Below are 144179 nucleotides of genomic sequence, written 5' to 3' on the forward strand. Positions count from 1 at the left end.
GTCTCGTTTTGATACGGGACGTTGGCAGAATACACCCGCCTGCAAAAGGCCCGGGGAGCAGATAAGTTACTTCTAGAGCCTCGCCTTTCCCAACAGGTTGGTACCTGCGTAGCTTGAGGGGCGGTTTTTGCGCCAAGTGGTTGCATAAGAATTTAAACGGTTATCAGCCAACTCGCTTCCCAAATCCGAGCAGTTGACAGAAAGGAGAAGGAAGCGATTCGCTTCGGGAATTTGCACAATAGGATTTGCTTCGGGTTGGCCGCGCAGGTTAGTCGATTGAGCCGCGGGGATCCGGGTGAGCGGCGGACTGGAACAATAGACATAATCAGATGCACAGAATCGGAAAGAGAGCTTGTAGGTCATCTAGTCCAACCCCCAGCCCAAGCAGGGAGAGCCCCTACACCATTTCTGACAGACGATATCGCTTTCATTTGGAAGTCCTATGACAGGAGATTAAATATGTCGGGCTAAGTAGCTCTGAAATACAGGAGGTAAATTTATCAAATGTTGGGGGCGGGGTGTGTGTGTCAAGTGATGAATAGAAATGCTCTTAAATGTTAAATTTAAAGGTTAAAAGTAGCGTGACTTACTGGTTTAGTAGCTGAGACACTGAGCTTGTCGATCAGAAAGGTCGGTGGTTTGAATCCCTAGGACAGGTTTTCTGCGTGAGCAGGGGGTTAGACTAGTTGACCTCCAAGGTCCCTTCCAACTCTTTTACTGTTTACTGTTTTATGTATGTATTGGAGGAGGGGGGTTGATCTAGAAAACCAAACACTTGCACTATGAAAATAAAATATTGCAGTGGGAAAATCACATGAACTTTTAAATTGGGGAGCAATTTCTAAGTCATTATAATTGGCAATGCCGTTTTTTCTTTATTTCAGTCCCACAAAGAATATGTTTTAAACTTTCAAAATGAATGGCTTTAAAAGATTTCATTACTGGATTCAGAGGGGGCTGATCTTTAGGGGAGTGGGTATAGGATTGCACCCTAAACTGGAGGAAAGCTAAGCAAGTATTAAAGTAACAAATCTAGGAGAAATAACTGTTGAAATTAACGATGAGTTTGCATATCATAGGAAACTGCAGATTAACTTTGATTTTTTTTAAAAAAATATTTTGACTTTTTGAATAAATAAAATAGACTGCAGATTAACCCCTGGTTCATTGAGTATGCCACGATTTGCTGATTCACAAATCGCACTAAGCCATGAGTTCGAAGAAACAGCTGGGGTCACAGAATGCTAATCAATTTTTTTTTAAAAAATTCTATAACATAGTTATGTTCAAATCATGATGTATGTGACTTCTGATCATTTGGACCTTAACACACATGGAGTTACTCATGGAGGAACACCACCGTATTTCTCTCTCATTTATCTTCACCAGTGACTTTTTGTGTGGTGGAAAGTAATGTTGGGGCATGGAGTTGCATGCAGTGGTGGGATTCAATTTTTTTTACTACCAGGTCTGTGGGCGTGGCTTGGTGGGTGTGGCTTGGTGGGCGTGGCAGGGGAAGGTTACTGCAAAATCCCCATTCCCTCCCCACTCCACTAACCTGCTTTCCAGCTCCGTTCTCCTGTTCAGGCAAACAAAAGAAGATCAGCTGGGAGGCAGCGGGGGGGCGGGGGCAGCCTATTTGCCAGTTCTCTGAACTACTCAAAATTTCCGCTACCAGGTCTCCAGAAACCTGTCAGAACTGGCTGAATAACACCTCTGATGCCGTCATATGAATATATTGCCCAGAGATTTTATAGGCTTTGAAGAAAAAGCAGACAACGAACTAATGTTTCTGAGGCTGTTACTATATACATGCAAGCAGGGATTGAATGCACTTGATCTTTTCGTTTTATCAGCTCTAACTGTATACAGTAGTCCTCACACAAGGTGATTGCATGATCCCGGAACACTGCAAACATCATAAATATGAGTCAGTTGTCAAGCATCTGAATGTAAGTCATGTGGCCATGAGGATGCTATAACGGTCATAAGTGTGAAAATGGTCGCAAGTTACTTTTTTCAGTGCTGCTGTAACTTGAACGGTGACTAAGGGAGCTGTTGTAAGTCAAGTATTACCTGTATTTGTAAGGGGCATGTGTTGTGAATTGGATTGTCCTCTGCCTGCACTGAGGCATCTATTGTTCTAGAAATAATAAAACAAATCTGAGACTTTCTGACTGTGAACGGTATTGCCAGCTTTGGCCAGGAGAAAAAAAAATTCTTGGGAATCTAAACTTCAGGAAAATCACTGCACTAAAGGAGGAAACAAGAGCCATGGTGGTGCAGGGTTAGAATGCAGTATTGCAGGCTGACTCTGCCCACTGCCTGCAGTTTGATTCTCTCTGGCTCAAGGTGACTCAGCCTTCTGTCCTTCCGAGGTGGGTAAAATGAGGACCCAGATTATTGGGGACAATATGCTGACCCTGTACACCTTTTTAGAGAAGGCTGCAAAACACTGTGAAGCGGTATATACGTCTTAGTGCTATTGCTATTGCTTTAAAGCGGCCAAATTCTTATTTAATCATTCAGGCTGTGTACAATGGTGAAGGCAAGGATTGGATCCTGAAGAAGCATTTTGAAGGTTTCCTAAGCAGAGTGACTTGAATTAATAGAGATAAACCTACCAGATCTAAAGGATGGAGGTAAGAGGAATCGCTTGATTGTGCATTTGTATTACACGTTCCCCATGTCAACAAACTTTGTCCTAGTGTTTTTTTTAAAGCTGCATATCTTGCAGAAAAACATTAAATATATTACACTAAGAAAAGTGTTTTTGAAAAATTGCATGATGACAAGTGCCTTCAAAGATTTAATTTAGAAGGCATATAAATCCTGAAAATTCATATATGTTGACTTTTTAAAAAAAGTTCACAAATGAATGTGGAAACAGTACAAATGAAGTCAAGATTAGAAAATGAGAAACTATATGGTTAGATCGGGTAATGGAAAGGCACACACAGGCTAACGGTAACAACAGCTCTTATTAACTCAGTAGCAACTATGTATAATCCAGCGAACATTGAGTCTGACAGCAGCCCTTTTATAGAGAGCTGTCAGACCCTTCGACCAATGAGATTAAACCTCTTGTTCCCACCGGAACAGACGACCTTGGTGGAAGCCATTATAGCTGAAGCTAGTATCTAACAATATGATTGACCGCTGATCAATTAAATCCTAGGCCGAGAAATGTTTGGATGTGAATATATAAAACGAGAAGGGTGTTTTCAGTGTTAAGTTGATGAATTTAGAAAATAGGTTTTTGACGTGATCTGCTCTTACATAATTTGGCCAGAAAATTCATTGAGAAAAACATCACACAACTTAGATGAAAAGAATGCTGTCAGACATGCTTAATATTTATTCACCCAACTCCAAAATCTCTAGGTTTTTTTGCTCTCCATCCCAGTCTTCTAACTGAATGAATAAACAAATAACACAAATATTTGAAATGTGTAAAATGTGAAATGTTGCTATTCCCTTTATTGGTATAATGTATTTCCATTTTTTCTTGTTTTTTTCTTAATGCTTGTAACAATAAGAATTTTAACAGAAACATAGTATAAAACTACACATTGTGTATAATTGTAAAATGGCATGGGATAAAGAAACTCTTTTCCCTCGTGCAACATAATGGCAACTCGAAAGCATCCCTGGCCTGCTCTTGAGTTGCCAAAGGCAAGGAGGGATGGGAAACTGACAATGCAGCATGGCAGCCACAAACAGAAGCACGCTCCAGGCATATCTTTTTCAAGGCTATCTCCCAGCTTACCCACAGCAGCCAGAGAGGTGTGATCTCTACAGCCCGGGAAAGTGCTCCAGTTGGAGAATATGATTTATGACACACCCCTAGGGGGAGGGGGGAAACAGGGTCATAATTGGATCATAAATTACGTGGGGTCAGAGTTGGCTTCACTTGGGTATGTGCCGTCATGTTGTTTCTAATAAATAACTGGATTTCTTTTGAAGCTTGGCTAGAGATTCATGGTTTAATTAGGGGATTCATTGGAACACTGACACATAGATTGCATTCCAGATTAGTCGTTCTTCTCCGATATTCTGTCCACTCCTTCCTGGTTTCTTTTAAAAGAAACAGAAGATTATCAAATGATCGTTTTCTCTCCAGTAGTACATCAGCTTGATCTTTCATAATCTTTTCTTCTGTGTTTCAGAGATGCTACTTGAAAGTTTGTATCTCAGTGTTGATCCCTATATGAGGTACTACAGTTTGTTTGACTTTGTGTTTCAATACTAAAACCCCAGTTATTCTGACCAATGATCTTTTCTCCTAATTATGTAATTTAGCCATCTCTCAACTGCCTTTTCTCTAGCAGCGGGCAGTATGAAGGCAAATATACGTGTCCCAAGGATAATACTTCAGAAATGCTATATTAGATATGATGGATGGCTAAGCCTGCTGTTCTAGCCAAAGACATTTAGCCAAAGCAAATTATACTTGCATATTTTTGTGGTTTCTCATGGTCTGCAGAAATAGAAGATTTAGTCATTGTTTGAACACACCAAAGGCTTTTGATGTAGTGCAAACAGGTACCTACATTATATACTGAAAGAATAACTCCCTCTCCAAATTGAATTTGTTGTAATTTGTATTGATGTCTAATTATGTACTTTCATGTGACCTAAATAAGCAGCCTCTGCTGCTGAATAAAAAACATATCATAAAGCCAGGTTCTGCCCTACGTAATTGTGAAATGAGTTTGACATGAGTCCAAGTTAAATCACTTACATTTATGTCCCTCTGCCCTAATGTGAATTAAGCCTGTCAATCATGCCAGTCATTAATTGGTCCCATGTATTTCTTTAAACAAAAAATTCATACATTGACTTTTGCTTCATTTTTGTTTTGCAGAGCATACAGTAAGAGAGGCATGAAGGAAGGGGACACTATGATAGGGTCTCAGGTTGCAAGGTAAAATCTACCGTGATTTATTTCCTGTTCCACCAACTGCTGGTCTTCCTTTCTTCCAGGTGAAGTTATTGGGCATTGGGCAATAAAATGAAGAGTAAAACAACATTCACATTTGTTTCTGTTTTCTGTTGGAAACAAGTGTGAGTTAAATCAAACAAATTGTGAAAGGTCCTCATTAAGGCTTCAATATAAAGAATATATTATATATAATATATATATATATATATATATAGATATGGCTGTGGTGTGTGTGTATGTTCCAGCATACCTCTGGAATGCCTTGAGCTTATAGATGATTATACTCTCTGGAAAAATACTATAGGGGTAAGACACCCCTAACACCATCGGTGTGTGTGTTCTTTAAATGAGAGTTGTGCTTTTAAAATGCTTCTACAGTATGCCGTAAAATGGCTTCTACTATACAGCACAGTGGAGTTGCCATGGTAACGGCTTCACAGTACCCACAAGGGGACTCCCTCTGGTAAGGGGGAAAATCCCACGTTAGAAATTATGTTTGGTCCGGACATTTTCACCCTATAAATAAATACCCAGGCAATTGTGGGTTGTCAACTAATAATAAATAATAAGACCTGTCAATTTGATAGACTTCGGGGCTTTGTCTGAATTGAAGAAAACAACATGCATAATTAAGAATATTCCAATAGAATCTACAGTAAAAGCAAGCTGTGTCGTTGGCGTTGTTCCAAGGATACCTGAAAAAACATTAACAAAGATTCAGTGGGAAAAACTGATAAAAGTAATAACATCAAGCTCTGAATGTATGCAAAGTTCTTCATTGATATTGAAATATTCCAATTCAGGGACGATGACTGGCTTCTCTTCTGGGGCCTCTTCTAAAATATGGAAGGAAATGCTGCTTTAGATATTTCAAATCTATTCAGGGCTTTATAGAATAATAGGAATGCTTTGAAATATGGCCAGAATGTTCTCATGGCACTCTTAACATAAAATTCCCTGCGATGATTTAGTGTCAGATTGTGAGTTACACTGCTCCTTCATAGAGGTTGAGACAAAATTATTAAAAACTGGTTATGTGTTTGCAATTGTTTGCAAGTTTCTTTGTTGACTAGTATAACTAGGTACCTGTGTTCTTTTCAAAGGATTTTGGAAAGCAGAAATCCTTCATTTCCTGTAGGAATTTTTGTTGTGGCAAATGCGGGCTGGACAACACATTTTATTTCCGATGGTAAAAATCTATCACCACTGCCTCCAAATTGGCCAGAAAATCTTCCAAGGTCATTGGCTCTTGGAACAATTGGCATGCCAGGGTAAGTATACCTTAATCATGTACTTGAGGTGAGGTGATGTGATGGATTGTAACCCAGTCTTTGAATTCTGCTACATGGGACTTCTGCTGAACATGGTGCTACATAGCCATAAAAGCTAAGGTTGATGGTTCCACAATTGAAGCCTATGTGAAAAATACCTTTTACCTGGGAAAGGTACTGTATGCCCTTAAGTATTCAGAGGATGTCAGCCTAATTCTTCATTCCCCTGATACCTATGCAGGATCCCTGAACATCAGTATGACCAGAAATGTCTTTTTGAGTCCTAACCAAGTCCCCATGGCCCACCTGAGTGTGTTTATTTTTTATTTTCTTTTTAAAATAATTTAGAGGTTTTTTGCAAAGTAAAAACAATGCAAATTTAAAGAAAAAAAAGGATCTAAAGTAAAAGTGGTAAGTAAACGAAAAAGAAATAAATAACAAAATATATAATAAATAGCTCCAGACTTTTTTACAGTAGTTATAATAAACGTATTTATCTTCAGCCTTCTTAAGATTGAGTAACCAGGTTCCCCTCTTTCCATATTCTATCTTTTCTAATCATCTGACCCATATTTCATAAGTTCATTTTTTCCTCCTTTCAGCAAAAAGTACAAATGGGTGTTTCCGGTCACTAACAGTTGTCAGGCGCAAAGGATCAGGATCGTATGTTAGGTTGCAAACATAGAAGATTTATTCAAGCTACACACCAAGCATCCAGTCAATTAACGGTCAGCACTAAATTGGTGCTAGATAAGGTTCAGGGGAATTCTAAGAGGGCTGGATATGGATCATTTGTGGTAATGTAAGGACTCTAAGCTGATGACCTGTTTAACTCCACCCCACCCTAGCTCTGCCTGCTCTTTTAGACAACATAGTTATTGCCTTTTCCAAGTCAATTTTGCCATCCCTGCACCTTTTGTTGTCTTTACCAACCATTCCTCTTTGTAGGTATTTCAGAGTTTTATGCATACAGTATATAATCTTGCTGCATTTACCATGTATAAAAACAGAGGTCTGTAACTGAAAGGTTCTGGTTCCAACTAAGTCCTAATCTTTACATTTCTTTGTATCGTTGTGTGTATTTGAACCCAAAAATTTCTGGCCTTTTTACAGTTATACCAAGCATGAAAATTTACCTTTCATGGTTTCATATTTCCAACATGTATTTGAAATACCTTTCAAATAGTTTTTCTGGTGTCATATTTCAATGGCATACAATTTTGTAAATATTTTCTTTTACATGATAACATACAGTGAATTTTAGGCCTTTCAGCCACATATTTTCCCATCGATCCATCTTTATCTTATAACTAAATTAAACAAAAAAACTACAGTGTTGAAAAAGAAAATGCAGCCTCAAACATCAGCTTTATTCCCAATTTTCCTGGATTTATTTTTAGGTCCGTTCTGCATGGTTCAGTTAAAATGCTGTCCATTAGGCTAGCAGAAAAGGTTATACAGGTAGTCCCTCGATTTAAGACCATAATTGAGCCCAACATTTCTGTTCCTAAGCAAGACATTTGCTAAGTGAGTGTTTGTCCTGCTTTACGATCATTCTTGCAACAATTGTTAAGTGAATCTGGCTTCCTCATTGACTTGCTTGTCAGAGGGTCACAAAGATGATCACATGACCCCCGGGACCTGTAACCGTCATACATATGAACTTGTTGCCAAGCATCCAGAATTGTGACCCAGGGGATCCTGCAATAGTCATAAGTGTGAAAAAATGGTCATAAGTCACTTTTTTCAGTCCATTGTAACTTTGAATGGTTTGCTAAACAAACTGTTGTAAATTGAGGACTACCTGTGCTGGCAAAAAGCTTGCTTTCCCCACTGCTGATCCCTCCAATGACTCTAATAATCATTCTTCTGTGTTTGTATCACCTGGTGCAGTGATGGCGAACCTTTTTTGGCTCCCGTGCCAAAAGCAGGAGGAGCACAGGGGGGGGGTGCATGGGCATGCCACACCCATAATGCTATGTGCGTGACACCCCCCCTGCATGCATGAATGCACAACCAGCACACACACACACACGCTTTTGGCATATTTTTTTTTGCCCTCCCCAGGTTCCAGAGGCTTTCTAGGGTTAGGGTTAGGGTTAGGGTTGGGGTTAGGAGAGGCCTCAGGAGCTTCCCAGAAGGCTCTGGAGGGCAAAAAACGGACCTATGGGGAACCCGGAAGTTCGGGAATGGTGACTTCCAGTTTGTCTGTAAGGCCGATTTTCGACCTCCGGAGCCTTCAGGAGGCATGCATGCTGGCCAGCTGACAGGGCAATGCCTCGTGTGCCTAACAAATGGCTCTGTGTGCCACCTGCGGCATGCGTGCCATAGGTTCGCCATCACGGACCTGGGGTTATCTTTTCTGGATAAAGTGTGCTAAGCAAAGTCTTGATAAAACCCACTGGTTTTTCACCCTTCCCATTTTCAAAATGTGACCATCTGCCCAACAGCAGCACTGCTTGGATGGGTGAATGGTTTTTACAGATGTCTTGATTGGTCGATTTAGCCTTCTGTTAAAAACAGTCCCTCCCCAGCTTAAGGAACCATTGAGCCTGTCTACTAGACCTTACCAGTAAAGGGGGAGAGAGTCTTTACAGTGCAGGTTCCACAGGTGACTCTCTTAGCTGATTTTCTGAAAAAATATTCAACCTCTGTCAAAGCAAAGTCACCCAGAATCTGATTGCCAACACTCTGAGAAAGGCAGCTCTTCTGCTTTACTGCGCAGCTTTGTCTATACTTTCCCCCAATAGAAAAAAAAAGATGGGTGATAGAAGTTAGTATTTGGGACACAAGGAGGGTGCCACCTCAGCCCCCAATAGACAAGAGATATGAGGTGGACGTCTCATATTTTCCCGTATGGTTACTCCATGGTGCCACCTACAGGAGAAATGGGGAAGCATCTCAGATTTCACACAAATTGAAATAGTTTTGGGCTTTTACCAGCAGAAAGAGGAAACACTAACGTAAAGCTGGAACAGCTACATGTGATTTAAGATTTAGCTTACTGTCAGGCTGGGGCCAAAATGAAGGCAGTGACTCACAGTAGCAAGAATAACTTGCTAGGACATGTTTGTGTCCGGATTAGGTGCAAGTTGAGAAAGTTTTTTAGAAAATGAAATTCTAAGCGGCTGCATTCCAATTGTTGGAAGTTGACCAGTGGTGGGTTTCACATTTTTTTAGAAACTCTTCTATAGGTGTGGTCTGCTTTGTGGGAGTGGCTTGCCAGCCATGTGACTGGGTGGGAATGGCTTGGCAGTCATGTGACTGGGTGGGCGTGGCCAACTTGTAAAATGTGATGAAACTCATTTAACAACGCTCTTGCTTAGCAATCAAAATGTTGGCTCAGGAACTCTGGCATTGAAGTGTGCAAATCTTAAAGTTGTCAAGTTATAAGACCCTTGTACCCCCAACCTTTTAGAAAAAAACCCCCCAGGGGTGTTCAAATTTGACAGCTTTAGACTTGTGGACTTCAACTCCCAGAATTCCTCCTCTCGCTCTTCATCTTGATGATGTGCAGACGGGCAGGCGGAGGGAGCTGGAACCGCTTCTTATCGGCACTGTAGATTGTGGAACCTCTTCTATAGAAGAGGTTAGAACTGGCAGGAACCCACCCCTGAAGTTAACCCACCTGCCCACAGAATGGCAGACATAGGTAATGTGATGGAGGGAATCTGAGAGGGTAGATAGATCCTGGCTAAAACCTGGTTAATATATTCAGGAAATGTTAAAGCTGAACTGTTCCAAAGAATATTCTAATTCATTTTAGTTAATCTCAGCTCTTTTCATTTTTCCTCGTTCCTTCCCTTCTCTTCCCTTTCTTCTTCCCCTTCTCCTTCCCCTTACTCTTTGTTTCCTTTCCTTCCTATTTTTCTTCTTGGTATTTTCACAGAATTTTTAAATTCTGTGTATTTATTTGTTTATTTATTTACTTATTTAATTTAGAAATTTTATATATAGCTGCCTACTCAATTATAAAGTCATAAAGGAGTGACTTTTCCCATTTCAAGATAACAAGTATAGTAACTTATAATTTAGTAACTTATCACCTTCTCTTATAATGCAAACAATGATCTCTTCTTCCATAACCCTGTATTCATAAACAAATCCATAAAACCTTGTTGTTGCTGAGGTGAGCTAAAGTATTTGAAATCTTACAGTGGATAAGTTGCTAAGTGAGGAAGTTGTAAAGTGAATTTTATCCCATTTTACAACCTTTCTTGCCACAGTTAAGTGAATCACTGCAGCTGTTAAATTAGGAACACGGTTGTTAAGTGAATCTGGCTACCTGATTGACTTTGCTTGTCAGAAGCTCCCAAAAGTTGATCACATGACCCTCAGGACACTGCAACCATCATAAATATGAACCAGTGGCCAGCATCCGAATTTTGATTATGTGACCATGGGGATGCTGCACCGATCATAAGTGTAAAAAACATAAGTCACTTTATTTCAGTTCCGTAGTAACTCTGAACCAGTGGTGGGTTCCTAACCGATTTACTATCAGTTCGCTGAGCGCATGTTTTGCTGCTGGTTCTGCCACTCAGACCAGATCAGTTCCACCACAAATCCGCGAAGCCCTTATCCGCAGAGACATAAGCGCGAAGACTAATTCGCGCCGTTTTGAAGCGCTAAGGAAAAACGCGACCCTACCACGATGACATAATCGTGGAGGGCAAATCCGCGCATTCCCAAGCACTCAGTACCCTAAACCTAACCCTAACCCTAAACCTAACCCTAACCCTAAACCTAACCCTAAACCTAACCCTAAACAAAACCCTACAACAAACCCCTAAACCTAATCCTAACCCTTACCTTAATTTAAATCGGCTTTCTGCCGCGGCACGTTTTTAAAGCGCCCTTCTGTTGCCGCGCTGTTGTCGCGGTGGTGATGACGAGCGGTGATGACATCACGGCTTTAGCGACACGCTTATGTCTCCGCGGATAAGGGCTTCGCGGTTTTGTCGTGCCACGGACCAGGGTTCCACCACAAATCCGCGAAGCCCTTATCCGCGGAGACATAAGCACGAAGACTAATTCACGCCGTTCGAAGCGCTAAGGAAAAACGTGACCCCTACCGCGATGACATAATCGCGGAGGGCAAATCCGCGCATTCCCAAGCACTCAGTACCCTAAACTTAACCCTAAACCTAACCCTAAACCTAACCCTAAACCTAACCCTAAACCTAACCCTAAACCTAACCCTAAACCTAACCCTAAACCTAACCCTAAACCTAACCCTAAAACAAACCCCTAAAACAAACCCCTAAACCTAATCCTAACCCTTATCTTAATTGAAATCGGCTTTCTGCCGCGGCGCCATTTTAAAGCGCCCTTCTGTTGCCGCGCTGTTGTCGCGGCGGTGATGACGCACGGTGATGACATCGCGGCTTTAGCGACGCGCTTATGTCTCCGCGGATAAGGGCTTCGCGGTTTTGTCGTGCCACGGACCAGATCACCACTACGGTTCAGCCGAACCATACCGAATCGGCAGCAAACCACCTCTGCTCTGAACAGTCACTAAATGAACTGTTGTAAGTTGAGGACTATTGGTATTATTTCAAAATTCCCATTGTGTTTACTAGCCCTCAAAGTTGAGGAATGTCACCTTATTCTGTGGTGCTTTTAAACACATTCATTGCATGTAATCAGGTTATTCCCATTAGTGGTGAATGTTCATATTTGAGTCCTATTTGATTTTTATGTTTTGGACATATCATAGTGTCAATGTTTAATTGCACAACTTTTAATTCCTTTTCCTTGCAGTCTTACTGCCTATTTTGGCCTACTTGAACTCTGCAGGCCCAAACCAGGAGAAACTGTCCTAGTTAATTCAGCAGCTGGTGCTGTGGGCAGCGTGGTTGGGCAGATTGCTAAAATTAAGGTAGGTGGATATGAAATGCTTTGGACTGACTTCCAACAGCCTGATCAATGGAAAGCTCTGGTTTGCTTATCTCTGGTCTATTTACCTCCATGTGCTTTGATTGATTGATTTATAGGGAAGGTTCTGCACATAAATACCTCATTTGCAACATACCCATTTAGTCATGGGATGGGGGAATATGATACCCGACATCATGCAGCACTCATTGACCCCAACTACACACTGTATAACCTTCGCATCGAAACATTATGATGTGACTTATGCCAATTACATTATTCTCATTTTATAATGTTTTGGGGATATCACTGTGGGTTCTATAGGATGTCTATATTCATTCTTTGCATCCAGAAAAGTACTCTTTTTAATTGTTATTAAAGATTACAATTTACAACAGTAGAAGCTAATACAAAAGAAAAAAAGAGAGAAAATTGAAGATGCAAAAAACGATTAAAAATATAAAAAACAAAAATTAAAATACAATACGAACTACATAAAGAAGTGACTTTCCTATTTCAAGATAAGTATAAACAATTTTAGAAACTTATCACCTTTCTTACACTACCACCATCTCTTCTCAATTCCCTTCAATATCAATGATCAATGATCTCTTCTCAATAGCCCATATCTTCTTTATAAACAAATTTACAAAATCTCATCATTTTGGCCTTGAGGTTAGCAAAAGTCCATTAATGGCTGCCAGAGGTAACATCCATTTTAACTTTGATCACATAAATAAAATTTCATATTCCTTCCTTTTGCTTCAACACCTTTCAGATTATGTCATAGGACAGGGTGTCAAACTGACGTCGTCATATGACGTATCGGGACTCCCCCCCCTTTACTAAGACGGGCATGGGCATGGCCAGCGTGTGATACATCCAGTCCGGGGGCAGGGAGTTTGACAGCCCTGTCTTAGAACATGATTCTTATCTTTTTTTTCTTTCTTTTTTTTTAAAAAAGATTTTTATTAACAAGCATGTAAAACACACACACAAAAAAATTAGACGTACATCACATTTATACAATACAGTACGAAGAGGAACTTCCTGTTTTTATAGTAGCAATCATCAATCGATACCGCTCACCTTATATTATTTCCCCTTCTATTGTATTTCATTTGGATTTCACCATTCTTAACCCTCTTATTTTACTCATAACTATTATTTTTGAGTTTTGTTATATCTTTCATTGATTTTTGTTTCTTTCCTCCATCCACCTATACCATTTTATCCCATATCTGGTAGAATTCTGATTCTTCCTTTCCTGGATTTCTTTAGTTAGTTTATCCATTTCGGCACAGTCCATAATCTTTCTTATTATTTCACCTTCATTTGGGATTAATTTGTTTTTTCCATTTCTGGGCAAAGGCAATCCTTGTCGCCTAATTATATGTAGTATTAAATATTGGATTTCTTTTTTGTATTTCACCAACATAATTCCTAATAAAAAAACTTCAGGTTTCCATTCTATTTTAACCCCTGATATTGCCTCCAGCCAATTTTTGATCCTTTTTCAAAAAATTTTGCCTCCTCACAGGTCCACCATAAATGGTAATATATTCCGTGTATTGATTTGCATTTCCAGCATTTTGGGGAGGTATTTGTTGAAATTTTAGCTAACCTTGTTGGTGCCATGTGCCATCTATAAACATTTTGTACTGGTTTTCCTTGAATGCAACTGATAGTGTCATTTTTAAATTTATTCCCCCAATTTTTTCCCATTTGTCTAATTCAATATTATAGCCAAAGTTCTGTGCCCATTTTATCATTTGTTCTTTCACAATTTCCTCTTCCACTTCAGGAGGAAGTTATATATTCTCCCTATCATCTTTCTATCTGGGCTTTGAATAATTTTATCCAATTTGTGTGGTTCTGTTTGGATGTCATATAATTTAGTATCTTTATTGTATTTAGTTTTGATTTGGAGGTAAGTTAGCCAGTCAACTTTCATGTTCTGATCTGCTAATTCTTCAATTGTTTTTAAATTTCCCTGTTATCAATTAAGTCTTTGTATTTTAGGATTTTGTTCCAATCTGTAAAATTTGGGGTGAGTCATCCTTTCTGTTGGTGATAGCCAATTTGGGATTTTCACATGGTGGATTTTTTTTTATTTTGAGCCATTTTTGCAATAACGCTCTCCTGATTAAATGATTTTGAAAGTATTTGTGCGTTTTATTTTTATCATCCCATAGGAATGTATGCCAGCCTGCCTGCAGGTCATGGCCTTCTAAGGTCAAAATTCTTTTATTCTTTAGCTTCTCGGCCTTTTGGCTAAGATCAAGTGTAATATCTGTTCTTATCAGTTTAATATCTTTTTTTTTGTCTCTTTCTATAAAATTCTGCAAACGTTTATAAGCTTATTTTGTAAATTCACGTCATCTATTTTGATTATTAAGACATCATCTGGTGTCTTTTGTATGTTCAGTGTAACATCTTTTTCTGTGTCATTCTTGCATCCTGTTTGTTTTAAAATTTATATTCAACTTAGTCTCAATTGTGTCAGGTAACACTTGTTCCATCCATAGCATCTTTTCAATACACTTTCTCCATAACACTGCCAACCTATTTTTATTCCATGTGGCTTTGGTGTGTTTTTGCTCCAGTGGGCAAATTTAATTTAGCTGTGTTTTATTGCAATTAATTTAATTTGATTATCTGTGGAAGCTTCTTCCATAAAAAGTTGGTGTTATTCTTTAAGTGTCACTGTGATGGTACGTAGTGATTCCAAAGAGGGAGGTGTTGCATTTCAGAGGAGTAAGAAGCAACTCAGACCAGATATTATGTGTGAGAGAAAGAGGATGAAGACAGATCCTCCCTAATAGTTCACAGTAGGTGCAGGAAAACAGAATCCTCAGTCTGGCAGGCTTTTTTCTATAGATGTGAAACAATAAAGAATTAAGTTTGGAAAACTCGCTATTCTTGGTTTTGTGCTCCACAGCCATGATACTCTCTACGTGCTCAATGGGATTTTATTTCTGTTCACATGGCCTTTTGTTTACTATATCTCACACCTTGACCACACCGTAATTATAATTCTTGGGTGTTGCTTTGGTTTTTACTTGCTAACTCATCCTTTTTGAACTGGCTTATACTATGATAAAGTTTCTCTCTCTTGCTCTTTCTCTCCCTCCCTGCCTCACAGCTATCTCTATCCATTTTTAATCCCGTGAACCCAATCCAATCTCTCCTGTCCATCTCTGCCTGCCAGTCATCGCTATCTGTTGAAGATGGTTTATGAAGAAACTCGCATAGCCTTGCCAAGGAACTTATCCCTCGTTGTGATTGTTTTTTTTACCGGCAGGGTTGTAAAGTGGTCGGCACTGCGGGCTCCGATAAAAAGTGGATTACCTTAAGGAGCTTGGCTTTGACGAAGTCTTTAACTATAAGACGGTGAAATCCCTGGAGCAGGCCCTGAGGGACGCTTCCCCCAATGGCTACGACTGCTATTTTGATAACGTACGTACAAGACGGAGCTCAGCTTTGAAGTGGCCTAAGATAGGAAGGGAAGCTGATCTAAGGAACTTCCTGTCGTTGAAAGCTGCTTTGGGCCAGGCAAAAAAAAAAAGCAGCCCTTCATACTGAACTCTCTCCTGCAGTCCCTAATCAGGCTTTTTAATATTTTGGGACACTTCTCTCATCCCTTGCATTCCTCTCTCCAAGGCAATACACCACTGGTCTCCTTGCATAATGTAAAGTGCATACTTAATGGCAATAATAACAAAAATAAGATTTTAAAAACTGGCTTCTCTGGGAGCTAAACAGACAACTCCATATCTCCCCTGACCCTTATAGATAACATTTTTCAGTGTAGGCATGAATAATTGAAGTAGGTGTATGTGTTGTTTGCGACCCTCATTATATGGGTGCGGCCAGGGGTAGGCTTCAAAAAATTTAGCAATGGGTTCTCTGCCCCATTGCTGGGTGGGGGTGGCCATGGTGGGCATGGCCTAGTCGGCCTCTGCACCACGGTGGTGGTGGGGCCATTTTCTCCCTCCCCAAGTTCCGGAGGGCTTTCTCGAGCCTCTGGGAGGGCGAAAAAGGCCTCCCCGGGCTCTGAAGGCCCTCTCACTCACAACAGCTTGTACAGTATCTTTAGTCATTCTTCGAGGTAACCTCCCTCCCCTCTTTTACATTCACCAAAAGACTTGATCAGAGCAACAGTATTTGTCTTTTGATGCCATTTTTGAGAAAAATCAGTGAAGGTGTTACGTCATTATTTCTATCCAGCAGAAGGAAATTCACTGGCAGCTCAAATTCGTCTTCTCTTTTTCAACCTATTCTGGGCTTCCAGAACTCACCCGCTGAGTTAGCAGTTTACGCGGAGCAGTTTTAGGTAGACTTGCCAAAAAGAAAAGCAGAAGGGAAACTTTTATGGCAGAATTGAAAATTCACGGCCTTCGTATTTCATGTGACCTCCTGTTTCCTTCAATTGGCAGATGTTTAAGTGCCTGAAATTCTCAAAGCAAAATCCTGCATTTCGTTCCTGTGATCTTTGTTTCTAAGAACAGATTATGGGTATTAGTCGAGCTCTTTCAAATAATTCCATGTAGATCAGTCAATAATATCCCTCCTCTGAGTATTTTAGTCTTGGCAAATGTTGGGTTGTCTTTGTCCCCACCAGGTGGGAGGTGAATTTTCCAGCATTGTTTTGGAGCAAATGAATAAATTTGGGAGAATTGCGGTGTGTGGTGCTATCTCCTTGTATAATGACACCCAGGTCAAAAAAGGTACAAATCTATTTTTCTTTTCTGCAAGCTGTTTGCTTTCTTCTTCTTTTCTTCTTCTTCTTCTCTTCTTCTTCTTCTTCTCTTCTTCTTCTTCTTCTTTCTTCTTCTTCTTCTTCTTCTTCTTCCTCCTCCTCTTCCTCTTCCTCTTCTCTTCTTCTACTACTACTACTACTACTCCTTCTCCTTTTCCTTTTCCTCCTCCTCCTCCCCCCCTCTTCTTTCTCCTTCTCCTTTCTTCTTCTCTTTCTTTTCCTTCCCTTCCTGTTCCTCCTTCTCTATTCCTCCCCTTTCTTCTCTTGTTTCTTATAAATGTTGTTATTGAGGTGCAAAATCAAACATTAAATACCGGGGGGGGGGGGAGCAGGGGAATAACAGGACAGATTAAAAAGTGACAAAATACAACAAACAAATATATAACAAAGATGACCTCCAAAGTATTTCAGCATACAGAGATAATAATACAGCAGTGTTTTAAATTTAGATGAATATTTAAGTTACCTTCAATACTAATGATAAACATTCTAAAAGATCAATATTGTTATTATATTGTTCTCTTAATTTTAATTTAACACATAACAAATACATGTCTTTAGACCCTTATGAAAAGCTAGAATGTTGTGGTCAACTGACATGGGGGAGGGGGCAAGCTGTTCTAGAGGGCAGGAGCAACAGCAGAGAAGGTCCTCCTCCTGGACCCCTTCAGCTGGAATAATAGGACTGATGGGACCCATAGTATACTTGCTCTGCCAGCATGAGTGGTACGAGCCAATCACAGTGGGGTGAATAACATGGACCCATGCCATGAAGGGCTTCAAAGGTGATCACCAACACCTTGAATTGCACCAGAAGCAGACTGGTAACCAATGCAGCTGACAGAGCAGTGGCATTATAGGGTCCACCAAAACTACCCACACTGCCACACTCTGCACCAGCTAAATGTTCCTGACTAGTTTCTCATTCAGGCACTAACCAGATCCAATCTTTCTTAGCGCCCTCTCTCTCTCTCTCTCTCCCTCCCTCCCTCCCTTCTTTTTTTCTTTTTCTTTCCTTCTCTCTCTCTCTCCCTTCCTTCCTTTTTCCTTCCTTCTCTCTGTCCTCCCTCTTTTTTTCTCTCTCTCTCCTCTTCCTTCCTTCCTTTTTCCTTCTTTCTCTCTCTCCTCCCTCTTCTTCTTTCTTTCTTTCTTTCTTTTTTTCTCTCTTTCTCTCCTTTCTCCCCTCTCTCCCTCTCTCTTTCTTCCTTTTCTTTTTCTTTTTCTTTCTTCCTTTCAACAAAAAATCTTTATTTTGAAACAGAATTCATTCAGGGTAACCTGACTGTGTGGCAACAACAACTGTGAACTTGCATGTTTGAAATTTAATGAATGGTGCTAATTGTTGCAGGCCACTAGAGGCCAGTCATGAAGTGATTACTTGGATCTGATTTGTTCAATAACCCACCAGAGTCACACAACACTGAGCCAAAAAACAAAACCACCAATTTTGTGTAGAAAGTTCTGAGAACCAGAGTCAATAAAAAGCAAAGTACTTAAATATCTTTCTCTGAAGTCTCATGAAATTATGGAGAAGTAAATGATTATTAGGAAACACTATATAGTAGCATTTTAAAGCTGAACATTTCCTTATGTTAATTGTGACTTGTGATTATGACACGGATGGTGTTTATCATTTTGTTACCAACAAACTGAAAGTTATTGTCTTCCTTGATGCCTTTTCAACTTTGCATTCCAACTGACCATTGTGGGATTTTTAATGGTCTCCCATTCAGGTTTTAACCCAAACTGATCCTGCTCATCTCCCAATCTCAGATAGGATTTGTCTGGTGCTTTCATTTGCTGAGACCAAAGTTGTATATTCTTCATGGAAGATCTTTGATACCTGTATAAAACCAGTTCCTTGGTATTCAGTCCCTAATTATGTCTGTTCTCTTGAACTTTCTAATGAGCTAAGGAGATGCAGCTGGTCAGCTTCCATTTCAAATGAGGACTCTCTTAATTTTGATTTTCTGCCAGGCTGTAGCCAGGAAGTTTAATTGCTCAATAACCGGGGGGGGGGCGGTTTTGCTCTCCCCAGGCTCCAGAGGCTTTCCTTGAGCTTCCAGGAGGGCGAAAATGGTCTCCCCAGGTTCCAGAGGCCAGAAATGGCCGCGTTTCCAGCCTTCCTGAACGTCTGGTAGGCCCGTTTTTTTGCTCTCCCTGAGCCTCCACTCACCCCATGTGCTTACCTGCATCCAAAACGCCGCATGGGGACTTCTGGGAGTAGCAGGGTGGACAGGATCTTAGCTAGAGGTTCTCCTGAACCTCTGAAAACCTCCAGCAGCCCACCCCTGATGCTACTCCATCATTTTCACCATAGAAATAATTCCTTGTAGAAGTTACAACAAGCTATTAAGTAGTTTATTTGATTTTAACTTAGTTGTTTGAACCCAATTGTATCAAGTTAGAAAGGACCACCTGGGAACTCCAGCCAACATTTCGGACTTATACGCAGCAGAAATAGCAGCAGAATAGTGTTCTGAGCTATTTTTAGCAACAGTGGAAATTTTATACCGCTACTTTCAAACCATTTAAAGAAATTCAGTTGCAGGTGGTAACCAGATCAACCTTCCCCCAGCTAGAACTCAAGACTGAAATGAATGTTTTACACTTTTAGAAGGCAAGAGATACAGTGACTTCTGTGTGCAAAACCATCTCCCCCTCCCCAACTATTTCATTTGTACCAAAGTGCCAATGCTTCCTCATAAGTACATACCACCAACAGTGGCTATTTAAGAGTTAGATCTAGATTAGGGGTCTCAAACTCAATTTCATTGAGGGCCAGGTCAGGGTAGTGTTTGACATTGGGGCCGTGTGTGTGTGGCCGGGGGGGGGCAGACATCCGTTTTCGGCTGCGACAGCCTCCTGCAGCCCTCTGCCAGCAAAAATGGAGCTTGGGAGGGCTTCATGTCCGCACACACACCCAAGCTCAATTTTCAGCTGCGACAGTCTCCTGCAGCCCTCTGCCAGCAAAAACAGAATTCAGAGGAAGGCATACACTCAGCCCTCCCAAGCTCCATTTTTGCTGGCAGAGGCACTGAGGCCCGGTCCTTTGCTGTTTCCAGGATGACCCTGCGGGCCAGATCTAAGCACCCCATGGGCCGGATCCAGCCCATAGGCCCTTGAGTTTGATACCCCTGATCTAGATAGGTAAAATGTGGGGTGGAAAACATGGTTTTTTGTTGTTTAGCCTACGTTTTCTTTAGGAGCTCAAGGCAGCATACACCGCATTCCCATTTCTAATTTTCCTCCCCAGCAACCAAGCGAGAAGGATTGGGCTAAGAGAGAATGATGGACTCCATCTCACCCAGATTGGACAATCTTAAAATCTTCCTGCTTTTAGTTCAACATCTTCTTTGCTATATTATTTTTTGTTCAGTCCAATTTTTAGCATGGTCTCAGTGAAAAGATGTCCTTATGTCTATACTGGTAGTCCTCCACCTACGACCATAATTGAGCCTAACATTTCTTTCGCTAAGCAAGGCAGTTGTGAAAGCGAAGCTTCCCCCCGGGTTACAACCTTTCTTGCCAAAGTTGTTAAGTGAATCACTGCGGTTGTTCAATTAGTCACCTAGTTGTTAAATGAATCTGGCTTCCCCGTTGACTTTGCTTGTCAGAAGGTCGCAAGAGGCCCCAGGACAACTGCAACAGTCATAAATATGAGTCAGTTGCCAATTTCAATGCCGTTGTAACTTCAAATGAACTGCTGTAAGTCAAGGAGCTGTGGCTGTTTGTGTTCAAGACAGACATTCAATGGGCTAGTTTAAGTATGAGAAAAAACATGCAGTATGCTGGTAAAGAGTGAGATAAGATGAGACAGCTGTGAAACAGATATGTGAGATGTCACTGTTTTCATTAAAACACTTGTCACCTGCTATACAAAAATGGCACAGCAAGTCATGTGTTCACAGGGATGAGACAAACAACCAGTGCAAGTAGAACAGCAAAATTATGCGGCCTAGTTTGATAAAATGTGACTGAGCCACAGCTGTCTCAACTAATTCCAATGATTCTCACATATCTTTTAACACTGCCGTTTTCTTGACCTCACTTTACAGCCTAAACCAAAAATTGGCTGTATTTGAACAAGAAAATCAGCCAAGATTTAGTTCAGGAGCAGTCTTGGATCACAAACAAAGGATGGTGTCAGTCCTGGAAGCCATCTTTTACATTGGGCCTTCAGGTCTGCCACATTTTCTGCTGTGGGAAAATGGGAGGGGGGTTATATGGAGCATGGGTGATAATATATAGTCAAAATTACATTCCTTTCTCAGAGAGTCAAGGACATCTTGCCCTGCACCTGGAGTGATGTGACTAGGAGGCATCTCCAGTTTGGACGGTGCCTGATTGGACCATGTGATGGACATGTGGGTGCAGGGGAAGGAACTTTGATTTTGATTTGGGTGGGGGAAACCTGGAAGCTTTCAGATTTGGGTTACCCCAGATGTGCCAATATGACATCTCTAATAAAATGGAACTTTGAGGAACTTCAAGCCTCGGAGTCTTCTTTTATTAGGGGTGTTACTTGAAACCCTGACAGATGAGTTTGATGGGCAACCTTGCTGATGTTTTATTTGCACACTTGGTCGTATTTGGAAAGAGACACGCTTATTTTTATGTTTCCATTGTGGAGGCTCAATACAATTTCACTTTGTAGGACTTCCGGTTTGGCGTCACACTGGTGCGAGCTGCCGACAGATTTTCTGTTTGGTTCGCCCGGCCTTTTGCACGATCGTGGCCGTAGTAGGCAAGGTCTTTTCGAGGTATGAGGACCAGTGGAGAGGGGAAGCATCGGAGCAGTGGAGGGAGAAAGGCGATCCCCCCAGGAAGCGAGAAGCACCCTCAGATCAAGTGCAAAGGAGGTCGGCTTATTAATGGCCGACCAGAAGACATGACTGCCAGCCCTTAATAAGGAAGTGAAAGACAACTGCAGGAAACATATCGGACTGTGGAAGACGGTAAACAAAAGACTTTGATTTAAGAGACTGAATTTGAATAAGCTAAATAACCTGAGCACGGATACGTAAGTGAGTGCATTGGATTGAAGCGGCGAATAAAGATTGACAGAGAAAGATTTAAGAAAGCTGATCGGCAGATTGGACAGAGAAAGACTGAGTTTTTGAATACTTAAGTTTGGAGGACTAACAGTGGGCGAGACGGTGAAGAGAAAGAAAGACGGTTGGATTTGCCCTCCTCCTGAAATAAAAAGGGAAGAAGATTTTGTTCGAGCCACGAGGGTTTGAAATATCTTTAAAGCTCCGGTGAGGCGGATGCCGAGACATACTGACAGAGACAACAGAGGGGCGACATCTTGAAAGCGAAAACTGAGCGGTGGAAAAAAAATTAAAACACGAACCTCTCTCCGCTTGTGCTTTCATCGCTGCTACTGCCCCAAAAGCCCTTTTGAATTGGACTTTTTTTCCCCTTCGTCTTTCTCCCTGCCTCTTTCTTTATCTTACTGACGACAAGAAGTGACTGATGGGTGAGCTCTGAAACAACTATCTTGAGCTCCGATCTCTCCTGTCTTTTGACTCTCCACATTGAAACGTACTCTCCCTTCCTTGTGGACTCTCCTTAGTTTGAAGTTTGAAGTTTCATTTTATTTATATGCCACCCTATTCCCTAAAAGGGACTCAGGGCGGCGAACAACTCCAACGGGAAGGGGAACATACAAATACAAAATAAACGTTTAAAATGACCAACAACCACACCTGTCGAGAGGGGAAGGGAGCTCATCAACCCCAGGCCTGCCGACACAGCCAGGTCTTAATGGCTTTTCGGAAAACCAGGAGAGAGGTGATGGTCCGAATCTCCGCGGGAAGTTTGTTCCAGAGGGCCGGAGCTGCAACAGAGAAGGCCCTCCCCCGGGTCGTAGCCAGATGGCATTGGCTGGTGGATGGAACCTGGAGGAGGCCGACCCTGTGCGATCTAATGGGTCTTTGGGAGGTAATTGGCAGTAGGCGGTCTCTCAAGTACCCAGGTCCAATACCATGAAGGGCTTTATAAGTAATAACTAGCACCTTGAAGCGCATCTGGAGACCAATTGAAAGCCAGTGCAGCTCGCGGAGGTGTCACCTCCTTGCTGTTCGCGACCAGCCAGGAGGGGCACAGGTCCAGTATACATGTAGCAGCACTCATCGCTCCCATGGCCTTGTCCACTTCATCAGGGGCAACAGGTTGAAAGTCAGCCCAGAGATGTCGTTCAAGACCTTCCCCCGGTACCCCGGCTGGCTCTGCGCAATTGGAGTCCAGGTCCATCCGAAGCTGAGCAACTTTGTCCGCGAGGAACTGAACATATTCCTCTGCTCTACCCTGTAAAGGGTTATCCGCAACCCTCGTGTTTAGGAGGGAGCAGGTCACCCTAAACAGGGCAGCAGGGCGGGACTCGGCGGACACTATCAGAGCGGCAATATAGTTGTTCTTGGTTGTCCGTATTGCCAAGAGGTATGCTCCGATGCAAGCTTTTAATAGTGCTCGGTCTGACTTGGATTTACTGGACCTCCAGTGGCGCTCTAGGCGTCTCTTTTGGTGCTTCATCTCCCGGAGGTCCTCGGTAAACCAAGGAGCCCTCCTGGATCCACTGCCGCGGATCGGCCGTAAAGGCGCAATCCGGGGAGAGCCTCAGCCGCCACCGAGTTCCAAGTAGTGACTAAGGTCTCCACCGAGCTGCGGGCGAGAGTATCAGGCATAACTCCAAGCGCCGTCTGGAAACCCAGGGGATCCATAAGACGCCTGGGGTGGAACCACCTAATCGGTTCCTCCTCCCTACAGCGGGGGATTGGTCTCCGAAAGTCAAGCCTCAGTAGGAAGTGGTCCGACCATGACAGGGGCAAGGTCTCACTACCCCTCAGACCAAGATCACAACTCCACTGCTCCGAGAGAAATACGAGGTCGAGTGTGTGACCCGCAGAGTGAGTCGGACCCTGGATTACTTGAGTCAAGCCCATGGCTGTCATGGAAGCCATGAACTCCTGTGCTCCATCAGAGTGTTCGCCGAGCGAAGGCAGATTGAAGTCCCCCAGTATCATAAGTCTGGGGAACTCAACTGCCAGCTCAGCTACTGACTTGAGGAGCAAGGGGAGGGCTGTTGTCACGCTGTTGGGAGGCAGGTACATTAACAACAAGCCCACTTGACCTGCAAAGTCCATCTTCACCAGCAAGGACTCACACCCGACAAGCTCCGGAGCAGGGATCCTACGAGGAGCTAAGGACTGCTGGATAACAATGGCCACTCCCCTATCCCTTTTCTGGGGTCGCGGTTGATGAAGCACCTGAAAACCCTCTGGGCACATTTCGGTGAGGGGGACTCCTCCCTCCGGGCCCAGCCAGGTTTCAGTAATACATGCCAGGTCTGCCCCCTCGTCTATAATTAGGTCCTGGACGAGAGGAGCCTTGTGAACCACAGACCTGGCATTTAGCAGCAGCAACCTGAGACCAGGGTCCTGACTACTCGCGCCATCTGGCCTTGGAGTGGAACTCACAGGGCCAGAAAGAGGGATCCCTCTGACATAGGGAGCCCTCCTTCCCCGGTAATGACTCGCCCTGAAGTTCCCGCCATATCTGCCTCTCCCTAGTATGACCCCAATACTCCGGCCCACTCCTGCATCTGTGGTCCCTCCACCCCTCCCCCTGCCGCCGAATTCACCGACAGGCCCTTCAACACACACCTCCAAGGGCCGGAACTGGCCCTGGGGGCCCCTGACACTTCTGCTCAAGCACTCAGTGCAGGAGGCACCCAGCTAGGCTCCCGGCCCACCAAACATACCCATACATACAATCAGTCAATCCCCACAAAACAAGTTAAAAACAGAAAAACAGCAATATAATGATAAAAGTGGGAACATTCAATCAGTCACACTCATACCACACACTCCCCATACATTAAAATTATAAAAATTTTCAACAATTACCAATATATAAAAAATTATAAAGTATAAAAATCTGTGCACTATTGCGAGTTATTTAGTCCGATAAGGCCAAGGGGGGTGGTATCCAAGCCTCCCATGCAAGTGTCCGAAGTCCAGAAAAATAATAACGGGGCATATAATAATGACCCAGAAGTAGTCCAAGGAGAAGCCAGGAAAGTCTGAGAAGCAAGCAGGCCATAGGAGGTAAATGGCGAAAGTTGTAGGGCCAGCCACAGGCAACGGTGGCCAGCAACATCCCCCCCCCCGGTCGGGAATAGAGAACACCCGGGAGCCAGGGGAACCCCATGGTAAAAGGGGGGGAAACCCCCACTCCCAGCTGTACCGTGACACTCCCAATGGAGGCAGCCTGTCGGTAGGCCATCAGGCTAGCAACCCCACCCCCACCCTCACCCTCACCCTAACCTTAACCTAACTTAAACTAACCCCACCCTATTCTAGTCTAACCCTACCCTGTCCCTAGCCTGACCCTACAGCTGCACAGCAGCAGAAGGAGGCATCAGACAACCTGGGGGGGGGTCGGGTCCCCCCAAACAGTCACCGACACGGCAGCCAAGGCGGTCTCAGCCCGCTCTTCCGGGCTCCAAAGGTGTCCCCGGTCCCGCAGGAAGGAAGTCTCTGCCCGCCTCTTGCCACAGGCGGCACCACAAAGTTTGCTAGATGGTAACGCCGCCCAGTTACTTGAATGATGTCAATGAATGATGTTCTCAATTATCTCTTCTCAGTCTCTCAATAAAGCAATCTCTCCTCAGTCAACTCAAGGAGGTCCAGACGCCTTCCGCGTCCTCCAAACCTGGTTAGTCTCTTAGTAGGTTCACAGCTGATCAGTGGCTCGGCGTTGATGTGAGCTCCGGCACCTACCAGCGTCTCCCGGCGAGTCAGCAAACTGCCCGGCTCCTGGCGGCCACTTCACTCCAGTCAGCCGCGGCGCCCTCAGCTCCCCGGGGCGCGATGGTCTCCAGCAACCAGCAGCAAGCAATTCCAGCCAGGGAGCCTGGCAGCCGCGCCTCCAGGCCTGGACCAAGGTTTCACTTTCTTCCAGGCTATCTGGAAATAGCCCCAGTGCTCTTCGAGCCTGTAACAAGGCTGTGCAGATTCTCTAAGGCCACTCTCAGCCGTTATTCCTGGGGAGGGGGAAAAATGCCCCCCCACAAGGTACTCAGCGCTGCTCGCCCACACCGTGGGGCCGTTCAAGGCACAGAATTAGTCAAAGGCGGGTGGCAGTTCACAGCGGCAGCGCCGGTGGGAGCGGCAGTCCAGGGCAACCCGCGCCACCTCTAACTCGTCTCCCACTGAGCGCGGCGGTTCAGATGGCAGTGGCAGTGGCGGTGACAAATCGAAGCAGCTCCAGCAGTCTTCAGGCACACCCCAAGCACTCTCAAGCACTCTCCACACTAGAAGGCAGGTAACGGCTCGAACTCAGCTCAACTCAGCTCCTTAGATTACTTCTAGATCCCTTTGACAACCTTATTGAAGTAGTACTCAGTATTTCTATTTTCTGAAAGTAGTATATTTACATTAAAACATTAAGTGCATTAACTTTTAGATATTGGTGAAGGGATAGACAGTGGAAATTATTTATGCAATAGGGAGATTTATTGTGGTGTAAATAACGCTTTTACAATATATACAATAAGGAAAATAGAGTGATATAAGAGTGACTATAAATAAGTGATTATAAGCTTACCAATTTATAGAACTGTTCTAGTGTATAGGGCTGCACTAAATTAACTATCTCTTTTTTCTTGGGTGTTCTTCATAGTGGATCAATTTGATTAATGGATTAATAACTGATTATTCTCTGGTAGATCAAATTTCAACTGATTACTTGATTAATTGATGAACAATATATTGAGATTTGGGTAACTGATATATTATTAACATTGTTCATTAGTTATTTAACTTATTGATTAATTAATTAATTAATTAAGTATAAATTATTTTAAAAGATCATAGATTAACGTAATAGAATTGTTTAAATACTTTAACAGCAATTAGAAGGTACTGGAACTACAGACCGAAGGGGGATAACTGAATTAAATCAATACCAATGACAACAAGAACAGCAACCTTAACTAAAGGAAGCAAAAAACAAACTTCCCTATCCACCCCAGTGAGGCAAAGGTCGCCTGAGAGCAGGCTGATGGAAGATAAGACAGCCTCAATCTCACAAGGCCAAGAGGTAACGATGAACTCTCTACAGGAAGCAATTTTGAAGATGAATGATAACATCACCAAAGGCCTGGAGGGAGTAAAAAACGAAATGAGTGAAGTCAAAAACAATATGGGGAGGATTGAAGAGCGAGTAGGGGCTATCCAAGCAGCTTTGCTAAGAAATGAACAGGAAATAAAAGAAGTCAAGAAGAGAACGGAAATAACAGAAAAAAGAATAGATAAGATAGAGGACAGACTGGAATCTATAAACAAAAATCTGGAAGAGGCTATTATCCACTTAGAATTGGAGAGATCAGCATTTTATCTGAGACTACAAAATGTAGAAGACGCGAGAGATGAAAATCTACGGGAACTGATTGCAGAAATCTTGGGATTAGTACTTGACAGACCAAAAAACGAGATCATCAATGAATTGGACGAAGTTTATAGAATTAACACAAGCTTCGCGAGACGCCATCGACTCCCAAGGGAGATACATGTGAGGGTTCTAAGAAGACAACTGAGAGAGGATATCTTAAACACAATAAGAGGGGAATCATTAACATATAAAAGCAAAGAAATTCTTATTCTGAAGCAGATTCCCCGGAGAGTTAGAGAGAAAAGAAGAAAATATAACTTCCTCTCTTCACAACTAAATAGACATAGAATCCCGTTTCGATGGCTCCTTCCGGAAGGAATGCTAGCAACATGGAGGGAAAAGAAACACCGGATAGATACTTTGGAGAAGGCTCAAGAATTTCAGGAACTCTTAATTGCAGACGAAGAGAGATTTAGTAAAGAAGAAACTTCAAGTAGAAGTCAAGAAGACATTATAACTGAATCCCAACTGGAGGAGTGAGAGACGAGAGAGGTCAGAGAACGAGAGAGATATGGCAGAGAAGAATCAAGATCAAGGAGGCCAATTGAGACAAGATCTAAAGGTGCCCTTAAAGCAGACAACAAGTAATGAATCAGAGGAATGGGAAACGAATATACTATCAGCAAATATAAATGGTCTTAACATAACAATAAAGAGAAAACGTGTACTGTTGGACTTATTAAAACAAAAGTTAGATGTAATCTGTCTTCAGGAAACCCACATAAAAGAGAAATACAATAATTTGTTGAAATGCCCAAAATTAGGAAAAGTATTCTGTTCGTCAGCACAAACAAGAAAAAGAGGAATTGTGATGTATATAAAAGAATGGCTAAACCCCAAATTAAAATATGTAGATAAAGAGGGTAGAATGTTAATGGTGGAGGTAACGAATGGTGGGAAAAAAGTCTTACTAGTAGGAATTTATGCCCCAAACCAAAAACAAGAAAGATTTTATGTAAATTTACATAAGAGGATAAATGAAATAAATTGGCAAAATGTATGTATTTTAGGGGACTTTAATGCAGTACTAGACAGTAAAATTGATTATAAGGGTACACATAAGAAAAACACCAGAAGGAAATTACCGACCGTCTATATAAATATGGTGAAGGAATTAGATCTCTATGATGTCTGGCGAACAATGAATGATAAGATTCAACAGTACACGTTTTACTCTCAACCACATAATTCTTGGTCACGTATTGATATGGTTTGGTCAAACCCAGTACTACTTATGGACACAGTAAATATTGAAATATTTCCAGTTCCAATGGAAAATATTTCCAATATTTCTGCCAATTACCTCCCTGCGACCAATTAGATCTCATAGATTGGGCCTCCTCCGAATTCCATCTGCCAGCCAGTGCCGGCTGGCAACTACAAGGAGGAGGGCCTTTTCAGTAGTAGCTCCGACCCTTTGGAACGAGCTCCCCGTGGAGATTCGTACTCTCACCACCGTCCAGGCCTTCCGCATAGCCCTTAAGACCTGGCTAGCCCGTCAGGCCTGGGGACAAAGATAGCCGCCCCTCCCGAATGATGAATGAATGTTGCTCATTATTTTTACTTATGTGTGTCTATGTCATAGTTTGTATCCCCCTTCCCTGATTTTATGTGAGCCGCCCTGAGTCCCCTCAGGGAAAAGGGCGGCCTATAAATGTTAATAAACTCAAACTCAAACTCAGTTCCAGACCATCATCCAGTTCTATGGCAGTGGAAAGGAAAGACAAAGATAAAATCTAGGTGGACGTTAAATCAGAACATATTACAAGAGAAACAACTTGTACAATCAATAGAAAAAGAATTGGGTTACTTTTTCCAAGAAAATTGTAAAGAGCAGACATCAACACAAAATGTCTGGGATACGATGAAGGCAATCGTGAGGGGAACATCAATAATTATAATTATAATTATAATAAACAATAGCTTATATAGCAAGAAGAAACAAAATGCATAGGGAAAAATTGAACACATTGAATAAAGAATTGAGAGAGATAGAACTGTTGATCCAGAAAGAGCCAGACAATATTAAATACAGGGAAAATGGAGATTTAATTAAACATCAAATAAATCTGATCTCTCAAGAAGAAGTAGCCCAAAACATTAAGAGAATGAAGCAGAATTACTTTGAACATGCAAATAAAACTGGGAGATGGTTGGCGCACAAAATAGAAAAGACAATGCAAAAAAAACTATTAAACAACTGAGTGACGAGGAGGGGAATTTGAAACAAGAAATAGGGGAAAAGAAAAAGATTGTACAGAATTACTACAAGAAACTATATGAACCGGATGAAATTAGTGAACAAGACATTAGAAAATACTTAATAGAACAGAAACTTCCAGCCTTGTCGGAGGAGATGAGAGAGATGCTTGATAAGGAAATCACACAAGAGGAATTGAAAAAGTCCATTCAAAAACAAAAAAACAAAAAAACACCTGGTCCGGATGGGCTTCCGTCGGAAATCTATAAAAAATTCCAAAACACTTTAGAACAGTGGTCCCCAACCCCCGGTCCGCGGACCGGTGCCGGGCCGTGGAGTACCTGGCACCGGGCCGCGCAGCGGCCGGGGGCCATGCAACGGCCGACTCTTCACTCATGCAGCGCCGTCGCCGGAGGGGGGGAGCTGCGCGGAAGCACAGGAGCAAGTGAGGTGAGGAGGAAGAATTCCCCGCTACTACACCACCTCCGCCCCCTCCCCGAGTCAGCCGTCCCCTCAGTGAACGCCTCCGCCTCTTTCTCCTTTCTCGCCTCAGTCGGCTCGCCTGGAAGCGAGGCGAGGAGGGGGCGGACCATGCGCTGGAAGCGGAGCCCTTGGAGGCCGCTCTCTTCTTTTTCCCGCCCGGCCTTGGCTTGTGAGAAGGAACGGCGGGAGAGGTAGAGAGAGAGAGAGAGAGAGAACGTCGGGCAGCCGCGGGCGGGGGGGGGGTCTTTGGAGGGGAGATGGGGGGTGCGCGATTTTGGCGCCAGATTCAGGCCGCCGCTGCTGCTATTGCAGCGCACGGTGGAAAAGCGGCGGTCTTGCCCACCCCTTCCCTGCCTCCCGCCCGCTCCAGTTGCCGCAGCCAGGGGTGGGGGCTCGGTGCCTGAAGTCTCTTGCCTCTCTTCCAAAATTTCGCCAACGGGCATCGGTGAAGCACGCTCTTTCTCTTCCTCACAAAACACATTTCCTTTCCCCCCACGCGTAGCTATTGGCGATATGGACTCTTGGAGGCTGCGCTCCCGGGTCGCGTTTCCTTTTTGCAGCCCACGAGAATGCCTGGTTCTGAGCCTCAAAAAACGAGAGTTCTCTTAAGGCTGCAAAAAAGGAATATACTTTGGTCCTTGAAGCGCTTTTCCTGTTATTTGGACATTATATATATACGTACGTACATACGTACAGTATGTATATATGCATGTATGTATGTATGTATGTATGTATGTATGTATGTATGTATGTATGTATATATATATATATATATATATATATATATATATATATATATATATATATATATATATATATATGTCTATAGTCCATAATATAGTGATGATTTAAAAAAAAATTAGTTGAGCACATGGAATCTTTTTTCTTTTAGTATATTTTGGAGGTGGGGGCCCACTTTGTTATTTAAGATAGTATCTCCTTTTATATATGGTAGTGAAGATACCTAATACTCCCACCCCCTATTTCCCCCACGACAACCTTGTGAGGTGGGGGGGCTTAGATAGAGTGAATGGGCTTAATACTGTATTCTTTTTACATTGCTATCCTCTGGCTTATTTAATTTTGCCCTTGCTCTTTTTATCTTTGACCTTGATTAATTCAGCTGTTTATTCCTTAAAATCTACATACAAAATGGAAGGTGGGATATGATTCAGGTGTTGAATTGGGAAGGTGGATTTAAAAATTATGTTTGTATTCCCCCATTTTTGCCCCCCCTACCCCTGCGCGCGCTCAGCGGGCCACGGTAAAATTATCAAAGGCTGACTGGTCCGCGGCGATAAAAAGGTTGGGGACCACTGCTTTAGAAGACAAACTATTAGAATCATTTAATGAGGTACTACAAAAAGGTAAGGTCCCAAAATCCTGGGAGGAAGCTTTCATCAACCTAATACCAAAAGAAGAGGTGGATAACAGTAAAATTCAAAACTACAGACCTATATCCTTGCTAAACGTGGATTACAAAATTTTTATATCAATTTTGGCGGAAAGATTAAAAATAATATTAAATTATAACCTTCATTCGGATCAAAACGGTTTTCTCCCTAAAAGATACATTCGGAATAACACAAGAATAATAATTAACACTCTGGAATTCTATGAAACAAGATCTGAGAAACAATTAGCGTTAATTTTTGTCGATGCGCAGAAAGCATTCGATAATTTAGACTGGAAACTCTTAATTACACAACTAAAAATGATGAAATTCGGTGACAAATTTATTAAGATTATAGAAACCATATACTCACAGCAATTGGCAAATATCATAATTAATGGAGAACTGACAGAGAGGGTACAGATCGGAAAGGGTGTCAGACAAGGTTGTCCGCTTTCCCCATTATTATTTATTATGTCGTTAGAGGTACTCCTGAACCAGATAAGACTAAATAAGGAAATTAGGGGTTTGACCATAAAAAAAGAACAATATAAAACACAGGCCTTTGCGGACGACATGGTCTTTATTGTTGAAGACCCTCTAACCTCAGGACCGAAATTAATGAAAGACATTGAGGACTTTGGGCGTGTGGCCGGACTAAAAATAAATAAGGAAAAAACAAAAATGATTATTAAAAACTTCCCCAAAAAACAGATAGAAGAACTAGAAAAAGTAATGGAAATTAAGGTAACCAAAAAAGTCAAATACTTAAGGGATTTGGCTATCCGCGAAATGTTCTTCCATAAAAGAAGATAACTATAATAAACTATTACGAAACATTCAAAAAGATTTTAAAAATTGGTCGAAGCTACAAATATCGTTGATGGGAAGAATCTCAGTAATTAAGATGAATGTCTTGCCAAAAATACTTTATTTATTTCAAACGGCACCGGTTAAATTAGGAGAAAATTTTTACAATGACTTGGATAAAACGGTACGAAACTTTGTGTGGAACGGCAAAAAGCCCAGAATTAAATACAAATATCTCCAAGATAAAAGAGCACAAGGTGGAATGGGTCTACCAGAATGGAAGACATACCACCAAGCAGCAACAACAATGTGGATAAAGGAGTGGGTAACATTAACCAATAAAAGAATTCTAACTATAGAAGGTTACGACTTGCAATGGGGGTGGCACAATTATTTATGGAGTGAGGGAAACAAAGTCCACAACTACTTTAAAAGATACCATCTAAGGGGGGCACTGATAAATGATTGGCTTGAAATTAGAAGGAAATTCTATATCCAATTACCCAAATGGATATCCCCGACGGAAGCCCTGATATATCCAAATCTGATAAACTTCGACAAAAATGTCATTTATAAACAATTGTTAGATAACCAAAATAGGTTAAACTCAAGGGAAAACTTGGCTGAAATGGGAATAAATATTGACTGGTGGCCATACTTTCAAATAGAAAATAAGTATAAATCAGATCTAGCACAATTTGGCTTCCAGGACAGGGACCAGGAATTGGATAAAATTCTAATAGGACCAGACGAGAAATTAATCTAGAAAATATATAATTGTTTGCTAACTTGAAAAATGGAAACAGAAAGAGTGAAAGAAGTCATGGTAACCTGGGCCCAGAATATCAGCCACACAATTAAGTTAGATTATTGGGAAAGGGTATGGGAGTGGAACTTGAAATTGACGATGTCGACGGCCTACAAAGAAAACGTATATAAAATGTTTTACCGCTGGCATCTCTCTTCGACAAGACTGGCAAAAATTTCCACAAAATCATCGGCCAAATGCTGGAAATGTAAAATAACACTGGGCACATACTATCACATGTGGTGGACGTGTCCGGTGGCTAAGACATATTGGAAGCGAATACTAAGGTGGTTAAACGACATTATGTCAACTAAACTAAACCTCAATCCAAAAATGTTTCTATTAGGGATAATAGATCCAAAAATAATTAAAACCAATCAATATCTATTCGTTCATATCCTGACAGCGGCAAGAATATCATATGCTCAGTGCTGGAAGAAAGAAAATGCCTCCACTAGTACAATGGTTATGAATAAAATTTTAGAAATAGCGGAAATGAATAGACTAACAATGCTGATTAATGAAAAAGAAGACACAGACTTCTATAAAGTCTGGGAGAAACTATACAAATGATTTGATACGAAAGACAATGAGAATTAAGATATATAAATGAGATATTTTATTAACTTAAAATAACTTAAGGAACAATTTAAAAGAAATTATGATATACAAAGACTAAGTAACAAATGAGATAAGATATATATTAGAGGTGAGAATTCACCTACAAGTAATATCAATATACTACCGTGTTGAAAAACTTTGACGATCTGATAGGAAAAATCCGTTATGAATACCTGCATAGAATTAGTAATCTAGCTTCATACTGTTTCTTTTTTTTTTCTTTTTTTCTTTCCTCTTTTCTTTTCCTTTTCCTTTACTTACTTACCTTAGGTAGATATGTAGATAGGCAAGGTGAGATGAACTATGTATATATATATATGTATGAATTTTTGCCATTTGCGTTGTAAACATGTAATGAGTTCCATTTCTTTTTTTGTATTTTGTAAACCTTGCCTTTTTTACAACCTTTAATAAAATATTTAATAAAAAATTAAAAAAAAAACCAATTTCACTTTTCAAAAATTTTAGAAAATCATGTTATGTTGACCATAGTTGAGAAAATACTTTTTTTTCCCAAATGGGCAAAAACTAGGAAACATGACATATGCAATGTTGGATAAGCTTTGGGTAAGTTAGGAAAGTTTGTGGCACCATTTCTGGAGATATGCTGTGACAGAACAAACCTTCCTAACTTTTTCTTCTCTAAACTTTCTTCTAGGCCCATTTGTGCAGGTTCCCATGGTCATGAAAGAGCTGTACATGGAAGGTTTTTTAGTCACACGTTGGAACGATAGGAAAGAGGAAGGGCTGAAAGCAATACTGAAATGGATTCAAGAAGTAAGCTGACAGTAAAAGAAGCCTGCCTCTCTCTCTCTCTCTCTCCCCCGCCTCTCTCTCAATCCCCCCCTCTCTCCCTCCCTCCCTCCCTCTCTTGTGTAATCCAAAGGGAAGACTTTGATACGTTACCTTTCCCTTGGGAGCCCAAGATAGCATGCCACGGGAATTCTCTCTCCTCATTTTATAGCAAGTTCAACCCTTTGAGATTGGCTGAGCTGAATAATTAGCCCAGCCAGTTCTGCAATTGACTACAGAACCTGGATCTCCCTTATCCAAGTCCATCACTTCAAAACCACATATTACACTTGCTGCCCTTTGCAACACTACTTGGCCAAGGGAAGACTTTGGTCTGTAGAGAAAAACCATGCAGGAGTTACTGTGAGCATTGCTCATTATTTTTAATTCTCGAATGCATTCAGGAATAGACCTACGTGTATTCCAGTGTAATGTGTGGCTGTGGGTGTGTCTCTAAAGTCCATGTGTAATGCTTTCCTTTCGTCTTGTCCCTTTGCTATGTTGAGCAGAAATGTATTCTTAGATTTTAAATCCCAAGGGAGAACTGCATTCATTTGAATATTTCACTTTTTGCATAGGGGAAAATTAAATGCCACGAGGACATCACCAAGGGTTTCAAAAACATGCCAGCTGCATTTATGGGAATGCTCAAAGGAGACAACTTTGGAAAGGCAGTAGTAGAGGTATAAAAAGCACTCTGCCTGGCTTGTGAAAACTCTATAAATCGCTATATCTGCACTTCCTTATGGACTGACTTCTCTTCTTACCAAGAATGATCCAAGATTAGACTAATCCACTATACCACTCCAGCATGTCTCAAGTGTGGCCAAAACCACAGAAAATCAGGGTTATCATGTGAAGTCTGAAGACAAAAGAAACAAATGCCTTTTAGAAGATTTGTTATATCCTTCTTTCAATAGATTATCCTTTTTGAATAAAAGAAGCAGTCTGAAAAGCCAAAGCATGCGGAATCCTTTCTTATCCATCAATAGTTTCTACATCCATATATTGTGTTCATACGTATTATGGACAGTTGGGTGAACTTGTGTTAGTTGACAAATAACATGAGATGCCATAATCAGTTTTATTTGTTACCCTATAGCTTTCACGAGCAAACAACAGTAACAAGAATAAAAATAGATAAAACACAAATACACATTTACAGCTATCCACCTTCAATCTTACTGTGGTTGCCCATATGATGCCCCACTGCTAGAGAACAAAACTTTGTGGGTTGTAGAAAAAGCTTTTTGGGCAAGCAGAAAATCAACAAAGGAACATTTCTGCTAGAAGGGGAAGGATAAGATGTTGGCACACGGTTGTATAAAATGTGCAATACAGGTAGTCCTTAGGTTACGAACCTAGTTGTACCGAAATTTCCCACAAAGCAAAATATTAAGTGGCAGTGGAATATAGCAGCCTCTTCATCTTCACCATGCTGCACCGAAAGAGCAGAGATGGGCGGCGGGAGTGGGTGGGGGCAGTTCACAGGGCAGAATGTGATTATAATCATGGGGCTACTGCAATGGTCATAAGTGTGAGGACTGGTAGAGCGTCCCTTCAGTGCCATTGTATCGTTGGATGGTTGCTGAACGAATGGATGTTAACACAGTTATGTGTTATCGATACCAACTCTGAATGCCACAAGGGCAGAGACAATGAACCCTGGGGAAATGAAATAGTGGAGAAGAAAGGTTACAATGAGTAAATCCCCAACAAAGTCGGTCAGGGAGTAAATATAGGCAAACATGCTTTCCAATTGTTTTTGATGAATACAAAAACTGAGCAGTCACTTCAAATTATATTGTCACTCAATTTTAAGTAACTGGGCAATCAGATTTTTAAACTGGAAACCAAACAAGGTTGTATGAAGTGTTTGAGAAATGCCACGAGGAGCTTTTGGTTAAATGAATTCTTCCAAGTGAATGGGTAAGTACCACTGAACAAAGCAGCCCGGTGGGTGACACATAAACTTAAGCCAGTAATTAAAGATTAAAAGTCAAACTCTTCTTTCCACTCTCAGTCTAGCCAAAAAGCTGCATTTGAGATGCATTTGGGAATACTGAATCTAGAGCTAAGGAATTTGGATTGAATAGAGTCCAGCTGGGTAAAGTCAGAACATGGATCAAGTGCCGCGTAAAATAATAGTTGCAATGAAACTTTTGTCTGGTGGCACCTATTGTGTGGAATGAGATGGCGGGATTGCTGCAGTAGTTCTTTGGGCCACACTGGCCATATAATCATCACCTTTTGCCATTGGGTCACCCCCAATGTTTAAAAAAATATTGTTTTTTTGTGACTTTGGTCTGACTAAAGTTTTTAGGTGTTCTCAATAACCTTTACCTTAATTTTTGGAAGTTAGCTATTAGATCCTTTTAGGGCTGCATTGGACCAAGGTAGTAGGACAGTGCTTGATAGAATAACAGCAAAAGAAGACAGAGAGATGTCACTAATTATGATTTTCAAACATCGAAAGATGGATTCAGACAACATGCTTACCCCATATGTGCACAAGCTCCTGCTGAAGAGCATTTATCTAGTAAGGCTGTTATTCTTACTGTTACTGTTATTCTTCTCATTTTTCCTACTCCCTAGCTCTTTATCTTTTTATGACTATAACTTTGCTCGTATCTTATGATTTATATTGTTTTATTAGTATCCTAGTATAATGTATGTTGCTTATTTAGTATCCTAGGACAATCACTAAGTCTTGTATCTTATGATTTATGATGTATTATGACGACTCTCCCAGATTAAATCACTTCTCTCCTTGCTCAAACCCCACATTGTTCCTATTCACTGTTCTTGCTATTCATTATTCACTGTTACTTTGAAAAGTAGCTTTTGGTAAGAATACAGGTAATCCATGATTTACAGCCATTCTTTTAGCAATCTTTTAATGTTATGACAGCACTGGGGGGAAAAAGTGACATATAACTAGTCCTCACATGTATGACGGTTGCAGCAGCCCTGCAGCCACATGATCAAAATTTGGGCATTTGGCAACCAGCACATATTTACGGTGGTTGCAATGTCCTGGGGTCACATTTGTAACCTTCACAGCTAGCTTCCGACAAGCCAAGTCAATGGAGAAAGGTGGATTTGCTCAATGACTGTGTGGTCCATTTATCAACCATGGTGATTCTTAATGACCGCAGCAAAAAGGTCATAAAATCAGGTGTTACTCGTTTAAGGCTTTGGCTTTTGTTGTCTGCCTCCTTTGCGGTCTCTCATCTCTGCTTTGTTTCTCATTTCCCCCTTTCTCGTCTCCCAGGACACTATTCTTTCGCTCCTCTCCTCGGCTCTTGTTATCCAATTCTCCATAGTTATTCTGAGTTCCCCTCTTCAACTGGCTTTCCATAAAGTCTTGTGCATCTTGCAATGATTCAATCCAAAACCTCTGGCCTTGCCAGAGAAAAGATATCCCTTCTGGGAAAAGCCACCTATACATCACCTGAAGTTTCCTCAATTGTGTTGTTAGGTCCTGATATTTCTGCCTCCTTTCCCTCACTCTTCTTGGTATCTGTTTTAGTACTATCACCATTTCCCCCGCATACATGGTATTCTGGTCACGTGCCTTCTGGTAAATTTCTTCTCTCAGGGATCGTTTACTAAACCTCACGTGAACTTCACGTGGCAGTTTCTGTCTCCTAGTATAGGAAGTATAGACCCTATATACGTCATCAATGTCACTCTGTATCGACAGCTTATCTTTCTGGGCGATCCCTGCTATCATCTCAACCATAATTTCCTTCAGTTTCTCCCCTCTTTCCTCTGGAATATTTTGGAATCTGAGAAAGAAGGCTGACTTTTCTAATTCCAACATAGCAATCTCATCTTCCAACCTTCTATTAATATGTAGCTGCCTCATCTCCCACCTCGCCATATTCCCTTCACTTTCCTTCATTTTTACTCCTAAATCTTGAATTTGACCCTCCTGTTTCTCCATTTTTGCCCAGATCTCCTTTTGCTGTGAATACAGCTGTTTCATTTCACCCCTCATGTCTCCCATTTCATTTTTAATGTCGGCCAGGGATTTTTCGGTGATCTCTTGATTCCTAGCCATATTATTTTGTATCGATAGCAAAGTTGTCTGTATATTTTGCAATGTGGGTGCCTTCTCTACCCCAGCCATATTGTCTAAAGTTCTGTGTGTTATTGGAGGGGTTGTAGATGGGGATGGCTGAGTAGGTAATGCCGAGGTTTTTTTCCCCCCCCTTTGCCCAGCTCATATCAATTAAGTTAAGAATATCCCACTGGTTCATAAGCTGTCTGCTACCAGTTTAAGCAATGTTCCAACTTACTTTGCTGCTATCTATAAGGAAAAATATATATGAATATAGTCCCATAGAGAGATCTAAAAAAAGTACAGGAGGGGGCTCGTATCAGGGAAGAAAGGAAAGAAGGGGGGGCAAATACATCAACACAAAAAAAAATCAAACCTCAAAGAGAAGAGAATAAAAAAGAAGAAAAGTTCAGCTCGAAGTATTCACCTTTCAAGTGTCCCCCAAGTCTTATATGGTAGAAGAAGAAAAAGGTCTCATAGATAGAATGTTACGGCTCTTCTTTAGTTATGAGAGGCCAAAGGGTTTGTAGGAGTGCACTGGTTTTTATTTCCCACTAATCTTTCCGGAAGTCTGTTGAGTTTCATTTAAAACTCTTTAAGTGAGGTATCAGGAAGAAAACATCTGAAGGACTTCTTTAGCTGCAGAGCTTCTGCCATTGCTATAGGGCTGTGATGGCAAAGCTATGGCACGCGTGCCACAGGTGGCAAGCAGAGGCCTCTCTACGTGCATGCAAGCCATCACCCCAGCTCAGCTCCACTGCACATGCGCCTCCTGCCAGCCAGCTGATTTTTGGGTCTCTGACGCGCATGTGCAGGGCGCATGGACACGTGCACGCTTGCGGAGCATGTAATCACATGCACGTGTGTGGGGTGGGTAGGTTAGCAATCATTGCTATAGGGGATAAATCACTAGAGACTTCTCCATTCCCAGAAGAGTTGTTTTCTGAACTTCCCTATCCACCATTTTGATAGAACACTAATTTAAAAAGTCATTTGTGCCCAGTTCTAATCCAAATAAGAATATACAAAAGATAGTAAGGTATGATAAGTTACATGCTAGGCTTGCTGTATTTGGTTTTATAACATGAAAGTATGGCTGCTTGCTGGTCATCCCATCTAAGCAGATGGTATCTTTATCCAAGAAATCTCCCTTTCAAAGTGTCTATGGAGATTCTCGATCATCTAGGTCATGGTTGTCCCAAAGAGGCTTTTTCCAAAAGGCAACTTTGGACTTTCTTGGTTCTTTTCTTTGAAAATATTTCACATCTCATCAAAGAAGCTTCTTCAGCTCTTCAGTCTTTTTCAGACCTGAAGAAGCGAAACATCAGGGAGAAAAAATAAAATCCAATTGGAAAAAGCACCTTTTCAAATCCTTTCTTCCCTGGGAAGAAGGGTTAATGTAGGGAAAAGTGCCAACGTATCAGTGTATGTACACAGCCCACTCACCCACAGACAGTCACAAGATCTTGAAGGCAGACTAGATACGGTAACAAGATTGCTACTCAGGTAAATTGATTTGTTCAAACAAGACACAGAACCTTTTATATATATTTTTATTATCTTCATTTACAGACTGAAGGGTCAATGTGTATCTGAATACATATTCTAACTTGATCAGTGTGTTATGTAGAAAAGGCTATAATTTAACAGTCAGTCATGAATTAAGGACCTTTGGTTACATATGCTTCTTAATGGCTTCTTCCAGCTTTTCTTTATTTGCTCCGGAAAATTCATGCACCTGAAATACAGAGAGTTTAAGTTTAAGGCTTTTTACTTGAAGAGTCACCCACTTGTTAACAGATGTCAACATTAAATGGTTATTTAATGTTGATTCCATGATGATCATCAAGGAAGTGAACATCTAGCAACCTCCTTCCTCAAGCAGTTTACCATGAAGAATATACTTTTCTAAAGACTAATGGTCACCCATCCTATGAAACACAACTCTGGAAAGCTCACAATTATAAAACCTCAAATCTGCTACCAACCATCATTCACTACACCATCTAACAGTGTTTCTTCAACTGCCAGAATTCCCCAGCTACGGTTGAGAAACACTGATCTAACACCTCAATCCCCAGACTTCAACCTCACCATATCCCACTTGGGGAGAAGCCAATACTTTCTAGCTTTCTGGAAGGCTAAGAGGGATGCTCTGAGATTCCAGAAGGAAAGGGTGTTCCAGAGAACTGGGCCTGCTTTGGAAAAGAAACTCTTCCTAGATCCTACTAGGTTTTTTTTTAACAAGGGTGGTAGCATATATTCCGATCTTGGTTCCCAAAACCCAAGGTTACTAGATTTTGTGGCCTAATTCACAAGCCTGTTTAAAGATACTATATTAGTATTACACAAAGGAATACCTCTTATTTAGTATTTAAAGCTCATGGGGAACAAAGTACAGGTAGTTCTCAACTTAAGGCCACAATGGAGCCCAAATATATAGGTTGCTAAGTGACAAATTTGTTAAGTGAGTTTTGCCCCATTTTGACTTTTCTTGCCACATGTGTTACGCGGATCACTGAAGTTGTTCAATTAGTAACATGGCTGTTAAGTGAATCTGCTTTCCCCGTTGACTGCTTTTCAGAAGGTTGCAAAAGAAGGTCATGTGAATCTGGGATACTGCAACCATCATAAATGTGAGTCAGTTGCCAAGCAGCCGAATGTAAATCACGTGACCATGGGGAGCTACAACGGTCATAAATGTGAAAAATGGTCATTGAGTCACTATTTTCAGTTATGTTGTTACTTTGAAGGGTCACTGAACGCACTGTTGTAAGTTGAGGACTACCTGGAAGTGTGGCAGCTTGGACAGGATGAATGTCACCATGTACCAGATTTCAGACTAAATCTTTTAAAAGCGAGAATGCATTTGGATCCCTGCAAGTAACATTCAAGCTCAGTGCATGTTTTGCTGGAAATCTGAGAGCAAATACCTTTTCATTATTTTTGTAGAACTGGAATGTTGGCATACACTTCACATCACAGTGTGAGGCCACATCCTAGAAGAGATGAAAAAGGTTACTCCAATCAGTTTGACATGGTACGTGAGCAGAATTCTTTGTGCCCCAGAATTCTTTTCCCTTCTGTCATTCACATACTGCAACTAAGGCAAAATGCAGCATTGGTGTCTTGCAGAGACGAAGAGACAAAAATCTGTATCAAAATAAGTCATAGGTGGGCGTTTTTTTCTGAGTATCTCAGAGGTTAAGAAAAGTGAAACAAACTCTAGTGAAATAAGAAACTTGGTAAGTTCCAGATATCACAGAAGAGATAGACTTCTTTCCAGGTAACACGTTTTATTGGTTTCTTAAAATATAAAACACAAAACATACAAAGAAAAATAAAGATAATGGAAAGATAAGGAGGGAAAGGGGAAAGAGAAAAAAAAGGTGTCTTCTGACTCCTTTTGGTATAAGATAACACGATATCTCAAAGGTTTACTTTTATATATTAATATATACTAGCCATTTCTATAACATCAAGCCTATCTAATTGGCAAAAATGAAAGGCGAAGTTTCACTTTTTTACACCACAAGCATAAAGTGCAGAAATGGTTTCCAAGTAGAAAAAAAGTTGTATTTTTTTTTTTAAGCAAAGCAGTCAGATTAGCCTTCTCTGCTAACTCCATCAATTTTTGCAGCCATTCCAGGTGGTTATATTCTGCTGGTTCTGCCGGGTTCGCCCGAACCCATAGCAGAAATAGTGGGTGGCCCCGTCCACCCACCCCAGCTCTACAGCATCTCATTTCGGCCCATTTATTAGGCAAAGTGCATGCGTGGAAGGTAGAGCGTATGCATGCGTGTGCTCACATTTGCAAGCCGGTAGGGAAGGTAAGTAAATACCACCCCTGAGCCATTTGTCTGTTGTGGGAATCAAAGTATCCTTCCATTTTTGTGCATAAAGTATTCTTGCTGCTATCAGCACATACAACATCACACACTTAAGAGTTCTTAACCATTGGCAATGCAAATAAGACTTATGGAAATTATAGTCCTGGATATCTGAAGGTTATGACCATCTGTTGTAAGAATACTGTAAGCCGCTGATAGAATTCCTCTTATCATCTACTCTCCAGTGCATTCTTTTCCTGCCTTATATTTCTATAATTTGTGTTATGAATGACTGGAAAATGCCAAGAATCTTGTGAAGACTTGGGCTACATTTTCTAGTAAACTCCTTCTTGCCAGAATAGACTTGTGGGCTTTATGTTATTTTGACAGCATTGGCCAAACTACAACTCACAGGGTTAATTAATAAGATTTCCTAGGCAACGCCTAGCAATCTGGAGATATCCTTTGCAGTGAAAGGAACTCTGCAATTTCAGCATTTTAGGATGAATTACAATTTGTCATGTAACATGTGTCAAATATGAGAACACTCCCCTTTTTAAAATTTACTAGAACTAAAAAACATTCCCATCCATTTTCATCCCACCTGAGGGAAGCAAACGTAGCTTTCTCTAATCCAGCAGTTAATTTAGATGTCATCTACTCATGTTAATGGTTTTCTTAAAGGCCAATTGCAGACACTATTATGTGTAATTTTAAGTTTAGGCAGTGTTTACTCATCAAGCTAATAAAAGCTTATTATTTCTGATGGCCCTTTTTGCTTCCAAGCTAAGTAAAACAAGTTTAATTAGCACTCTGCCTTACACTTGGGGAAAAGCTGTACTTCATCTTGTACAAATTAATCACTGCCAAATATCTCACTATCAAGAGATCAAAAACTAAGTTGTACTTTTATTTCAAGCGACTCGGATTCATTTATATAAAAAGGCACACTTGCAAAAAATTTGTTTCACATGCTACATTTCTAAATTAACTTGTCTGACAAGATAATAATTCGATCAACAAAACATGTTACTGATTTAATATCAGGCTTCCCAATGCAATTTATGTACGGTAGGCAAATGTATGAAGCCTATTTGATAAATTATAATATGTTCAGCTTTGTCTTAATATGCTATGTGGATCCATCCAGAATGGCTCAATGCACTGTTGAGTCTTGACTTGTTCAACGAAATTTGATGAAAGCTGCCTAAAGTTCTCACTTGTATCTGCACAATTCAGAAAAACAATTACACTCACTCCTTCCTTTAAAGGGAGCGGCTGTACCTCATATTACATGTATTTGTAGTATATGTAATATTTCAACATTTAATCTATGGCACCTTTATTTGAACGCCTGATAGTTGAGCTAGTTAGAGTAGACACTGAAATAAATGGGCTTGGTTTCCGTGTTTGGAGAGGAGCCATATTTCAAGTTTTTAGAGCAAACTATTAAAAATATATGTTGTATTTGCTACTAAGCTGCTGCTGTTTAAACATACACGGGTTTCCCTCAATTTATGTCAATTATATCAAAATTCCATCGCTAAATGAAGCAGTCAAGCAGCATGACAACATCGCTTAGAAATGGCAACCCCTTTAGTCCTGGTTACCGTTGTTAACTGAACCCCGTGGTTGTTAGGCAAGGCAACTTCCAGATGGCTTCCCACAATGATGACATCGGGGAAACTGGCAGAAAGTTGTAAGTCCCAGGATGGCAGGCAGGTTAAGTGGCTACTGCACATTTTTAAATGGCTTTGAAGCCATTTTAAATTAACTGCACATACATTCCTCCACACCCAAATCACAATGACAAGTTCACTTTGTGCTATAAAAAAAATAAAGAACTTTCTCACCTCCCAAAAGCTAAGTTATTCAGCCTTACATAACTAGAAGTTATACAAATCCAAGGATTTTTTTATTTTCAAACAAAAACCAACAAAAACAAACAATATATGAAACATAAACCCTCAATTAGAATTACATATAGCATGTTGTTTGGTTACAAGCATTTGTGCCTAAATCCAAAGATTTTATGAGAATACACGGCATTGCCTTTGTCCAAAGTTGGGAGTGCTACTCTAGAACTTACCTGAGCATCATCCACATCAATTTCAATGAAGACTACTTCTGGATATTTTTCAACCATGCTCTGTTATGAAAGGGGGAAAAAAGAAACTGTTGAACACAAAGTATGCTTGCTGATCTCAATTAGCACTTACATACTATTATTCCTTATTAGGCATATGGAGCTTAAATTTAAAACACAATTGATTAATATACACAACTGGGCTTTGCTAGATCTTCCTGAACGTCTCATCCAACGTATCTTACTGTTGGCCATACTATGCATTTGCACTTTGGAGAAAGTATCCATACAAACAGGGTATGAAAAAGACCCTCAAGTATTGGAAACAAGTGGGCAAAACCTGAAATCTACCTGCAAGTCCTAGCCTTGTTTTTAAAGGAATTCTGAACCTGTCTACCCACCAGTTTGGAGAAAAACAACCAACCTGGCAAATTAGGGGTGTGATGAGGAGACAGACAATGACCCATCTTCATCTGCCAAAGACAAATAAATAGAGTCTTATCTTTTCATTAATTAAAACAGCAAAGACTATGGAGACCAATTACCCTAAAACACTAAACACGTGGTGGGATGAGCTCCTGTTGATGCCGAATTAAATCATCTGCAATGCATTTTTCTCCCCCAGGCCTAAAGCCCAAGAGAAACTAGCGCTGGGCACCAACAAGCTTGTGCTCAATCCAGACAAGTCCGAGTGGCTGTTGTGTTTCCCTCCCCAAAATTTGGTTAGTATTCCATCACTCAGGCTGGGGGGTGAAATTTTACACCCCTCAGACAGGGCTCGCAACTTGGGAGTCCTCCTGGACCCACAGCTGACTTTAGAACATCACTTGTCGGCTGTGACCAGGGGGGCATTTGCCCAGGTTCGCCTGGTGCACCAGTTGCATCCCTAACTGAACCGGGAGGCACTCGCAACAGTCACTCACACCCTCATGACCTCAAGACTGGACTACTGCAATGTGCTCTACATGGGGCAGCCCTTGAAGAGCATTCGGAGACTTCAACTTGTCCAGAATGCAGCCGCGCGAGCAATTGTGGGTGTACTTTGATACACCCACGTTACACCTATCCTCCGCGAGCTGCACTGGCTTCCAATCGGTCTCCGGATACACTTCAAGGTGCTAGTTATCACTTATAAAGCCCTTCATGGTATTGGACCTGGGTACTTGAGAGACCGCCTGCTGCCAATTACCTCCCAAAGGCCCATTAGATCGCACAGGGTCGGCCTCCTCCGGGTTCCGTCTACCAGCCAATGCCATCTGGCTACGACCCGGGGGAGGGCCTTCTCTGTTGCAGCTCCGGCCCTTTGGAACGAACTCCCATGGAGATTCGGACCCTCACCTCTCTCCTTGCCTTCCGAAAAGCCGTTAAAACCTGGCTGTGTCGGCAGGCCTGGGGTTGATGAGCTCCCTTCCCCTCTTGACAGGTGTGGTTGTTGGCTATCTTAAATGCTTGTCTTGTATTTGTGTGTTCCCTTTCCCACTTGAGTTGTTCGCCGCCCTGAGTCCCTTTTGGGAATAGGGCGGCATATAAATAAAACAAACCTCAACCTCAAGCATCTTGTTTGGGCTTGAATTTGAAGCAATGCACAGCCCTAAGGAGACTGAGGAGAACATTCAGGATGCGTTATTTATTTACTGTATTGACTGATTGATTGATTTGATATTATCTATTATGATTGCCAGGCTACTGGATGACAACTGCCAAGACACAATAAGTGAGAGGACATGCAATTTTGAAGGATGTCCATGTTAGAAGATAAACTTCACTCTGAGGCCAAACTCTCGTTGACTTTTGCCTAGTGAAATTAAAAGGATTCTGCCCAATGAGGAAAAGTTAAAAGGTGACGTTCCCAGGGCAAAGTAGGAAAAAAATTGCTTGCTATTATAGCTTTCATACACTAAAAAGCCCAATTTTTGCCATACTGTTACATCAAATAACTGGACTAGTCATATACTACTACTCCATGTCTCCAAGAGTGTAACCAAGATAAGGAATTATAATAATTCTGCCAGCTGTTATAAACACATGACCTATTGTTATAGATTTCTTCATTTTGAAAGGAAAGAGACTGCATTTCAGAATTGAGTTGTGTCCCAGAAAAGGAATGCTGTCATTCAAGATTATTGCAGCAGCTAAGATCAACAACCCAAACAGCTTTTACCTTTGATGGGGCCAGAAAATCCACAGGATTGAAGATGCTGCAATACTGCTTACATTTTTTCCACAGTCCCTGCCTTATTATGTTTTAATGGACATCTCCCTTTAGCTGTGATGCTTTTAAAACTTGTAGGGCTGGTTAGTCTTACTCCTACTCCTTATGTGCTTTATTTTATTTGACTCAGATAATATCTAACATCGCCTAAATCTATCATCTCTATTTTGAGACTGACTTTAATTTACAGATCCCTGGAAGAAAAAACTCAAAAGTTGCTGTGTGTTTTCCTTTCTCATGGTTTTGTATTCTCTTGAGACTTTAAGAAAGTAAAGGACCACACTTTGAACTGTAGGGAAATAAAAGAAAGACACTCTGAAGATGTGGATGTTGTGGATGAGACAAAAGAAACTACGTTGGAGAACTAAAGAAGCAGCCAATTGTGTCTGGATGAGGTGAAACTAAGTGGGTCTGGAGAGACTCAAGCTACCACAGCTGAATAAAGAGTAGCAGAGCCTCATAGCTCCCAAAAATGCAGCCTGCTACAGTCAGCCTGCCAGCTGCAAGTTAATTGTAGGAGCAACCCTCCTACACACTGATAAGACCCGAGAAACAAAACAAAACAAAAACAATTTAATATAAAGGATCAACCACAAAGCTAATTTAATTACAGCAGAGCCTACTGAAGTATAAGGGCTGGAGAGAGGAGGATAATATACAGCTAAGTGTAAAGTAAACAGACACGAAAGGCCTGGTAAAAAGAAGCAGAATTCCCAGTCTTTAAGAACTGTGGCAAGTCAGATTTTGCTAAGGGAATTGTGGCTAGATGTTGGATATGAGCCATAATTTCTCCGGAACAAAGGAGAGATAGGCACAGGCATCTATATGACACTGGATAGGCTATCCTCATGAGTAGTCCATGGAAAATGACTTTTTTGTCACCTTATAAGTAGAATGGTTAGAAATCAGGATTATATCAAGCACATACTCTCCAAACAGCCTTGATGGATGTTAGGCTCAACTAAACCTTATATCTTAATTACTTTTTAAGATTTTTTAAAACTTTTTTGTATTGGAGAGATTAAGACGTTTTCAGACTGGCAAGGTTCTACTATATTCATCAAATGAGTTTCCATCCCCTTAAAAGACGGTGCAAGTTTGATGTAAACTTTTTAAAGATACATGAATTCTTTTGGACTATGCAGAAAAGGATGATTGGTGTACAGATTTTGGAAACCTAACAATGAATTAAAGGGCCAGAGGATTCAAAATTATACTTCTGAAATATTTAGAAGATATTTTCTCATGGGAAAATAAAGATTGCCTAAGGTTTTTTATAATAGGAATTCTTGAATTTTGGACACTATGGAAAGAGAATAAAGAAAATGGAACAATAGCCCTTAGTGCAAATTTTTGAATACCTTTCAACCAAGTGTTTGGACAGAGTTGTTACAATCCTTGATAAAATTGAAAAGGCCATGTTCCAATGAATTTGTAAAACAAAACAAGCTGCAATGGACATCTATGAAATTAATTTGAAGGTGGATTTAAATATAATGCAACTGATTCTGATGGATGACTTATTCTCTAAAGATGAACAGATATTAAATGAGGTCATTTATTTGATTTTTTTTCTCTTCTGTATATACAAAGGAGCTCTGCTAAGATTTGGAAGGACTTTTTTTTAAAGTGACAAACAAAAGGATATATTTTATTTAATGATACAAAAGAAATTTGCTAAAGATTTTTCACTTTGAAGCACAAATGCTCAGCAGACTACCTCTGAGACTTATTTTTGAAGGAGTTAAAAGAATAATTTTAAAAACTCAGGAAAGTGTATATACACTATATTGCCAAAAGTTTTGCTCACCCATCCAAATAATCAGAATCAGGTGTTCCAATCACTTCCATGGCCACAGGTGTATAAAATCAAGTACCTAGGCATGCAGACTGTTTTTACAAACATTTGTGAAAGAATGGGTCGCTCTCAGGAGCTCAGTGAATTCCAGCGTGGAACTGTGATAGGATGCCACCTGTGCAACAAATCCAGTCATGAAATTTCCTCACTCCTAAATATTCCAGTCAACTGTCAGCTGTATTATAAGAACGTGGAAGTGTTTGGGAACGACGGCAACTCAGCCACGAAATGGTAGGCCACGTAAACTCGTCCAACATCAGTGTGTGACCTCACAAATGCACTTCTGGAAGAATGGTCAACAATTCCCATAAACACACTCCTAAACCTTGTCGACAGCCTTCCCAGAAGAGTTGAAGCTGTTATAGCTGCAAAGTGTGGACCGACGTCATATTAAACCCTATGGATTAGGAATGGGATGTCACTTACAGTAAGTTCATATGCGAGTAAAGGCAGGTGAGCGAATACTTTTGGCAATATAGTGTAAGATTGGCTTCTTTGACCATGGTTAAAAGAATAAATAATTATATCTGGTTGCCTTTACTGGAAAAGGTTGATTGATGCAGCATTTGGATTTGTTGTCTTACCTAAGACATGAGCTATTATAACAGATTAAGTATTGTCACTTCTCATTTACAGATCCAACACAGTCAACTTATATCATTAGGCATGTCTAATTAGATAACTTGTAGATATTAGGGTTAACACATAAATGCATATTTGTATAATAAGCCTGCCTCACATATACAGAAAGAAAAAGCATTCAGCCTTCCGGTTTGTGATCTGTACCATAATTTAATTATAACTCTGTCGCAAGACTGTAGCAATGCAAGATGTGGTCTAATTGTAAGAGAATGTAACAGAATGTTCCTTCCCCATTATTTGTTAACATGGTTAACATTTTCAGTACTTGGAAGAGTACTGAAACATCTGAAACTTGCACACACTTTTAGGTCTTTTGAGCGGGTCCTAATAAAGCTGTGGCATTACTCTGGAAATTATATTTACTGATTTAACTTTTGTTGCTATACTATTGTTTTAATCTGTGCAGAACACATTGGCCAGGAAGTGTTTTCCAGCAGGTTTGGTCAACCGCAGCATCTTTGGCATCGTTCCAAAGGCCTTTAATAGAACATTAAGATGATAGTAATAGCACAGGTACCAATGATGATGATGTTAATCCGAATTAAGGGAAAATTATGATTGGAATGGCATGTGAGCCTGACAAATGAAACAAAACAAAGTAAACTTTTTCTGTTGACTGAAACATGCTACTGTTTCTATATATCAATGCTGTTGTTACTGACAGTTTGGAAAAGACAACAACCCGCTTTTCATGAAAGCACGGACAAATATCACAAGATAAGCATGAGCAGAGGTACATAAATATTTCAACCCCTCTAGGTTCAAGAATTCTTACCCATCTCTTTCACGTAACCTTGATTTCTAAGGAATCCCCATCTGCAACATCCTGCTCTCCTCATGCTTTATTAAACAAAACGTTGAAAGAATCTAAGTTACTTACATGGAAGAAAGGCTTGATCATTTTACACGGCCCACACCATGTGGCGGAGAAGTCAACGACTATGAGCTTGGTCCCAGCATTTGCCAATTCAGCTTGGAATTCATTCTGGGAAAAAAGAATCAAGACCATTTTATAGGAGCAAAAAAATACTTCCTTACACCCAACACATTACATCAGGGGTGTCAAACTCGATTTCATTGAGAGCTGCATCAGAGTTGAATTTGACCTCGGGGGAGGGGGGGAGAGGGCATGACCAGAGTGGGCGTGGCCAGCTTGACATCATTCATGCCAGGGTGGCCTGTGGTGGGTCGAGTGCTCTGCCAGCAAAAACAGGCTCCCAATCTCAGTTTTTGGCTGGGACAGCCTCCTGCAACCCTCAGCCACTAAAAACGGAGCTTGGGAGGGTCGTGTGCTGGTCCTTCACAGTTTCCTTGGTGGCCCTGAGGGCCAGATCTAAGCACCCCATGGGCCGGATCCAGCCCACAGGTCTTGAGTTGACACCCCTGCATTACATCTTTCCTGTCAAGACCAATCCATTGAATTATAGCTGAACCCAACGGGCAATATGCAGGGGACCTACAACACAGGTGTAAAAGACTGATTTCCCCCGCCATCATGCAGACTGTTCTACACCAGCTGTAGGCTCTAGGAACCTTTCAAAAGCAGCCTCACATATTATTGCAGACAAACCCAAATTATCTGAACCATGGTGGCTGTCAAACTCCCAGCCATGGGGCGGAAGTGTCATGTGCTGGCCACGCCCACACCCAGTTTAGCAAAGGGGGGGAAGTGCTGATATGTCATGTGACGCCACGGTGACATGAGTTTTATATCCCTGGTGTAAATCAACCCAAAGCTCTAGGTTTATCCAACATTACTGGTCCAAAGGACAAAAAAGCAGACAGGGATTATTCTGCAAATCAGAGACACTTCAGATTTAAGTTAGGTTTCAGCTTCTGAGTTCAAAATAGCTGTAAGCCATATCTGTCATATGGAAATCATACAGATTTCTCTTAGGAAACAAGAACAACGTTATAAATGTTAATTATGATAGCAGTCTTCCAATATTTGAGGAGCTGTCACAGAGAAGAGGGGGCTGATCTATCCACCAAAGCACCTGAGGGCAGGAGAAGAAGTAATGGGTGGGAGCTCATTAAAGAGAGATCCAGCATAGAATTAAGGAGAAATTTCCTGGCAATGAGAACAATCTTGCCTTCGGAAGTTGTGGGTGCTCCATCACTGGAGCTTTTTAAGAAGAAATTGGACAGCAGCTGTGTGGAATGGTATAGGGCCATGATGGCGAACCTATGGCATGCGTGCCAGGGGCGGCACACAGAGCCCTCTCTGTGGGCATGCGCACCGTTGCCAGCTGCTGTTCTGATTTCCAGTGCGCACATCACCAGTTGGTCTTTGTGGGCTCTGGGGTGCCAGAAAACAGCCTGAAAATGGTCTAAAAAACAGCTTGAAAACGGGCATGCATGCACCGGCCAGCTGGTCTTCTGGTTTCCAGTGCTCAGGCACCCATGAAGACCAGCTGGCCGGCACACATGCATGTGCTGGAAACCCAAAGACCACCTGGCCATTGTGCCATGTGCACCAGCCAACTGGTCTTCGATTTCTGGCGCTCTGGCCCTTGCACATGCACACACGTTCCGGTTTGGGCACTTGGTGCTGAAAAAGTTCACCATCACTGACATAGGGTTTCCTGATCGAGCTTGGGATTGGACTGGAAAACCTCCAAGATCCCATCCAACTCAGTTGTTCTGTATTCTAAACACTGTCCATATGAGACAGACAAAAATGGAAATAAATTACTCCAGGGATTAGTTCTGGAGTCTGAGAAGTTTGGGGACAGAAGAAAAAACCCTATAAATCTGAAAGACACATAGAGGAAGGGGGAAGGAAGGAAAAAAAAACACAGAATGATTCAAAAGCCAATGGGGGGGGGGGGTGGTGGAAAATCTCTGACGAATATAACCAAACAGCAAGAGCTGCTAAAATCCCCACTTTGTCGAGTTGTGCACCACAGTTGAGTGCACCAAAAAACGCTGGACTCTTGTCCTGAAACCTAAGACTTCAGCAAACAAGCCAATCCCCTTCTGCTTCTTCGCTTCTCAAGGAAGGAAGCCTTCACAATGTTCTCTCAAATTTCTTGGATGCACATACCAGCTTTTCCAGATTAAACCCGCCCTTCAAGTTCATCTGAATAAACATTCTGGACACTGTAGTAGTCATAGTAGCCTGTGGGCAGTTTTCTGGATTCTGCTGTCCACCTTTTGGTTCATGTCCAGAAGAGTGAGGTCCTTGCTCTTTTCTCCACTATATCCCCATTTCTTCCCTTCTGTCAATCTCTGCAATGGGTTATTGGGAGTGTCTGAAGTTTCAACTATTCATGCTTTTCTTTGCCAGGAGGCAAATAAATAAATAAATAATCTGACTAAATTCATGTTGCTGTATGTTTAGCTTGACTGTGCCATCAGCTCCATTTATTTATTTGTATTTGTTTATATCCCACAACACACCTTCCTATTTTCCCCACAAAAAAAACAACCCTGTGAGGTGGATTGGGCTAAGGAAGAGTGACTGGCTCAAAGTCACCCAGCTGGCTTTCAAGGTGGTAAGATGTTCTCATGCTTTCTAACCTGATGCCTTAACCACTAAGCCAAGTTGACTCTTCTTCGGCTTTCTCACGATCCTCTGGTCACAGCGCTGGCGCGTTTGGGAAGCCGCGGTTCGTCGCTCAACCCCTGAGGGGAGTGACGGAGCGCTCCAGCGACTTACAATCCTCCACGGCTGGGCTTGCCTTCAGGAGGCTTGTGCCCTCTCCTCCTGTTGCCCGGCCAAGGTCCTCACTGAGTGACTTCGGATTCACTCAGTGGCCAGGGCAGCGTTTCGCCCCAGGGGGGCTGGTGGCAGTCCCCTTCCTGTAGGAGGAGGTTGTGCGCGGTGCAGGGAGGCAAGATTCGATGGGTCCTATTAAATTCTCTTTAAATCCTAGTAAAGTGCTGGAGATCCAGAATGTGCAACCTCTCACGATCGGATGAGTCAGTAAAACTGGGGAATACCTGGTGCCAAGGGGCGTTGCTCAAAGAGCTTATCTGACTCCATCCAATCATGAGAGGATAAAGTCAACCCATTCTGGATACTCCTCCCCCCTCACTATGGAGAATGAAAACATCACATTTCAGAGTCTTTCCCATCTTACTCTACTTTTTTGGAACTGACTCACCTTCTTCATTTTGAGTCTTATCTTGTAAGTTCTAAAAAATTCTTTAAAGGGTTCTTCTCCCCCCCACCCCCCAGGTCCTTTGGAAAGCTGGAAGAACCACTTTTTAAAGTGTGCAGTTATTAACAACAATTACAATTATATTAGTGTTGGGGTTGGTTAACTTAATATTCTCCCTGTAGAATCAGCAACTGGAGGAAACTTAAAGACAGCCCAGTAGGAGAACCGGCCTACACGTTTTCCTATTTTATCTGCCTGAAAATCAAGATGTAACTTTCAAGTCACATTGAAGGATGAACCAATGTTTGTGGCTGCATTCCAAAGGGCTAAGCATTTGCACACTTTGCATTTCATATGCTTCTCCACATGCTTTTAAGTTAATGTATTACTATCACCTTGTGGATCATGCCCTCGCTGCGTCCCCACGGAGCACAAATTTTGTTTTCTCAAATTATTTGGGCCTTGGCAAAAAGGAAAGATTGTAATGAAGGAAAGTCTGCCATTTCAAGTCATCCAAGCAGCCAGTTCATCAGCAGGGGCACAAATAAGCCATTGTTGGATTTCCTACACTATTTGGGTTAGTGGTTTAACAAAAATGTCTCCGTCTTTCTTTGAAATCAAACTATTCAGCTGATCAATGTTAGTGAAAATATCTTAGTTTGATCTATATCATATTCATTTAGGAAGAAGCAGCAGTTGCTTGGGCTGGTTTTTGGTCTTCTGTGTCTGTTATTGGTCTTATTAAGGTGTTATGAAGGTTTCTATTGGCATCATCAGTAGAATATACAATAGTCTTCACTTAATATCCACAATTGGGACCAGAAACACCATCACTAAGGAACGCTGTCATAAAGCAAGACCTCTTGCGATTGTGCCCGACTTACAACATTGCTTTTTGTTGCCGTCATTTAGCAAACCATTCTGGTATGGGTAACATCATGTGACCACAATGTGTGACTTACTGCCAACTTCCCCATTGGCCTTGCCTATCAGAAGCTGGCAGCGAAGTTTGCAAATGTCAATCATCATGGGTGACCACAAGACAATGTGGCTGTAGCAAAGTTGCCAAGTGACTTCAAGGACACTTGCAACGGGTGCAACTTTGGGGACTAGTTGTAACTTGACTTTTTTTTTTTAGCATCATGGTTGACTTCGGTCATTGAGTGAGCCGTTGGTAAGCAAGGACTACACATAGAATGCTAGAAAAGCATTCTATCATGCATTATAGCCAGTTTCAATATTGTGTTAGGATTCTGAGTCCATAGAGAATAGTAAAAAAACTGGCCCCGCAAACAGTCATTTGGTTGAATATTTATAATGTATCATACAGCCCATTGAAGAGCCTTTTGCAACTTAAAAGCTTGTCCCTTCCATCTCCATAGACACTACAGCTCATCTATCCTGAAGATCATTTGCAAGCTTATCACATCCAAAGGATAACAAGATACTTTTTCTAGTATCTTGAGGAGAATAATTCAACCTATACTTAGTGTGTCCACTGACGTATATTGTATATAGATAGTAAAGGTAAAGGTTCGCACATATGGACTAATCATTCCCGACTCTAGGTGGTGCTGCTCATCTCCGTTTCAAAGCTGAAGAGCCAGCGCTGCCCAAAGAGGTCTCTGTGGTCATGTCGCCAGCATGACTAAACGCCGAAGGCGCATGGAACGCTGTTACCTTCCCAACAAAGGTGGTTCCTATTTTTCTACTTCAACTGCTAGGTTGGCAGAAGCTGGGACATGTAACATGAGCTCACTCCGTTACGTGACACTAGGGATTCGAACCGCTGAACTGCCAACCTTCTGATCGACAACCTCAGCATCTTAGCCACTGAGCCACCATGTCCATATAGATAGTCCTTGCTTAATTTGGACTGGCAAGTCCATTGCTAAGTGATGCCATCATAAAGCAAAACATCACATGACCGAACTGACTTATGACAGCAGTTCTGGTTGTGGTTGTTGGCAAATCACCCAGGATTAAGTACAATGTCTCATGACTGCAGTTTGTGGCTTTCTGCCAGCTTCCCCCTTGCTTGTTGGAATCTTGCTGTGACCATGTAATCACAGCACGCTGCAACTACTGTAAACATGCATCGGTCGCTAAGCGCCCGATTCACAATCATATGACTGTGGGGACACTGCAATGGCTACAACTTCAAAGAACAGTTATAAGTCTCCCTTTTCTGTGCCATTGTAACTTTGAGCAATCACTGAATGAATAGTTGTAAGCGAGAACTACTTGCAACATAATCTACAGCAAAATGACTAGCTAAAAGCTTTTATGTCAGGTTAAAGCTGTAATATACTCTGATTTTGGTTTCAGAGGTTGCATGAACCTCAGCCCATTAGACTGTGCTGAGCAAACCATGACTTAGTTTGATATATTAGCAAGTCACAGGCTATCTTAAAAGGATATTGATTGCAATGCATTTTGGATTAATCTGAAATACATTTTCTATTCCATTTACCACATTGCAGCCAGTACAGCTTTGCAACCAACCTGACAGTTTGCTGCAGATACTTCTAGTTTTCAGATGAATGCTTAATGAAGGTATCTATTTCCGGCATCATACTCTGATTTCTCTAGCATAAGGCTAGGTAGAAGCCAAAGCACTCAATTCAAATCTAACCTGAATCAGCAGGATTGCTGGCCAGTATAATAGGACTGTTAAGAAGAAAGAATGCGAAACATTTTAAGGTGCTACCTGCTCATTTTCAACTTGTGCTTGGGGGAAAAAACCATGGGGGTCATGAACTGGTTTTTATGGTAAAATGGATAATATATTTCCTGCTACTTCTCATTTGCTTTTTAAAAATATTCTTACTGGACTTCAGAATATAAAAGGTCCATGCAGTGGGGGGGGGGGGGAACTGGCTCTCAAACTAGGTCAAACTTTGTGATTCCACCCCTAGTTGAGAGCACAGGATCTCAATGCTTAACACCAGATAAGTCCTCAACGTTTAACAGTTCATTTAGTGACCGTTCAAAATTATGGCACTGAAAAAGTGACTTATGACCCTTTTTCACACAACTGTTGCAGCATCCCCATGGTCATGGGATCAAAGTTCAGATGCTTGGCAACTGATTCATATTTATGAGAGTTGCAGTGCCCCAGGGTCATGTGATCCTCCTTTGACAAGCAAAGTCAATGGGGGAAGCCAGATTCACTTAACAACCAGGTTAATAACTTAACACCTGTAGTGATTCACTTAACAACTGTGGCAAGGAAGATCGTAAAATGGGAGCAAAACTCACTTACCAACAGATGTTTTGGGCTCAATTGTGGTCCTAAGTCGAGGACTACTTGTAGTGGCATGCATGAATGATGGGGTGTTTATTTAGACTAAGAATTATGAACATGACAAACCACCAAAGTGGATTTGGAAAGTTGTTTACCAATTGACTTAGAGCTTCCTCATTCACAAGAAATTAGAGAAAATTCAAGAAGCTGCCCTCAATTGTGGATTCAGCCAAAAAAAAACAAGACCTAAGCACACAAACTAAGACCTTCCTTCAGCTTTTTCCCTCTTGCAAATATTGTCTTAGATCAGACTGCTAAAGGTCTCTATAAACTGACAGCACTGCCTGACTTTACAGTTCAGATCAACCTCTGGAAAAAAGACTTTCATTTTTTCTACAACCCAATTAAAATGGGTCACGTAAGGGGAATAGAACAAATGGACTGCAGTACAATATAGAAGAAGAAGAGAAATAAGCTGAAAGGACTGCTGTATCACTTTTGCGTATTAAACTAAAAAATAATACTTAGGGCTGGAAACATCGTCTTCCCAGCCAACTTTCCCATTAAGGGTTATGAAATTTTAGCTGAAGTACACTGCGGCATCTGCCATTTGTTGCTGGCTGAACATTATGTATCTGCATCCAATATTAATTCCCTTATTAAGAAGTTTCGAGAGTACCCATTTCAAAGTGATAATGCAAAGTTGACTTTTATAGCTGTATCCTTGTGCCTGCAGTTTATAAGGCAAAAGCAACACTAACAGCAAGTCCTCTTAACCTCCATGGAAAAAAAATGTAACCATGTTTCAAGATACACTATTGTAACAATGGTGTAGAATAAGGCAAACTTAGCACTTGGGCTTGTAGCTTCCTCTTTTCTCACCCAGGACTGGGGATACCTAGATGAGGGTTGCAACACATCCTCCGATTAACATATGGGCAGGCCATTTCAGACTATGGTGCCTCCTAGACGTTATTTCTTAAAGTAGACAGCAAGTTTGTGGTCCAACATCAAATCAGAAACTGCCTATTACATGGAAAGAGTCTCAGTATCCAGGAACTGAATCAGCTTTGACCAAATAAACAAAAAATTCGGTGTTGTAATGGAAAAGTGGTGGACCTGTAGCTTCTAGATCAGTGTTTCACAACCTTGGTAACTTTAAAAGGGAGGTGAACTTCAACTCCCAGAATTCCCCAGCCAGTGTGATGTTGTTCAAAGAGAATTCCCAGCTGCCAGGAAAGGCAATGAGGGAGGATTCAAGAACTGCTCTTAGAACCCCATGTGGCTGTGCCAGGCTTTCTTCCTTCTTAACAGATGAGTGATTAAGGCAAGAATTCCTTACACTACGCTGTGCATCTATGACAGAACAGTTGATTTTCAGAAACACCTGACCAAGGGGACCAATACCATATTGAAGCCTCTTTATATTGGACTGGCCAACTTAATATATCTTCTAAACCATCCAATTTCCTGAATAAGGCGTTCAGTTTTAAATTCAACAGCCGAATTTCCTGATGCAGATTATGTCCGGCATGGACATTTCCAGTTATCTTTCCTGGGTCAGCTAGCAGTACCATACTTTCCCTCATTCTAGCTGGCAAATCACTCTGGTTCTGATAATTTCTGTTCCACAAACTCCCTGCTTACTCACCTGTGGTTAACAGGAGGCATTTCCCTCTACTCATAACAGTAGAAGTCAAATGCGTTGACCATCTGTGCTACCGCACTCAATCTGGGGAATTCCACCAAATTTAGTCACATTGCTAAGTTGCTCAACCGTTTCCAGAAACTCTCATTCTGCCCTGCAAGGGACTGGACCAGGTTTCAATTAGCAATTTTAGTTTGTCTAATGGAACATCTCTCTAGAAATTTATAATTATAAAAGCTTGGTCGCCAAATTAAAAGCCATTCTGATGGTTAAACAAGCCAGGAGAAAGGAGGTATAGCATAATTATTAATTCAGTAACTAGGGCGGATTCTTCCCGAAGATAATTTATAAGACGCTCAGAATAATAATCTTAAAAGAAAGAGAGGGACACCCAGAAAAGTTTAGCTTATTAATTTGAAGCTTTTCCCAACCTGATGCCCTCCAGATCAAAGCAGGTGTTGCCTGATGTGTTGGATGTATAATTCCTAGAATTTAGCTGGAACAGGAATTCAAAAGTTATAGTAATCAAGTACAACAGAAGTGTAGCTCCACTAGTTTACCCTTCTCAAACTAGTATTCCTAAATGTCAGAGATGGCTCATCATTTGGTTCTTGTGGAACACTTAATATTTGAGAAGCCAGGAATTGCAGTGGGAAGATAGATGGATGGAGAAACGGGACAGACTTATCAGCTTTATCCCACTCTAATCTTTTGGACTCTGTATGGCAAACATATTTGAAAGCTGATAGGAACGAGAAATGATGCCATTTCATGTTACATAAAAGAATGCAGTAATAATAATGCAATACACAGCAGAAAGGGTTAACTTGAATGCTGCATCAAAATAGAAGGACACTGAAATATAATCCAACAGGATGTCTCATGCAAATCTTGTTTCAGCATATAAAACAAAACAAAAAGTTCTGATATGGTAGTACTTTGTGCAAATTTTCTCAGGATTGGCCGCCTTCTCTAAGAAATCCATTTTTGACTGCTTTTATATATTTATTCTGACTATACAGCAAACAAAGATGGCAAATTCTAACAGATTTAGTTTATTCAAAATGCCAAGGAGAACAATTCCTTAGTTAGGAGAATAATCAAATAGCAATATTTTTCAGGAGAGAAAAAATAGGCTAAAGATAAACCATCAGATTAAGGAAAGCAGCAAATCTTGGTTTTTGGCTGAATTCATACCAACATTTCAATACTGTAGATACCACATATTTAGCATGCATTCCTAAATCACCATGCATTACAGAAAGCTTAATACAAAACCACAAGCCAAAAACATCCTACTTCTACTGTCACCTCAGGTGATCTTATATCAGTTTACCTGGTTCATTAATCCTTCTCCTTCATCAGATGGAGCTATAAATGCTGGTATCCCTAAAATATTTCATAAGAATCATTTTTGAAGAAGAGTGCAAGACAAAATGCCTTGGTCAGCCTTCCTCAACCTTATGCTCTTGACCACGCTGTTTGAAAGATAATTGAACACTCATGGACTAATGCACTGGCAGAACACAATGCTGATGTTTGCAGGTTTGAAGTAGGATATTTCCAATAGCACTAGAAAAATTCCTGCCTGAGATCAAGAAAGAAAGCAATGTTGTTGACACTACCAATACTGTGTTGGAGGCATCTGAATCAGTAGAATAATTTTTCCTATGAGAAAAATCAGATTGTAGAAAGTTAATCTTCTCCCTTTCAACTCCAACTCTCATTGCCCTAATCCTCAACACTACTACATTAGTCAGCAAGCCTTATAGCATGTAAAAGTTTCTCATGACAGTATGATTCATTCTCAAAAGCTGGCAGGCAATCCCACAGATTAGTAGGGGATGGAAACAAAAAGCAGGTCACAGTAAATTTTGTGTCCCTGGTGAGTAACATTAAATCCAAAGATGGCCACAATACCAGATTTTAAGATTTCAGGGTAGCAAGAAGGATAGAAAAGAGATGCAACAGGAAGAATATGGGTAGAGACAAAGAAAAAATGAAGATTTATTTGTTTTGACGTGGTACTGAACATGAATCCAACTATGTTTCTAAGGTGTGTATTATCATAATACACAAAAAGAGATGGCTGTCAGATGAATAATCAAAGTAGATCACCAACTAATTAAAATTCAAGTCATGCTATCAAAAGTGATTTCCTAGTTTGCAAAAGTACCTAGGTGTGTCATAGTTACCAGGAAGGCAGACAAACACATAATACAGTATTAGCCAAGTAGTGTACTGAAAATAATCTGCGTCCTCTGATGATTCAAGTTTAACATGGCAATCCTATCAATCAACAGCCCCTTACATGGCTTCTTTGCTTCCACAAGAGGCTACAATCTTGCAAGAGACAACAAACTAAGCCCAAACAAGCCAGATCGATGATGCTATTCAAGTTGGTGGGGACACTTAATGTCCACACAGATTTTCTCTTGGAAAACCTAACCCCCATTCCCCCAACCTAGTCTTTCAAGTCTTCCAAAGGCGCACCCAGTTCTTTTATAATAGAGACCATCTACCCTTGCAAGCCAGGTTTATATTAAGACAAGGGGTGGATGGGTTTAAGGACAGGGGTAAGGAGCTTGCACAGCCCACAGAAAAGTGACTGAGCTTCATCTTCAATGGATAAAGGTAGCAAGAATTGTAGGTCAGTAACTTCTGAACAGCCAAAGGTTCCCAACCAGATGGGGGGGGGGGGAATCTCCAAGTGACCAATGAGCAAAGAGATCCTCTATAGATCAGTAGAGTTCCATTTATTTCTGACAGTAATGGTTTGCAACCTTTCTCTTGCAATTTCCCTTATCTGTCTTCCTGAACACTGCATAGGCTAGAAAATCTGTTGCAAGAAAGGGTGGTTTCAAACAGTGGAAAACCTAAATGGAAAGAAAGTGGGAAAACATACATACATACATACAGCTCTGATAAGGTGTTTTTTACCTTTGCTTCAAAACCTACTATAAATATGAATTTCTGAGATCTCCCGATTGGGCCATTTAAAGCTGTCTTTCCTGCACCTTAACAAGGTTTAAGTCTTATTTATTTAAGGTGGACCTTCCGATATGTTCACAACATTGCATTTTGAAAGAGGGAAGGAAAATCCCATGGTGTTGTTTTTTTTTTGCGGGGGGAGGAGAAAAATAAACATGGGAAGGCAGAGAACAGCCAGTCATTTCTGGCTAAACCAGCCTGCCCGCTCTATCCTGCTCGCCAGCTCTCGTAAAAACCAAAAAGGTAATTAAATGAACGGGAGCCCCAAAAAGGCGCCGACGACGCCGGAGACCGCCGCCGTTGATTTCCAACACGGACAAGGGCCCCAGAAGCCGAGGCCAAGGGGAATGGAGTCGAGGGAAAGCAAAGCTCGGTCAAATCCGGCCAGGGGAAAGAGTCCCTTTGCCTGGCACTCAGCCAGACGACGATTCCACAGAAGGCGCCTCCAGGGTAAATTTTCGGGACAGGGCAGAGAAGCTGGAAGAGGCGCGCCCTGCCCAGCCTTGTGAGACTCCGGCTCTGAGCAATTCCCGGCACCGTTTTCCAAAGCCCAGAGCAAGGCAAGGGAAGAAACAACCGGTGAGAACTAACCAAAGAGAGAAACAACCTGGGATGAAGGAGGAAATGTCCTAAAAAATGAGAAGACCCACCAGTGGAACGGCTCGCCTTCAGAAACGGCAGGTGCTCCAATCAATGGATGGTTTTAAAGAAAAGACTGGACCAGCAGCCACCTGTCTGAAATGGCGCAAGCTCTCCTGCTTGAGCAAGGGGCTGGACTAGAGGACCTCCAAGGTCCCCTTCCAGTTCTAGTCTGATCGAAAGGGCACGTGGGGCGTTCGAAGCACCGTATAGCCTTCCAGGGCATCTGGCGGGTTAGGGCTTCCCCAAAGCCCGTCCTCCCAAAAACCAAAGCGGTTAAGCATGCGGCGCTCCCGGGTGCAGCCAGCGGCCGGAGAAGCGCTCCGGAGCTAGCTTGCTCTGCGCGTTATCCAACAGGGGTCCTTCTCTCCTCCGTCCACCGCGAGGCCTACTGTAGCCAATGAATGAAGCCTCCTCCTCGCTTACCAGGTCCCCTATGATCTTCACCATCGTGTCAGCCTCCGATTCCTCGCTTGTAACGCTGTCCTCTTCCGCCTCCTCTGCCTCTGCCTCCGCCTCTGGCGCCGCTGCTGTTGCTGCTGCTGTTGTTGCTGCCGCTTCTTCTGGCGCCGCCTCTGCTGCTTCTACTAGCGGTGGTGCTACTGGTGGTGGTGGTGGTGGTGGGGCCGCCGCTTCTTTCTCCTCCTCCTTCTTCTTCTCAATGGCTGAAGACTGGCTCTCATTAGCGCCGCCTTCCTGCATCTTCTTATGTAGTGCGGACGCCCAGCCCAGGAAAACAATCTGCGCAGGCGCCAGCCGCGGGGCGGAGGCGATGTGCGCAGGCGCACATACGTCCTTTTCTCTCCCCCCCCCCTTCTCCCGCCTTTCCATGCTTGGCCAAAAAAAATACATATCTGTAGCTTTCGATGTGGGGCGAAAGGAGATCTTGTTCTCAAGCGGGACGCGTCTGTTGCCTCTTCCAGTTTTGGCAGAAAACGGATTGGTTTCATCTAATATCGTCGTATTTATTTTGTACAATGACAATAAATATAGTCTCGCCAGTGTTGTTGGGCGTATGGTCTCCTTGTTCATAGCTTATTGTTTTCTGCCTGATGGTTTGTCTGGTTTTAATCCATGTTTCTCTGGGTGTTAGTTGTTGGAGGCGATATATTCTGTTTTTCTTATAATAATTTTGCAACCCCCCCCTCCCCTCCAATTAACCTGAAGCTTACTGGAATCTTTCATTGCCCCACAATTAGCTGCAGCTTTTGTAAAGAATTTAATATTATGTAAGATCTGGGTTGGATTGTTTCAGTAATCTTAAATTGCTAAGAGATATGAATAAATGAATATGTATTCCAATTGCACACACACAAAAAGCTATATACTACTACTATCCCTTAAAAATGCCTTTCGCTCAGCGAGATTTGCTTTCCGGGGAGTTAGTTTCTTGGAACGTAAATGGAGGAAATGGGCTTGCAGGTGGTCAGTTTCCATCCTTCTGGACGCTCTCGGCCATGCTGCCCGGGGCTAAATGGCCACCCACTTCAACTGTATTTGGAGCTCGACGCCCTTCCAGTATTCACCCACCCCCCCCCCCCCCCGCACGGAATCAGGGCGGGGAAAGCCTGTTGCTAGCCTGAAACTTGCATCAAGCAGCTGCAGTCTGGCTGCTTAAGGGGGAGATGGAGTGTACAGAAAGGAAAATGTTTTTTTTTTCTTTATCCTTCCTCCCTTCTCTTCCCCCCCACCGTTTTCCAATTTACTTTTGTATTTTTGTATCTTATTTTATTTATAATTCAATAAAAGTGGGAAGGGTACAAGTTGCAGGCTTTCCAGCGGTGTAGTCCTGCAGCTCAGCATTATTGTGAATTCAGAAATCCGCTTATATTTTTTTCACTTCAACTTTAAGGTCACAAATTCAATAGCAGCCGCAGAGCTTCCATCCCGCCTCCCAAACAAGCCCCTCTTCCGATTGCCTCGGGAGCAAACGAGAGTTGCTTCCGTGGCTTTGGTCTCCACAGCCCTTTCACTTTTTAAGAGTTTCCTAGCTTTTGAACCAGTAACCCAGATCCAAAGTATCGACGTTTCCAAGTAGTGAAAGAACGTATGTCTTAAAGATGGGACAAGTGGAAATTAAGGCAACTTTACAAGTTAGGGGAGTTGAAGAAATGCCAGAGCTATAAGAAGATGCAACTCCTTCCCCTGTCCAGCTTTTGTAAAGTTATAGCATTGGAATCCGTCGCAGTGTTTCCAATTCAAGTGAGTGGATATCAGTCTGCAACCTTAGTTTTGGATATCATTCCCCCCCTCCCAAATGAGATTGATCAACGGTGGAAAAAAATAGCTACACCCCCCCCCCTCATTTATTTAAATCCACATTTACAAATATGGTGCGGATTGCAATGCAAACTGATCCCAGAGTGAAATACACTTGGCACATTACTATCCAGGTGCATTAAAATGTGAGCATACAATAAAGGGACCCATTTCTTTTCCAAGCAAACTTAGTTGCTTGTATGTAACAGTTAATGCAAACTTAGTAAACCTGCAGTGATGGTGATCGGTGGGATGAAAGATGGAGCCATTTTAGGATACCGCTGGCTCAGTGGCCAAAGATGGCTATAGCGAGCACATGCCATTCAAAGTGATGGACATCAGCTTCAAAGGAAGCACAAAGGGCAACTGAATGAAAGATGTTTCCTGTTTAAGAGAGTGTACCAGAAGTGGCTTATTCCAAAGACAATGTGAAAAATAAAGGCTTGGATCTTAAAGTCTTTTTAAAAAAATCTCTTCATTTTTAATAATACCTCCAGTTGTCTTTGTCTATCAAAAATCTAGAAATCATAAAAATTAAGATTGGGGGGAGTGACTGTGTGATTGAAGCCCTGCCCCCTTTTGCTCAACACTCCTGCTTTGCCAGCTGGGTACTTCCCAGCTTTAAAGAGTTTCCTTTAAATAGGAAGGTGATGAGATACCACATTCAGCCTACAATTTACACCCCATGCTCAGCTGTCATGTTTTTATTCAATTCTGGCATAGCATGAGTTGTCAATTCAAAGAAATAAACCAAGTTTTAACCATCAGGGTTTAGCATAAGGGATGCATTCAGTGTAATTATAATCAACCTGGTCCAGCAGCTTATAAGAGCACTGGATGTAATCGGTGGACATTTCTAAATGAAAGTATCTGATCCTCTGAAACAAACTTTCTCTGAAACAGAAGAACAAGCATCAATGACCACAGTTGGTTGGCTTTTGAATATGTACAGTATGTGCACGCATCAAGGCGAAATCCCTTTGTAACTTCAGATTTGTTTCAGAAAGTCCCCCATTGCTCTAGATCAAGTCTGAGAATAGTTGGGTATTCAAAGGAGGAAGAGAACTAGAATCCCACTGCATGAATAGACTTTTGTTCATAATGCACTGGGTATAGATACTCCCTAATGCCACGTAATGGAGTGAACTCCTGTTACTTGTCCCAGCTTCTGCCAACCTAGCAGTTTGAAAGCATATAAAAATGCAATTGGAAAAATAGGAACCACTTTTGGTGGGAAGGTTAACAATAGTTATAGTTAATAGTAAGTAAGGTTAACAGCGTTCCGTGTGCCTTCGGCGCTTAGTTATGCTGACCACATGACCACGGAGACGTCTTTAGACAGCACTGGCTCTTCAGCCTTGAAACAGAGATCAGCACCGCCCCCTAGAGTTGGGACAATTAGCAAATATATGCAAGACGAATCTTTACCTTTACCTTTACAGGTACTTGGAAAAGTGTTGGCATGCTCCCAAAAGCCAACAAGGAGGATACACTTTTTAGTGCTATTTTTGTCCATAAAACAAAAATTCAATGCAAAACAATATCGTTACATACCTGGCTGTTTTTTTTAAAAAAATATGTAGATTCCAATAAACACACATCTAGTAAAATGTGAGAAGAATGCTTGGAATATTCTTGCAGTCACTGCGACAAGGATCATTTTATTTGTTGAGTAAAGAATTCTATCTTACCCATTAATCAGTACTTCAAATGTCTTTTCCGCTCAATTGTATACTATATCTAGTATAAGGAAGTTTGCAGGAAACTCAAAAGTTTTTGCTCACTGTTTCATGAACTCTTTATTGATCTGACTGAAACATTGACGCAGTATTGGTCTGGAAATAAAAAAATAATGCATGAGCCTTGTTGCATTCAGTGGCTTAGTTCATTTGTCTCACTAAGGCAGGGTTGTCCAAGCTTAGCAACAGACTTGTGGAATTCACCTCCCAGAATTTCCAGGCAGCATGGCTGGCTGGTGGCTGCCTGGGGAATTCTGGGAGTTGAAGTCCACAAGTCTTAAGTTGCCAAGGTTGGACACCCCTGCATTAAGGTATGATTGTTATTAGAATAAACCAACTGTCGAAGTTGACTTCTGCATGTTCTAAATCCTATTCAGATTCAGTGCATTGTGTGAACCAGACAACTGCTATCATTAAGATGATCTAATAAAAATATCTTTCTAGTGTCCTTGTCAATATTTTTATTTACCAGGCAGGTTTGTGGGCATGTGCGCAGTCACCAGCTGCTCTTTGGGTTTCTGGTGTGTGAATGCACGCCGGCCACCTGGTCTTTGCGTGCCCTGGATTGCTGGAAACCAGAAAACCTGGTGGCTGGCATGCACTGTGCACCGCTGGCCACCTGATCTTCCAGTTTCCGGCACTCCGGGGCACACACGTTTCAGTTTGGGGCACTCGGTGCTGAAAGGTTCACTGTCACTACTATAGAAATTCAATTCACCATGATTCAGAATGGAAATGAATGACTGAGAGGTTCAAAATACTGTATAATAGGAGTGGAAAGGAATGTTTGAAAGGACACCATACTGGAATGCCCCTTTCTCTCCCTAGTCTGTGCCCAACTTCTCCAGCCATGCCATTCTAGGGCGTTGATAGTTTTTAGAACTAAATCTTTCAAGCCTGAAGCACTTCAACATGTTCAGGATATGAAACAGCTGGTGTTAGGGAGATGAATCACACCCCAAGCTACTTCTGCATTGGAAGATTTATTTCCAGAAACTAGCTAAGCACTTCTGGATTTATGGGATTTAGGTTTGGAAACCATTAAGTTGCTTCTGGACTGGTATGGGTTGGAAGGGGAACAGAATGCCATGGACCAGAACATTCCATTTCTGAATTTGCAAATTCACACATTTGCTGAAAGCAATGATTTAGTGGCTGATTTAGTGGCTGGGGGTGATTTTGTGGTTTGCTTGGTTTGATTGTGGCACAATTCAACTGAAATGCAGTAAATGTGATTACTCTCCAATGATATGTTAAATTATGTTCTTCTATCTATCTATCTATCTATCTATCTATCTATCTATCTATCTATCTATCATCTATCTATCTATCTATCTATCTATCTATCTATCTATCTATCTATCTATCTATCTATCTATCTATCTATCAATCATCAAATTACAGTTCGAAATACCCCTGGATTGTGCATCTAGGGCTTGAGGGGTACATGTGTGTTACTGTGAATGTCTGCTTAGCATATTAGTTAAGTCAAATATCGGCCTTTCCTCAATTTTTACACAGATTTGTGCCTGCTGGCATTTTATAACAATGTTCCTGTTTAATCCATTCAGTTAATGCAAGCTTGCTCTACCGTACTGTTTTCAGGAAGGGGAACCAGCATTTCCCCCATTCTTCCCCCATTTTAGAAAGCATTTATATATTCCACCATGCTGTCTTTTTGACCACATCCCTAGGACACCCCTGTATATTCCAGCTCTGCTAAAGCTTACAAAAGAGCTCTTCCGGCAACAACTCATATCTTTCTGCGAAAGATAATTGCTGTCAACACCTGAATAATTAAAAGCCTGAGTTCTGCTACACAGAAGACTCTGTGCACTGTTCTGTTGCTTGTTCTTTCTCCTTCGTGCTTAGTTTTTCCTTGGCGCTGCAATCAGCAGTCCACGGACACAACATTGTGTTACACATTTTGGCAAAAGGAGAAGGGGACAACAGAGGATGAGATAGTTAGATAGTGTCATTGGCACAATGAACATGAATTTGGGCAAACTTGGGAGATAGTGGAGGACACTGGGACCTCGCATGCTATAGTCTAGTGATGGCTAACCTTTTTGGCACAGAGTGCCAAAACTGGAGTGCATCCATATTGGATCACCGGAACCTGGAAGAGAGCAGCTGACTTGTGCACATACACGTGGCAGCCAGCTGCTCTTCTGGGTTCTGTTGCATGCATTCATGCCAGAGAGCTGGTCCAGCACACGTGTCCACTGGCCAGATGCTCTCTTCTGGGTTTGAGTGTGCAGCTGCACACCAGCCAACTGGTCTTTGTGTGAAACCAGCTGGCCAGCGCACATGCTTACACTGGAACATTGAAGAGTAGCTGACCGCCATGCACATGCCTGCACTGGAACCCAGAGGAGCAGATGGTGATGGTGTGAGTGCCCACAGAGAGGGCTCTGCGTGCCACCTCTGGCACCTATGCCATAGGTTCTTCATCACGGCTGCTGTAGTCCATGGGATTGAAAAAGAGTCAGACACAACTTAGTGGTTGAAACATATGCGGGGATAAATGATACCTCTTGGACGCTGCAGCTGTAAGATGCTGCATAAGGGACATCTTCTCCCATTTCTTTCCTAGGGCACAGCGTAAAATGCCTTTAACTCCCTCTGTTGCATTACCATGATAGGGGATGATAATAGTGTGAATCTAAATTGAACAGAATGCAATTTTAGTAATATAAAATTACTAAAAATGTAATCAGAACTCCAAGTCCAGGAGTTCTAAATTTGCCTACAGGTAGTCCTTGACTTACAATCTGAAATCGGCCCCAAATTTCTGTTGCTAGGCAAGACAGTTGTTAAGTGAATTTTGCCCCAGATTGCAACCTTTCCTGCCACAATTGTTATCTGAAACACAGCAGTTGTTATGTGATCGGCGGTTGATAAATGAATCCGGTTTCCTCATTCACTTTGCTTGTCAAAAGTTTGCAAAAGGTGATCACATGACCCCAGGACACTGCAACCATCATAATATATCCCAGTTTCCAAGCATCCAAATTTTGATCACATGCTCATGGGAACGCTGCAATATTTATAAGTGTGAGAAATGGTTGGTCACTTTTTTCAATGCCATTGTAACTTTGAATGGTCAGTCAACAAATGGCTGTAAGTTGAGGAATACTTGTATTATATTGCTCTGCATATAAAGGCAGTGTCAAGAGTCAAAATTAGAATTAGAAAACCAATTTACATAGTCTATTGTTTCACACTATTAAACATCTAGAGGAAATATGTAAGAGAGAGAAGGAGGGAGGGAGGGAGGGAGGGATGGAGAGAGAGATCAAATACACACATTTATTGAGAAAAGATAAGGAAACACCAGTGCTTGATGTTGTGACTGGATTAGGCAAAGTCATCAAAGAAAAAACAAAGTCCAGTTGCCCCTGCAAAAGCATCTTTGAGGGACTCTGTCAGATGGAGAAAGGAATTATTCAACCCCACTGCTCCAGGCACTCATGGATCCTCTTGGGTTTCTGAAGTAATTTGGGGGTTATTCTTGAAACTCTGATGCACATTTATCACACTTCTTGATGATCTCTGGCAGAGGTGGTCCATCCACCTCAATCCTTCTTGACCAATCAGGCAGCCTTTGATTCCATCAATCATAGTGTCCTCCACCAATTTCAGGACTTAGGAGTGGAGGGGTCTGTGTTGGGGTATAGCTAGTTGGTGCTGTAGGGGAATGTAGCCTTTAACCAGGTGTGTTTAAACCTTGGCAACTTTAAAACTTGTCAATTTCAACTCCATGATAACTATGGAATTCTGGGATTAGAAGTCCACAATCTTAATGTTGCCAAGATTGGACATCCCTGCCCTAAACTAGGGGTCAGTAACCCGCGGCTCTGGAGCTGCATGTGGTTCTTTCATACCCTCTGCTGCGTCTCCCTATCACTCAACCATCAATGTGCAACACCCACCGGCACACGATTTATTGAGCTTTCAAGCCCAGTAGGCCAACCATGAATAAATCCAAGAAAAAAAAAGTTTCAGAAGAAAACAAAATGTTTAATCCAACTACATATGCTAGTTTTGTGACTGCTTAGGAAATAGTCAGGCACGGGAAGGGTTTTGTGGCTCCCGGTGTTTTCTTTTCTGTGGGAAACATGTGCAAATGGCTCTTGGAATGTTTAAGATTCCTGACCCCTGCCCTAAACCATTGCTTGAGAAGTTCCTCAGGACTGTCAACTCTCTGTTCCTATAAGGTTTACACAAAGCCACTATGTGAGGTCATTGGTCAATATGTGCTTATGTACCATCTATGTTCTGTACGTTTCTGATGATATTCATTCATTCATTCATTCATTCATTCATTCATTCATTCATTCCTATTTAGGAACCACCCATCTCCCTCTCTCCCTACTTCATGCTGACCAAGTGGTCTTGTTAAGGTTTTTTTCCCAGTGTCTGGAGGCTACATGGCTTTGGATAGACTTCTGCTTAATCCTAATAAAATGGAATGACTGTGACTTTAAGGCTTCTTGGATCTAGGGTCCTTCTATCTTTCATTCTGAATGGGTCTATCAGTTTCCTTAGTGAAATCCTAAATGGCAAAGAAGTGCAGTGCCCAGGACCTGTAGATATATATTGAATCATGATAATCTGAATAAGCTATATTGCATTAAGCTGGAATTGTGATTACAAAGTCAGTGACTTAATTATATGATAGACTAATCCCAAACCAAGCAAATGTGGAAACGGTACCAGTAATTTTTTAAATGTGCAACTAGCTGACCTAAATTGTGACATTTTCTTACAGGTCCAGATGGTCATATCCCTTAGTTGTGGCTTGTTTGCATCTTTTTTTCTTCCCAAGAAAAAGCGAAGGGGCGCAATGTTCCCTCTAATTTTTTTTCAGGGTGAGTGGAAAAGTATAGTGTTGAGCGGCACAGTTTCATGCCTGAGCACCTAAGAGAGCCACAGTTTGAACTTCTGTCTCGTCTGCTGGACATTTGCGCAACATTCCAAGCGCCAAGCACCAATTGCGAGTGAGGTTTCAGCCTGATGAATGCCAGGCATGAAAATGTGCTACTCAAACACTATACTTTTCCGCTCACCCCTGAAAAAAAAAGACTTCTGCTCAGCTTTTAGATCATTAGACTGGCTAGAGAGAGACATGGGCACCAACAGGTCCTGGGTCCTGGCATTTTGCAGGCAACCTGCCTCTCACATTCCTTTGGAATGCAACCCATCACATTTGAATTAGATTTTGCCAATTATCCTATTAAAAGATAATCCTATTATTCTAAATATGACTAACTCGATATTAAAAATGTAAATATTTAATGCTGATAAATAATAGCAGTAATTGTTATTTAGTATGATTAAAATCAGTATTGATATATCAATATATCTATCAAAATTGACAATAAACACTAAAATAACAATACAAATATATAATGTGGAATATAAATGTAATAAATATAATATATAAATACAACATAAATGTAATAAAATAATTTATCATGAAACTCTCCCCCTTTAAAGTAATAAGATCAATTCAATAGTCTAGCAAGTTTGGACAATATGCTATATGTTATGTTACTTAAGAATATATATGCCTCAGAATCAGATACAACATCTACATCATTTCCAACTGAGTCAATAAAATGATATGCCATGCCAAAACTATTTTAATAAAGATATGAAATTAATCAGGTATTGCATTTATTTTTCAAAATGAATGTAGAATTTTTATTATTATTTAAGTTTTGTACCCTATCTTTCTAACTAACGTTAACTTTAAAAACATGTTACATCAGACTACAATACAAGTAATTAAATGAAGACTAAAATGAGTGTTTTGGCATATTGAGCTTTTTATATTTCTTTCTAATATTGCTTCCTTAGTTGAGAACTTGCTCCTCAGCTTACTTACGCATTAACTGTTTGTTGCTTTTATGGCTTATTCATTCACTGCTCCATCTTCAGTTTTTTTCACAGGGGGCAGGGGCTTGCTTGCTTGCTTGCTTGCTTGCTTGCTTGCTTCCTTCCTTCCACTCCTTTGGCCACCAATTTTGATCCAACTCTCTCTCTCTCTCTCTCTCTCTCTCTCTCTCTCTCTCTCTCTCTCTCTCTCACACACACACACACACACACACAGAGACACGTGTTCTTTGGGGGGGGTTGAATTACTCCGCCTCACTGCGCAAAGTCGGCTCAGCATGTGTTCGGCCCCTGCTTACGCTGAATCAAATCTGCAGCCAGCGGGACCATTTCAAAAGCCGCCAGTCCTCTTGCTCCTTCTCCTTCACCGGCAAAGCAGCGGCGGTGGTGCCTCCCCCTCCGCTCGGAACACCTCAGCTGGGCTCTGGGTTATCCCTGCCATCGCCTCCACCTCCGCCGCTTTCCTACTAGCTCCCGCGGCCTCAAAAGCACGGCAGAGGAGGAAGGGGGAGGGATAACGCGGGGGCTAGCTCCACGTGGAGAGAGAGGCACCACTGCCACGGGCGGCTCAATCAAAACAAGTCTGGGGAGGTCCTTTGCAGGCGGCCAGTTCTAGCTGCCTGCAAAGGATTTCCCCACGTTTGCTTGGTAGAAAGCTCTGCGCGGCAGTTAGAAATCTCTGCGCGGAGGTTTCTAGAGATGTGCGCGGCCGCGCACGCGCGCACCTTAGAGGGAACAGTGGAAGGGGGGGGGTAAAACCCATGGCTGCTGCAGAATTCATTTTCACTGGTAATTGAGACCATCTTTCCCCAATCTGATTATTCTCCCAATATATAGACTTCAATTCCCCAGAATTCCTCACAGGCACAGCAATTGATGAGAATTCTGGGAATTAAATGCCGTACATTCGAAAGACACGTTTTTTTTAGCACCTCTTCCCCTTAGGTATGCCACAGCAACTGAGGCAGGACCTATTCCCCCTTAGCCAGAGTAGGGAAATTGCTTTTGAATAGACTGTGATGTAAACTAAGAGAAAGGAAATAAGCAGGAGAGATGGAAAAAAGAGCAATTAGTTTTGGATAAAGGTGTGAGAGGTGATCCACGTTAGGATGTAAATTCATTTTGCCTCTAAGAATACCAAAAACAGATGTGAGAATACAGGTTTTATTTTTTTAAGGCAGATTCCCCCCCCCTTTCAAGAATACATCTACAAGAGGGGGAAAAATGAATCTCTCTGCATTGAAATCTATCTAGCAGACAGAGCATAGCTCTGGGTTTAATTGCACTACAGGTTTCTTTGCTCCTAATTCCCAGAAAGGGAGGAGGAGAAAAACTGCTGTGTAATGATGAGCAGGAAGTTTTGCAACACACAGTCCACATCCAAGGTTGTCGTACATTTCCCTCCTGCTCTGCTCCTAGGCCTTCTCTGACTCACCTGCATTATTTGGCACCACTGTCAACAACCGTCTTCATGGAAAATATTCCACTGGGGTTATGTTAAGAAGCTTCAGATGAATCTCCTGTCAGCATTACAAAGAAGCCAAATAATTTTTTTCTCAGAACCACCAAGTGCTGGGGAATTCATGTGTGGATTAAAAAAAGAACAGCACACACATAAGTTCCTTCCTCTTTTCATCTGCTATTGTCCCAACAAAACATAAACTAAACATCTGCCTAAACTAAATTAAAGTAGCATGTATTAGTGCACACATTTTAAAATGTCCTCTTGTTCTTAAAAAAAATTTTTTTGATCAGAGCGCCAAAACAACAAACTTGCATTGATCAGTTCCAACATCCAAAAGGAAAAGTTATACTGCATAACTCATTTTATTGCGCTTTGCAGATATTACATTTTTTTTTACAAGTCTCTCCAACAGGAAAATGACTGCAACTTGTTAAAAGTTCAGATGATAACATTTTTTTAAGCAATAACATATTTTTAAATTAAGTGCTTACTTCCCCCCCCCACTCATAATGCGCTTGCTTTCTTGTGGTGGTCTGGAATTGAACCTGCAGTATCTCCAAGGTATGTCTGTATTAAATTTAGGTTGTTTCTGAATAAAGCATGAAGAAAATGAACCTTTTCTCTCAAACCCGATTATGTTTACTCAGATCCACCTTTTCTTATAACCTAGCAAGTGAGCTTAAGGTTACAATTTAAAATGTTTTGATTGATGCATGTGCCCTCTTGAACTACCAGAGAAAAGACAGGTTAGAAGTCTGAGAAATAAATCAAAATGTGCATGCCCACGCCTGTGCGCGCGCGCACAAACACACACACAACTTACAAAAATGTTTGTAATTTGCAAACGCAGGCAAGCACAGACTACAATCCAATCTGCATTCTGTTTTGTAAAATGTCCAGATGAAGTGAGTTTTGACCGCTATGCAGCTGAGCCTTTCACATTGCGGTCCCCATTGTCATTTACACAAGTCGTAATTATGAGCTATGAAAAATATCCCATGTGAACTTTTTAAGGAGCCTGAACGATATGCTTCTCAGGAAATTTGACACCACAAGCCAGCTTTTTAGCTAATGAATGTACATTACTTCAAAGAAATAACTATAAACCACCTCAGGACTTTAGTTCTTTAAAGAAAATTTGCTTGTATGTTGCATCCCACCTTTTTTTTTTATTCCTACAGAGAACTCAAGGTGGTGTGAATACACACCTTCCTCCTCGTTTTTTCCCCCACAATAACCACCCTGTGAGGTGGATTGGGCTGAGAGACCTTAGCTGGCCCAAAGTTATCCAGCTGGCTTTCATGGCTATGGTGAAACTCAAACTCATGGTCCTCTTACTTTATAGCCTAGTCACCTTAACTACTAGGCTAAATATGTGAATCCTTGCATTTTCAGCAAGAACCAGAGGGGCCAATTTGGTCTCATGATTAAGGCACCTGGCTAGAAACCAGGAGTCTATGAATTCTAGTCCTGTCTTAGGCATGAAAAACTAGCAGGATCACTTTTAACAGTAATTCTTTCAACCCAACTCACTTCACAGGGTTGTTGCTGCAGCAATTTTTCTGCACAAATATTATGCCTTTCCCTACAACTCAATTCCCTGTAGTTAAATGCGAGAAGAACATTCTAAAATTCAGGGATTTCTTTTCAAATATGAGACAAAGTAAGATGTAGATTTACAAATCACAATGGGCTGGTGTCACACTACACATCAGCCTAAAGCCAAACAGTTTATATTATGGCTGCCAATATTTTTGCTTCATTCGATTTGCAAACAAAGTCCTGTAACTCTGATTACACTAAAAATTCATAATGAATGGATTAATATTAATCCATTCCATTAATCAAACATTCATTAATCCATTCATGTTAGTCATAATTAACTAATGTTACCCTGAAGGATCCTCTCAGAAACCAAAGAAGGCCTGAACATCTGATTAAGAAAGTGAAAAAAGAAAGTGAAATTTTTTGTTTTTCTGAACATCAAAAAGACCAAGCTTGTGAGCATTGCAAAGGATGGAAGTATCAAAATAGAAATTGGCAGTGAAGAGATAGAATGTGTAGGAAGAAATGACTTTCACAGATCAGTCAAAGTGGAGCACAAAAGTAAAATTTTGCATTGCACTGCATCACACAGCAATGATGGATATGAGCTGGATATGGAAAAGCAAGGCTGGCAATGTAGGTTAGTCTGCTTTGTTGTGTTCCCTGTGGCTGTGAAAAGTGGAGCTTAAAAAAAACAAGACAGGAAGAAAATTGAATCATTTGTGCTGTGGACAGCAAATGTGACCAAGAGCAAGTACATGTCACTAGAAAGTAAAATCATGAAAGTGCATCTCACTTACTTTGGCCATGTCATGCAGGGAATTCACTGGAGAAGCAATTATGTTTGGAAGAGTTAGCAGAAGAAGGAAACCAGGCCATCAAAGAATACAGTGGTTGGACATCATCAAAGCTGACACCAGCCGGAGCATAGAACAACTCAAAGAAATAGTGCAAGATCGGAAGATGCAGAGAGGCCTGGCCCATAGAATTGCAAGAGTGAGACACGACTGAATGGATAACATCATCATCACCCTGAAGCAAAGAACTTTTTTCTGTTTTATTCAATGTGTGAAACTAGGGTTACACATGGGTTGAGATCAGAGGTGGACAAAATAATCTTTGGCTGCTTGTAAGTTGGACCAAGGATTAATTCTTCTATTAGAAAGGAAAAAGTGAAACATATCAGGCCTTTTGGACGGGTTTGGGGGTGGGGGTAGAAGTAATCTACCTTATCCTTTTCTTTTAAGTTGAGTGGGTATATAGTGTATTATTTTGTTAAATTTCAAAAGCCAGTGTGGCATATATTCAATGTGATTAACCAATTTGTTGGTATTGTATAGCAGTGTTTCTTGATCCCAGCAACTTGAAGATGGGAGGTTTTCAACTCCCAGCATGGGTCACAGCAGGAGGAGAGGGAGAATAAACAAATACCTTTCAAATTAACTTTGCCCCGATTGATAATTTTGGAACTTTAAAATCACACTCGACACTCCTCCTTTTTCTTAGCTCTTTCCTTTCTGTCTTCTTAGCTTTCACTTTTGCTTCACTTTCTCTTTCTGATGCTGCATTCTTCTTTCAGCCTGGAGCTCATTGGATGATGATGGCCTTCAGTCTAACTCAGGGATCGGCAACCTTAAACATTCTAAGAGCCACAAAAGTCTTCACAGGAAACCCCCTGTTCAATTCTGGAGCCGATCGGAAATCCAATTCTCCCACCATAGAATCTCCTCCTAACGCAGCTTCCTTTTTTCTCTACCCGTCCTAACGTAAAGTCCTATCAATTGTAGAGCTGACCAGCGACAGGGAGCCGCAGCAGAGGGATGAAAGAGCCACATGTGGCTCCAGAGTCATGGGTTGCTAACCCCTGGTCTAACTCCTTCTAATTTTGCTTGAAATAACACCTTTCATATGTAGTTCCAGCAAAGACTCCAAGGATGCCCAATCTCTTCCAAACCCAACATGAATGAACCTCATATCCACCCCCCTTTATTAGTTCTCAGAGATGACTCCTGCTGGCTACAGAGGGCCGGTTTGTGGCTTAAAGGAGTAGCTGCTCTGCATTGAAGTCAACTCAGAGCATTTATTAGCACAACAGAGAAATCAGGGATGTTTTGGTTGTTTTCTTTTTTGTTTGCTATATCTGGGTGTTAAGGAAGGCATCCAAAAGACTTTCTAAGTTGGCATTACCTACAATTATCTCAGGACAATCAGCTAATTGAGAATGGTAGCCAATCAACACAAAGAGTCATTGTAGAGCCGGGTGTAGGGAGTAATCTGAGGAATATTCATTTTAAGATTTTGGCTTTTCCACATCTTGGCATTTCTCTAGGTCTGCTGATATTATATCCTTCTCGTGCATTGATGGAGTTCCTTTAAGGTTACAGGTAACCGCACTTTCCACCCAGATACCAAAGAAACCATAAACTTTAACCAATAAATGAGTCACTTAAGGAAGAATTCTCTTATTTACTTTCTTTTTCTTTTTCTTTTCATTTCCCATTCCTGTAATACACTACGGCAGGATTGGCAAACTCGATTTCATTGAGGGCCGCATTAACAATAGCAATAGCACTTAGATTATATACCACTTTACAGTGCTTCAACAACCCTCTCTAAGTGATCTACAGAGTCAGCCAATTGCAATCTGGGTCCTTATTTTATCCACCTCGGAAGGATGGAAGGCGGAGTGAGATTTGAACTGCCAAATTGCAGTCAGCCTGCAGTCATCAGAAGTAGCCTGCAGTACTGCCCTCTAATCACTGCGCCAACATGGCTCATTAGGGTTGTGTTTGACCTCGGGGGTGGGGGTGGGGTGGGTGTGCTCAGGGTGGATGTGGCCAGCTCAACATCACTTGTATCGGGGGCGCCTGTGGTGGCCCAAGCGCTCTGCCAGCGAAAACAGGCCCCCGAGCTCCATTTTCAGCTGCAACGGTTTCCTGCAACCCTTTGCTAGCGAAAACTGTGCTGTCTAATGACTCTTCCATGGTCATATGGCCAACATGACACCACAGAGCGCTTCTACTGGAGTGGTACCTATTTATCTACTTGCATTTGCATACTTTTGAACTGCAAAGTGGGCAGGAGCTGAGATGAGGACAGGAACTCCTTCTATCATGTGGTGCTCAAATCTGGGCTGCCAGCTTTCCAGCCAACAAGTCCAGCATCTTAACTGCTGAGCCATCACACCAGAGGTGGGTTCCTACCAGTTCGCACCTATTCGGTAGAACCGGTTCGTCAAATCTACTGAACCGGTTAGAAGAGGTTTCACCAGTAGACCCAGAAAGCAGGCCACACCTACAGAAGAGGTTCCAAAATTTTTTGAAACCCACCACTGCATCACACTGTCCATTAGGTACTTATGTACTAGTTCCTTATGTACTTGCATCCAACTCTGTATGGCATGCATGAAAGAGGTGGAGTTTATGTTGTGATGTTGCAATGTACATTTTGTCACTCCCCCCCCCTCTCATGCCTATGATAAGAGTCATCTGCAGGGAGATCAAGAAAAGGCATATGGTCAATACCGTGCTATGCCACTGCAATGCAACATCTTCCCTTTTGTACATGTGTCATGACACAGCAGGACACTGCTTTTGTCACTTTGACAAAAATGCATCAGTACCTATGGATGTCTCCATTTTCAAACCTTACAATCTGCAATTTTTTAATTCTAAAAATTAAACATTAGAGCAGCAGGAAGGAATCTTGTGATATGTTTTTCATCACTGGATCCCCTACGTTGCCCACAGAACAGGGGTTAATGAGAGATAAAATCCAAAACATCTGGAGGGAAAGCCAATTCCTGCATTTAAAATTAATTTCTAAAGGCTCCTTTGGCCAATTGTTCAGTTAGATAATTCAAATTCGGGGGTTAAAGTTTACACAGTAGACAATCGTCTCTTTAGACAGCAAGGTTGGTCTAAGGTAGTGGTGTCAAACTCAAGGCCTGGAGGCTGGATTTGGCCCATGGGGTATTTAGATCTGGCCCACAGGGCTGCCTTGGAAACAGCAAAGGTACTTCTGGTACCTTCTGTGAGAGAAAACAGATCCTGAGCTCCGTTTTTGGCTACCATGGCCTCCTGCAACCCTCTGCCAGTGAAAATAGAGCTCAGGAGCCCGTTTTCGCTGGCAGAATGCCCCTGGAAGTAGTGAGGTTGTTGATGAAGTTGAGTGATGAGTCCTATCTTTATAGTGCAATTTCCTCTGATAAAATTTTCCTCGTACTGCAATACTTAATCTGGATTCAGCATCATTTACATGCTCAGTAATTCTCCATGTCATATCAATAATATATACAACCATTGTATCACCCAGGCTCCTGGATCATAGGAAATGGTCCTAGAAACCAGGTGTTCATGTGGAATGAGAATGCAGCATGTATGAGTCTCATTAAACCAGCCCTCTCTTCAGCATCTCTTCCAAAGTGAATTCCAAAGTCCTGCTCTTCAATAATTTATCAAGGTGACAAAGTAGTTGATGCTGAAGTTAATTTTCTCATCAGCTATGTTACCTTAGAAAAATAACATTTCAGTAACGATTTTGGCTGTAACCCAAGGAGTGTGTTGATGGGCAATAAAATATGTTTAGTTGAGTTAGTCTAAAAGAAAATAAAGCATCCATTACAGAAAAGAATGTCCCAGAGAGAACCACAATATGGAGCTCTTCCTTGAGGGAGATGGGCAGTTTAGAAACATGAGATATAAATAAATAAATAAATAAATAAATAAATAAATAAATACAACCAAAGCCATTGTCACAAAAGCATAGATAAGCATATTAAAGAATAAGATAGAATATAAAATATTAAAATAAAAAAGCAAGGCAAAAAAGAATAAAATCAAATGAAGAGAAGGTGGGGCAAAACGGGAAGCAATTCCAATCTATTTATCCATTCATCTAAGCCTGTGATGGCAAACATATGGCACACGTGCCACAGGTGGCATGCAGAGCACTCTCTATGGGCATGCGAGCTGTTACCGCATGTGTATGGAGAGGGGGAGTGCGGGGGGGGGGGCAGTGCTCTCCCTGCTGCCCATTTGTGTACCAGGAGACTGCATGGAGGCCTACTAAACCCAAAATGGGGCATGGGTATGTGTGTGGAGGGGGTAGGAACAATTGCTTCTGATTTCTTCCCTCAAGGAAGGGCGCAGGGGCGGGGCGCAGGGGGGTGTCACATGTGCATTGCATTATGGGTGCAGGCTTTCGGCACACAATGACAAGAAGGTTAGCCATCACTGATGGCTGCTCTTGGCAACAATAATATCTCCCAAGCCAGATGTAAAGAAGCCAAAGCTATCCTGATGTAAAATCTATCAATACCAGTCCTTGCCTAAGCTCTCTTCCAAAAAGCAGGGAAACGTGGAAGAGAGCAGCGAGCCCATCACTACTACCTGGAACACCTTGCAAATAGGGAAGCTGATACTTCTCTGTGATCTGGGGTGCTGTAGCCTGTTGGGGTGCTCTGAGAACTAGATGATACAAGTCAACGTATTGGTATTTCTTCCTTGAGGGAAGAAATCAGGAGCAATTGTTCCTGCCCCCTCCACCCCTACATACAGAAGTCTTCTCTCCTTTCTCCATGGGTTGAAGGAAATAAGAGTTCTTATCTTCTCCAGTATACGGAGAAAGAGACAGGAATCAGCCTGGAGGGTTGAGGAAGTCTTTAGAAAAGGCAAGACTCTTCAGGCCAGTGCAGATTTCTTAGCCAAAGTTGGTCTGTTGATTGAATGTTCCTTCCTACTGAGTTATAAAACTGCAATCCAGATTAATATATTTTCATATGCTTATTAACAAATCAAGAGCCAGGAGGACAATTTCCTGCCTTCTGAAGACCAGAAATATCCTCCAGTGTTTGTTTAACTCCCCATCTCTGTTTAGACATTTTTCCTGATGCCTGATTGAGAAGGCCCTGTTTCCACTATGCATGGTCCAGTGGTGGGATTAAAAACTTTCTACTGCCAGTTCTGTGGGTGTGGCTTGATAGGCATGTCAGGGAAAGGATACTGTAAAATCTCAATTCCCTCCCCACTCCAGGGGAAGGTTACTTCAAAATCCCCATTTCCTCCCAATCAGCTGGGATTCATGAGACAGAGAATAGATGGGGACGGGGCCAGTCAGAGATGGTATTTACCGGGTCTCTGCACTATTCAAAATTTCCACTACCGGTTCTCCAGAACTGGTCAGAACCTGCTGAATACCACCTCTGGCATGGTCCTATATACTGTCGTATTAGCTCCAACATATCATTCAATATGCAAGTAGTAGGGCTAGTAGCACATACCCATGGAGGAATTATTTTACTGTCATTTGAAGGCAATATCACAGTGCTTTGGAATTGCAGTGGTCTTTTCTTCAAGATTACATAAATTCTTCAATCTTCTCTTCAAGCTTCTTCTTATTAGCCCCAGTTACTTCAAAAATCTAGGAGCAAACAAAAGTCAACACAGTTAATGGAAGATCAGGAATTTGAGGAAGTACTTCTCTCCTTTGAGCTTCTTGGGGTACTTTTAAAATCCCTTTTGGAACCTTTCATTTATAGAGTTCCAGTTATTGTTAAGTTCAGTGCTGCAATGTTTTGCCCAGAGGACCTCCTGTTTCCATTAATGCTCTTTCACATACACAAAAGGGGATTAAATAAACAGCAAAATAGGATTAAAACACTGGTTTTTATAAGGTTGCAATGGCCTATTGGTTCTGATAAATTTGAAATAAGACTGGATTTAATTTATCAAATTTTATTTTTGCCTGTGGGAAAATGCTTCATTTTGAATTAAAAAAAACACAATAAGATTATAAAAATTGAATAGTAGAAGGAATTAAAAAAGAAAACATATTTAGAAAACTATCTTTCTTGCTATCTATTGGTCATTTGGATTGTTGCAGTATAACACTGTTAGCTGTAACATAGAATGCCTATTTATCCAATTCCAATATATTTTGCACTCTTGTGCTTTTTGTTAATTTTTTAACCACTGTGTGATTAAAATTTTTTCACCACTAATGTATTTGGTTTAAAAATTGTCTCAGAAATGCTAATCATCCTGCTAATAAGATGAGGTAAAAAAACAACTACAGATAGTCCTTTACCCCAAAACTTTTATTGCTAAATGAGACATTTATTAAGTGAGTTTTGGTCCGTGTTACGATCTTTCTTGCCACAGTTGTTAAGTGAATCACTGCTATTTTTAAGTTAGTAACGTAGTTGTTAAGTGAATCTGGCTTCCCCATTGATTTTGCTTCTCAAAAGGTGGCAAAAAGGGATCACATGATTCTGCAACACTGCAACCGACATAAATATGAGTCAATTGCCAAGCACTTGAATTCGATCATGTGGCCATGGGGATGATGCAATGATTGTAAGTGTGAAAAATGGTCATTAAGTTACTTTTCTCAGTGGTCTTGTAACTTAGAACCGTCACTAAATGACTTCTTGTAAGCCTATGAGTATCTGTAATTCAGATTGGAAAAAGAGAGCTGAGAGTTTTCTCAAAAAAAGAAATATATACTAATCTAATTTTTTATTAGATTGATAAAAAGGATATGTGTGATGTGTGTGTTCTTTTTTCAACTTATTCTCAGCAAGAGAATATTAAAATCACACATAAAAGAGCACTGGGGATTGTGTGGTCTTCAGCCTAGCAGGTGGTTCAAATAATTTTTTTTCTCAATATGCTTTGTTATTTTATTTCCATAAATGCTAATTGAGAAATAATTACTACCATATTATTCAGTAGTAGAGGGACAAAAAAAAAAGTAATATATTGTGTCACAATGGTGAAAGCTATGATCAGATAACAGCCTGGAACTTCTTAGTCCGCAGACACAGCACTGTCAAATATTGATTTTGTTCTTCCGGCTAATAGGTTTTTATTTCTATAAAAAAAGTTGGCCTGGACAGTATCCAATAAAGGGCTGTGTTCTCTAAAGGGGGATACATTGTAACTCCAGATGATGGACATCAAAGATGTAAAAATGAACAGTTAGCTGTCTAGCCCAAGGGTGTCAAACTGGATTTCTTCAAGGGCTGATCAGCATTGTAGTTCTCCTCTGCAGGCCGCGGAGGTGGGGTGGGGGAGACAGGATGGATGCCTCTTGCAGCAGCCTGCCAGCTAAAATGGGACACGGGGGGCGTGGGTGGCTCCATGCCCCGTTTTTGGCCTAAACGGCCTCCTGCAGCACCCTCCCAGGCAAAATGGGGCATGGGGACCATGCGTGGGCCCCTGCCTCATTTTTGGCCTGAACAGTCTCCTGCAGCACCCTGCCAGCCAAAAAGAGGCAGCGTGGGGGCCTCCCGAGGCCTCCGCAACATGATCCATTTTTGGCTGGCAGAATGCTGCTGGAGGCCAAAAACGGACAACAGGGAGGCTGCATGCAGCCCATTTTGGCCGGCAGAGACATCACAAGTCAGTCCTTTGATAATTTCAGGCCGGCCCTGCGGGCTGGATTTAAGCACCCCACAGGCCAAATTTGGCCTGCAGGCCTCGAGTTTGACACTTCTGGTCTAGCCCTACTGTTCCAAATTCCTGGAAACCTGCAGAGCTGTTGTGTTTTCCAGATTTTCCAATAGAAAATTATGTAAGAGTTTACAAGCCAAAGTTTACTCCTACTCATCCACGTCTCTTCTTAACACATTTTAATTTTAAGGCTGAACAGGTAGTCCTCTACTTATAGCAGTTTGTTTAATAACTGTTTGAAGTTACAACGGCACTGAAAAAAATGACATGACCATTTTTCACATGACCATTGCTGCATCCCCATGATCACATGATCAAAATTCAGGCGCTGGCAACAGACTTCTAGTTATGACGGTTGCAGTGTCCTGTGGTCATGTGATCATCTGTGGCAACCCTCTGACGAGCAAAGTAAATGGGGAAAATTCACTTAACAACCAAGTTACTAACTCCACAGCTGCAGCGATTCAGTTAACAACTGTGGCAAGGTAGGTCATAAAATGGGGCAAAATTCACTTAACAACTGCCTCACGTAGCAACAAAAAATTGGGGCTCAGTTGGTGAGCCAACTGTACTCCTGCAGGAAAGCTATTTAACACTTCAACAGTCTCCAAAGTACTAACCTGCTGGACTGTACCCAAAAATCACTAACAAAAGCAGTTTTCCTAAATGAAATTTAGATCTGTGCAGGTCCCATGACTTTAGTTTGAATGACATGCATGAGTTGGCTGAACTTTTATGTTAAATAGAAGTTTTCTGCCTTCGCTCTTCCATTAATAATATTCATGCATATGTATAAAGAGTGAAGAAAAGTCTCAGAAGTGCCATTAGAATGAGGAGATAACTGTTATAAGCATACATTTGGTGAGGGAAAACAATGTATTAAACTTAGGTAGATGCTGGTTTAGTCAGGAAATTGATTTCAGACCCTGCTTCTTACCTGTATTCAGAGTTTTAATTTCTACCTATACTTAAAGAATAAGTCCTAGTAAAGTTATTGGGACAGTATTGAAGTATTGCAGATCAAGACACTTTTCTAAGGTAACGTTTTTCTAATTATTAATACATGCAGATCTATACTGTAGAAAAATTCTTTAAAAAAGACATTTGGCAAGAAGATCTTTTCTGGCTTTCTTTGCATTTTAAACAAAGCTTAGCACACATCTCATGCTGACAGACTTTTTATCGAGAGATTGCTTCCATTCTCTGAACCTTTTGAGATTACAGAATACAATCTTATTTTGTTCCAAGGTGAATCCAGAAGATGGCAGAGATGGGAGGAAATCTCTTTGTAAGATAATTGAACAATGCCGTGCAGTATAGTCTAAAGAATGTTGGAAAACCACTTTATAGTTGTGGTGAATGGGCATACCATTATTGGGGGAAAAGAGAAGGAGGAACTAGGGGTGGGCTTCAAAATTTTTAGCAAGGGGTTCTCTGCCTGGTTGCTGGGTGGGCATGGCCATGGTGGGCGTGGTCTAGTTGGCCTCCTGAAGCACGTGGGGGGTGTTTTTGCCCTCCCCAGGCTCCGGAGGTTTTTCTCGAGCCTCCAGGAGGGTGAAAATGGCCACCCCAGGCTCCAGAGACCCTCTCGGCGCCAGAAACAGGCCTGTTTCCAGCCTTCCCGAACTTCTGATAGGCCTGCTTTTCACTCTCCTCGAGCCTCCGCATGTGCCCTGCACTTACCTGCATCTAAAATGGGCTGCATGGGGACTCCTGGGAGGGGAGGGGTGGGCGGAGCCAGCCAGCAGTGGGATTTGGGGATTCTCCAAACTGCACACAATCTTAGCTAGAGGTTCTCCTGAATCCTGAGCAGGTGACCCCTGGGAGGAAGGATATTAGGTATGCTTGCCACCTTAATTTTTTTTAAAGGCTGGAAATAAATAAATTTGTGTATTTGAGCTCTCTCTCTGCCCAGCCCTCTGTCTCCTTCCCTCCCTCCTTCCAGGAGACCTTGGGGGAATTCTATAATATATTTATTGCCTTCATTATGTTGGCCAAGTCATTGTGTTTTAGACTAATCTTTATATCTGCAATGAGGGTATAATATACCAGACCCATACCATAAAAAATTTGTTGATAAGACAAGCAGTGATAATTAAGTATGACAAGGGCTAAAGTATAATTGAGAGTTCAGGTGTACAATTTTTTCTCTTTATGCATAGGTGTGCAAAATCCCCCGTCCGTTATTGAAGCAAAAACGGTGACATCATTAATTTGAAATAATTGTTTAGTTTGTACCTAAGTGTTCAATGGAGCAACAGGTATTGTTTAACTAGTTGAGAGAGAAAAATTGCTTTTTGATTGCATTTGCTGATTCAACTGTAGAACAAAAAATCCACAAAGTCTTTCTACTGATGTTATCCTCAGTTGTAAAATGCCAATAGTCTCAGTTTAGTTTATAATGTAGCAGGTACATTCACCCCCCCCCCAAGAGTACAAGTAAAGTAAAATCCTCAGGGGAAACTAAATATTACACGAACCAATGTCTATGGAGATTCTCAGTCATCCAAAATCATGGTCGTCCCAATGATGCTTTTTCAAAAGGCAAGTGGACTTTCTTTTTGTTTGAAGATGTTTCATTTCTCATCCAAGAAGCTTCTTCAGAACTGAAAATGCGTCTTGGGTGAAAAGTGAAACATCTTCAAGTAAAAACAAGAAAGTCCAGTTGCCTTTGGAAAAAGCATCTTTGGGACATGATGCCAATGAACAACAACAATCACAACTTGTCTCAAAATATTGGGCAAGGAGGTTTTACCACTGTCTGATTCAAATACTAGATTGGACAACTGATGTGGAATTGGGAATATTCATTCACTCAACTTAATATTTCTAGCTTTCAATTAATATTCTCTCATAAGCAGAGCTGTGAGGGGCACAATCAGGGCAACAAATGCTGAACTCTGAAGTGTACTAAACTGTGGTTTTAAGCCACACGTACCTTGTCTCCTTTTATGAAGAACTGAAATGTTGGCACAACAACAATATTGCAGAGGACAGCTACATCCTGTTAAAGAGAGATCATAGGCCATGAAGTCCTAGAACTCATTCAGATACATTAGCCACTACATTTAAAAAAATGCTTGTAATAAAAATGAAAAAGAAAAAGGACATTTTATATAGCCTCCCAAGACCTGCATAAACTATCTCCTAATTTTGCGGTCAGCTTGAAAGATCACATTTGATATGGCTAAATAATTGCCTTTGCACTACGTTAAAGGTCTTTGCTGCCTTTTACTTGCATCTTAAAATGCACATTTCTTTTTTATTCTCTTTATTTATTTTTATCACTATTACAATGCATTAGCCTACAACCCTACAAAGATGACAGGCTCCTTGTAGAGGGTAAACAGCCAATCATCAACATTTGCATAAGGATTAATTTGTGTTTGTGTGTTGACATCTTTACCATGAGCCGTGACTAGTTATTGGACAAAAATGGCAAATTTGTGCTTTAATGCCAGCAAGATAAAAACAGAGTTGAATCAATCAAATTGCTGCCAACAATTGCAAGAAGAAATAAGAGGAAGAGATGCTCTTCTATTGCCATCCATTGTTACCAGGCAAAATAGGGTTGAAGTGGTAACCCAAGTCCTTGAGAAACAGCCAAGGGAATGAAGACTAGTTAGATGGCTCCTTCTTAAACCTTCTTTACATATCTTGGTAACAATGTTCCCTCTAATTTTTTTTCAGGGTGAGCGGAAAAGTATAGTGTTTGAGCGGCACAGTTTCATGCCTGAGCACCTAAGAGAGCCACAGTTTGAACTTCTGTCTCGTCTGCTGGACATTTGCGCAACATTCCAAGCGCCAAGCACCAATTGCGAGTGAGGTTTCAGCCTGATGAATGCCAGGCATGAAAATGTGCTACTCAAACACTATACTTTTCCGCTCACCCTGAAAAAAAAAAGACTTCTGCTCAGCTTTTAGATCATTAGACTGGCTAGAGAGAGACATGGCACCAACAGGTCCTGGGTCCTGGCATTTTGCAGGCAACCTGTCCTCTCACATTCCTTTGGAATGCAACCCATCACATTTGAATTAGATTTTGCCAATTATCCTATTAAAAGATAATCCTATTATTCTAAAATATGACTAACTCGATATTAAAAATGTAAATATTTAATGCTGATAAATAATAGCAGTAATTGTTATTTAGTATGATTAAAATCAGTATTGATATATCAATATATCTATCAAAATTGACAATAAACACTAAAATAACAATACAATATATAATGTGGAATATAAATGTAATAAATATAATATATAAATACAACATAAATGTAATAAAATAATTTATCATGAAACTCTCCCCCTTTAAAGTAATAAGATCAATTCAATAGTCTAGCAAGTTTGGACAATATGCTATATGTTATGTTACTTAAGAATATATATGCCTCAGAATCAGATACAACATCCACATCATTTCCAACTGAGTCAATAAAATGATATGCCATGCCAAAACTATTTTAAATAAAGATATGAAATTAATCAGGTATTGCATTTATTTTTCAAAATGAATGTAGAATTTTTATTATTATTTAAGTTTTGTACCCTATCTTTTCTAACTAACGTTAACTTTAAAAACATGTTACATCAGACTACAATACAAGTAATTAAATGAAGACTAAAATGAGTGTTTTGGCATATTGAGCTTTTTATATTTCTTTCTAATATTGCTTCCTTAGTTGAGAACTTGCTCCTCAGCTTACTTACGCATTAACTGTTTGTTGCTTTTATGGCTTATTCATTCACTGCTCCATCTTCAGTTTTTTTCACAGGGGGCAGGGCTTGCTTGCTTGCTTGCTTGCTTGCTTGCTTGCTTTCTTCCTTCCACTCCTTTGGCCACCAATTTTGATCCAACTCTCTCTCTCTCTCTCTCTCTCTCTCTCTCTCTCTCTCTCTCTCTCTCTCTCTCTCACACACACACACACACACACACACACACACACACAGAGACACGTGTTCTTTGGGGGGGGTTGAATTACTCCGCCTCACTGCGCAAAGTCGGCTCAGCATGTGTTCGGCCCCTGCTTACGCTGAATCAAATCTGCAGCCGGCGGGACCATTTCAAAGCCGCCAGTCCTCTTGCTCCTTCTCCTTCACCGGCAAAGCAGCGGCGGTGGTGCCTCCCCCTCCGCTCGGAGCACCTCAGCTGGGCTCTGGGTTATCCCTGCCATCGCCTCCACCTCCGCCGCTTTCCTACTAGCTCCCGCGGCCTCAAAAGCACGGCAGAGGAGGAAGGGGGAGGGATAACGCGGGGGCCAGCTCCACGTGGAGAGAGAGGCACCACTGCCACGGGCGGCTCATCAAAACAAGTCTGGGGAGGTCCTTTGCAGGCGGCCAGTTCTAGCTGCCTGCAAAGGATTTCCCCACGTTTGCTTTGGTAGAAAGCTCTGCGCGGCAGTTAGAAATCTCTGCGCGGAGGTTTCTAGTGACGTGCGTGGCCGCGCACGCGCGCACCTTAGAGGGAACAGTGCTTGGTAAACACTTGAAAAGTTCATGAGGAAACAGCAAGAGATATTTCCAAGATGGTAACAGTTTTAAAAAGTGTTTCTCAATCACTACAACTTTAAAATGTATGTATGTACTAGGAGAGCTTATGCACCAGACACAAATTCCTTGTATGTTCAATTACATTTGGCCAATAAAGAAATTCTATTCTATTCTATTCTATTCTATTCTATTCTATTCTATTCTATTCTATTCTATTCTATTCTATTCTACCCTACCCTACCCTACCCTACCCTACCCTACCCTACCCTACTGCTACCCCTATTCTTCAACTCCCATTATTCCCCAACCAGTTGAAGTCTACCTGTCTTAAAAGTTGCTAAGGCTGAGAAACTCTGGCTTAAAATGTTGCTTAAGATCAAAATATAATTGTAGTCAGATATCACTTGCAACTGCTCAACATTTATGAACTCAGTGATTATGATTCTGCTAAGCCTAATGCACAACTTTATCACAACTTGTTGATAACATTGTATGTTTAGATGACATCAGCACTGCAAGATAACTTGGGGTTAAGAGGATTTTTTGATATTGCTGCAAACATGACTTTATCAAAAGAGTTAACAAAAGGACATTTCTAGCTGGGAGCTGTCCAGTATTAAGAGTTTCCAGTTCTGAAGGACCAGTGTTCTGCAGAATGTCCTAAATTGGATTACCAAACCTGTTCTGGTTCTCCGATTCAGGATTTGCTTTCATTCAAAGTTCCAAGGACTGATCATCTCCCTTTAGTATTGTTTAGTTGGGTTAGAAAAACTGATAATAACCAAGCAATTAAGATTCTAACACAGCTGTTTCTATCTGTTTCCCTCTAAGAACAAGAAGTTGTTGTTGTTAGTGGTGATTTGTTCTCTGGGCTTGCTGTTTAATATCCAAATGTTTCACCACCAGGCTAGGTGACATCTTCAACGGGACTTAAGTTGAAGTCTCTTGTTTCAGTTCTTCTCCACTTTTATTGATCTTATGTGGTCATGTGGTCAGTGCATCGTATGATCAGCTGGTCATGCGATGTGATATGCTGTGTGACTGGCTGGTGATGTCATGTGAAGGTGATGAAGTGAAGAGGTGGTCAGTGCTGTTGTTTGTTGGTTGCTTGATTGATAAGGCTCCTTATTGGTTGATAGGCTTCCTCAGAAATCCCACTGAGGATGTTAGCTAGATTGGTGATGAAACATTTGGAAGCTAAACAATAAGCCTGGAGAACAAATCACCACCAACAAGATTTTGGTAGACCAACATCTACCACCCAAGCTACAAATATTTTCTATCGTTTTTAAGAAGTTGAATTAGAAGTTTCATCATCCTAACTAGGGCTCCAGAAGGCTACTCATGGAGACATCTAATCCTTCTGGATTGTGATACTCACTTCTGCCAAGTCTACATCAACGATACAGAATAGAACATTTTCGTATCGAACAGCCAATTCCTTCAGAACAAAAATGGAACAAAATTTAGATATTAAATGTGGCCCAAACTGGCCTAAACCTGAAATGTCTTTCATTGTACAGTATAATTCCACTTCTTATTTTTCTCTCCTTCCTCTTTCAATATAAAGTTCTACCTCTAAGAAAAAGAAATGAAGAGTTATAAAGACAATAGATGAAATAATATCATGGATTTCAAAATATTCATGAAAAAAGGATTTTATTTATTTAGCATGAAATTATTGCTTCCTGGAGTGGAAAAATAAATATGTGATTATTTCAACCCATAAAGACCTTTATGGCTTGGTGTCCTGTTAACCACAGGATAACATCTTTCCATGAAATTTTGCCTGACTATTTTGATTGTGCTGGAAAAAAAGCAGCGGGCTATCCCCATTTTTGAGAGGTTAGGGGGTTGAAATCTAGAAATGTGTTGTTTTTCTTTGATGAGGCCAGTCCTTTGAATTGATCTTCCACTTCAGTTTTATTCACCTCCAATGTTATATATTATAAAATACTGTGTTTTATATTCTTGTGCTCTGTTATTAAGGTGAGCTGCCAAAAATCTTATAATTAGGATAGGATATGAATCTGATTAAAAATATATGCCCCTCATCCAGATCATGACCATAACACATTAGAAATCATAAATATATGACAAACCAAAAAGCATAAATAATATCTATTGATTAATTAGTCGAGTTTCCAAATATTTTAAGCTGTTGTGATTTAGTCCATGAATCTGGACTAATCTTCTGAAGATGGCCGGGAGATCACTGGAAATGGAGGCTTTGTATCAGAGCTGGGTTCCTACCGGTTTGGCCTGGTTCAGCTGAACCGGTAGTGGTATGCTGGCCTGCATTACAGAACCGGCAGCGACCCAGGCTGGCCACTCCCCCGAACCAGTTCCCTGACCATCTTTTTTTTTTAGTTCTGCGCATGTGCAGAACAATTTCCATTGAGCTGTGCATGCGTGCACAGTGCCCATCCAGTGCACGCTATGAGCAAGCAATAGTAACACCGACTGAAACCAGCCCTGCTTTGTATATACCTAAATGTTTTCTGAGTCTTAATTAGCATGGGGACAAAATGGAATTCAAGATGGAATCAGCTATGAGTCTGAAAATAATTATCTGGCAGTATCTTCTGTAATAATGTCAAAGAAGAACTAAGTCCTGTCTCAAACAGGCACTATTGAATCTGAATATGGGATCAAGGAAAACAGCTTTCAATATTAAAATCTTATGCATAATAGAATTACTCAGGCATCACCACTTGGATGGCCTATCGTTCATGCTAGGAATCTTGTCTCCAGGGATTGTGTTTGCATGTTGGAATAGCAGGAGTTGGAAAAAAAAATCTATTAAAATTGGATAATCTCTAAATGTAGATGTTAATTCTTTGAATTAAATTGTTTCTATGAATTCTATATGATATGGGCAAGGGTCCCTTTGTTTTATGGAAAAATTACAGGAATGTCCATTCTCCAGCTGTTCAAGCCCTACACCCGTGTGATGGAGTGAGTTCCTGTCACTTGCCTCAGCTCCTACAAACTAGCAATTTGAAAGCATGTAAATGCAAGTAGATAAACAAACTTCAGTAGAAAGGAAACTTCCATGTTTCCTTGCATGCTCTGTGCTGTGGCATGATGTTATGCTGGCCACATGACCATGGAAACATCTTCGTACATTGCTGGGGCCTCTGAAACAGTGCTGGACCACTGCTTCAGAGATCTATGGCTTAAGTTGCTTGCTTGCTTCATCTTACGTTGGAAAAGCACCAGATAATCAACTTGCCTTAAGTAGTTCAGCCAAATCATCCAAAGGATTTTATATTTTGATACACTAAAATCAAACATCTCTTCTATAAGTGCTCTCCTTTTGCATTCTTAATCTTTTACTCTCTATTTACTGTATATGATGCTTTTCTTGTGTGTTATCCTTAAGTACTTATAGCCATGACTCAGATATGAGATGTTTAGCGTCAAGTAATATCCTGCTAAAAAGATACTAGGAACATTGGCAAGAGTCTTGCACTTTTCTTGTATCTCGCTCTTTCTTTTGCTCAGTTCAAGGAAGAGTACATCCTATGCTGGGAAAATCACTGCTTTTTTGAATTGCTGTCATTCACACATTTGCTAAAAATGACTTTAGGTTAAAGTCTCCCTCAAATTTAATTAGATTCCTAGAAATTACAGGGATTCCTCCATGTTTTTTTTTTTGGCACAATACATAAGTGGCTTGCTGTTGGCTTCTTGTAGAATTTTTAAAAACGTCTTCAATTGCTATCATTCCACTAGATATGCTTCCACCAATTTTGGTGAGAGTTGACATAGGCAAAAACTTGTATCTTTTTCCCGATCCCCACTCATGTTCCTGTAATTTTGCCAAATATTTTTAAAAAAGCTTTCCTTGACATATAGCTTTAAAAGAGGTTCTTTAAAGGTATGGAATGGATGGTCCAGATGAACAAAATAATGTCCTTTTCATTTCTGGTCTTGACTCCATCATGCCATATCAAATAAATGTATGAATTACAGTACAGAGAATATATACTATTTCAGATATTTCCATTCACTTGCACTAGGATTATTTTTGTTCAAATTGTCACTATAGCAGTATGCCTGTCTAACCAATTATACAAAAAGACTAAGGAACTTACAACCTGATGCTAGAGTGGGGAGTGAGAAAAGACAGAAATATGAATTAGAGGTTCAAAGAGAGAATGTAAGAATCCGTACTTTGGGGAAAATATTTCCGGCAAAGGGAAGAAGGCCAAGTATGCAGACATATGTTCCTAACCATGTTGCCCAAAAAATGAAGCGCGTGTCAAAATGTCGTAACATATTTTATCAGTCCTGCCTCAAGAAGGGCACTTATGCAGAGAAAGTGTCCCGTTGCTCTGTCCTAAAAAAGGATCATTGTCCTTTACATTATCATGTTGATATTTACAAATAACTGCTCGTGATACTAATTATTTACTTTGGGTGGACCTACATATTGAAAAGTGTTTCTAAATAATTGTAATAAATCAAGTACATAATAAAAACAATAAATTTAGCAAGACACGGATGTGAGCAAGTATAATTGTATTTAGGCTTCATTTAACTTGTGGGGAGGAATAGAGGGTTGAGGAAGGAATCTGAACAAGAAGTAAGAAGTACTTTTTAGAATGTCTATTGGGAGGGGAAAGAAAAGGAATGATACAGAAAATGGAGGGAGTAAGAAAATATCTTTTCAGAACCCAAGTTGAGAAAGTTCAAGGGACCGAAATGTCTGAAAGGAAATTCAACTAGTTCTGAAAGAGATTTATAGATCTGATTTATAGATCAAATTGTAATACAGGCTTGGGATACGGGCTCTGAAGGGATGTTTACAAAGTTAAGGCTCCAAAATGAAATTAATTTATCAAGTATATTTCCTTGCCTGGTGATAATGAGGGAAGTAAGATCAAACCATTATGTTGCAATCAGGAAGTCCATAGAATTTTTTCTAAGGTAGAAAGGCTAAGACCTATTCTTCTGCAAATAAAAAATATAAAAAATGTTCACCATGATTTGGCAGATCAAGTTTTGGTTTTGTTTTTTTAAACGAACAGGTTCTATAGCTTGAAAATTTTTTAAAATCTCCAACCAGTTCAAGACTGCAGAGTTTGAAGGACAGCTAGATGATTGCAAAGAAATCCAGAGTTTTGTAGCCCAGATCTGAAAGCTCCAAGTGCACATTTGACATGCATACAATCACTGGTTGAATCCCAGGCTATCTTGGATTGAAGACAAAACAAGAGGGACATTTGCAAGAGAGATACCATGAAAATCTGTAGCCAAATAAAACAGACAGCATCATTGTAGGCTGGCATTGTCATGACTTGGTGTCCTATGATTCAAGGAGAGAAGCAAAGGGACTACTAGCACACCATAAGAGATGGATATTTTCCTGTCACATTGTGGCTTCACTTACATGAAGAAAAGGACGAACAATTTTGCAAGGCCCACACCATTTTGCTGTAAAGTTCACCACAACAAGGCGAGATCCTGCGCTCTCAGAAATTCCGCAAATTCTTTCTGTTTGGGAAGCGAGTGCAGAAACAACCAGCAGTTAAAAACTTCACACAGGGTGAGGGATGAAGATTGCCTTTTTCTGAGAGAACAATTTTCTTCACAAATTAAGCATGCCTTTATTATAATTATTTTTCATGTTTTATTAACTCTCATTGTCTATGGGAGTGCAATGGCTCAGTGGTTAAAGTTGCTGATCTTGTCAGCAGGAAAGCTGAGTCTGCGTTCGAGACCTGAGTGCTGTGTGATGAGGTGAGCTCCTGTTACTTTCTCCAGCTCCTGCCCGTGTAGCAGTTCAAAAGCATGCAAATGTGAGTAGATAAATAGGTACCACTTCACTGGGAAGATAACAGCGTCCTCTGCACCTCAGCATACAGTCATGCTGGCCATATGACCATGGAAGCATCTTCGGACAACACTGGCTCATTTGGTTAAGAAACAGAGATGAGTCCCACCCCCTAGAATAAGGTATGTAGCCATCTCAATTTAATATCTTTCCTCAGTTTATCTGAGAATTTGAGTCTTTTCTGTAAATTGGTGTGAGTCAAAATCATCCTCTATCAGCCCATAGCTTCAGAAATATGCTCCCGTTAGAAAATCTCTTCAGGTATTGATGAGCTTAGATTTCTACCCAGTATCAAACTGAATCTATAGCAATCTATATTGAAATACTTGCCTCATTGTGTATTTTTGGAAACATTGTGAGTGCCTCCCAAAAACTCACTTAATGCCTCTTTTCTTGTCTCACTAGTATTCATCTCAGAATGATTCAAATAAGGTCAGGTTGACACCATGGTATTATGACATAGTAAAGTATGTCATTTATGATCCTTTCAATATTCAGATAGCTGTGGAGCTTGCCAAACTACATGCCTATTAGTGAGGAACCTGAAAACCATAGCTGAAGCTTTGCAAGAACTCTATCCTCCTATTCTTGGATAAAGTTCATGGACTATGGTAGGCTGGATTCCCAAGATGAAGGGTGGTGCATTCCAGAGGAATAAGAGAAATTCACTCCAGATATTTTGTGTTAGAGAAAGAGGGTGGAGAGAGACCATCTCTAATGGTCTCAGAGTGTATGGAAGATGCACATAGTAGAATGCTTCAATTTGGCAAGATTCTGTCTATAGATACTGGTGTGGAAACAATAAAGAATTCAACTTGGAAGAATCACAGATAAGGAGAGTCTGGGCCATCATTAGTGCTCAGATATGGAGTTGACTTTTTCCAGTGGCTTTCAACCTTTATTTCCACCTTAGCTGCTTTGTCTGTATGTGCCATGCTGCTCTTGGAGGGCATAGAGATGTAGCTAATAAAGTGTTCATAAATATAAAAAAGTCTTATATCTAAATGTAAGATTAGTATAGGTAGGGATCCTCTTACTTTCTTTATTGGGTTTCAAGCTTTCAGATACCAGAGATCATAGCAGGAACTCAAGGTCAGGCACAGATCCAGAGCTAGGCTAAAAGGCACAGATATTTTATGCAAAGTATATACATTTCTGGCATGCGGTGGCTCAGTGGCTAAGACGCTGAGCTTGTTGATCAGAAAGATTGGCAGTTCAGCGGTTCGAATCCCTAGTGCTGTGTAACGGAATGAGCTCCCATAAATTGTCCCAGCTTCTGCCAATCTAGCAATTTGTAAGCATGTAAAAATGCAAGTAGAAAAACAGGGACCACCTTTGGTAGGAAGGTAACAGCATTCTGTGCACCTTTGATGTTTAGTCATGCCCGCCACATGACCCTGGAGACATCTTTGGACAGCAGTGCTTTGAAATGGAGACGAGCACCGCCCCCTAGAGTTGGGAACGACTTCCACGCAAGTGCGAGGGGAACCTTTACCTTTTTATATGCATTTCTATTTCACACATGACTTATACTGACTGACTGATTACTTTAGAAACCCATTTAAATGTAATATGTGTGCAAAATGAACCTTAACCAAAACTTTTAAAAAACAATTGGCCTGTTTTTTATATAGTGCAAAGGGTCCTTATATTTCAATACCCATTGCCTTGATAATTGTTTTTCTTCCCCTTGGAAATCTATTTGAAAGAGCATATTGTCCTTTGTTTCCAATTACTTCTTATATAAAAAGTCCAGCCTTATAGTTGATTCATTATGAGCCATACCAAAGTCTCAGAATCTGATTGTTTTCTGGAGTTATTAGTATAAATGTTAGTATAGGACTATCATATCTGGATTGTAAATGTCATGACAAGTGCTGGAACAAAGTTGTAAGTTGAGGACTACCTGTACAACAAAAAAATCTACAAACCCTGATTTACTCTGGAAAAGCACTGTAATTGTGCATGCCTCCCAGTTACCTGCCAATTTAGGCTACACTAGTTTCTTTACTTGACTCTCTTCAGTCTTAATGAGAAACCATGAATTTTCTTGTTTGATTCCTGGCTTGTTTGAAACTGTGATAAACAAATCACAGAAAGAGATTTGCTGTCAGAAAGAGAAAACTTGAGGTTACTGAGCAGAATATTCCACTAAGTTGCTTGCTCATAACTAAGGTTCTGACATGAAATTTTGACACACAAATAATTATTGATTAATATTTCCTGAACAATGTGAAGAGCCTTTCCTTTTATCTGCCGTATAATGAGTGAACACTTTTAATTTCCACAGAAATATTCATTTTATTGTTAGTGCCAACTATTTAACTTTGTCACCTGAATCTGTCTATTACTGTATATTCATAGTGATCAAGATAGTGAGACTTATGTCTGTTACACATTGCATTGCATTTGTGAGTGTGATTCGACTCCCAATCGTTTGCCTCACAAAAATATGATTCCTGCAGTCTCCTCGCAAGAAACAACTGCCCAGATGTCACAGTGTCTCCTTGTCCAGAGAGATTCCTGTTACTAGAACTCACCATCTGGATGCCGAATTCTGGTGCAAAGCCAAACTCACTTCTTTGGGAATATCTAGTTTGCCATTAGACATTAGAGGTGGTATTAGCAGGTTCTGATCAGTTCTGGAGAACTGGTAGCAGAAATTTTGAGTAGTTCGGAGAACCGGTAAATACCACCTCTGACTGGCCCTGCCCCCATCTATTCTCTGCCTCCCGAGTCCCAGCTGATTGGGAGGGAATGGAGATTTTACAGTATCCTTCCCCTGCCACACCCACCAAGCCACGCCTACCAAGCCACGCCCACAGAACCGGTAGTAAAACAAATTGAACCCCACCACTGTTAGACATCATCTGGAAGCCTACAAAGAGGTATTTCCAGGGTCTTCCTGGGCTTTCAGTATCAAATGTTTACAAATTTATTAGGCTGAATAACTACAATTATACTTTAGCAAATCTAAATACAAATAGTTCAGATGCAAGTCTATCTTTAAAATTAAGTGTATGTTCCATATTAATTTATTTATTATGTTATACATTAATTTATACATGTACATGGCTGTGCAACTCATTCACAGTGAGTTTGGGTGGCTTACAGAGGTAAATCCCAAATATAAAACCCAATAAACTCCCATCAGTCTAGCAACAGCTTTTGTTGCGGCTGCTCCGGAAAACTGTCTGTTTCCTCCAGATACTTGGTTTTCTGTTCATTTGAGATGCCCCTTGGGTGAATTCCCTGATAACCTTGCCCATCTGTCAAGTATACCTGCATACTCAGGTAAGAGATTTAAATTTTCACCAGGCAGGTTAGTCAGAAGTGTATTCATCTAAAGCAACAAGTATCACGCCTAATGACAAGTTAGGATTTTTAATACCCGTTTTCCTGCAGGTCAACACTTTTGAGGCAGCTAAGCACTAGATAGAGAAGCTGAAAATGAATCTGATACGGGCTGTCTTTCAGCAATGCAAGTTAAGCATCGGCCTTTTCATATGGACTAAATCTAAAAGCACAACTGACTTGGTTATGATTAAAGTTCAAAAGTAGAATTTGCAAAGATAAAAAGGTATGGGAAGCAACAGTAAATTGTACAGATATAGTAATGGTACTGGATACAGGATAGCTGTAATTCCTTCAATGTTTTGCATTTAATTTTTTTGTTTTGGCTACTACTTTTTATTTTTATTTGCCTCTGAAATAGAGTAATAAGTGTTTCTGCATTAAAATTCAGTCATGGCTTCTCTGTCATGGCTTCTGAAAGATCAGAAAAGCTAGATCATGAAAGTTTGCCTGGCTGTGTAATCTGGCTCAGAACTGAAGCATAATTTTACTGAGTTTGAGAGATAATATTCTGAAAGGGAGGAGATTTAGGAGATAAACTGACTCTTCCATTTCATTTAAAGCCAAGGCTAAAAGATAATTGCTTCTGCAAATTGGTAGTTCCTTTGAAAGGTGTTTCCTTTTAATTCAAGTGTCAATGGATGATTATACAAAAGTAGCATGACTGTTTTTTTTTTAATATCCACATTTCAATTCCATCTGAGTCGACATGTCACTGGAAAGGCTGACTTCCTTTCTCCTTTCCCATTAGGTTTGGAAGCTATGACCCAAAGAAATCATACCAAATGGCACAGAGAAGCAATGTATAATTTTTTGCAATTAATTTGTCCTAAACAATCGTGATCTAGATCTGAAGCATTCTTTATCAGAATCTTCATATTTTGCAAGCCAGAAGGCCTAGAAAAGTTTACAAGTTCAGTTCTGTGTGGACAGACTACAGGCATTGGTTTTGGTATGTATAATCCACATGAGGCTAGTTCCTGGGGACGTAATGCTGAAAGTTACTGAAATAATACAAATTTAAAATGAATGCGGTGGATTATAATATTGTTTGCCTATTTATATCATTTTTTGTATTTTTTTTAACTGTTTGATTTTTTTTGATGATTGTGCATTGTCCAGCATCACTGGTTTGAGATGGGCAGCTATTTATACAAATTGTATAAATAAATATAGTCAGCTAGTCAACTTTTCAGTCTTGAAAGTGCACTCCACAGTCATGTGCATATGTGCACTCCTTTGAGTCAATGTTGACTGCTGGTAACTGCCTGGACTTGTCCCAACAGGTTTTTGGGAAGATTTTTAGAAATGATTTGCCCTTGTTTCCTTCCTAGGGCTGAGCGGGAGGGATTGGCCCAAGATCAACCAGCTGGCTTCCTGCCCAAGGCAGGACTAGAACTTACCATCTCCCTGTTTTTGGCCTGGTGCCTTAACCATTATACCCTCTTCATGGCATATAAATAGGATTGGGAAAATACAATTTGCAATCAGATTGCAATTCAGTATGAAAACTATCCAAGAATACGGTTTTGCTTTGTATGTTTATGAGTTTTCAAAAGCATTTATGTCAGGTCAAGTGGTATTATTGTTGGCTGGATATGGTGGAACTTAACAGGCCTCACAGGAAACCAGAATTTTCCTTACAGACTAAAATGAGAGCCAAATGCAACAGCAGCTTCAAAAAAGGGATTTTCCTTCCATCTATAATGAGGCAGGAAAAGGTTATTTATTTCTCTGTGCCTCCTGCTTCTTTGATAATTATCAGCTTCCCCTTCCCATTTGTCATTTTAAATGTGGCTCTGATTATACTACAGGCCTGTAGCATATAAATAAGTTATTGGAGTAAGTTATTGTCCGTATGGATCTTCCCCGCCTCATATCTGGTGTCCCTGCAGTCTGATCGTACTGAAGGAGTATATGAATCAATATGAATCAATATTGACTTCTGCTTATATTATTGTATACTGTCAGAAATTAGTTGTTTTCTAGCCTAGCAAATTGTAACCCTAATACTGGACTGCAAATGTTATCTCACTGCTGCGCCTCGCTTCTATTCTTGGCTTCAAAACTAGGCACATTCTTGAAAGCTAGTAGAAGAAATTGTTACACGGGAGTAGCAGGCCGCATAGATAAAGGAACCAAACTAGGAAGTTTTCCTGGCTCATAAACCCTTAAAGCATTCTGCCGAAAAAACAACTTGGCAAAGTGGGGCTGCCACCCCTTACACCTGTCAGAGACAGGAGCTTGAACAAAAGAATGCTTTAAAGATCACGTTGGTAACAAATCTTTGTCTCTGATTGGATAAACTTTGCCTAAAATGTATATAATACTCTGAGCCACTCTTGCAGGGTATGGCTATTCCTTACATGCATTTGCTTGTATGTTTTGGATATAGTTTTGTCACCCAGCTTTTGCTATGGCCATAAATAAAAGCTGATATTTTTGCAAGCCTCGTCTGGAGTCTCACTCTCTTTGGCATGTCAGTGGCTCGGGGAAACTGCTGGAACCTTACAGTACAATTCAGCCAGATTTTCCATGATATAATTCTGTCTCTTTCTCCCCAATTTATTTTCTTTTGCAGTTTTTGACACCCCTTGTTGATTTTTTGGTTCATTACTCTAATCCATTAACTAATCATAACTGAGTTTCTTCTAGTTTGCTTTCTAGCCGTTTCCACAGGAAAACTAGAGTTTGCATGGAATGGAAGCATGTCCTGGTATTCCCCCCACCCTGTCCCCCAGTGATTGTTGGATTCAATCACTTTGCCCGTGGCAGAGGAATTCAGGCAGGTTTCCATTTTGGAATGTTCCATGCTGAAATCAAAACGTACTTATATGGCATGTGTTTTGAGCTCAGCACCACAATGGCCTGTTCCCCCCCCCCCACTCCCACAATTCTCCAAACAAAACCAGACTATTCAAGCAGCACTATTTAGATTGATGCAGCTGTTCTGAGGGCTGTGATTGCCATATTAAGTTTATTAGTCTGAATGTGAGTGCTTTTCTCACGCATTTCTCAAGATGGGTTTGGCTCCATTTCTTCCATTGCTATGAGAGGGTGGAGGGGGGAGCAGCAGAATTCACTGAAAGAGGCTGGTTGGGCACTTGTTTCCAATTTGCTTGGGTTAAATTGGAGGCTGGAGCTGGCATTTAGAGGCGATTCTGGCTGTCTGCTTGCAAACATAGTTATTGAAGACTGCTTCCTGTTTTCCATTTGCAGATAAGTAGATATAGTTTTTTCTATAGAAATTTGCTATAGACTATGCAGAGATCTCCAAACCTGGAAACTTTTAAGACAGCATGGCTGGCTGAGGAATTCTGGGAGTTGAAGTCCACAAGTCTCCAAAGTTGTCAACTTTGGAGACCTCTGAGTTAGGGCATTTGTTTCATTATGGAAGGAAGAGCCTTTGCAGAGAAACACTTTTACAGTAGCCACACATACCAGAAGAATTTCTAAGAAAAGGTGACAGGAAGCTGTAAGTTGTGCTGGTTTCCCCAATGCTCCAAACCAGACTATGAAGTTTGGCCCCATGAAACAAAATCAGTTTGGAATATTTCATGGGGCACTTCACTCTTGTAATATAAATTCATTAACACTCTGGCAATATTTAAGAGACATTTGCTGCATCGTGGACAGCTTTTTATACCTTCGATGTTAGGAGTTAGAAAGAGAGAAATTGTATTTTGTTCCATGTTTTCTGCAATGAATTCTCTTGTTGGAGAAGCAAAATTTGGAAGAATAGCTGTCTTACTATAGCTGTCACAAGCAAATGCCTCAAGATAATGTTTTAAATTTGAAACAACACTTTTTTTAAAGAAAAACTATACCCTGCAGAGTGTAACAGTCCATTATGTGGATGTGTGCAATGAGGGATGGAAGAAATAAAAACAGGCTCCATATCAACTAATTTGTTCAGCCAAGATCATAATTCAGGTAGCCATTAACTTACCACCTCAATTGAGCTCAGAATTTCTATTGCAAGCTAAGACATTTGTTAAGTGAGTTTTGCCCCATGTTACTACCTTTCCTGCCATATTTGTTAAGAGAATCACTGCAGCTGTTAATTAGTAACATGGCTGTTAAATGAATCTGGCTTCCCCATTGACTTTGCTTGTCAGAAGGTGGCAAAATGACCCTGGGACACTGTAACGGTCATAAATAGGCATTAGTTGCCAAGCATCTGTATTTTCATCACACAACCATGGGGATGTTGCATCAGTCATAACTGTGAAAAATGGTCATGTTATTTTTTCCCCAGTGCCGTTGCAATTTTGAACATTTTAAATGAACTGATGTAAGTCGAAGATTACCTTTATGTACACCTGTTATTTTTTCTGATGATCCTTTGAGTTTTAACTCACGTTTGCTTACTGCCATGTAATTTATATCTGCCTCATAAAAAGACTAGAAAGTGAAATTTATCATTTATTATGGTACATTTTTATACCCATCTCCCCTATAAGGTGACTCTGGGCAGTTTGTTTTTTAAGCTTTTGTTTTCTGTTTTTAAAAGTTGTGAGACTATTGGAGACAATATTGTTAATGTTTTTAGGCCATATAGGGCTTTTAACAATTTGAGTATCACGGGGCCTTCACAAAATGACCGCCTTGTTGGGTGTGGCCCATCACAACACATCCACTTCAGAACAATGGGTGATGCTAAAATATGGTATTTTCTTGCCAGAGATTTGGAATCCAGTAAAAAATAAGTAAACTTTAATAAAAATTCATTTCTCGGACTTTAAATACCACAGACAAAATTTTTATTCGGATATTATTATCAGCAATAAACTCTCATTGTTTTTAAGAAGTCTGGACAATTGAGATTGTTTACATCATTTGTATCAATTTATATCATTCGTACAGTGATCCAAGTTACCTCAAATATGTAATTATCTATATTACAGACGGAGACAAATGATTACCACTCAGAGCCATTTGGAGCAATACCACATGAAAATATCAGTAACACATAAATTAATTGACCAAATGAAGCAATTGCATTTTAACAAACATTTGCTGTTAATAAGCATCCCTTCACTTCCAAATCTATGTAAAACTTGCAAAATCCAAACTTCAACACACACTATTTTTCTGCATCTTTTCAAGATTATCATCTCACAAATACACACGCACACACGCACACACACAAACACACAATTCCCATGTTTTCTCACTCCAAAGTCCACCCATTCCTTTCTCTGCCACTTATGCAGCGTCTCCCTTTTCTCATTCATTCTCATTTCCCAACTTACCACAAAGGCTTCCCCAATCCTTTCTGTTGATTTTTGTAGCTGGTCAGCCTAGACGCCAATTATCTTCTCCACTGACCACATTTTTCCAAATCGAGATGCAAGCTCCTTTCTTCAGCTCCACTTTGCTCCTCTCTTGAGTACATTTTCTCCCCACACCTTTTTCTCATTACCACAGACCATTTCCAGCTGCTAGCTGGTTCACTTACATTGCTGCTGCAGGCCTCTCCTTTCTTCTGGACCAGAGTATTTGAAAACCCAGGCTTTGCTTCTCACTTCTCACCACCTTTGGGGATACCTTTGGATTCTGGCTATAGCAGGTTGTGTGCTCAACCTTCCATACAGGTAGTCCTCAATTTACAATCCATTTAGTGATTCTTTGAAGTGATGGTGCTGAAAAAAGTGACTTACGACCCTTTTTCACACAAACCCTGCTGCCCTGCCCCTTGGTCACATGATCAAAATCCAGATGCTTAGCAACCGTCTCATATTTATGACGGTGGCAGTGTCCTGGGGTCATGTGATCCTCTTTTGCAACCTTCTGAAAGGCAGTCAATGGGGAAGCCAGATTCACTTAACCACCGCATTGCTAACTTGACGACCAGTGAGTCACCTCACAACTGTGGCAAGAAAGGTCGTAAAATGGGGCAAAATTCACTTAACTGTCTTGATCAGCAACAGCAATGTTGGGCTCAATTGTGATCATATGTTGAAGACTACCTATAATGTAGCCACTGAACTTTGTGCAGCAGGTCAGACGGTATAGCACAATTAAGGACATTACATAGGCATGGGTTAGATGCACCCCATCCTAAACGCTTTGTTTCCACTGCTGCCTGAGTTAGAGAGCTCTGTCCTGTTGTAACCCTTTCCAAGAGTGCTGCACTCCCAGTGGAGGGTTGCAGGCAGTAAGCCCCGGTATGGGCGTACCAGAGCCTGCCTGGAGCACCAGTTTCCGTTCCTGTGCTCCGGAGGGCCCACCCGCCTGCGCTCCTTACCTGTCCTTTAAAGCCTTCAGTGCTTCCACCCACACGCATGGTGTGTACAGCACCTGTGCGACGCTCCACCGAGCAGCTGGAGCGTCGCAGAGGCTTGCGGAGGTTTTAGATCAGGTAAAGGAGGCACAAAAGGCTTCAGTAAACAACAGCTCTTTATTGCAAATCAGGTAAACATCCGGCTGAAGAATGGTCAGGCAGCATTCCCTTTTAAAGGGATCTGTCAGACCTCTTGACCAATGAGATTCAATCTCTGTTCCCGCCGGAACAGAGGACCTTGGTGAAAACCTCTTGCAATCTTTCAGCGGGGGGGGGTATCTAACAGAAGGCATTGCTGGAAGATGCATGCACAAGCTGCACGCATGTGCACACACACTGCAAATGTTCATGTGAAGGACATTGAACCCCATTGCAACTGTACCGGTTGCAACGGGATCCGGAACCCACCACTGTGCACTCCCCACTATAAGTATTCAATGTAGCCTTGCTGACTCTGTTCCACTCCATTATTTTCCCCTCAATAATTGATCGGCTTCTGAGGTGGCTCCGTCTGCACCACATGTTCTTTCATTTATTTTTTTGCCCTAAAGGTTTCTTGAGCTTTGGCAAACAACGGCATTTCGTTGGCTGATAATAACCATTTCTTCTATTCACGAGTGCTAATTTGCCTGCATGAAGTTCCAGACTTGCTGAACAGGTTTGCTGTCCAGCATATGGGATTTGTACTCATAACAAAAACTAACTTCTGCTTTCTTTAATAGTTGTACAATACTTGGGTTGCTGGCGGTGTTACTGCCGGTTCGCAACCTGCGTGCGCTCGCTTTGCTCGTTTGCGCTGTTCAATGTAAATTGTTCTTCGTGCATGCGCAGAACAATTTACAGTGAACTGCACACGCGCAGTCACTAAAATCCAAAATGGCGGTGCCCAAGAGGCAGTGAGGGAACTGGTTTGGGGGCATGGCAGGCCTGGGTCACTGCCGGTTCTGCGACCCAGGCCTGAATTCCACTACTGGTTCAGCTGAACCAGGCTGAACCGGCAGCAACCCACCTCTGCTTAGGGGTTAAAGGAACCCAGATAGAAACCAGGAAACTTAAGTTCTACTCCTGCCTTGGGCATAAAGCCAGCTGGGTGACTTTTAAGCTTGCCACTCCCTCTCAGCCCAAGGAGGAAGCTGACAATGGCAAATCACTCCTTAAAATCCTGCTGAGAAAATTGCAGGGACTTGTCCATGCAATTGGCAGGAATCAGGTGCACACAAACACACAAAGTGTTACGGCTTGAGACCTGTGGCCTCAAGAGCGTTTAATGTCAACCAGTCATCCTTTACACCTTTTTGGCAGGTTGGTTATATTAATCTTGTGTTGCAGTTTTCAGATTCTAATAAACAGCAGTGCCTTGGCCTGTCCTAAATGGCTCAGGGCCAACAAGATGTTTTTCCCCATCTTGCCCATCAAGGCTCAGGTTTTGGCAGGTTCAGTATCTGAGGCAAGCACAGGGCATTTGTAGAAGATTTTCAATTACTAGAACTACCAGGCAAAAAGCTTGAAGGAATGCCCAGTGAAGCAACTTGGCTGCTTCACTTTTGAATAGGGTGGCGGTGGTGGTGAAGGGGGAGTATTGTTCACAAAGCAGTTTTTGTGTTAAACGTTTGGTAGCATCTTGGACTGGAAGTGGTTAATCCCAAGAACAAGCTTCCTCCTCCTCCTTTCTCTGGTCATGAAGATTTATTAAAAAGAAAGCTAAAAGAACAAAACATGAATTCCAGAAAATATTCTATCTAGTATTTTCAAATGAGAAAAATATTACATACGGACAAATTCAGACAGAAAGGTTCTTAATTGTCTTTCCTGGATTCTCCTGGTGTAAATAGAAGTTTGTCTCTTTTGTGAAAGAGGGGCAGACGGCATAGATTGATTATTTTGGGAACAGCTATAGACTTCTTACCCCACTGACACCCAGCTCCTACTCTTTGAAGGTTGCTTCAAAGCACTCCCATGAAGCTTTGTTCAGCTCAAATAGCAGCAGCAGCTAAGATGGAGGATTAGAAAGGTCCAACACTTTCTCTCATGCTACCAAATAAGCTTTTTATCCCAGTAGCAGAAAGTAGCTACCCAAAGAAGAAACACAGATCAGATTACAGGTACTAAATGGGTGCAACTTTATTTACAATGTAAAGTGCATCACACAGAAATTGTTGAAACGCAAGACAGGTGGTAACATAAATTACAATATATTTTATGGGTTTAAACCGTAGTTTTTTAAAAAAAAGCAATGATGATTCTTCTACAGATGTAATAATAAGAACAACAACCTAATTTTGACTCTCCATCTTTTTCCTTTCAGGCATCACACTTCCTTCTAGCAGACCTACATCTTGTGCATCCTTTTTAGGTCAGAGTTTGCACCTTCTTTATTAATCCAAATAAACGGGGAAAATGTATGAACTGCTAGTGCTGAAAATAAGCAATCTTATTTTATTATTGTATGTTATCTTTTATCATTTGCCATACAAACATTTTGGCTCAAAGTACAGCCATTCATCTGGTGTGTGTGAATAAATAGGAAAAGAAGGAATCTTGCAAAGAAAAAGGTACCACGAGGACGGTTAATTTATTTTAGAGTTCTTTTCCCATTTTATGAAGATTGTCTTATAGCTGAAATCTATAATTAACTCAGGATCTGCCCCCCTGGGAGTAGGCCTGGTGAAATGGATTTCTAAGAATGAGCTGCATCTATTAAAAAGTAATGTAGAATTGGAAGCCTCTTAAAGATCATTAGGAAGATAAGCCAGCCACTGAAAATGTTATTGCTATATTTTCTGGAAGAGCTTGTATAAGATAGAATGTATTTCAGTTTTAGTAATACATGCCCTTAGAATGAGTGGAAAAAGCCCAACCCAATTTCTTATTAGAAAGATATGGATGGATTTATTTACTAACTGCTGTTGTGCTAGCAAGCAAATTGCTGTCTCTCAGAGGTTTTGCTTCCTGATTAAAACTGAACATATATTTCAATTTTCCTTTTAATTTGGAAAATGCTTAGGAGAAAAAAAATAGGTCTGTTTATTCCTTCTAAATGACTAAAATCCTTCATAAGAACTTGAGTGTCAAATTATAAACATATGCAAGCATGCCCAAGAAGGGAAAGACATGGATAAATAGTGTGACCATACAAGCTACAATTACTCACTTCTATACTGTAATGCAGCTTCCTCAATAAACTGGAAGTGGAATTACAGTGTTGAATCTACACACTGGGCTAACCCCTGTCCACAGAACAAATTATAATAGGGTGGCATAGTATTTATAAATATATGTAGTATGCTACAGATATGAATTAATCACATTTTCCTAATCTCTAAAGATCTGCAGATGTTTCAGTTTGCAGTGTTTGCGAAACAATAGAAAAGTGTGCAATCTGAACAATTTAAGCAGGAATTGTGGCTCCCAAAAACTCAATATATGCAAACTACTGTTTCTAACCATATCATTCAAACCACAAAGCCCCACAGTATCTGACATATGTCTTTCACTGGAGGCTAGATATGCTTTGCTTTAATCTTTTCATAATATTTATTTTTGCATTGTGTTCCATAGTTGATACACTCTGGGTTCTTAAGCCAAGCAGAGTTGGGCATGGCTAGTATTTGGATGGGAGAACATTTAAAAATTTCAAGTCTCTCTAACAAAATCCCAGAGGGCAATTGCACATCTCCTCCACGCTGTTGTGAAGAAAAATGTACGTTGGTGCAACCAGATTTTAACAGATTCACAAGGGACCTTGCAGGTCATCTAGTCCAACCCCCTGCCCAAGCAGAAGACCCTACGGCTCTAGGCTCTACCTAGGATTGAACTCACAAACTCCTGATGGTGAGGTGAGAACTCCACCTCTAGGTCATAGAGTTCCCCTTGGAGGTAGATTGCTAATTCGGAGTGTTCTGTCTCTATCAGCAAGAGTCCTCTATGCTAAATAAAAAGAAACCAGCAAGTGCAATATAGCAAATAATGCAAGACAAGGAGATGGGGAGAAATGAGGAAAAAGGCATTCTCTTTTCAAATCTATTATTTCAGACACTGTCATTATCAAACCTCTCAGGAAACTTTCCTCCACAGAAAATTAATCATGCTATTCCCATATACACATTTAATGTTATGTCCACCCTTTAGTTTTTGCTTTCGGAAAGAATAACTTTCAACCTGATCTGAAGCCCAAAATAAAATTGCTATAATCAAGCAGGGAAAGATAAAGAGAATTGCTTCAAAAATATAAGGTTCCATTTGTGGGGGGAAAAGGGCTAATATAGATGCATCCATTGTAATATGTATGAACTGTCTTACAGGAAAGTAATGCAGTAAGGAACAAACACATTAGTTTTAAGGACACAAAAGTAGTCCTTCCTACTTTTTACCTTCGCAGCAACTAAATTATTCTGGTGGATGTCTCTGGATATAATTATTACAGTGTTTAACCACAGCCTTTTTGTATTACTGTAGATACCATGCTGCCTTTCAATTGGGACTCAGCAGTTCTTTTCCTGAGAAATGAATATGTTGAGGAATGTTATTTTAAAACAGTCTTATATTTTAAATCCAGGATAAGTAACAGCTGCTTATTAATTTCAATGGAAACTGGAGGCTATTTTTCCTGTTTTGACAAGTGATGCATTCTAGCAAATAATATCAAAAACACAAAATCTGGATTTTTACTTTTTTTTCATGGGAAAGGCAACTACCGTTTTACTTAGTTTGAACTAAGCGCTAATCATTCACCAAATCCATGTATATTTTAAATATTTATCCATGATAAAATAACAAGTACTTTCCCAGTAAACAGGCTTGATTTTAGCGGCCAGCAACACATTTTTGTAGGCAGTTAAGTCTCTACTGACGTATTTCCTCCCTTTCTGATTCTTTTTCCTTCACAGATAGCCCGCTCACTGGCCTACATAGAAGAAAACATGGATTGGCTCTCCGATTTATTAGTATTCTTATCAAATCTGGAAGAATTCCATATTGAGAGCTCCCTATTAAGCAACAGCCTTCTAAGCCATGGAAAAATACCCGAAGTATTTTCTTAGCATGAGTGGAGGGATTGGTGGCCTTCATATATTCATATTTATTTTGAAAACAGAATATTCTTATTTACCAACTTTAAACCATTTGGAATGCTTGAAGCTCTAGATTCAAATTTGTTCCATCAAACAACAGTAGCTAAATATTTTCCATCTTGCAATTACTATAATGAAATAGACAAATGGTTTGCAGGAGGTATGTTAGACCAAAACCAAATCTAACATGACAATCATTTATTATTCATCTCATTTACTTATAAAGGATATCGGGTACGTTAGCATATAAAGAGATCATGATGGAAAGACTGAATTTCCCCCTTTTCCATGTGTTAACTTTCCTCTCTCTATTTCTGCATTGCTTTCAATAGTGGATCCAATAACAGAGAAGAGACCCAAGTATAAGAAGGTTCGACTCAAGACCGAGAAATCATAGTTCTTAAGTCTAATGCATTCACTTACATTTTTACTTATGTTACATCACTTACATGAGGTGGGAGGGGAAAGGAAATATGAGTTTAATTAAGTTTCATACCCAATGCAAGCATCTTTTTTGGCCATGGAATACAACTTAAACATAAGAGTTTTGCACCCATAAAATGAAAGACTGTAAGGTTTTCTCTTTCAGCGAATAAAATTTGTACATTTGTGTGTTTGACAGCAGCAACATTTTTTAGCATGTATCTTTCTGCAAGAGAAAAAAAACCCATACAGATGCTTCCATTCAAAATTAAATGTTTAAGAAAAATATAATAATAATAAATTCAGAACAGTTTTTAAAAAATCCACTATATTTGATTTTACAGTGACTGTAGTACCAAAATCCACTGGATTGGAATCAGAGTCTTCGTAGCTTTTGCTCTTAAATTAAAAGTGGTGGAATCCAGATTTCCGCTTTCTAGGTTAGTAGACAAGGGAAAAAGGGGGGGAAAGGAGTCAATTATTCTTGGCAGATTATGAAATGCAAAGAGAAATCTGTTTGGTTGCATAAGGGGGATTCTACTATAACATGACAAGGTCTGTACACCTCTGAAGCCAGGCCTTTGCACATATATCACCACCTGTGTGAAGAAACCCAGACAGAAACAGGAGCTCCCAAAGGCACTTTTCCAAAAGGCAACTGGACTTCCTTGGGTTTTCCCTTAAAAACATTTTGCTTCTCATCCAAGAAACTTCTTCAGTTCTGAAGAAAAGAACTAAACTGACAGCTGAAGAAGCTCCTTGGATGAGAAGCAAAACGTTTTCAAGGGGAAAAAAAACAAGGAAGTCTTGGAAAAACACCTTTCGGTCAACCATGACCTGGATGATTGAAACTCTCCATAGACAGAATAGAATAGAATAACAGAGTTGGAAGAGACCTTGGAGGTCTTCTTGTCCAACCCCCTGCTTCAGACAAATGGTTATCCAACATCTTAAAAACTTCCAGTGTTTGAGCATTCACAACTTCCAAGGCACCCTCAGGTGCCTTGGAAAATAGTTTGACTCCCTCTTCTTTGTGGCAACCCCTGAGATATTAGAACACTACTATCATATCTCCCCTAGGCCTTCTTTTCATTAAACTATAGAAATAGGAGCTTTGAACGCTGTTCCTTATATTAAGGGAAAATCTCTTCCTACTAAGCGGCAGTTCAGCACATTCTCCATTAGTTCCAACAGAAGTTCTGTTCAAAATGAATATTGACTGGAGAAGAGCTCTGGCTTTAGTTGAACGTATTACAAAGTATATATAAATTGGCATGGGACTAGCATGGACTAATTTTGGAATTAAAATCATGGGTAAATTGTAAATTAATTAATAACATGGGTGAATTGTAAATGTAAATTGGAGTGTAAATGTAAATTGGAGCATGGACTCATTTTTGGAATTAACGACATAGGTTGAAATGAGGTACCGCCAACACTTCAAGAAAATATCTTGAATTAGACTACTCTGCATCTTGCTTTCAAGGATTTCTTCAAGCCAACAGATTCTCCTATAAACAGCCAGGTCTCTCTAATGCTAACTAATTCTCTGGGATTGATGCTCAAGTGGGAAATTGCAAGCTAGTCTGCAAGACAGATTGACAGAGACCAAAAAAGGTGAGTTTAAAAAAAATCCCTGGTAGGTTATACATCTCACAAGACAAAGACCAATATACCTAGAGCAGTCATGTCCAGTCCATGGTGAAGTACAATGGCATCGGTTTGGTCGTATACATTTCCCACCATTTAAGCATGGAGAGTGGCAAACAGCTGCATTGGAAGATCATAGAGAGGCATTACCACTTAGCGCAATTAAGATATGCTCCAACATTTGGGGTCACATTTTTTACTATTTATATAAATAGTACCTAGAATTACTGAAATAGCATAGCTGTTTGTGTTCACCTAATGAGTCAAAATAGAAAAAGGTACTTCTAGATACTGTATAGTACACAAGGTATTTAAGCAATTCATTTGAAAGAAAGCATACAAGATGAACAGAGTACAGGTAAGTTTTCATATGCAAATCGAGCTTGAAGAAGATGAAGGTTAAGAAAAAAATAGAAAAATATGTCATACTATCTTTACTGAATAAAATTATCTTTAAAGAACCGAACTTAGCTATGTATTTTTTAACGATTTTAATTCTTCTTAACTTTCCATTTTAAAATCCCTTGTATTTGCCTTTCAAATATCTCAGAGAAGCAATATGGAAATATGTATATCCCTTCAAATATGAATGCAAAATAAATATTGTGGGTACACATGGAAATTTTATTATTTGGCTTTAGAAATAGAAAAAGTTACATATGAAGTAAAATGATGTCTACATGATAGCAGGGTACTATTAAGTGCCTTTTTTGGGTTCAACTAGTTATTTCTAAATAGGTCCTGATTGTAAAATGTATATTGCTTGGCCTGTTTGGCTAGGGAGATGTTCCTGTGAGTGATTTGTGGTTTGTGAAAATAATCACATTTTGTACCAGAGAGCTTATTAAGAGAAAGGTTTCAAACTTTCTCCTAAATCACTGATTTCAAAGAATGGTCTGCCTTAAAACATGTAAGGCTTGAAAACCAAGCAATGTATTGTTGTATCATAATCATTTCGTCCAAACCAGGTGTGAAATGCTACTGGTTTGGATGGTTCACCCTAATCGGTAGTAAAAAAAATGCTACCGGTTTGGGCGAACCAGTAGTTCCGATGATCAGTTGTGTGACAATCAGCTGTGCGCACGATTTATATTCGCAGGAAATCCTGCTTTCTAGCGAATCTAAATCACGCTTCACAGCTGTTACCCCCGTTCTACTTATCTTTTCAGATTCAGAAAAGGTTTCTTAATCCTCCTCTTTAAGCACTGCGTGGTAGCACCTGCGGTGTGCATGCACATGAAGTGCTTGTTTAGTGCACATGCGTGCAAAGGAAACTGGTAGCGAAGGGAACCAGTAGCAGACTTCACAACATTTCACCCCAGCTCCAAACTTCCAAATAATATGAAGGTAGCAAAGACATGCATTTCCAGATAAGACATGTAAAGATATATAGGCAGTCCTCATTCAGAGACCACAATTGAGACCACAATTTTGGACCAGTAATTTAAGACCTTTGGAGGCTTGTCAATCAAAGAAAAGGTGAAATAAGATCAAAAGCACAGTTATAATTTCACTTAGCGGCCATTCACAAGTGAATGGCCTTAAATTGAGGAATAAATTTTGACATTGTTGTAACTGCAAATATCACTAAATGAAGACTATTTGTACTGACTGGTTCTGCTTACTGATTTTTTTTTCCAGAACTCATTTGGTTAAGCTGCATTTACGCTTTGTATTAAAGTGCTATTGGGAGGTTGCGGGAAATTCTGAATTAAAAGTGCTTACCTTGATGGCAGCGTGAGCCAGTCCATCCAGTTGGGCAATCACATTGGTAAGGGGCCACACATCGACCTCCATTCAGACAATGCAGGATGCAGATGGCTGAAGGAAAAAAAAAGGGAGTGAGAGTGGAAAGAAGAAGAAAGGTTTCTTTCAAATAAACAACACTGGTTCTATTTTTCATGAAACTAGAACAATTATCTCCCTCCCCATCACTTTCCAAAGACTTATCCATGTTGGTCTTCATTAATAATATCACAAAGAGCCTCCTAGCATCCTAAAATTTGACACATTTATTATCACACATAATCATTCAGAGCATTTACTGTAATCTTCCCTGTATCCTCATTCTAAGTATATAAAACATTCCCAATTTGCAGTTCAAACAGACTGATTTCTTCAAACTTGTATAATCTGTCTTCTAATTATTAAGGAGTGACTATTAGTGTGCCACAAATCTTCTTAATTTCATAAAATTCTTGTTATTTTTAATCAGTCCAGAATAGATTTTAGGCACAAGTGGCACAAAAGAAAAAAGAAATTAAGAAAAAAAGGCTTTTTTGCTTCGGTCAGTGAAGTATTCATTTAAAAAATTACTCACAGAAACTCAGTATTCAAAGCATAAATCTTCACATTTTTATTATTAGAATAATGCCCTGATTTCTGTTTGTTAACAATGTATTTCTTCTCCATTCTATTTTTAAAGTAACACCCTTCAAAATGGAACTCAAAATACATCCTGATTCTGTAAATGATAAATTAGAGGTTTTTGTGTGGGTGAGAAAGAAAGTAGAGCCTGGGTATAATAGATACTAAGTTTATAAATAAATCTTCAGTTTTCTATACCACAATTACTACTTTCATAAACATTTCAATCAAGTTGTACAACTTTTCAAATTACTCATCAATATGCTGCCACTTTGGAACATACAAGATTTTAAACCAAGATGTTCCTGACCACACTGATTAGAAAGCAGTGTGCTTTAAAATTTGTATGATCTAGATCTAATTAACATGTATAATGTGAATTTCAAGTTAAGTCTATCAATACCGTGTTTCCCCGAAAATAAGACAGGGTCTTATTTTCTTTTGACCCCCAAAATAAGCACTTGGCCTTATTTTCAGGGAAGTCTTATTATTTTTGGGTGCAGGAGGCAGCGAGTGTGGTCACCTCATGGCTGCTGCTGTGTTGCAATATTTTTGGGGAGGGCTTATTTTAGGGGAGGGCTTATTTTAGTGCATGCGCTCAAAAGCCTGATTAGGCTTATTATCTCGGGAGGTCTTATTTTCAGGGAAACAGGGTATAAAGAATGTTTTCCTTAAAGTTCATTTTCCTTCTTCTAATGGATTCTACCAGTGAGATGTTTCATTATTCTGGATAAAAGACAATATGACATACTGCATTTCTAATATATGACTAACAGAACCGTTAAAAATAAAAATAAAAATAAATAACAATGCGGAACATGTCATCTTCCTTTGTCTTTGTAGCTGAAATTCTTGGTGCATGCTAGCAGGTTTCCCTGTGAAGTATAAATTCAGGCTTACATTTTTCAACCCCTTTACATTTTGTGTATAATCAGTTCAGCTGGCTTTAAAAATACTAGCAAATGAGAATAACATGGAGCAGATGCTCTTTATGTTTTTATGCTACAGTCTATTTCAGTTGAACGTGGTCATAGCAGGAGGTGGAAGAATGGTTTTGACTGTATGTTTTGGACCACCATATTGCATACAATCTCCAAATCAAATTTCTGATGACCACAAACAATGGTAAAGAGGTCAGAATTGAAAAAGCTTCTTGGATCAGAAGTGAAATGTCTTCAAGGGAAAAAAAGGATTGGCTTTATTTCACTTGGATCTTGGACTTAAAAGGTCCCCAAATTAAAAATTCTTCAGAGTCAAGTTTGATTTTTGGTTATTACATGCAATATTTGTAGCCAAAATAGGGAAGAGATTTGCCTTAGCTTCTTCTGTTTGTTTTTACCAAGCTACTGTAATCTAGTTTAAAGCTGTAAGGTTTCTTCAGATGTTCTCAAACAGACCCGTATTATTCCTTTTCTTAAACAAAATTCCTGATTAAAATAGTGAAGCACAAGTTTTGGGGGTTATGAATCCCTGTTCAGGAGTTCCTACTCACGCAAGAGGAGCTTGTCCAAAACGAAACAATTCTACTCAAGATTTAAAATACAGTGATACACAACCAAGACATATTGCCCTAAGCCTGTTGAGAAAGGATAATTTCCACACCATTTATTTTAATACATGGAAGATAGATGATCTATGACAAGCAATAATGAGACAAAGGGGGATGGAACACCTGATGTATCTTTTTCTATTATTTATCTTTCCTCACTAAATAGCATGAAAAGTGAGCAGCTGATTAAGGCAGGAAACTTACAAAATAGTAGATAATAATTACTGATTCTTTCTTGAGATTATTGACATTCCAATCACAAGGACATTTATAAGTACAAGTCTTAAAAGAATCTCATCATATACAAACTAAGCCGAATCAACCTTCTATTGGTCTTAATGACCAAAATAACTTTTATTGAATAATTTGCTACACCACTAGCATGTCATCTATTTATTTTAAAAGGAAAACTGGGGTAGAGAATCCCAAACATGTAGAAAAAAACATTCCTCAGCCTAGTATGTCAGAATTATAAGAAGATGCAAAAGTCTTACTCTGGATTGCTCAGGAGAACAATAATTTTTTCTTTTTTTTTTAATAATGAAAGTAAATATAATATTTTTAAATGAGGGATACGTACGCTCTTCACAGAGGCGTCCCATCCAACCCTCAAGACAGGAACAAACATTTGGCCTCTCACAAACACCCCCATTCTGACATGGGAACCGGCAAACAGCTAGACAGAGCAACAAAATCGAGTTAGAACAGGAAATTATAAAGCAAAAGTTATTCATCGGAAAAATAAACACTAGTAAGCTGATAAGGAAAGAAAGCACACAAACATTTATTGATTATAAGGAAAGCATCTGGTATAGTATTTTAGAATTACTAGGCAAAAATCCCTTGATTAAAATCACTTCAGCTATGTGATTATGTAGTGTCAAACTAGGTTGTCTTCAGAAGGCAGATTTCCCTTTTTATATTTATGAGGTTTAATTTTCTTTTTAAAAAATTGTCTATATCAGGGGTGTCAAACTCACGCTGTCATATTGTGGTCACGTGACCTATCACTACTTCTCCTTCGCTAAACTGGGGGTGGGCACAGCCAGCACGTGATGCATCCGGCCCACCGGCCGGATGTTTGACACCCCTGGTCTATATGATTCTGGAAGTGGGAATCCAAGGAATCGCCTGCCCCTTACCCTTCTGCCAAAATATCCATATCCACAATAGCAATATTTCAGGTAATGAATCTGCACCTGTAACCCTTTGCAGGCATCCCTGCATCCATCCTCTGCTGCCCACAAGCTCTTTTCTGCCAGCTGGTAGGTGCCTGGGCTCCACGTTAAGCTACCTCACGTAGCCAAGGAGGCAATTGTTTATTGTGTGTAGTATCTAATTGTGGATCCACTAGGCAAATTCTAAAATAGGATGAACAGAAGCCTGAATCTGGTACACGTATTACTGAGAAACAGTTCAGGATTACAAGGCTTGAAAACAAAATTTATGCTTATAATTATATAATACTCTTTAATGATATATCTGTAATTGGTTGAGAGCATATCCTCAAACCCAGGACATCTGCTAATATTGCTCATACTAAAGATTAACATGATCTGCTTTCATGCTGCCTCTGATGTAGGCCCTTCAAAGCAAAATGCTGGAAGTCTTTTGTTAGTCAATAAGCCTCCATTATTTATAACACACTTTTAAAAATGAGTAAGGAGAAGTCCATTATGACATCAATCAGGAAAATATAGGCCATTTCTGCTACTTCTGCTTTTTTCTGTCACCTGCTTTGAGGCAGAAAGATGAGAACAAATACTATACAATATAAATAGTTATTATTTAAATATAATCTTATTTTTCCCAATAGGTGGTGTTCGCTAGTGATAAATAATCCATAAGACACTGTACAAATAAAAGTATTGTAACAATATAAAGACTTCAAATTTATATTGCTGTTCCCATTGTGTAATCCTATACCATTTGGGAATAGATTAATAACATATTCAATATTTGGAACTAAGTCCTATAGATTTTAAATTCAATGGAACTTTTTTCATCCAAGAAGAAATTGTAGAAATTGTGGACAGTGGCATGCACAGCACACCAAGATGACGTGTGAAATACATATAGTAATACTGTTACGCAAATACTATTATTATTTATATCCTAACATGTCATGTATGTTTATCATGGTACTTGTAGGACATTACAGCATTAGCATGTTCTGCCATTTGGGACACCCCCCCCCCCCCCCGTTATTTTGCCACAAACTGTTTGGTCTACCAACTTGAAATCTACCCATGTTCTGAAAACAACAAGTAAGAATATTTCTTTTTTCTGTAATAGAACTGAAATTTGCATGTCGTGGGTGCTAAATATGGACTATACCTACTTCCCAAATTGCTTAGAACAGTTTTGGACCTCATGTGGTCAGTTTTTCTCTACTATTCATTAAGGCAACCCAGAGTTGCCTTTTGAGGCTTTTGGGAAAAAGATGATGTTATTTTAAGAGTCACATTCAGAGTGGACTTCTTAAAGCAGCAGAATCTTTTTTAAGCTCATACATACTACCTGAAAAAGTAATTATGTTGTAAAGAAAACAGAGAAATGCTGGCCTCGTGGAGTGTTTGAAGCACTTCCTCTGAAACATCTTTGAGATGTGCACAGTGTTAATAAGTATAGAATGTTTCTGGCAAGTCCAATTCCTTTTGCCCTATAAGAATTATATCATTCTGTGTGGGTGAGAAGAAAAAAGAAGGTCATGTAACCCCTGCAGGCAGTCAAGAGTTATGGGGTAGAAAAACAACTGCTGAAAGACAAGCAGTGATTGACAGGCTCCCCTTTGAGGTCAGAAAAGGCACCTGCAAACAAACTGCTTACTTTCTGGCTGAAAGAAATTGGGAAGGGCCAATTGGGAAAGGATGAAGAGAAGGGAATGACTGGACTCAGCTAGCTAGTCTGCTAAATTCCTGGTTGCTGGTTCTGTTTATTGCACCAAAGACAATTGTGAATTTTGTAGTATATTAAAGTCTAAAACATTTCGGTGTAAAAAATTATAAGCCTAAATGTATCTTATGAAGGTCCAGTTCATAAAATTCATACTACAATGCATTTATTAGTCTTTAAGAGTACTGCAAATTTCTTTTTAACTTGTCTCTTTAATCTGCTAAAATGAATGTTGCCTCTCTTTGCCCTGAATGTATAACCCCTCAGGTGTAGAAGTAGAATATACAGCACAATATTCATAAACCAACCAATATTCAAAACAGGAAGCAAAGGAAAGGTAGATTTAGAAAACAGTGTTCCATTTAGAAAAAAGGCTCCTAAATGCAAAACATTTGTGGCAACAAGAAATAGGGGTACTATGGCAGTTCCCCAAAATGTCCTAATATAAAATATAAATATATAATATATATTATATAATATATTGTCAGATGTTTCAAACTTTTTATGTATTATAAGCTTTATTTTATATTATATTATAAGCTCTTCCTTATAATGTCTACCTGAAGTCTGCAAGTGAGATTCAATCTTGCTGTATGTTGTTACTCCCTACTAATTATAGAAAGCAGAAGTGGAACAATATACTAGCACAACAGTGTCACATCAAATTGGGGGTTGTGCTTAATGTGATGTTGGTAAATAGAGTTTTAATCCAGAGCTCACATTTAATCTGCCTGCCTATTTCTTCTTTTTTCTTCCTTCCTTTTTTCTTTTATCTCCTTCCTTCCTTCTTCCTTTCTTCTTTTTTGTTCCTATCTTCTGTCCTTCCTTTTTCTTTACTTTTCTTTTCCTTCCTTCCTTCCTTCCTTCCTTCCTTCCTTCCTTCCTTCCTTCCTTCCTTCCTCAATTCTTTCTCTTTTTCTCTCATCCAGTTATTCAGGACATCAAAAAATGCATAGTGTTATGTGTTGTTTATTTCACACTGAATGCCAATTTTGGCAAATTTCTGGAAAATGGTCTTTGAAGGATACCATTAGCCCCATAGCTCTTATATCAGAGGTGGTATTCAGCAGGTTCTGACCAGTTCTGGTAGCGGAAATTTTGCGCAGTTCAGAGAACTGGAAAATACCACCTCTGAATGGCCCCACTCCCATCTATTCTCTGCCTACCGAGTTCCAGCTAATCGGGAGGGAATGGAGACTTTACAGTATCCTTCCCCTGCCATGCCCACCAAGCCACGCCCATAGAACTGGTAGTAAAAAAATTTGGATGCTACTACTGTCTTGTATGGAACACTGCCTTTACATAGTTGTTGTTGAAACACTAATTTACCTTTGCAAGCTGGGGTTCCCGCCCAGGTTCCGTTTTCTAAGCAGACACTTCGAAGGGAGCCCTCTAGCATGTATCCACTGTAGCATGAGTAGGTCACCATATCTCCATATTGATAAAATGTTCCACGTACCAAAGCATGTTCTACATGAGCAGGTGGCCCACAAGAGATCCCTTAATAGAAATGGCAACAAAGAATTTGTAATGGTAAGCCGCCTTAACAACCCGACATAGTGCGCAAGACATCACAGATAACAAATCACTGCAAAACTGAACCGTGGCAGTCTTTCTGTCTTCCAGATAGCTGCAGATAGACTCCAACATCTAGATTTGTGAGCACGGCTATCTGTAATCTTCTGTAATCAGCTGGTATATTGGAGCAAGGGAAGATTTTGTTATCTCCTTAAATATATACCCTTCACCTCCAAGAAAGGGAGTGTAGATAAAGAAACCTACAATCAGGAAAAAGGAGGAGCAGCTGTATTTCTACCTTACATTGCTTTGTGCCAAGAATTTGTGAGGAAAGATTATAGCAGCAGCAATGCCCTCTGATTTGTCTGAACATTTTTAGCTGAAGGATTGGCGTCTTGTCCTCAGGGATTTTGTCTTGTCAGCCTAAAGGCTGTCCATTTTACGGCATCTTCAACTGATGGCTGTTCAGCCTTTGCTTGAATTTATTTAGCAACTCAGTACCTTTTCATGTATGACAGTTGCATTTGAGTATGTCTGAATGAATATATGTCCACTTACAAAATCTCTTATTTCTTGGTTTGATTCTGTAGCTTTCCTGAAGAGTCAGATGACACAAAAAACGATTTTAAAGAAAGAAACCAAAATGAAAGCCATTTTTCATTAGCTACTTACTCTCACATTTAGCTTTGGTTGGAGTCCAGACCTCATCAGGATTACAGCTAATCACAGATTGTCCCTGAAGCTGATAGCCTTCTCTGCATTTGATAAACACCTCTTGCCCAACATAAAAAGTTGTTTCTGAGAGAATGGCATTTTCTGGGATTATAATAGGTACAGGGCACGGATTTGCTGCATAAAGCATAGAAAGAGGGGAAAAGAGATTTTGAAGGATTACTGAAGTATTTGTATTTGTGTTTATTAGTTTGTCAAACATGTACAAGATAGCAGGTATAAATGTAAACATGGATATGAATGAAAGAAATGAGTACAAATAAATGGGGACAGTAGGACAGGGACGGTAGGCACGCTGGTGCGCTTATGCACGCCCCCTTTACGGACCTCTTAGGAATGGGGTGAGGTCCACAGTAGACAGTTTAACGTTGAAGCTCTGAGGGTTAAAGAATGTAACAACACTTCACATGAAGTGTTTAATACCACTTTATAATGCCTTGGTAAGGCCACATTTGGAATACTGCATTCAGTTTTGGTCACCATGATGTAGAAAAGATGTAGAGACTCTAGAAAGAGTGCAGAGAAGAGCAACAAAGAGGATTAGGGGACTGGAGACTAAAACATATAAAGAACGGTTGCAGGAACTGGGTATGTCTAGTTTAATGAAAAGAAGGACTAGGGAAGACATGATAGCAGTGTTCCATTATCTCAGGGGTTGCCACAAAGAAGAGGGAGTCAAATTATTTTCCAAGGCACCTGAGGGTAGAACAAGAAGCAATGGGTGGAAACTAATCAAGGAGAGAAGCAACTTAGAACTGAGGAGAAATTTCCTGACAGTTAGAACAATTAATCAGTGGAACAGCTTGCCTCCAGAAGTTGTGAATGTCCCAACACTGGAAGTCTTTAAGAAGATGTTGGATAGCCATTTGTCTGAAATGGTATAGGGTTTCCTGCCTAGGCAGGGGGTTGGACTAGAAGACCTCCAAGGTCCCTTCCAACTCTGCTATTGTATTATATATCTTGACTGCCCTTATTTACTTACAAATTTCCATTCTTTCCCTTGGTTCTGGGAAATTTACTTATTATTCATTGTATATAATTTCCCCCCTGCCTTTCCTTATCAGAACAAAATAAGACTGTAAACTTCCAACAGATATTACCAGAGAGGAAAAAAAAATATTTGGCCTCTTTATTGTTTTTCTACTGAAGATTCCTTCTGTTGCTTTTTAATCATGTGATGGAAAATATAGGAAAACATGGCCCTTTTAATGTTTCTAGAGAAAGTGGCTTGAAGGGGAACACAATTTTTGCAAGAAAAAGATGAAGGAAAAACCTTGAGATAATCCTGTCTGGAATTCTGCTGTTAATTATTAAGAGGTGTGAATTAAAGGTTTTCTGCAGCTTCCACCAATGAGGGATTGCACATGGATGCACCTTTTACTGTTTTATTATTCTGCTTGGTGGGAGTAGGGCAGGAAACAGTGCAAGACTGTCCCTTCATTCCAGTCATAGCCAATGCAGCCATTACCTTACAGGCAGTACTAGCCAAGAATGGACATCACGGCCAATGACATCTTCCTGCTTCGCCCTGTATCCCTCCTCCAAACAAAAACTTTAATTAAAAGCAATTAAAACTTTGTTTTTAGAAAGTTGCAAATGGATTAAGCTTCCTGATAAATTTGAAAAAAGATTCTGGAATTGATTGCAAAGAATCCTTCCTGTGGTAAAATGCTTTTGTTTGAATTCTTTTCTAAAACACACAATAACACAAGACTACAAAATTGGACCTTAGAAAAAATTCTAAGGAAATAAAAATTACAACTAAAGAAGAACATTCAAACTTGACTCATTAATAAAGAATGAAGCAAAATATTTTAACATTGGAATAATTTTTTGAACAATGGTCCCAGAGTTAGTTTAAAGAGTTTGTACCTATATAGAAAAACTGTGTAAAAGATGCTATGGAAGAAGAACAAGTTTTAACTGACATAAATGAGACTGATCTGAAAGTGGATTTAAAAATGACAGGCTATAATAATGACACAGAGACTGATGTTACACTGGACATACAAAAGAAATGGAATGATCTCTTAATTAAAAGGGATATACAAATAACACACCAAGAGAGTGACCTGGATGCATTTTAATATTGTGGTTAGACAAGAGGTTTATTAAAGCTTTGAAGATTTTTGTGAGAGGGAACAAAGAAAAATGGGAAAAAATTCAATTCTAGAAAATTATTTGATATGTCTAAAGATCAATTGTTAGAAGTAAAAGGAAGGAATATAAACTTGTTTTGCTTGATCAAGGTTAAAACAGATATGATATTATTTCTGCTAACACTTTATGGAATTTTGCTGACATCAGGATTACAATGATGAGGCTTTATGGATTTGTTAATATATAAGATATGAGATGTGGGAAAAGGAGATCATTGGCTATATTTTAAGAGAAGGTGATAAGTTAGTAAAATTGTTTATGATGAAGGGGGAAGTCATTTATATATTTTTCCCTTTTTCTTTGCTATATTCTTATTTCTTTTCTTTCCAGAAGTTATTAAAATGAGACTTTTCTGAAGAACATATGGGGATAATCTAGGGTGATGGCATTTGCAGATTCTTACTGCTCTATACTTACTGGATTTTTAAACACTATTGTTGACCACTAAGAATCTTTGAAAATTATGGCTACATACAAATTAAGCCAATTCATCAACTGGAAGAGGGATTCCATAAATGGGATAAAAGCACTGAAAAGCTCTCAATAGATGTATTACTTGTCTTACATAAGGCAGCAGGCAGCAGAAAACCTCCGAAGATAATCAAACATAAAGGCAAGTTGACATTTTTTTCAAATACTTAGAGACTGTAAACTGTTTAGGACTTGATATTTAATTCCAGCAATTCGAATGGTATTTGAACACAGAGAAGAATGTCTGAGGTCCCTCCCCCCTTGTATCAGTGAGATTATGTTCCCTCTTGTTCTAATTGAAAAAAAAAAGTAGTTTAAATTTTTACTCAGATCTTTTAAATGATTATTTTAAATATTTTTTTAAAATGCTGTTGGTTTGCCTTATGGATGTTTATATGCCACCAAGGTCACAAATGTGATTAGATTCATGCACCCACATACCTGAGGTTTCTGAACAAACCTCAAAAGCTCAATTTTTGATCAGAAATATTAGGTAAAAATTATTTCCATTTCTTCCTCTAATACTGTTTTCAAATGTTGAAATGTCATATGTGTCTTACAGGAAAAAGAATTAGATACACCATGGCTTGCTTGGCTGTACAATCTGACTCTGTATCTTTGCTGCCACCTTGAGGTCAATTAAGACATTTATAGCAAATGTTGTTATACAACAATTACTTCATCTTTCTCAAAAGTGAAATAAATATTTTAGAAATATGGTTTAAAATTCTAAATATGTTGGATGCAGAGAAACAGATGTACACTATAGATAATTATCCTATGGCCAGTCAGTCTTCTACAGAAATAGAAATGATAATTCCTTTATAAGATATAGTCTTCTGAAGAATTGATAGTTATAATACAGCTTCTGCTGTGAGTCTTGGTGACTGAGGACATCTCCTTGAACAAGCAGAGATGATAACTGCTGGGCCTGATGAGTAGACCGATCCTTAGATACTCTCTGAAGGAGAACAGAATGGGAAATCTCCTATAATTGCCCTGAATGGCACTTTCTCTTTTATGGCAGGGGTGTCAAACTGGAGGCCTGCGGGCTGGATATGTCACACACAGGACACGCCCAGCCCAGCTCCACAAAGGGGAAAAACGTTGCAATATGTCATGTGATGGCAACGTGACGCTGCGACTTTGACAACCGTATTTTATGATCTTCTATGGGATTGAGCACCAGGAGCTGAAGGAGTTGACATTATCGTTTCTAGAGCACTGGAGTCTTTAATAAGGATGTGAGGCCAGTCAAACTCATTTTTTAATCACATTTGGAAATGTTCAATTTAATCAGTTTATGGATATTAGAGACCTTTAAACAGTGAGCTTAGTATGACACTTGGTGAGTTTTACCTTCCTCTTGGGGTTTAAGAAGTTTTAAACAAAGGCATAATAATTTAAAATAATATATAATTGGCAGAAATAAAAAATAATAATTTTATCACAATAACAGAGTTGGAAGGAACCTTTTACGTTGTCTAGTCCAGTGGTCCCCAACTTTCTGGTTGCATGGACCAGTGGTGGTGGTGCATGGTGGGCTTGGGGGCAGTGGGGGAGGCAGTGGGTTTGTGTGCTCAACCTAATCCTGCGCAGGTGCAAATGAAGCTTCGTGCACTCGCCCACTGCTTGTACAGCCCAGGTCCCAATGGGCTGCAATGGGCCATGGCTTGAAGTTGGAGATCTCTGCTCTAGTTCAACACCCCCCCCCCCATAGCAGGAAACTGTATATCATTTCAGACAAATGACTGTCCAATCTCTTCTTTAAAAACTCCACTGGAGGAGTACCACTTCAAGTCATTCCAATTAATAAACATTAATTATTCTGTTAGGAAATTTCTTCTTAGTTCTAGGATGGTTTTCTCCTTGATTAGTTTCCATCCCTTGCTGGAAACTAATCAAGAAGAGAACCAAGATAGGATTTTGATTTAGGACAGTTTTAAATGGATTGGAAAACCAAAGGGATTTGGAATATTGATTATTTTTTCTCTAAGGTATGAATCTAAGATTTGAAAAAATACATAATTAAATAACATACTTGGGTGGCAAATGAGTGAAATGAATTAAATCCATAGAACTGTGGTTTGATGAAGGTTGCAAATGGACACTAGAGGGAGCTAAACTACAAGGCAGAAAAGAGTTAAAAATGGCTAAGCCAGCAATAACTTTTTCTTATCTTAAAATAGTTGTCGATAACTGGACTGAGACATTAATAAATTATATTTCAGGAAGGATACAGATAAAAGTTTAAATCGATAACTTTTAGAAGATTATGAGAAAAAAAACTTACAATCTTTTATTAGAACATAACAGAGTTTGGAAGCGTGGAAGAGAACAATACTGAGATTACCAAAATGGGAATACAAAAGACAAATCAAAGTCATGTGATGCTCCTTTGCTGTTTTAACTCAAGGGCTACCTGTATAATTATTAAAAACTTCAATACAAAAGGAATAATGGTTATAATGTAATATATATTCCAGAAGCAACTTTCTCGACTTGTTAGATTCAAACAGATCTAGCTCATGAATTTGAACATTTTGGAGAAAAATAATATCCAGAGCTCAGTTTTTTGGATGTTTTAAAGTAAAGACTACTGTCTATTATTAAAAGGGAACATACGTTTGCATGAAGGTGTTGGGTGGCTCCATATTCCAGCTTCTGTGCATTCTGCAATCTGTTCGCCTTCCAAACTATAACCCCTATTGCAGTAATACGCAGTTCTGCTGCCAACTGTATTATTTTCAGAGACAACGTTTCCATTCTCAATCAAATCTGGATCTTCACATCTGGTTTCTAAAAAGTGGGGTATGATAGTTAGGATACCTCTTCTCCTTTCAATCACTAACAATACAGGTAGTCCAGTAGTGGGTTCTGGCAGGCACTATTGCTGGTTCGCTCATGTGCGCGTCGTGCGCGCATGTGCAGTGCAATGAAAATTGTCCTGCGCATGCGCCACCAGGAAAACCGGTTCAGGGGTGTGGCAGGCCTGGGTCGCTGCTGGTTCCAGTGACCCAGGCCGCCAAAGCACTATGGGTTGAGCCGAACTAGTCCGAACCCATCACTGAGGTAGTCCTTGATTTATAACAGTTCGTTTAGTTACCATTCGAAGTTACAAAGGCAGTAAAAAAAATGAATTATGACCATTTCTCGCACTTCCCATTGTTGCAGAATCCCCATGGTCACGTGATCAAAATTCAGTGCTTGGCAACTGACTCATATTTATAACGGTTGCAGAGTCCCAGGGTCATGTGGATCACCTTTTGCGATTTTCTGACGAGCAAAGTCAATGGGGAAGCCAGATTCACTTAACAACCTGGTCATTAACTTAACAATGGCAGTGATAAATAACAACTGTGGCAAGAAAGGTTGTAAAATGGGGCAAAATTTACTTAACTCACTTAGCAAGGGAATGGTGGTAAGTTGAGGACTACCTGCAATCAGAGAATCTTCTGGATGAATTTTCATTGTCTAAAAAGGATTTAAAGACCTACAACTACTTTTGAAGCTGAATTCTGGGGCATTACTACACATACCTTGGAGTTGGAGTAAGAGGTGGTGTATTAAATTACCAAATTGGCTTGGAATAGATTCCAGCCACAACAAATCTAGAAGAACTACAAGCCCCAAACAAAAACCCATAGTCACCTTCACATGTTGGAAGGGGTTGACTCCAGGATCCATTGGCCAAGCAGGTGATGTTCTCCAGTCCACGTAAGTGATACCCGAAATTGCATACAAAATATATATTACTTCTGTACATATTTTCTGTGGCTATGGAAAATGCATTTTGTACTGTTGGAGGGGCTTCACATCTTATGCCTAAAAAAAGAAAAAAAGAATCTTTACTTCTGTAATTTATTACTTATTCTGATTCCTCTTTGGCTGTATGCTCAAGACATGAGTTTTTTTGCCAATGTGCTTGGATTGTAGCTCATTCACATATATTGGAGCTAATGGCGTCCACTTCTTGTTAACATGACAGATCCTTTAAGTTGACCCCTGTAACTCATATCCCTGATTACAACTGTAGAGAACTTCATCTCCAAGTAAAAAGTCTTTGCCAAAAACAGATCCATTATCTATTGGTTTGGGGGCAACCACTGGATATTTCTGAAGCTGAACACATACTGTATTTTTCAGAGTATAAGATGCATCTTTTTGCCTCAAAAGAGGCTGAAAATTGGGTGTGTCTTATACACTGAATGCAGCATTTTTTGCCTCCCGAAGCCCTGCCCCCTCACCAAAATGGCCATGCAGAGCCTTATGGAGGCTTTCAGAGAGCTCCTGGGGGCTGGGGAGGGCCGAAATGAGCAAAAACGTGCCGTTTTTTGCTTCCCTAGGAGCACTCTATAAGCCTCCATAAGGCTGTGCATGCAATTTTCTTGACAAAAAATGGACCCATTTTTGCTTGTTTTTGGCTCCCCCCCAGGAGCACTCTGCAAGCCCCCCCCCCCAAGACTATTCATGCCTTTAAAAAAAAAAAGGGCCTGTTTTGTGAAAAACGGCCAGTTTTGGGAGGTTTTCAGAGTGCAAAAACTTTTTTCCCCCTTTCGGAAAGCTCTTTAACTGATTGATAAGAATTAGATTGATCAAGTGCTGTGCCAGCAGAAACAAAGTCTTAGGTGCTGCAGATTGTCAGGGATTTCCTTCTCCAGCACATGGATAAATACACCTGGAAACATCTACCTCCCTCCCTCCCTACTCTCCCTCCCTCCCTACTGTATTTCTTTCTTTCTTTCTTTCTTTCTTTCTTTCTTTCTTTCTTTCTTCTTTCTTTCTCTCTCACCTACCTACTCTCTCTCCCTACCTACCTACTGTATTTCTCTCTCCCACACTCTACCTATGTACCTACCTACCTACTCTCTCTCCCTATCTACTGTATTTTTCTCTCTCTCTATTTCTCTATCCCTCTCCCTGCCTACCTACTCTCTCTCCCTACCTTCTCTCTCTCCCCCTTTATCTACCTAACTATCTAACTACTCTCTCTCCCTACCTACTCTCTCTCTCTCCCCACCTACCCTTTTTTTTAAAATTGCCTCTTCAAAACCATGGTGCGTCTTATACTCCGAAAAATACGGTAGATTATTTTGCTGGCGAGAGTGGGATTGTGACAGATTCATCTGAAAGGGTTTTGCAGATGTCTACAGATAGTCCTGGCTTAACGAACGCATTTGCGAACCACACTCCATTGCTAAGTGCTGCAGTTATTAAGTGAGATACTACGTGAGTGCGATGAACTCACAATGTCGCTTCCCACTCACTGCCATTTTCTCCATTGATTCTACTAATTGGAAGCTAGTTATCATCATCATTGTCTCCTTTTATTGACCCCATAACCCCTTGTGGGGTGGAGTCTGGGCAACTGAATGGAGCTGAGTGTTTACTGGCCGGATGCCCTTCCTGTTATCAAAGCGGAGTTTTTTCCAGCAGATACATTCTCATTGTGCCCAGAGAGAGAAATAACTGCCTGTACCTGGGATCGAACTCACAGCCTCCTGATTGTGAGGCGAGAGATCCACCTCTAGGCCACCACATTACTTAATTGGAAGCTAGTTTATAAAGCCTGCAAATTGCAATCATTTGAGTGCAGGTCATGGTGATCATCATAAATAGATAATGGTTGTGAAGTGCACTAATCTCAATCAAATTTGTTGATGCTATTGTAAATTTGAATTACTAAACAAGGTAGTAAGTGAGGACTACCTGTAATTACTAAAATCATAAGCAATCTATACATTGGATTCAATAGGGGACAGTATAGTAGAACTCTTTCCAAATGTACGTCCTAGTTCAATAGGACCGATTGGTGCTATTTTTTGCTTTTCTAGTGGCGCAGTGGTTAGAATGCAATATTGCAGGCAAACTCTGCCCACAGTCTGGAGCAGCTCAAGGTTGACATAGCCTTCTATCCTTCTGAGGCTGATAAAACGAGGACCCAAGTTGTTGGGGCAATATACTAACTCTGTAAACTGCTTAGAGAGGGCCACACAGCACTACAAAATGGTATATCACAGGCAAAAACTTTGCCACTTCTATTTGCAAGTCTTTGTATTTTGTGATTTTTCTCTAATTCTTTCTCTTTTATTATTAGAGTTCATTGCACAGTGAGCCAGATGTTTAGACCGAATTTGGCATTTTTATCTGTCTAGCATTTATTATTACATTATTCTCATATAAATAAGTAATATTTTAAATATTGTTAAACCCTGTTTAGCTTCCGCAGGCAAAAATCAACAGAATGTCTTTCTATCTTTCTTTAAATCACATTCAAGCTAAGCCTAAGAAGAAATAAATGAACCCATTGCTTACTTTTACACACTGGTGTTACTCCACTCCATAATTTATCTCCTTGACAGATGCGTTCTGCATCACCCTATCAGACAAGAGAATGGTTCAGAAAACACCATGATATATCCATCATATTGTCATACTCTCACAATCTTTAAAAAACAGATACGCCTTTGCTTCACATTCTGCATGATTTAATGAAGAGAAGCCAACATTTGATAATAGAATATCCATTTTTCTCTTAGCTGTTATTCAGCAGTAACTTGATCTTTCCTCCCCTGAATCCACCATCCTAATAAATAAAAACTAAATTTAAAGGATAAATATAAGCTAAAGCTTTGTTGCTTTATTGAAGTATTGAGGGCAGGGTTTTTCATTTGTATTGGCAGAAAACAATGTCCACTGCTATATTATTTTAAAAAACAACACTACAATGCAATAATTTTATTATTGGTTTCTTTTTGATACTACTCACCACTTTGCATGAGAAAAACATTGGAATAAATGATGGAATTGCATTTGTATGTGAGAAATACAATTTCCTTAAGATAAACCTGATCTTCATTCTTCCTATGGTATTTTCTTAATTTCTTTTATTGAAAAAAGGGCTGGATGAACAAATTACCAAATGAAATGTAACTCTTTCCCATTTCTAGTATGCTATTTTTAAACAACATATTTTAATTTTTATAAGTAGATGTTGAAATACTAAGAATTTGATAACCTCCACTGCTCATACTGAAAGCTTTCTTGGAAGAGCTAGGCTTTGCCAGAATTAATTAATTAGCAGTTTTTCATGCAATAATACTGGCGTAACACCATTCAGACAACTATGCAACATGAAAGTAACACTTGGTTGTTACTTTTTTGGTTAAAAATAGATCCTTCCCTCACTAGCATCCATGACTCTTGTGTTTACATAATCTCCATTTTGCTCTCTTTAAGAGGCACAATTTCATTTAATAAACCAAATCCATGAAAATTAAGGAATGGCCAATACTTGGAAGCACAATGGAAGGTGGTATTCAGCCAGTTCTGACAGGTTCTGGAGAACCAGTAGTGGAAATTTTGAGTAGTTTGGAGAACTGGCAAACAGTCTGGCCCCATCCCCGTTGCCTCGCAGCTGATCTTCTTTTGTTGCCCTGAACAGGAGAATGGAGCTGGAAAGCAGGTTATTGGGGAGGGAATGGGGATTTTGCAGTATCCTTCCCCTGCCACGCCCACAAAGCCACACCCACAGAACTGGTAGAAAAGTTTTTTCAATTTCATCACTGATACAGGACCATATTCCTACATTTTGTGATCAAGGCTAAAAGCTTTCTTGTGTCTCTCCTTTCCCCCAACTTCTGAACATAAGCAAGCAGTTCCTGAGCATTTTAAACACTGTTCTGCTGAAGGGGTTGCATTCATGTTGACTGTAAATGCAGTGCGATTTTTCTTTTTGCATTTTGTTTCTTTAACATGGGTTGATCTTTTTCTTTCGTGAGACAAGTAGCAAGTAGAGCCTAAATGCACTCTTCATAATCCTGTAGCAAATCTGTATTTTATTTTCAGACTTTGTACCCAAGAATGGAAGAAGCTATCCTAAGACAAAAACGATTATAGTAAAAAAGGTTGATGAATTAACTTTCTCCTGATCTAAAGTTAACGTGATATTGCATGGAAGATACACAATAGAAAATATTCCATAGACTTACCTCTAATTCATAACCTAAATTGCATTTATAAAGGACAGTATCTTTGTAATTGTATTGGTTGCCAATCACAACCCCGTATTCGGGAGCTTCGGGTTTTCCACAGGAGACCAGAGTGCAGATCTCATTTGAAAATAATGGTACCCAGGTCCCATTATGCTGAAAGAAGAGGAAAGCATCTTTGGCTTTGCTAACCAATGAAAATAATTACAAACAAGTTAAATTATACGTAAAAGAGCCTGTTTAGTGTAGAGATTACAACACTGGACTAAAAACCATTAGGATTGCAGGTTCTTCCCTAATCATGAAAACCAGTTGGCTCATTTTGGCCCAGTTATACTTCTTAGCTTAATCCAATTTCTAAAGTTGTTACTGAGGAGAAAATAGAAGACGAGGGCCAGGCGTACCTCAATTTATACAAAATAAAAGGTAAAGGTAAATGTTTCCCTGTCCAGTCCAACTCTAGGGGGAAGTGCTCATCTCTGTTTCTTAGCCAAGGAGGCCAGTGTTGTCCGAAGGCACTTCCATGATCATGTGGTCAGCATGACTAAACACCAAGATGCACACAACACTGTCATCTTCCCATTTATCTCTTCACATTTGAATGCTTTCGAACTGCTATATGGGCAGGAGCTGGGGCAAGGAAGGGGAGCTCACCCCATCACGTGGCACTCAGGCCTTGAACCCAGGTTGTCAGCTTTCCAGTTGACAAGCTCAGCATCATCAACTGCTGAGCCATTGTGTCCCCACCCCTGACAAAATAAAGGCAGGATAAAAAACCTAATACAAATACTAATTAAAAAAACCAAACTCCTTATATTGTTAGGGAACACTTTTTATTTTCCTTTGCGAAGAACAGGGACAGAACTACTTTAGGCAGATAGGAAACATATAACAGATGTTATATGTGTTGTTGGAGTCAAGCAGTGCACTCCAGCTATTTGCACTCTACCTATAGCCAATGTAGCATGTCATTTGTTTGCTGCCAATCTCTTATATGTTATTTCAATTAAAAGTGCACTGATGGGTTTGGAAAAGGGGAAGAATGCAGAATTGTGTAAGAGAATGCAAGCAAGAATATTTACAGAAACGTTGAGTTATTTCAGGAACTGTGAATATGCAGCACAGTAATGTACAGGGGTCAAAGATCTACAGTAGATTAACACAAAAGGAAGTATGATTTATGCTTTTTCTATCAGAAAAACATACATTTCAGCAGAACAAGATTATTTCACACAAGGTTACTATTGGGTTGAATTATTTTTGAACCATTGCAAATATCAAGTTTTAGAAAGAACTAGTCTGCAGTCATTAGGAACAAGTTTTCCACTAAATTATTAAATCATATTCTATTATCTTCTGAACATTCTGAAGCCTGGGTCATTCCATCCTAAATAATAAACGGGGTAATCAGAGATTTGTTGATCAATGCAGAATCGCTACAAAGGATGAAATGCATGGACAGACAAAATGGATTTTTTTAAAAAATAACTGAAGGCAGGACCATATAATTTTAACCATTTTTATCCCAAAGCAAAATAAACAAATGGCATATATTTTATGGTAAATATGATGTCTGTTACTGAATTAATAGTCAGAGGAATATGACCAATAGTGACAATATGGCAGATTGTCACTATTGATATATGGCTATAACACAGGGCTTTCCATAACCAAAACAAAACTGACTGGAGCAAAAAAATATTTACCTGGCAAATGGAAGTGCTGGTACCCATCAAAAGATAACCTTCTGGACACGATAAGGTAATGCTTTTATTCACAGTAAATTCAGTACCAGAAATAATAACATTGGTTATATTTGGTGGCATGGGACATTTTGTGGGGCAACAAGAAATAGTGTTAGGGAACCAGTGCCCATCTTCCTGACACGTGCATATATCCACTTCTGTCTCTATCATATAACCCTCCAGACATCTGAAACAAGGTAAATTTTTGTCATCCATATGAATTGTTGTACATTCCGCATTAACAATTCTTCCCCTTTAGTTATGTGCCCTGAGATGCAACAACTGGCAATTTTAGTTCAAAACAAAAAAACATTAAAAATCCTTCAGGGACCTACCTACTCCTGCAAATGTTTGTTTGGTGGAAGAACAAGCTTAGTAATAGTCACCAAAAAAATAATATGACTGATAACTGTTAACATATTGACTACATCATTCATAGAGACTTTCATCTTTTTGCTGGACTGGGTATTGCTAACCTTCATGCCTGTGCCTTGCTTCTGTTTCAGATAATGTAGAATCTCTGCAGAATTGTGTCTTATTGATTCAAAGGTGAGGTGACCAGACGTCCCGATTTCAGCGGGACAATCACGCTTTATAACAATTTGTCCCATGTCCTGGGCCGTTTTAAAAAGGTCCCGATTTTCTGGCTTCATGTTGAAAGCCCAGTGGATTTGCTTAAGAAATCCTAACTGGGGCAAGACAAAAGACACCCTGTCTAACCTCTCTCTCTCTCTGTCTCAGTACTTTCATTGAAGATATTAAAATGTTAAAGCAACAAAACGGACCCCCCCGTGCCCCTTATACTCACTTTTATAAGAAAAAATGACCAAGTACCATAGAGCTCCAGGAAACACTTGGCTAGAGAGGGAAGCGACTGTTACTTCCTGGATTTTCCGGAGGGGAGGGGCACGGAGGTTGGAGGTCTGCTCCAAAATGGTGGCAAAGTTTCTTTGAAAAATATTTCCCTAATTTCACCATTTCAATTTGCTCAGTTCTTTGTATTAACATCTACATCATTCTGGGTTTACTTGGAGTGCAAGCCTGCTGGTAAGTGAGCTGGGTTTTTTTCTTTTATTTTTTTAATGTATTTTAAAATAATATTTTATTTATTGTGCATAGGATTTTTTAAAATTCTGTGTGGATTCTTTTTTTAAATTGTCTTAGACTATTTAAAAAAAGATTCTATCCAAAATAAATTGAAGTGAAACCATGTTTAAAAATTCTATGCACAATACTTTGAAATATATTGTGCATAGAAAGAATAGTTTGAAATGTTTTACTTCAATTTATTCTGTGTGGATTCTTTTTTAAAATTGTCTTAGGCTATTTAAAAAAAGATTCTATCCAAAATACCAGCTGCAGTTATTCACTTAAGAACTGTGGCAAGAAAGGTGGTATAATGGGCTCAGTGACCAAAGTTACAATGGCATTGAAAAAAGTGACTGATGACCATTTTTCACACTTAGCGACCATTTTCACACTTAGCAACCATTGCAGCATCCTCATGGTCATGCAATCAAAATTTTGATGTTTGGCAACAGATTCGTATTTATGATGGTTTCAGTGTCCTGGGGTCATATAATCACCTTTTGACAAAGTCAAATGGGGAAACCAGATTCACTTATGTTACTAACTTATCAGCTGCAGTTATTCACTTAAGAACTGTGGCCAGAAAGGTGGTATAGTGACCAAAGTTACAATGGCTTTGAAAAAAGTGACTGGTGACCATTTTTCACACTTAGCGACCATTTTCACACTTAGCGACTATTGCAGCATCCTCATGGTCACGTGATCAAAATTTTGATGTTTGGCAACAGTTACAATTTATATTTTGAAATAAAAAAAATATTACAATACTATTTTTGCGTTGTATGAAAATTTTTGTTGCTCCGTATAAAATTTTTAATCAACCCCCCCCCCCCCCCCCGTCAAAGGTGTCCCTCTTTACCAATCTGAAAATCTGGTCACCCTATTCAAAAGCTAATTACTACAATGCAATTGAGGATAACCTACATGGATGTATAATTCCTGATTAATGGCGGGGAACTCCTGGAGTGTAATTCAGAAATTATTTCGTATTCATAAGCTGTCAGAGTATGAATATTCATAGACTGGAATAGATTAGCCAATGAATAGGCATAGCAACTGCGTCAGCCGTTGAGGGCTGTTTTGGAAACAGAAACTTAAGCTTGGAGTTTGGGTGTGGCTTAGCTGAGAATTGAAACTGAAACTAGTCTGTAAGCTCTGAGCCTGCTGCTCCGAGAAGTAAACTAGTCTAAACTTCTCTGTCTGCTTGGAACTCTGAGATGAAACTGCTCTCTCCTGCTTGTGTTCTGCTTGTAACTTCTACCATGTTGAAAGAATCTACTATTGGCATTGTACATTTATTCATCTGTTATTATGTATATAAAGAAGTTAATGAATCCAGCTGAATCAGTTATCTGTGTGTGCTTTCTGGATTTCATTTTTCTGCAACAAACTCTGATATAATCTTTATCAGAGAACTCTAGATCTCTGTGAAACTCTTAGTCACCCTTCTTTCTTCCCTCCCTCCCTCCCTTCTAATGTGAAACTATCAACACTTCTTACCTGTACTGAACTTTACTTCCATAGTCTTGAGATTCTCCAAAAGCAACTGCATGAGGCACGGTAGGTGGTGGTCCACAGGTCAGTAACGTGCAATTTGGGTATGGCCTACTCCAGACTCCTCTTTCTGTACAAGTCAATTCCGAGTTTCCTTGCATCACATAACCCATCTCACAATCATAAATTATGGTGTTTTGATCCACTGAACTGCCTCCATTGATAAATGCATAGGGAATCATGGGTGGAGGGCCACAGGAAACCAGCCCGCAATGCGGAAAGCCCGAACTCCATCTGCCAATAGCTTCACATGTGATTTCTGAAGGTCCTAGCAATTTGAAACCTTCTAGACATTGAAATTCTATCTTCTGGCCACAGCCAAAATGGTTCCCTGTAACTATTCCATTCTGAATGGTGGGTATAGGACACTCACAAAGCAGGCAAGAAGAGGGTCTTCCACTCCACAAACCATTTGACTGACATTGCCTCACTGGGTTACCTTGCAACACATAACCAGGGAAGCAAACATACTCTACGTATTCCCCAAAGCTGAAGACAGAACCATTCAGGAAACCATGAGAGATGTCCTCAGGAGGCCCACAGTTGACAGGTTCACAGAATGGAGGTCCTTTATCCCATGTTCCATTAGCCTGGCAGGTACAAGAGTGTGTGCCATGCAATATATACCCTTCATCACAGAAAAACCTAATTCTCTTTCCAACGCCAAATTCTGATCCGATTATCTGGCCATGAACAAGTTTCACTGGTTCAGAACACTGGACTGGCCTACACACTGGAGTGTTCCCGCTCCAGTATCCATCTGCAAGACAAACTCTCTTCCAATCCCCTTCCAGCAGGAAACCTTCATTGCACCTGTACTCAATATGGTTTTGGAAAGTGTATTCTTCTCCGTTCACTTCACCGTTCTCTAAATGGGGAGCTTGTCCACAGGAAATGGGAAGGCACAGTGGCTCATTTCCATCCCATTTTTGATCAGACTGGCAGGTTCTCTTATGTAAACCATTTAGCTGAAACCCATGATCACAATCATATTGGACCACACTACCATAGGTATAAGATTTTCCTTTTACTATGCCATTCATGGGTCTGCTAGGTACTGCACATGATATTATTTCGCAGGTTGGTGTTGAATCACTCCACTGCCTACCAGACATACAGTATCTTGTATTTGATCCAATCAGCTTGTACCCTGGGTTACAAGTATATTTCACCGTACTACCAACAGTGTTCTCTGTAAAATGTACAAAACCATTTTCTGGAAACAGTGGTAGTTCGCATTGAATGGAAATGCAGGCAGGAGCACTACCATTCCACATTCCATCTTCTTGGCAAGCTAGCACGGAATGTCCTAAGAGTTCATAGCCCAAATAGCAACTATACAACACTGTAGTCCCATATAAATAGCTAGATAGTGGCAAACTATTAATGGCTTTTGAGGAATGTTGTGTTTCTTTGGGAGATAAATGAGTTTGGCTAGCTTTAAGGAAGGTCTCTTCAAATACATCTTCTTGGCCGAAATGCTTTTCTTCACTGCTGATCGTTACATATCCCCCAAAGTCTATATGGGGAGGAAGGCCACAGTCTGTTGGCAGACAAACTGGACTAACACTAGACCATCCTGATTCCTCACAGATCTGCATAGCAAGACCAGAAAGCTGGAATCCTGGAATACAGCTGTATATAACCATGGCACCATAGCTGTAATCTGCGCCTTCTACAAACCCATTCTCAATAGGCTGAGGAGGATCACAATTAATTGCTCTGCAAGATGGAGCCTTTGTATCCCACTCCCTTGTTTCCAGGCAGGTTAGGACTCTCTGCCCCTCAAGTCGGAATCCTCTGTCACATGAATAGGTAACTGTGTGTGTGTAGTGTAGATCAACATATGAATACCGACCATTCTTAATCACCCTGGGTTTGGAGCATTCAATGGGATTGCAAGAAGGCTCTCCTCCAAGCCAACGTCCATCTTCTCCACAAAGAATTGTTGTGTTTCCCATTAATTCAAAACCTGGTTTACAACTATATAGTGCCGTGCTGAGATAGGTGAGGCCTTGCACATCTACAATACCATTCTGAATTTCCTCTGGCTGCGGGCATTCCACAGGAATGCATTCTGGAAGTGGAGAACTCCATGTACCATCTGCTTGGCAAATAATGGTAGATGTTCCCTTGAGCAAAAATCCATCCATACACGTGTAGCTCACTGTGCTACCAAAATGCAGAGAAGACACCACAGGGTCCCCAAAAGGAATATAAGGAGGTCTACGACAGAGTACCATTTTGCAGACAGGAAAAGTGTCATTCCACTGTTGGGATGACAAACATCTCAGGATGGAAGCACCATACAAAATAAGGCCTTCTCTGCATGACAACTGTACTATCCCTACTTGATCAGCCATCTCCTTCAAGACAAGTTGATTCGCAGTTAATGGTGGCTCTGGACACTTAGTTGGGATGCATTGAGGGCTTTGTTTTTTGTTCCACATTCCTGATTTCTGACAGGTCCAAGAAACATCTCCAATCAGTTCATAGCCTTCAACACAAAAAAAACTGACTTTGGCTCCCACTTCAAATTTTTTTCCCTTGCTGAATCCATGTTGGAAGCTAGGTGGTTCTCCACAATTGAGGATCACACAAGAAGGTGGTGCTTCACTGTACCATTGACGATTTGACTGGCAAAATAACCTTGAACTTCCAATCAACTGGTAACCTTCATTACATTGGTATGTCACCTCACTTCCAAAGGAACGTCCTGTCATATTCTGCAAAATGGATGAAATAAATGTTATATCTGATAAAGTGATATACCAACAAAATCTTAACAATTTTGGTTTTATGGAACAATAGCTAACTTATCCCTCACTTTAAAAAAATGGCTGAATGTAGGCTTTCTGCACCAAGTTTACAAAGCTTTGACAGACATAACATATAACATATTTAAACATAACATATTTAAAAAATGTCTCTGTATATGTATGTGTATGCAGATTTAGTTCCCTCTCAGTGCTTATGCTGAACAACCACATATTTCTGGCACAACTGCAAATCTTCCTGCTTACCTACTGAAAAGTTTTCCAGATTTCAAAATATCAGTAACATAAATATTGCAGCTATCATATGACACCTCATTTCTGATTTTGTCTAACATTCCCATAATTCCAAAAATTAGCTCACTTTTAGTAAGTTTTCAGGATCTTAGGATCTATAATAAGCTTTCAGGATTTCAGACAGTATGTTGACTGCACCTAATGCACAAAACATTATTTTGCTCACATTCAAGGCTGTACCAATACCTTAATCATTCCATTTGCAAGTTTTAGTGGCTCACCACAGGACACTGGATGACAGGTTGGCACAGTACCACTCCAAGTTCCTGTTGCTTCACATGTTCTCTTCTTCTCTCCTTTAATATAGTAGCCTCTAATACAACTATAAGCCACAATGGCCCCAAAACTGTAATTGGTGCCAATTGAATACCCATTGGCAATGCTTGCTGGTTCTCCACAACGAACGGGGATGCACTGGATCGCCAAGGGAGACGGGTTCCACTGACCACCTCGGACACATTCTATTTTAGCAGATGTGTTTAAAACGAAACCTTCCGTGCACTTGAAGCTCACAACTGACCCAGCTGAAAATCTGGCCTTGTTTGAGGATTCCAAGATGCTGTACGATACAGACTCTGGTCTCTCGCAGAAGTCGGCTATGCATTCAGGAATATCTTGGTTTGCCAGGGGCATCCATTTGCCCTGGGCATTACAAAGTAACTGGGAATTGCCAGCCAGACTGTACCCATCAGAGCAATAGTAGATCGCTATGTCACCAAATAATCGGTGACCACTCTCTGGAGAAGCATGTTCCACGGGAGGCGGCTCATCACAGGATACTGCCACACACTGTTGTTGACTGAGGTTCCACTTGCCATCGGACAAACATGACACAGTGTCAGGGCCGAGTAATGTGTAGCTATGGGTTAGAAAAAATAGCAGGGATAGATTCTTAAGGGCTGAGTAGACTACTTTTATTGCCTTGTACAAATAAAGTTCTAATTCACAAGACTACAGGGGGAAAGTCAAATTTCAAAGTCACTGTCAAATTGGCTAATATGAGAAAATTGCATTGTTATTGTAAATAATCCAATGTGGTTTGTTTTTTAAAGTGCACTAGCAAGAACTTTATTTATGCACTTTGAACTCCAATAAATTTCATACAACAATTGTTTTTAAAGAACTGAGACAATTTTGACCGCACTGTATGTAATTGTCAGCCTTCTCAGATATACCAGACTTGAAACATAACCATATGAGCTCATTCTACTTTATTGTAAGGCCATATTAACAGATTCTTGCAGGTTGGATTGTACAAATCTCCTGCCATCTTTTACAGTCTGAGAAATTATGGAGGCTCCTTTCTGAATGCCTTTCTTTGTCCTTCAAGCAACTGCAAGCTGTGCCCCCCCCCAATTCCCTTTACCATTAAAATAATAATAGAAATTATAGTTATAAAATATTCTCATATTCCTGCACCATAGGTCATGGTTGACCCAAAGGGACTTTTTTCAAGAGGCAACTGAGAGCTGAAGAAGCTTCTTGGACAAAAAACGAAACGTCTTCAAAGAAAAACCAGAAAGTCCAGTGGCCTCTTCAAAAAACACATTTGGGACAAGTATGAAAGCATGCATGCATGTATGCATGTATGTATATCACAAAGCATGAGTGTTTGCAAGTAGGGGTGGGCAATTGATTATTGGATGAATCATTCTTAAAAAAGTACTAATCTCTCTCCCTTCTAGAAGCTGAAATACATAGAAACAAGTAGACATTTTCTATCCTAGTTGATGTTTAAGAAACACATATTTAAGAAATTAAATATAACTTCCCTGGTTTAATGGTCCATTTAAAATGGAACAAAGGTGGAAATCTGCAGTAACACAATTTTACTTTTTGAATGTACAATGACAATTTCCCCCTGAGTCTCTCAACTACTTAGAAAGCTACCTTGGCAACGCATACAGTTTGGCACAGTGATCTGGATTTAAAGAACAAAATATGCATAAAAGGAGATACATCATGCATGTAACATCTGTCATGAACCTGAAATCCAGGTACTGAGTAAGTTTCAAAAGATGCAAATGTCTTAAGATATTATCAACAAATATTGCATATACTCCACACGTAAGGTAAATGTTCCCCTTGCACATATGTGCTAGCCATTCCTGACTCCAGGGGAAGGTGCTCATCTCTGCTTCAAAGTTGAAGACCCAGCACTGTCCAAAGACGTCTTTGTGGTCATATGGCCGGCATGACTAAATGCCGAAGGCGCATGGAACCCAGAACCCCACATGTACAATATGTTATGTTTTGCCCTTTGAATATGGACTGTGGCACAAACTTAATCTTTTATGCAGTGGGAAAGTTTCTGATGTATTGACAGCTTCACACAAAGATAAACATTTTCTTCTCTCTTATTTTTCTGTCTCCTTTCCAGAGCAAACCTTTTTACTCAGTCATTCAGTCAAATAAATACTCAGTCATTCAGTCATATAAATACTCAGTCAGCACAGTTTTTGGCTGATCTGAAAGACCATGAAATTTGAGAAACCCTGTGATATGAATTATTAAAATTAAGTGATAATAGTTCTTTCTTGCCCAATCCAACCTTAATGAAATCATTTGATAAGTTCCTGGAGGATTACACAAAGTCATTTTAAGGAGTTGCAGCAGTGCAAAACTTTGCAAAATCTGCCCTAGGTGCAGAGATGGCTTCCTTCTGGTTCAGACTGGTTCGGCCGAGTAGGTAGTAACTCATCCGCCCACGCCTCCAAACTGGTTCTATCAGTGGCGCCATAGACATTAGCATTTTTTTCACTACTGCACATATGTGCATAGCACACATCAAGCGCACATGCACACGCAAAGCATGTCCCTGAGCAAACTGGCAGTAAAAAAATCCGGAACCCATCCCTGCCTAGGTGAATACAGAAATATGGATTTAGGGGAAAAACATAATATTATCAATAACATTTCATCAAATGATACCACTAGAGTTCGAACCTAATGCTGATTTACGTACCCTTCCTTACACGTATAAGTGACTGTATTCCCAAAGGTAAAGTTGTTTCCAGTAACAACAGCATCTTTAATTACTGGAGGAAGGCCACAAGAAACGATTTCACAATCTGGAGGTGAGCTGCTCCAGTTACCTAAAGCTTCACATACAAGTACAGATGGTCCTTGCAGACTAAGGAACAAATAAACAACATAAAGTAGATAGTGGGTACGATAAAAAGTAGGGGTGGGGGAAGGTCTTTCTGTCTGAATAGGACAACAAATATTCTTTTTCATTTAAGGAATTATTGAAATTGTTCAATCACTCCAGGGGTACATACAGATAGTTCTCGACTTACAACCATTGGTTGAGTAACCGTTCAAAACTACAACACTGAAAAAGTGACATGACCATTTTTCACATTTATGACTATTGCAGCATCCTAACAATCATGACACTAAAATTTGGACGATTGGCAACTGGCATGTATTTATCAGGGTTGCAGTGTCCTAGGGTCATGTGATCACTTCTGTGACCATCTTTCAAAGAGAATGGGGAAGACAAAGTCACTTAGCCACCATATTACTAACTGAATAACTGCAGTGCTTGACTTAGCAACCGTGGGAAGAAAAGTCATAAAATGGGGCAAACGTCACTTAATAACTGCCTTGCTTAGCAACAGAAATGTTGGCCTCAATTGTGGTTGTAGGTCAAGGACAACCTGTGCACCATTTGTGAATTATAAGTAATAAACCTTGGAGCACAAATCTTGAATAACACCATGTTGAGTCAATCAGAATGTGCATGCTTCAAACATGATTAAGAAACAGTATTTTGAAACTCATTTGCCTTCCAATGTGCAATAATATACGACAACAAATAATAAAAAGAAGTTTAAGTTCCATAAGGAACATTTTGCATATATTCTCAACTCATGAATACATGTCAGTTTTTCTTCTGCAATTTTAACAAGGACATATTATATACCAAATTAAATCTGGTGTTCTGATTACCTGTACCCCATGTCACACGTGTAAGATACATTAGAAAGGTACATTACACCGTTTGCAATATATTTTCCATTCTTTATTTCTTTTGGGAGGGAACATTGTACTAATTCACAAAACGGAGAAGAATGGTTCCATCTGCCATTCGCTAGACAAGTTGCTTCTGCTTCACCCACTAAAACATATCCTTCTTCACATCTGTAAGTAGAAAAAAAATAGATATAAATATATTTTGGTACATGCCTGTTTCACAGTATTTCTCCTGATGTATTAACACAATTTCTCAAATATAAAGCTGCAACTGAAATAAGATAGCTGTGGCCATTTATCAGCACAAATCATCATTCTAACTATGTATAATATAATCTTCTTTAGCCAAAACAGTTATGTTTTTAAAAGTTTATCATTTTTCCACTTTTCCAGATTTCTGACCAGCTACAGAGTAATCCGTGCATATGATAATATCATGTGATATTTCCATAGCATTAACTGTTTAATTTCAATTCTCTGTGAAATATACTGAAGGTTAAGTAGATATTACTGCGTGAAATCTGGATAATCCCTCATTTAGTTGCCACCCATTGAGTGGCTATTTGAAGTTACAATGGCACTGATTGAGGGGATTTATGACTAGTGATTGTAATTCAGATGCTTGACAACTGGCTGACATTGATGATAGTTACAGCAGTCACATGATCACAGTTTGCAATCTTCACTGCCAGCTTCTGACAAGCAAAGTCAATAGAGAAGCTGGCAAACAGTGATTATGGGATCATGGGATCACACAGGATTCACCTAACCACAGTAACTGGAGTTGCTGTAACTGCTGTTGTAAGTCATGTGAAATCATACCTTAAGGCAGGGGTGTCAAACTCGCACTGTCACAGCAGCGTCCCGTGATGTACTGTGACTTTCCCCTCTTTGCTAAACTGGGTATGGCCAGTGTGTGACGCATCTGGCCTGAAGACTGCAAGTTTGACAGCCCTGGCTTAAGGTCGTGTAACTTAGCTATGGAGTTGCTGGTTCCAGTTACTGTTGTTAAATATGGGCTACCTGTACTATGTCAAAGATAAATAAAGACAAAAGTTACTTTTCAAACTGAACTATTTTACAATAGGTACTATAATTATTAAATATCTGTATTTCTCTAACCAAGCCCGTTCATATATAGTTTCAAAGCAGGTTAACATTTAGAACATTTAAAATATTTCATAGTCAATGATAGCAATACAATTTCATTGCATACATTATTATTACAAAGTAGCGATTGCCTTGTTTGCAAGAAAAACAACCCAATGCAAGTATCAATGTCCAGCTTCTTCCAAAATGCGAATTGATAACTTCACAGATGGAAGCAGATAGTTTTCCGAATAATTTCTATAATAAATACTTCAGTATTTTCAGTACTGCAGCTCACCTGGGAAGGTGTGTTGGATATATTTGCTGCCTTGACTTATATGTGCAAATAATAAAGGTGGGATATAAATAAATAAATACTTTGTAGTATTTCTAATATAGATTAAATGCATTACTATAGTCTATTAATTTTTTTCCAATGATAATTATATATTTTCCATATTTGTTGCCAAATAACAAGTCCCAGCTATAATGATCTCCTACCTGAACATTACTCTACTACCAAATGTAAATCTGGAGCCATCGATTGCACCATTTTTAGGGTGGGGTGGAATACCACAGGAAATAGCTTGAAGAAAACAAATTAAAAACATCATTTTGATTATGCAAAATATATTGCTATAACATTACTACACCCCCAAAAGGGAAATGGAAATCAAACTAAATGCTAGTATTAAGTAGTTGGGGAGCAGGAAAATCTTATATTATTAGAAAGTAAATTTGGAACA

At 40.2% G+C, this 144179-nt stretch overlaps 4 protein-coding genes and 1 pseudogene across 4 annotated transcripts in view; 2 read left to right on the plus strand and 3 right to left on the minus strand.

Moving 5' to 3' along the window:
* The first annotated feature begins 2414 nt into the window (after nucleotides 1-2414).
* PTGR1 (prostaglandin reductase 1) lies at nucleotides 2415-35381 on the plus strand. Its single transcript, XM_032213820.1, is given in 12 exon segments — nucleotides 2415-2465; nucleotides 2530-2597; nucleotides 2599-2642; nucleotides 4170-4215; nucleotides 4868-4927; nucleotides 6049-6216; nucleotides 11980-12097; nucleotides 15398-15434; nucleotides 15437-15552; nucleotides 16718-16823; nucleotides 34287-34405; nucleotides 34999-35381. Coding segments are annotated over 12 exon segments (1044 nt in total). The 3' UTR covers nucleotides 35110-35381.
* Nucleotides 14348-14447, plus strand: LOC116506863 (annotated as a pseudogene).
* A 4640-nt stretch (nucleotides 35382-40021) lies between the features above and the next one.
* On the minus strand, nucleotides 40022-62482 carry LOC116506478 (thioredoxin). Its single transcript, XM_032214250.1, has 5 exons — nucleotides 62172-62482; nucleotides 49995-50099; nucleotides 44406-44465; nucleotides 41420-41485; nucleotides 40022-40224 (listed from the first exon to the last, which is right to left on the minus strand). Exons 1-5 carry the CDS (start codon nucleotides 62445-62447, stop codon nucleotides 40162-40164), a joined length of 570 nt encoding a protein of 189 aa, XP_032070141.1. The 5' UTR covers nucleotides 62448-62482; the 3' UTR covers nucleotides 40022-40161.
* Nucleotides 62483-80934: 18452 nt separating this feature from the next.
* Nucleotides 80935-103218, minus strand: LOC116506169 (thioredoxin-like). The gene is given in 7 exon segments (XM_032213821.1): nucleotides 80935-81074; nucleotides 86046-86111; nucleotides 89982-90041; nucleotides 93999-94078; nucleotides 94081-94102; nucleotides 102329-102386; nucleotides 103208-103218. Coding segments are annotated over 7 exon segments (360 nt in total). The 3' UTR covers nucleotides 80935-81011.
* Nucleotides 103219-109926: 6708 nt separating this feature from the next.
* The window catches only part of SVEP1 (sushi, von Willebrand factor type A, EGF and pentraxin domain containing 1), a 144823-nt gene continuing 110570 nt past the window's right edge, over nucleotides 109927-144179 (minus strand). The window contains exons 34-49 of the mRNA XM_032213166.1: nucleotides 143935-144019; nucleotides 142321-142512; nucleotides 141332-141499; nucleotides 138553-139225; nucleotides 135242-138021; nucleotides 132614-132839; nucleotides 130908-131063; nucleotides 129232-129295; nucleotides 126568-126741; nucleotides 125542-125715; nucleotides 120226-120402; nucleotides 119365-119535; nucleotides 115721-115816; nucleotides 112950-113045; nucleotides 111251-111344; nucleotides 109927-110010 (exon numbers count right to left, since the gene is read on the minus strand). Of these exons, the coding sequence (XP_032069057.1) occupies nucleotides 109980-110010; nucleotides 111251-111344; nucleotides 112950-113045; nucleotides 115721-115816; nucleotides 119365-119535; nucleotides 120226-120402; nucleotides 125542-125715; nucleotides 126568-126741; nucleotides 129232-129295; nucleotides 130908-131063; nucleotides 132614-132839; nucleotides 135242-138021; nucleotides 138553-139225; nucleotides 141332-141499; nucleotides 142321-142512; nucleotides 143935-144019 (5357 nt within the window). The 3' untranslated portion in view covers nucleotides 109927-109979. The remainder of the gene's footprint in view (nucleotides 110011-111250; nucleotides 111345-112949; nucleotides 113046-115720; nucleotides 115817-119364; nucleotides 119536-120225; nucleotides 120403-125541; nucleotides 125716-126567; nucleotides 126742-129231; nucleotides 129296-130907; nucleotides 131064-132613; nucleotides 132840-135241; nucleotides 138022-138552; nucleotides 139226-141331; nucleotides 141500-142320; nucleotides 142513-143934; nucleotides 144020-144179) is intronic.

This window comes from Thamnophis elegans, chromosome 3 (genome assembly GCF_009769535.1).
Source record: "Thamnophis elegans isolate rThaEle1 chromosome 3, rThaEle1.pri, whole genome shotgun sequence".
NCBI lineage: Eukaryota > Metazoa > Chordata > Lepidosauria > Squamata > Colubridae > Thamnophis > Thamnophis elegans.

Coding starts and splice junctions, on each gene's coding strand:
- LOC116506478 (XM_032214250.1), bottom strand. CDS start 62,447: ATGCAGGAAGGCGGCGCTAATGAGAGCCAGTCTTCAGCCATTGAGAAG. Junction 44,466..49,994: donor TGATCAAGCCTTTCTTCCAT/GTAAGTAACTTA, acceptor CTTTCATAACAG/AGCATGGTTGAAAAATATCC. Junction 40,225..41,419: donor TCTACAAAAATAATGAAAAG/GTATTTGCTCTC, acceptor TCTGTATTTCAG/GTGCATGAATTTTCCGGAGC.